General features: G+C 42.3%; 5 protein-coding genes and 1 long non-coding RNA gene across 7 annotated transcripts; all 6 read right to left on the bottom strand.

Moving 5' to 3' along the window:
- Positions 1-14,006: 14,006 nt before the first annotated feature.
- Positions 14,007-22,957, bottom strand: LOC311587162 (uncharacterized protein; the record flags this gene model as incomplete). The annotated part of the gene is made up of 5 exons (XM_084763660.1): positions 22,868-22,957; positions 17,638-17,764; positions 17,374-17,434; positions 15,274-16,079; positions 14,007-14,077 (listed from the first exon to the last, which is right to left on the bottom strand). Exons 1-5 carry the CDS (start codon positions 22,868-22,870, stop codon positions 14,007-14,009), a joined length of 1,068 nt encoding a protein of 355 aa, XP_084619786.1. The 5' UTR covers positions 22,871-22,957.
- Positions 22,958-36,651: 13,694 nt separating this feature from the next.
- LOC311586294 (uncharacterized protein) lies at positions 36,652-45,647 on the bottom strand (the record flags this gene model as incomplete). Its single annotated transcript, XM_084762264.1, has 4 exons — positions 45,636-45,647; positions 38,918-39,044; positions 38,654-38,714; positions 36,652-37,543 (listed from the first exon to the last, which is right to left on the bottom strand). Coding segments are annotated over exons 1-4 (1,083 nt in total), but the record flags the coding sequence as incomplete, so codon positions are not given.
- A 13,761-nt stretch (positions 45,648-59,408) lies between these two features.
- LOC311587161 (uncharacterized protein) lies at positions 59,409-84,296 on the bottom strand (the record flags this gene model as incomplete). Its single annotated transcript, XM_084763659.1, has 4 exons — positions 84,192-84,296; positions 81,459-81,585; positions 61,386-61,446; positions 59,409-60,294 (listed from the first exon to the last, which is right to left on the bottom strand). Coding segments are annotated over exons 1-4 (1,077 nt in total), but the record flags the coding sequence as incomplete, so codon positions are not given.
- LOC311586011 (uncharacterized protein) lies at positions 78,273-119,086 on the bottom strand. 2 transcript variants are annotated; one of them, XM_084761805.1, is made up of 4 exons: positions 118,931-119,086; positions 91,676-91,802; positions 91,412-91,472; positions 78,273-80,092 (listed from the first exon to the last, which is right to left on the bottom strand). In XM_084761805.1, the coding sequence occupies exon 4, from the start codon at positions 80,073-80,075 to the stop codon at positions 78,852-78,854; it is 1,224 nt and encodes a 407-aa protein (XP_084617931.1). In that variant the 5' UTR covers positions 80,076-80,092; positions 91,412-91,472; positions 91,676-91,802; positions 118,931-119,086; the 3' UTR covers positions 78,273-78,851. The 2 variants fall into 2 exon arrangements, with proteins under 2 accessions (XP_084617931.1, XP_084617930.1); XM_084761804.1 differs by lacking the exon at positions 118,931-119,086 and having other exon boundaries at positions 91,676-91,887.
- On the bottom strand, positions 106,233-119,814 carry LOC311587159 (uncharacterized protein; the record flags this gene model as incomplete). The annotated part of the gene is made up of 5 exons (XM_084763655.1): positions 119,711-119,814; positions 112,994-113,120; positions 112,730-112,790; positions 110,615-111,620; positions 106,233-106,301 (listed from the first exon to the last, which is right to left on the bottom strand). The coding sequence occupies exons 1-5, from the start codon at positions 119,711-119,713 to the stop codon at positions 106,233-106,235; spliced, it is 1,266 nt and encodes a 421-aa protein (XP_084619781.1). The 5' UTR covers positions 119,714-119,814.
- A 15,214-nt stretch (positions 119,815-135,028) lies between these two features.
- LOC311586037 lies at positions 135,029-142,241 on the bottom strand. The gene is made up of 3 exons (XR_014775443.1): positions 142,111-142,241; positions 135,396-135,522; positions 135,029-135,192 (listed from the first exon to the last, which is right to left on the bottom strand). It is a non-coding gene; the product is annotated as an uncharacterized lncRNA (long non-coding RNA).
- Positions 142,242-144,179: the final 1,938 nt, after the last annotated feature.

Genomic DNA, 144,179 nt, shown 5'->3' with positions numbered 1-144,179 from the left:
CATGGCAAAGGAAATAGCATTAATAGCATGCTGTTTGTTCTTGACCCTACATGCAGTGTTAGCTGTTGGCACCTGTAACCCGACACACACAGTTACAGGTAATGGCCTGTGTCTCAACCCTCACAGCTGACTTTAACAGTGAAAGTGGATCGTACATATCTGCCAAGGACAGTCCCCTAATTGGAAATCCAATATTGATTCGATCAGCTAACATCCTCAAATTGTCCACCTATATAAATCTGGTCTGTCTTCATTTACCTGACATGAATTGACACAAGCTGGGAAATTACAAAATCACTTATCCTACCATAATCAGGTCCCTTTTCATAATGGTGACTCCAGCAGCTGTTTGCCTGTCTTATTTCTCCCTGTGACGTACACAATAAGCTAGTGCTTCTAGGGCTGGAGAGGTGGCTCAGTGGTTAAGAGCGCTGCCTGCTCTTCCAGAGGTCCTGAGTTCAATTCCCAGCAACCACATGGTGCTCACAACCATCTAGAATGTAACCAGATGCCCTCTTCTGCAGATAAAGCACTCATATGCAATAAATAAAATAAATAAATCTTCAAAAAAAAAAAAGCTAGTGCTTCTATTCTGGTGTGGAGGCCGAAGCCGTGCTCCACATGCAAATCCTTTTTCCTGTTACTGCAGCTGATTGTTGGACCATATGACTCAACGAGTAATTTTAAAGCTGAGTGGTGGTACAGCCCTATACGAATGTAGTTAGTTTAATCAAGGTCACAGTAACATCACTGAGCTCGGTAGAAACAGATTGGGATCAAGGCCTACTGATTCAACATAGGAAAGCTTGTTTCAGAAACATTTGTTTTTCTAAAATGCCGGAGATGAAGCTGTTCTAGAATGAATCTCTCTTTCCGGGGAAAATCACTCCCACATACCTAAGAGGTTAATAAAGAAAAATCTCAAAAAAAAAAAAATAGCCCGGAGTGGTGGCGCATGGGAGGCAGAGGCAGGCGGAGCGCTGTGAGTTCGAGGCCAGCCTGGTCTACAAAGTGAGTCCAGGATGGCTAATGCTACACAGAGAAACCCTGTCTCGAAAAACCAAAAAAAAAAAGAAAGAAAGAAAAATCTCCTTAATGATAGCATCTATTCAGCTCTGGCTAACAATCAGAGGATTCGGGCTAAAACAGACTTTGCATTCCACATACCCTCAAGTTTATTTTAGGTTGAGCTCCCAGGTTATACGTTGAATAACTTAAATAGGGACGGAAGACTGCAAGTCCAGCCCCTAAGGCAGATGGATATTTATAGAGCAAATCTAATTTCTAGAGTATATACTATGGTCTAGAAGACAAATGGAAAACATTCATTAATGCCACAATTCTCACATACAAAGGTCAGAAGACGCAAGCCAATAAAGCATTAAGGAAAAGTCACCCATCAGCGCTGTGGCTCCAATTCTTTGATGAGGAGCTAGAAAATGGCTGGTTTTGCCTCTGAGAAGACTGGCTCACAGGAAGGTTACAGCTGCTCCCATGCAGGACCATAAGAGGCTCATTTTTTTTCAAAAGGAGATTTATTTATTTGTTTGTTTGTTTATTACATATACAGTGCTCCTCTTGCATGTACACCTGCTCACCAGAAGAGGGCGGCAGATCTCATTAGAGATGGCTGTGAGCCACCATGTGGTTGTTGGGAATTGAACTCAGGCCCTCTGGAAGAGCAGACCGTGCTCTTAACCACTAAAGCCATCTCTCCAGCCCCAAGAGGTTCATTTTAAATAGCCCTGGCGGCTGTCTGTCTCTGGGCTATGGCATCACTAAAGAGGATTCCATTTTTTCCCTTTGATTTTTTAATTTTTTATTAATTTATTCTTGTTACATCTCAAAGGTTAGCCCATCCCTTGTATCCTCCCATTCTTGCCTCCCTCCCATTTTCCCCTTATTCCCCTCCCCTATGACTGTTCCTGAGGGGGATTTCCTCCCCTCTGTATATGCTCATAGGGTATCAAGTCTCTTCGTGGTAACCTGCTAGAGGATTCCATTTTTTTAAGCTTCATTTTTCTTTGATGTATCTGGGCAATTTGCAAGCATGTGTCTGTATACAGTACCTTCACAGGCCAGGAGGGACTATCATTTCCCTTGTGACTGAAGCTCCTAAAAGGGATTAGCTAGCAGGTGCTCTCTGAAATGGAACCTGTGTCTTCTGTAACACCACCCAGGGCTCTTAACTGCTATGCTATCCTTCCAGCTACCTTTTGATTTAATATTTATTTGCACACATTTTAATTAAAAACATATTACATCACTTGCCCCTTTCCTTCTCTTTTCTCGATTTCTTCCCCAAATTCTTTACTTTCAATCTCTTCTTTTTTGTATTTGTAAGATGTATAAAACTTGCTGATTTGATATCTATTGGTTGTGCGTCTAGTTCTGGGGGTGAACGCTTTGCATTAGATGTAATTAGGGAGCTCATCCTTGCCTGAGGCTAATTATCCCTCTTTCATGACCAGCAAGAGTCTGACCCTGAAGTGACCTAGGCTGCCTTGGACAGGAAGCATTAGAAAACATGTGTGGTAAGTACCTCAGCTATCACTTACTGGTGTCATGGCCCTGGAGTCCTGGAGCTGCAGAGAAGATGATGCCCACTGGCCTGAACCAATCACAGCCCCCCTTGCTTCTGTGGGACTCCTACCACACCACTGGCCACTCTCACCCTGGGTGACTCTGAAATCCTGAAATTGCTGCCTCTACTCTCTAAGCACTGTGCCTACAGGCCTGCGCTACCACGCCTGGCTTAGGGGGCCTCAGCTTCGTTTAGTGACTGATTACAATGCTGGGATGAGTAAGATGCGCGTTTAAACTTAACTATATTGGAGATCCACTTATCTCTGTGAGCCTGGGTTTCACCATCTGTAGAATACAGACAGAACTCGGCCCTTGACCTTTGATGAGTTAGAACAGACTCAATGATTAAAAAACCAATATTGCTCATCTTTGGAAGACATGGAGTGTAAGGCAAGAGGGCTCCATTTAATGGGAGCCTTCTTCTGTTACTGGAATTAGGAGCACAGCCTGTGTCCTGGCTGCTCTAAGAAGCCAGGCTCGGCCACTCATCCTTACTAAGGAACTAACGAAAAAAACTGAGTTATGCAGCTGTGTCATGCCTGCCTAGAGTGCAGGATACTCTGCAAGGCGTCAGCGGCTCAGACTATAAACCCATTCAGACCAGTCAGTCTTCATGCCTGCAAGTTCCTTTTCTCTCCTTACAGTAGGCAGAACCTCAAGCAGGGGTACGCCTAACATGATGTGTCCTTGAGGGCTCTCTTGGTGCCTATTGACCACATGTGAAGTAAACTCAGTCTTCTGGATGTGGCCAAGTGGGCAACCACTTTTGAAATATGTGTATTGTCAGTTTTTCTCCTGATCATTCTTAATTTTTTTTTAATTTATTTTTATTTTTCATTTTTTGGTTTTTTGGGACAAGGTTACTCTGGGTAGCCTTGGCTGTCATAGACTCACTTAGTAGACCAGGCCTGCCTCGAACTCACAGAGATCTGCCTGCCTCTGCCTCCCTAGAGCTGGGATTCAAGGTGTGAGCCACCACATGCAGCTCTCCTGATCTTTTTTTTTTTTTTTTTTTTTTTTTGGTACTTTTTCCTAATATTGTGGGCTGGAAAACTTCTTTCAGCACCAAGTCTAAGTTAGTTTCTGATACTATCAGGGCTGAAGTAAAGATGAACTAGCTTTGAGTCCCAGCACCCAAAGGACAGCTCACAACACTCTAACTCTGACCATAGGGGATCAGCCACTGTCTTCTGGCTTCCACTGATAACTGACATGCACTTGGTGTACAGTGGCAAAGCTTATGCACCTAAGTTAAATAATTTTTAACTTAAAAATAGCATGCATATGTGTGAAGAAAACCTTTTTTACAATATGGAATCACACATGTGAGTTTCTGTCCTCCATTTGCATATCTGGTGACCTAGGAGGCCAGAAAAATGCATCAGATGTCCTGTACCTAGAAATATAAGTAGTTCTGAGCCACCTGATGTGGGTAGGAGGAACCAAACTTGGGTACCCACGAGGAGTACTGACTCCTCTTCCCACAGGTGTCCTTGTGATGCAGAGGATGAAGATGCTCCCTTACTCCTCTGTCTCCTATCATTTTAAGGCGATGAGGTCCCTGCTAGATGGGTTGGTTTTTGGATTCAAAGGATGGAATCCATTGCAAGTGACAAAAATAGAGCAACCAAAAATTGAGTTTTCACCTGGGTATATTTTTTTTTTTGACAAGCAGTATAAATTTTTATACATACATTTTGAGGCGGGGGCGGGGGGTGCGGGGGGGTCATGGTTACACTTCCCACGGAATACACTGAAGGACGTCAGTGCGCAAGCAAGCACACACAGTACAGGTACAGAATGCAAAGTCATTGTATTGTGTTGTGTTCGCCTGATTTGGGCTCAGATATGTAGCTCCTCCCAGAGTCTGTCCATGTGGTTTTCAGCTGGCCACAATCAAGCTCCTGCAGGAGGGGGTTCATCTTCTAGTGAATTAACATCGCCTGTTCTCTCTCAAGTCTGTCCTTTATCCCACTCTCAGGATCGTAACAAAACACAGGTTTATCTCTCTGTCAATGGGGTTTCTCTTCATTTTATGTATTTGGAGGTGACTGTGACACGCAAATGAATACCTTAATAGGGTTGCTCCCCAGTGTGAATTCTTTCATTCCTTTGAAGATGACTGTACTCTGGAAAGCCTTTCCCACATTGCTTACATCCGTAGGGTTTCTCTCCAGGGTGTGTTCTTTCATGTCTTTGGAGACTATAGTGTTCTAAACATGCTTTACTGCATTGATTACATTTTTAAGGTTTCTCTCCAGTGTGAATTTTGTCATGCCTTTGAAGATCACTGTGATGTACAAAGGCTTTACCACAGTGATGACAACTGTAGGGTTTCTCTCCGGTGTGTGTTCTTTCATGTATTTGAAGAAGAGACTTATAAGCAAAGGCTTTACCACAGTCGTTACACTCATAGGGCGTCTCTCCAGTATGTACTCTTTTATGTACTTGTAGAGTACCAAGTTGTGAAAAGGCTTTACAGCACTGATTACATCCATAGGGCTTCTCCCCAGTATGTGTTCTTTTATGTACTTGTAGATGACTGAGTTGTGAAAAGGCTTTACCACACTGATTACATCCATAGGGCTTCTCCCCAGTATGTGTTCTTTCATGTATTTGAAGAAGACCATTATATGCAAAGGCTTTACCACAGTGCTTACATTCATGGGGTTTCTCTTCAGTAGGTGCTCTTTTATGTATCTAGAGATGACTGTGACAGGCAAAGGCTTCACCATGTTGAATACCTTCATAGGGTTTCTCTCCAGTGTGAATTCTTTCATGCCGTTGAAGATGACTGTCACGTGCAAAGGCTTTCCCACATTGCTTACATTCATAGGGTTTCTCTCCAGTATGTGTTCTTTTATGTCTTTGGAGATGACTGTGTTGTGCAAAGGCTTTACCACACTGGTTACATTCATATGGTTTCTCTCCAGTATGTGTCCTTTTATGTACCTGGAGACCACCGTGATGTGCAAAGGCTTTACCACACTGGTTACATTCATATGGTTTCTCTCCAGTATGTATCCTTTTATGTACCTGGAGACCACCGTGTTGTGCAAAGGCTTTACTACATTGGTTACATTCATAGGGTTTCTCTCCAGTGTGTGTTCTTTCATGTCTTTGAAGACTAGACAATTCCGAAAATCCTTTATCGCATTGAGTACATTTGTAAGGTTTCTCTCTAGTATGAATTCTGTCATGAATTTGAAGACGACTGGGATGTGCAAAGGCTTTACCACAGTGATTACATTTGTGGGGTTTCTCTCTAGTATGTATTCTTTCATGTCTTTGGAGACGACTGTGTTGTGAAAAGGCTTTATCACATTGAGGACATTTATAGGGTTTCTCTCCACTATGTGTTCTTTTATATATTTGGAGACTACTGTGATGTGCAAAGGCTTCACCATATTGAATAACTTCATAAGGTTTCTCTTCATTATGACTTTTTTCGTACCTGCAAAGATAATTGGCACATGTGAAAGGTTTACCACATTCATTCCACTGAGGAACATTTTTATCTGTATGAATTAATTTTACAAATGACTCTAGATGTAAAGAGGAATCAGATCTTAAGGTTTCATCACTTTGTTTACATCCATGGTGTTCTCCTTTGTTATGGATTGTTTTGCATCCTTGAAGATGCCTGTGATGGTAAGAGCATTTACTACATCATTTTTCTATATGAGTTTTTACAGCTATTTAAAGGGAACTGAAGGAGCTCAGAGCTTTACTACACTGATTGCATTCATAAATATTCCTATAGTGTGAGTGATAACACATTTGCAAAGTAAACAAGGAAAAATAGAAGAATTTCCGCATTCCTAGTACTCATAGGGATTTTCTGCAGTGTGAGTTTGTGGATGTAGTCCCAATGAAGTTGGAAAACCAATTAATTGTAAACTTGTATCCCACTAAGAAAGTCTGCACAAAGTGGGGCTGCTACATTTATTCTACATATTCTGGGAACAGAGAGGTATGTTGCTTCTTCCAATATGCTTGACTCACATGGCGTGTATCAATTGTGACGTATGCTATACCCATTACAGGAAGAATAACAAATGAGAGATTTCCACATTGTGTTGACATTTGGGCTCTTTGTTCCTTATAAAAATGTGAGATAGCGATTAAGGTTCCTCCACAACAACTTTCTTGACTGTCATCAACTGGCCCTCTCACTAAACTCAGCAACATTACTACAAAGATATGAGTAACACGCTTTACTATAGACTGTTTGCGTCTTAGAAGGCTTTGGAGTAGTATGAGGCTAAACAGACTGGCAGTTCTACAGCACAGCTCTAATGGAGCTATGATTGAAAGAGTGTATCTGTTAAGGCATTGTTTCCTTGTCTTCTTTCTTAGAGGAACGCCTTTCAAACACAAATCAGATACTTGACATCAAGGTACACAGTTTTCTGAGAATTTAGTAATCGTCAATACACTTAAAGTAGTGGTTTTTTTTTTTTTTTTTTTTTTGCACTGCTGCTTTTCTTGAAAACTTCCAGGACACATTAAAATTTCCTCAGAGGCATATTTGTATCAGCTCGCACATGAAAATTACCTTCCACGTCCCCTAGGACTTTGACAATGTTCTTCAATATTAGGGTCTTCCCAATTGTAGCCTAAAATATAATACCAGAAAACACATGATGTGTGATTGGAAATGAGGCAACATTTCAGCTCCTTTCTTCAGTGAACCTCAGAACCAGGCCTCATTTACTCTCCTCACTCTTCCTCGTTCTCAACTGAAACTACAGAAGAGCATCAAGAACCAAGAAGCTGTTTTCTCCCTTATTTTAAACCCTAAAGGAAAATTCAGTCTTACCTACAGCAGTGAGGTTCCTGCAGGTCTCCAACATCACCTCTATGTAGAGACTCTTCTGGGAAGGATCCAGCAAAGCCCACTCTTCCCGAGTGAAGTTCACACGCACATCTTCATAGTTCATGGCACTCTAAAATGTCCCACACATGTGTTCAACAGACAGCAGATAACTAACAATACTGTACATATATACTTCATCAATAATATAATCATATAATTCTGGTGCTTCGCACACTTATTCCTTGAAATTATAAAGTTCCTTGAAGTTATAAAGTAATCACCAATCATTTCAGAAGGAAACTGAATAATGAGGTTCACCGATGTCATTTGTTTTGTTTTGTTTTGTTTTGTTTTTTGAGACAGGGTTTCTCTGTGTAGCCTTGGCTGTCCTGGACTCACTTTTAGACCAGGCTGGCCTCGAACTCACAGCGATCCACCTGCCTCTGCCTCCCGAGTGCTGGGATTAAAGGCGTGCGCCACCACGCCCGGCTTCGATGTCATTTCTTCAGCCTTTGAATAGGATATAGCCTTGCAAGAGAAATGCCAATTAATAGCCATAAAGAAAAAAAGACAAGCAGATAGACAGTACTGAGCAAACATCAGAGAAAATGTATCAACAATTACTATCTACAAAAAGTTATGGACAAGCTGCGTGCATTGGCTCATGCCTTTAATCCCAGCACTTAGCAGGCAGAGGCAGGTGTATGTCGTTCAGTCTGATGCAATCGTGGACTATGGAACCAGGTCCAGGACAGTCAGAGGTACATATTAAGACCCTGACTCTCCAGAGCAAGTCGATCAAAGAGGAAGAGGTTACAGGCAGTACAGATGAGACTTGATGGGCTGAGTTCAGATGTTAGGGGAGCAGGGCTCCCCCCTCTGAGGACCAAGGGAGGGAAGGGGATGAGTGAGGGAAGAGCTATACAAGTTAATTGATAGTTGATCAAATCATGGTTATATCGATTACTAGTCTACTTTTATCACAAGAATATACATCTTAGGTGCAACAGATAGATATGATTCTATAGAAAGATAAGGTAAAATATTTAGATAAGGTCTTCAAAAACCTCAGAGACACAGAATATGACATTTAAAAATGTTTTTATTGCCGGGTATGGTAGGACATACCTTTAATCCCAGCATTTGAGAGGCAGAGGCAGGAGGATCACTGTGCGTTCGAGGCCAGCCTGGTCTACAGAGTGAGTTTAGGACAGCCAAGGATACACAAAGAAAGCTTGTCTCAAAAAAAAAAATGTTTTACTTAGCCGGGCATGGTGGCGCACGCCTTTAATCCCAGCACTCGGGAGGCAGAGGCAGGCAGATGCCTGTGAGTTCGAGGCCAGCCTGGTCTACAAAGCGAGTCCAGGACAGCCAAGGCTATACAGAGAGACCCTGTCTTGAAAAACCAAAAAAAAAAAAAAAAAGTTTTACTTTAAAGATTCTTTGACAATGAGAATAAAACAGGTTAACTCCTAACAACATCCAGCCTGCCTCAAAGACAATGATGACCATCAGCAAACCTCCTTATGGAGATGGCTTCAAATGTGGCAAACGAGCCACTGGGGAAAACGTTCTCCTTTCTGACACAGACAGAATTCTGCCTTAAAAAAAGGTAAGCTTGGATGCAGGCAGAGTCGACAGCCAAACTCTGCCAAGACAGAGTAAGCAAGTCCTCAATACTTCCTTTTCACAAATATGCCTGTCAGATATACTGGACTAGAAGGCTGAAGAAGACGCTCCAATGTTATAGAGAGTTTTGGGTGACTGTTTAGGAAGCAAACTGTCTCTCTCATCTTCTCATTTGGAAAGCTACTAACCTACACTCCTGGCATACTCAGGCAATCAAGGGTTATTCCTTCTAAAGTCTCTGATGGGGTTGAAGACCAGGTAGCTTAGTTTTACAATGAAGTTTAGTTATTTAGGGATTAAGATGTCTAGATAGATATTTTAAGTTGAGAATGACAAGATGTGATGGAGATTGACTTACATTCATTATTTTATTTTATTTTTTATTTTTTGGTTTTTCGAGACAGGGTTTCTCTGTGTAGCCTTGTCTGTCCTGGACTTACTTTGTAGACCAGGCTGGCACGAACTCACAGCGATCCGCCTGCCTCTGCCTCCCGAGTGCTGGGATTAAAGGCGTGCGCCACCAGCCCGGCCTACATTCATTATTTTAGATGTTCGATTAGATTTAGAGTTCGAGGCCAGCCTGGTCTACCAAGTGACTCCAGGACAGCCAAGGCTAACACAGAAAGACCTTGTCTCGGAAAAAAACAAATAAAAAAAAAAAAAAACAAAACAAAAGAAAAGGGTAACTGTTAGGATCATTTAGAAACCATTTTTTCCTATGATTGTTGATTGGCTATAAGTTCAAATGTTTGAAACAACCAATCGTGTGTGGCCGCGCCAAAACTTCCCACTCCCCCCGACCCTTGCCCATATAAACCCCTAACCCATGGGCTTCTGGGTCGACCCCTCTGTCTCCTGCGTGAGACACGTGTCGACCCGGAGCTCCGCCAATAAACTGCCTCATGTGTTTACAGCAAGACGGTCGTTTATGTGTCTTTGGGTGCGCGCCATCCCGAGGATTGAGTGAGGGTCTCCCTTCGGGGGTCTTTCAAAAAGAGACCTTCCATCTGGACACCGGTTCCCACTCTGCCCCGGGAAAGAACCACCACACCAGCTTCCGCCGCTAGGCCTCTTTCTCCTCCCCGCTGTGGGCAGTGACGCTGCACTCACCATGTCGCAGCTTCTGGGCTTCCCAGAGCTCAGATCACAGAACGCAGCAGAAGAGCTCAGTCCACATCACACTGAAGCGTGCTTAGTTATAGAGCTCAGCCAGCCTCACCGCACCCGGAAGAACATGCCTCCTCCGACCGGCAAGTCCGCCTAGAGGCCCTGACTGGTCAGTGCGTTTTGAGCGACATGAACTCCTCCCTTAGGATTAGAGCGCAGAGGCTCCAGGTCCGACCTTTTCCGGTTATGTACAGATTTGCATTTCAGTAGCCCTCGTGACTGTCCTCCTAGAGTTTACCAGTCTCTTCCCCCCCCCCCCCCCCCCGCACATCCTGAGGGAGGACAGGCCACTCCCACTCCGGACCCTCAGCCGCTTGCCCCTCCCCTTTGCGTGCAGTGACCCTGTGTTCACAGCCTCAGGATTTCTGAACTTATCTGAGCTCCCCTCACAACACTCACTAGGAATTTCCCCCTCTACCTCCTGCCTAGCTTGCTTGCAAAGCTCATTACTAACTTTCAGTGCAGTTATCAGTCTGTCCCACACGTTGGAAGGGTGCCCAGAATAGTAACAATTAAAGAAAGATTTTAGGAAACAAAAGGGTTTTGTTTTGTTGTGTAGTGTTTTGTTTTGTTTTTGTGGCTTCCTGCTGGCTTCAGGTAAACCGCAGCCATTTTCACCTGATAGGTGTGAGACAAGCCTTGGAGAAAACAGTTAATGTCTTCCTCAGTTGGAAGGTGAAAAAACAAAGAAAAACAACAACAACAAAAATGGCTGTGTTAGTAAAGTAAATGATGCTTTGAACAATTTGTTCAAATTTGAACACTTGTTTCTGGTTTGTACCTTTCTTTGGGGTTGCTTATGGAACCATTTGCAGCTGGAGTCTTTACGGAGGTCGTGCTTTACCGGAGAGGACTTTGTGTACCTAGAACCTCCCCACTTCCTCTTTTATGTGTCCACTTTCTTATGGTTGGCGAGTTTCCTTCTCTTGCTGCCCCCCTTTACAGTAGAAAAAGGTTTTTTTGTTTGTTTGCTTGCTTGCTTGCTTTTCTAAATCAGCTTGCTGGCCAGACTTATTTTTTATGTGTCTAGCTGATGGGCTGTAGTGGATGTAAACATGTTTTTGTTTTGATTCCAAGTGTGGGGTATGAATTGGCTTGTTTGACTCCTAGAGAGAACCGCTCCAGAGAAAGCTTTGAGGTTCAGGCTGCTGCTCCAGGTTCCAGCTGCTGCTCTGGGTTCCGGCTGCGGCGGTTGCAGTCACCTCTGCTGAATTGCTGGTTTGCTGTTTAATGGGTCTGCTGGAATCCTAAGGAGAGTGGAAATGATCCAAGGCACTGAGTCTAAAAAGGTCTACTTCTCCTGTTCCCATTAACCTCTTTTCTCTCCCATCTAGGGTAGGTGGGTTGGAAGGGAGGTGTAAGCATTAAAGAACCCCAAATAAAGTAGGTTTGAAAAAGTTCAAAGCCTGAAATGGACATTGAAGTTAGGTGCTTGTACATATCAAGTATTTTCTTTTGTTCTGACCTTCACTACATCTTGGCTTTCCACCTTTGGCAGAGGGCATCATTTCTTCTACCAGGATGGCCTGTGTTCACGACATTCAGCCTGATTCTCCTGCTATATTGGACAACAGGTGTTTAACTTTTGCACCATCATTGTGTATCCTTTTAATTTTGTAAAAAAAAAAAATTAACAATTTTGCATGGGCCTTTTGCTTGATTGTATGAGTGGACACCATGTGTGTGTGATGTGACAGACGTCAGAAGATGGCGCTGTATGCCCTGGAACTGTAGGTGCCAATGATGGTCAGCACTAAGTGACAGCTGGGAAATGAAGCAGGGTCTTCTACAACATCCAGAAGAGCAGTTAACTGTATTGTTTTATCCTGTTTTTTCTTTCTTTCTTCTTGTTTGTTTGGATTAATATTTTTTGTTTGTTTGTTTGTTTTTGTTTTTCAAGACTGGGTTTCCCTGTGTAGCCTTAGCTGGCCTAGACTCACTTTGTAGTCCAGGCTGGCCTTGAACTCACAGCGATCCACCAGCCTCCGCCTCCCAAGTGCTAGGAGTAAAGGCGGGCACCACCACAGCCCAGCCTTGGATTGGCATTTATTCATCAGTCAGCACCTTAGTAACTTCTCAAAGACTTATTCCTTTGTAAGAAGATTTTATTAACTGTACATTTTGAACTACAGTACTCCAGTTTCCCGGAACACAAATACAGAACTAGTGTGACTGTGCAATTCTTTGAAAGAAATTCCAGTGAGACCTGAGTTTTGTCTTTTCTTTTGTTTTTTGTTTGGTGGTTTCTTTTTCATAGTATTTTGCTGTGTATCCTGGATATCCTGGAACTTACTACATAGACGAAGCTGTCCCGAAACTCAGATTCACCTGCCTCTGATTGTTAGGAGTAAAGATGCGAGCCACCAACCCAGCTTGTACATCCTCTTCTCAAGTTAGTAACTATTGATGTAGCTTCTCTGATGAATACTCAATACAATTCATCTCTCTGCATTTTCTCTGAATATCTACTGGTAAGCATTTCAGTTGGAATTTTATTCCATGGCCCCAGATATAGGAAGTGTGTCTTCCTCTTCTGTTTCCTCCCAAGATGGCTTGTTGATTATGTACAACTTCTGGGGCTAGGCGTGGTGGCACACGCATTTAATCCCAGCACTTGGGAGGTAGAGGCAGGCAGATTGCTGTGAGTTCGAAGCCAGCCTGGTCCACAAAGTGAGGGCAAGGACAGCCAAGACTACACAGAGAAACCCTGTCTCGAAAAATCCGGAAAAAAAGAAAAAAGAACTTCTGTGTTATGGAATAAATGTGCAAAGCACACAGAATAATGGGAACATAGTCTCTATGAAGTGTATATATTCTTACCCATTCTAATACACATGCGTATGGGATATTTTGGGATTTAGTGACCTATGGAGATGTTCATGTGAACTTCACTTGGGAGGAATGGGCTTTGCTGGATTCTTCTCAGAAAAATCTCAACAAGGATGTGATGCTGAAAAGCTGTAGGCACCTCCCTGCTGTGGTAAGAATGTGAGTTTTCCTTCACGTTCTAAATAGGGGAGTATTTCTTGGTTATCTATGCAGCATCTATGATTCCAGGAATGCACCTCATAGCCCAGCTGAGATACATTTTTTAAATGACTGATCTTTGAATCTTAGATGAAAAGCATAAGATTTACGAAGAAACCATCATTATTTTTATGAACAGTAATAATTGTTGAAATTCTACAATAATAATTTAACCTGGCTAATCATTTTGTATGTTAATAATTGGGTTTTCTTTGCTTTGTTAATTTCGTATACTTCAAACTGTGTGAATTATGTTGGTGTGTGTACACCTGTGCCATGATACATTTTTTAAATGACGTATCTTTGAATCTTAGATTAAAAGCATAAGATTTACAAAGGGGCCATCATTATTTTTATGAACAGTAATAATTGTTGACCTTGACCATCATATAAAAATAACCAAAGCAAATGCGACAAAATTGTCTTCTGATCTCTACCTGTCATGACTTAAAACCCCATATCTTTACTTACTTACTTACTTACTTACACACACACACACACACACACACACACACACACACACACACACACACACACACACTTTCTTTTAAAATAAAATTCATTGCTGTTACAGTATCTAGCATCCTCAGATAATTCCCATAGAAGGTGGTACTTCAAGATGAAGTGCCAAGTGGTAACCAATGAGAACAAGAAGAAACATACAAGGTCAAATAATATATATACAATATTGACAAAACAGTATACATTGGGAGTACAACTTCTATCCATGGATTTGTACTCAGGAGGCTGACTCATGAGAATCAAGACTAATTACTGACTAATTACTGATATCCAAGCCAAGCTTGATTGTCCAAGCCAACCAGACAATCAACTGGGACCCTCGGAACCCTGGGGACAGAATGGAGGACAAGAGACGCAAAGAACAGACAGCAAGTCAAGGAGTCTTGATCAAGGTAACAAAATTTTATTTTCTCACAGGCAAGTATATACCATTGAAGCAGGAGGGTGAGTGGGCTGATCCGGGTGGGTGGTTTTCGCAAGATATCAGGAAGTCAGGAAGTTTGGCAGGGCAAGGGCCCCTGTGGTTCTGGAGCTGGGTGGTATTGTTAGGCATCTGGAACCACAAGATGTTATCTATAGACTGTGTTCTGCGCATCCTCTGAGGGCCTCTGTAATCCTGGGAATACTGAGAACAGCTGGAGGAGGGGAAGAGGTCACAAGGCAGCCTGCCCCAGGTCCACTCAATGTATTATGCCAAGGTCCGAGATGCCTGCCGGCTGTGGTCTTGGCTCCCCACACTTGATAACAAGAACATCTCAAGGGAATTGCGAATACGAAAAACAAAATCAGGAACAACAACCACCCACCACCCTTTCACAGACATCCATACTTGAAAAGTATGATAACAATACTGGCTGATATATAAATAAACAATAGACTTCTTAGATGATGGGGCACAGGTGTGTGTGCTTTTTTTTTTTTTTCGATACAGGGTCTCTCTGTGTTAGCCTTAGCTGTTCTGGACTCACTTTGTAGCCCAGGCTGGCCTCGAACTCACAGCGATCCGCCCGCCTCTGCCTCCCAAGTGCTGGGATTAAAGGCGTGCGCCACCACGCCCGGCTGTGTCTGTGGTTTTCAAGCTAAAGCTCTGTACTATTCTGTCTTGCCGGTGAAGGTCAGGGAGTGGGATGTGGGGTAAGGGTTGCAGTTCAGTTCCCCAGTCTGTGGTGCAGCCCTGATAGATGAGTAGCAACTTACAATAATCCTTGTCATGTGCATTGACCTAGTGGTTGAGTTGGGTTGGATCTACGTGAACTCCATAACAAAGGGATTTTCCACATTGAGTACATTCATAAGATTTCTTTCTGGTATGAGTTCCTTTCTGCAGAGAGAACGGCAATGGGCAAGGGATTTATCACATTGCTGACATTCATAAAGCTTCTCTCCAATATGAATACTTTCATGATGATGAAGACTATAGAAATGTGCAAAGGCTTCACCATATTAAATATATTTAGAGGGTTTCTCTCCAGTATGTATTCTTTTATGTACTTGTAGATTACTGAGTTGTGAAAAGGCTTTACCGCACTGATTACATCCATAGGGCTTCTCCCCAGTATGTGTTCTTTCATGTATTTGAAGAAGACCATTATATGCAAAGGCCTTACCACAGTGCTTACATTCATGGGGTTTCTCTTCAGTAAGTGCTCTTTTATGTATCTGGAGATGACTGTGACAGGCAAAGGCTTCACCATGTTGAATACCTTCATAGGGTTTCTCTCCAGTGTGAATTCTTTCATGCCTTTGAAGATGACTGTCACGTGCAAAGGCTTTCCCACATTGCTTACATTCATAGGGTTTCTCTCCAGTATGTGTTCTTTTATGTCTTTGGAGATGACTGTATTGTGAAAAAGCTTTATCACATTGCTTACATTCATATGGTTTCTCTCCAGTATGTGTTCTTTTATGTATCTGGAGGCTAGTGTGACATGCAAAGGCTTTACCACATTGGTTACATTCATAGGGTTTCTCTCCAGTGTGTGTTCTTTCATGTATTTGGAGACTGTGGTGTTGTAAAAATGCTTTATCGCATTGAGTACATTTGTAAGGTTTCTCTCCAGTATGAATTCTGTCATGCCTTTGAAGACTACCGGGATATGCAAAGGCTTTACCACAGTGATTACATTTGTAGGGTTTCTCTCTAGTATGTGTTCTTTTATGTCTTTGGAGACGACTGTGTTGTGAAAAGGCTTTATCACATTGATGACATTTATAGAGTTTCATTCCATTATGTGTTCTTTTATATATTTGGAGACTACTGTGATGTGCAAAGGCTTCACCATATTGAATAACTTCATAAGGTTTCTCTTCATTATGACTTCTTTCATACCTGGAAAGATAACTGGCACATGTGAAAGGTTTACCACATTCATTCCACTGAGGAACATTTTTATCTGTATGAATTACTTCTACAAATTAGTCTGGATGTAAAGAGGAATCAGATCTTAAGTTGTTTTTTTTTTTCCGAGACAGGGTTTCTCTGTGTAGCCTTGGCTGTCCTGGACTCACTTTGTAGACCAGGCTGGCCTCGAACTCACAGTGATCTGCCCGCCACTACCTCCCGAGTGCTGGGATTAAAGGCGTGTGCCACCACGTCCGGCTCAGATCTTAAGGTTTTATCACTTTGTTTACATCCATGGTGTTCACCTTTGTTATGGATTGTTTTGCATCCTTGAGGATACTTGTGATGGTAAGAGCATTTATTACATAGTTCCCAGTTATAACATCATTTTTCTATATGAGTTTTTACAGCTATTCAAAGGGAAATGAAGGAGCTCAGAGCTTTACTACACTGATTGCATTCATAAATATTCCTATAGTGTGAGTGATATTACATTTGCAAAGTAAACCAGGAAAAACAGAAGGATTTCCGCATTCCTAGTACTCAGGGATTTTCTGCAGTGTGAGTTTGTGGATGTAGTCCCAATGAAGTTGGAAAACCAATTAATTGTAAACTTGTATCCCACTAAGAAAGTCTACACAAAGTGGGGACTGCTACATATATTCTAATTATTCTGGGGACAGAGAGGTATGTTGCTTCTTCCAATATCCCTAGACTCACATGGCGTGTATCAATTGTGACGTATGCTATACCTATTAAAAGAAGAATAACAAATGAAAGGTTTGCACATTGTATTGACATTTGGGCTCTTTGTTCCTTATAAAAATGTGAGATAGCGATTAAGGTTCCTCCACAACAACTTTCTTGACTCTCACCAACTGGCCCTCTCACTAAACTCAGCAACATTACTACAAGATATGAGTAACACGCTTTACTATAGACTGTTTGCTTATTAGAAGGCTTTGGAGTAGTATGAGGCTAAACAGACTGGCAGTTCTACAGCACAGCTCTAATGGAGCTATGACTGAAAGAGTGTATCTGTTAAGGCATTGTTTCCTTGGCTTCTTTCTTAGAGGAACGCCTTTCAAACACAAATCAGATACTTGACATCAAGGTACACGGTTTTGTGAGAATTTAGTAATCGTAAATACACTTAAAGTAGTGGTTTTTTTTTTTTTTTTTTTTTTTTTTTTTTTTGCACTGCTGCTTTTCTTGAAAACTTCCAGGACACATTAAAATTTCCTCAGAGGCATATTTGTATCAGCTCACACATGAAAATTACCTTCCACGTCTCCTAGGACTTTGACAATGTTCTTCAATATTATGGTCTTCCCAATTGTAGCCTAAAATATAATACCAGAAAATACATGATGTGTGATTGGAAATGAGGCAAAATTTCAGCTCCTTTCTTCAGTGAACCTCAGAACCAGGCCTCATTTACTCTCCTCACTCTTCCTCGTTCTCAACTGAAACTACAGAAGAGCATCAAGAACCAAGAAGCAGTTTTCTCCCTTATTTTAAAACCTAAAGGAAAATTCAGTCTTACCTACAGCAGTGAGGTTCCGGTAGGTCTCCAGCATCACCTCTATGTAGAGACTCTTCTGGGAAGGATCCAGCAAAGCCCACTCTTCCCGAGTGAAGTTCACACGCACATCTTCATCGTTCACGGCACTCTAAAATGTCCCACACATGTGTTCAACAGACAGCAGATAACTAACAATACTGTACATATACACTTCATCAATAATATAACAATTACTATCTACAAAAAGTTATGGACAAGCTGCGTGTATTGGCTCATGCCTTTAATCCCAGCACTTAGGAGCCAGAGGCAGGTGTATGTCGTTCAGTCTGATGCAATCGTGGACTATGGAACCAGGTCCAGGACAGTCAGAGGTACATATTAAGACCCTGACTCTCCAGAGCAAATCGATCAACGAGGAAGAGGTTACAGGCAGTACAGATGAGACTTGATAGGCTGAGTTCAGATGTTAGGGGAGCAGGGCTCCCCCCTCTGAGGACCAAGGGAGGGAAGGGGATGAGTGAGGGAAGAGCTACACAAGTTAATTGATAGTTGATCAAATCATGGTTATATCGATTACTAGTCTACTTTTATCACAAGAATATACATCTTAGGTGCAACAGATAGATATGATTCTATAGAAAGATAAGGTAAAATATTTAGATAAGTTCCTCAAAAACCTCAGAAATACAGAATATGGCATTTAAAAATGTTTTTATTGCCAGGTGTGGTAGCACACACCTTTAATCCCAGCATTTGAGAGGCAGAGGACAGCCAAGGCTACCCAGAGAAACGCTCTCTCAGAAAAAAAAAAAAACGAAAAAGAAAAGGATAACTGTTAAGATCACTTAGAAAACATTTTGTTTCACATGTTTGTTGATTGGATATAAATCCTCACCAGTGTGAGGAAATGCAAACTTTAAAATGAAATGCAAGCCAGGTAGTGGTAGTGTACACCTTTATTCCCAGCACTTGGGATGCAGAGGCAGGACAGTTTCTGAGTTTAGGCCAGCCTGGTCTACAGAGTGAATCAAGGACATCTAAGGCTGCAAAGAGAAACCCTGTCTAAAAAAACAAACAAACAAAACAAAAAAATACAAATGCAAGAAAACATATTTTTTGGCGCACGTCTGTAATCCCAGCACTCGGGAGGCAGAGGCAGATGGATCTCTGTGAGTTCGAGGCCAGCCTGGTCTACAAAGCGACTCCAGAACAGCCAAGGCTACACAGAGAAACTCTGTCTCAAAAAACCAAAAAAAAAAAAAAAAGATTAATTATGAAAAATCCCTTTAATGACAGCGTGCACTCAACTCTGGCTAACGCTCTAAGAAGAGACAGTGGGGAACAGATGCTGTATTCCACACATGCTGTCACCCGCAAGTCACTTTAAGGTTCAGGGCCCAGGTGAGGTTTTGAACAGTGTACATGTGGCCTGGAAGACTGCAGAGCCAGCCACTTAGACAGACGGGACATTTACACAGCAAAGATAGTCCCAGCACTAATGTTTCAGCACACCAGTGCCCTCAAACAGCAGGACACTCTTCAGTGACAGGGTCCTCAAGTCCATGGGCCAGAAGAGGAGAAGACAGGAAGAGCAGACAGTAGGTGTGGAGAACATGTAAAACAAAAGGGAAAAAGTACAGTAAAAACAATGTGTTTGCTATGTTAAGAAATGACCCAAGTTATCCACCTGAACACAGTAATAAGCATAATGTAAAAATGGGTGACATAACACGATGCCTTTGGCCAAAAGGCCTAATGTCACCCACTCCTCCTCCTCCCAGCATAGACAGGGTATATAAGCTGAGTCCAAGACCGCTTCAGGCTAGCTGTGATGTTTATCAACTAAGACCATGCCTGTCGGCGCCGCACCGTCCAGCGGAAATAAGACACCAACAACCAGACTTCTCGAGATCTTTACTCAGGATTAAGCTCAGTGGGAATGGCCCCAAAGAAGGAAATGGCCAAGCTTAAGAATAACTCAAGGGCCAATCGGCTCATGCCAGGTGCCACCTCCTCATAGGTCTGCATCAGAAAAGGACTGCTCGTCATCAGATCACCAGTTACCCTTGCACAGCCTTTTGCCATATAAGGACTTGTTTATCTTAGAGAGCGCTCGCAGTCGAGATGGCGGAAGGCGGAAGCCTGCGCCATGTTAAGGCGAGGCACATCGCAGCTCTCCACACATGCCCCTGTGCTGATCAAGCTGGACACGCGTCCCCAAGTCTGATGATCCTTAGGACGGGGGCCCAGACCTAGAGAAGGAAGCCCCTCATAGACCACGCAGCGCACCAGGATAAATCCAGAGCCATGAAGCCATCGGCCAGGCTATAGCTGTACGCAGCAGACTAGGAGAGGTATGTCTGAATGAAATGTGACAAATGTGACTAATAAAACATCTGTAAATCTCAAGACTCCCTGAAGTTCTTCTTTCCCTCAATTCAAGACAGTAAGAAAAAAATAAAAACAGGGGTGGAGAGGTCTTGCACAGACATGTCTTATGCTAAGTAAGTTTCTTAAGAATAACATCTTCGCCGGGCGTGGTGGCGCACGTCTATAATCCCAGCACTCGGGAGGCAGAGGCAGGTAGATCGCTGTGAGTTCAAAGCCAGCCTGGTCTACAAAACAGGTCCAGGACAGCCAAGGCTACAGAGAAACCCTGTCTCGGAAAAAAAAAAAAACAAATAAAAGAGAATAGCATCTTGAGCCGGGCGTGGTGGTACACACCTTTAATCCCAGCACTCGGGAGGCAGAGGCGGTGGATCACTGTGAGTTCGAGACCAGCCTGGTCTATAAATTGAGTTTAGGACAGCCAAGGCTACACAGAGAGACCCTGTCTCAAAAAACAAAACCAAAAACAAAACAAAACAAAAAAAGAATACCATCTTGCATACAACTTCCAGTGGAGAATGGAAGGAAATGGAAGAGTCTATGAGGTCATCAGAAACCATCATACAAAGGGATAAACTCAGAAGGAGCCTAACAATAAACAGTGTTAAACAAGGTAAACATAGAACATCTCAAGACCATTACTGACCAAGCATCCAGTGGACTTGGGACTCATAAGAGTCTGATGTGGTGGGCAGAGCTGAGTTCTCAAGAGCTAAGGCAAGGCCTCCCCAAAGGCCCTGGCCCAGACCATTGCCAGCTCCCAAACACAGTCCAGCTATTAAAGGAACTCTATTTTATTCTCCTTTTACTTTTTCCTCTTTTTGTTTTGTTTTATTCAAGAAGGGTCTCTCTGTGTAGCCTTGGCTGTCCTGGACTCACTCTGTACACCAGGCTGGCCTCGAACACACAATGATCCACCTGCCTCTGCCTCCCAAGTGCTGGGATTAAAGGTCTGCACCATCAAACCCAGCTCCCTACTCTATTCTCAATACATCAGGGATTTAGGGAAAAGGCCTCAAGGCTTAGGCTCCAGGCTATGTTACTGGGTTTGAGAAAGAGCTATGTTATTCTCCATATAAGAGGGCCTCGTAGAAAGTCTTGCTTGATCAGGCCAAGCCTCAATATAATCATTTCTTCCTTTTCAAAAAGTTCAACCAGGGTAGAATTGCCCATGTAACAAAACTATGCTTTTCTCAAAAAGAAAACAGCACCTTTATGTAGAGGAATTTTAATTCATGACCTGGCTGCTCTGACAAGAGATCACATCCAGGGATCTTCTAGGTCTGAGTGCTCTGACTGTAACACAGACACATCTTTAATCTGGTCTCAGGAGACAGAGGGAAGCAGATCTCTGAGTTCAAGGCCAGCCTGGTATAGCGCAAGGTTTAGGTAAAGAGAAGGTTAGGTGCAGGTATGGTGGCGCAGGCCTTTACTCCTAGCACTTAGGAAACAGGGCCATGAAGATCTTTGAGTTTTAGTCATTTCCGTTCAGGAGGTTCTGTTGAGCCAGTGAGTTGAGAGGCAGTGCATGGAGGTGAGTTTGTGAAAGGGGCAGTTTTACTGGGAGAGTTTTACAGAGGCACATTGAACTAGACACAGGTGAACACAGAATGAGCCAGAGAAGGAGCCAGAAGATTCCAAAACATCGCCACAGTTAGTATGAGGCCAGGCAGAACAATTCAGTCAGAAACTGAGAAAAGCCAGATTGAATCAGTCAGCTTGGAGAGGAGTTTGAGGCAGAACAGGCATGTTGATCTAGCCAGCAAGAATTCAGAACCAGGGCTGGAGAGATGGCTCAGAGGTTAACTGTCTGCTCTTCCAAAGGTTCTGAGTTCAATTCCCAGCAACCACGTGGTGGCTCACAGCCATCTATACTGAGATCTGGTGCCCTCTTCTGGTGTTCAGGTGAAACAGTGTATACATAATTTAAAAAAAAAAGAAAAAGAATTCCGAACCAACTAGAAAGGGTGAGCTTAGTCAGCAGTAAGTATCAGAGGCTGAAAACATTCCTAGCCTAGATTAGATTGTATGGAGGCTAGAAACTTCCAGGACTAGGCCTAGGTTAGCAGTGAGAGACAGAAAGTGTCAGAGAGAACAATTCCAGCAAGAGAATAGAAGTTACTTTAACGCCTTTATGTCACACCAGGCCTTAATGTTGGTTGTGACCCTGTGACGCCCCATGGAGCAGCTTGTGAGAGGCCTGTTCTCTGATAGGAGGATGGGCCCGGTGGCTGGCTGTAAATCAGAGCTGTTTCCTTTGGGATGGTTTGGAGGCAAATGTCTGCACACTCCTGGTGAACACAGCAAACATCTGTATCCTAGCACGCTAATCTCTAACAGGCCTGGTTAGCACACTGCTCATCTGTGGGGTGTTGTAGAGCAGTCCTCCTCAGCTAAATTCTACTTGGTGTCACTTACTGTGTCCTAAGCGAAGGTAAATCCTTTACAGCATCAACTCTACTCTTCTACGTCACAGCTTAATATAGAGGTGCTACCCACCACAGGAGACGCCTTTTACAGACTCCACAAAATTAACCCCAAATGGATCTTTCACCTAAATGTTAAATGTTAAGGGCAGAACTTGTGGACGATGCTAGAGAAGCTTGGTCTCGCTCTCGGACTTTGGCATCCCGCAAAGGATGTTTCTACACACAAGCCCCTGCTGCAAACGCTTTGTGCAGATGCAGCGCCCGACGTGAAGTTACGCGGAGCCCGTGGCAGGGTCCACGGAACGACGAGGACTGAAAAGAGACCTTCCATCAGGACACCGGTTCCCACTCTGCCCCGGGAAAGAACCACCACACCAGCTCCGGCCGCTCGGCCTCTTTCTCCTCCCCGCTGTGGGCAGTGACGCTGCACTCACCATGTCGCAGCTTCTGGGCTTCCCAGAGCTCAGATCACAGAACGCAGCAGAAGAGCTCAGTCCACATCACACTGAAGCGTGCTTAGTTATAGAGCTCAGCCTGCCTCACCGCACCCGGAAGAACACGCCTCCTCCGACCGGCGAGTCCGCCTAGAGGCCCTGATTGGTCAGTGAGTTTTGAGCGACATGAACTCCTCCCTGAGGATTAGAGCGCAGAGGCTCCAGGTCCGACCTTTTCCAGTTATGTACAGATTTGCATTTCAGTAGCCCTCGTGACTGTCCACCTAGAGTTTACCAGTCTCTTTCCCGGCATAGCCTGAGGGAGGACAGGCCACTCCCGCTCAGGCCCCTCAGCCGCTTGCCCCTCCCCTTTGCGTGCAGTGACCCTGTGTTCATAGCCTCAGGATTTCTGAGCTTCTCTGAGCTCCCCTCACAACACTCACTAGGAATTTCCCCCTCTACCTCCTGCCTAGCTTGCTTGCAAAGCCCATTACTAACTTACAGTGGAGTTATTAACCTGTCCCACACGTTGGAAGGGTGCCCAGAATAGTAACAATTAAAGAAAGATTTTAGGAAACAAAAGAGTTTTGTTTTGTTGTGTAGTGTTTTGTTTTGTTTTTGTGGCTTCCTGCTGGCTTCAGGTAAACCGCAGCCATTTTCACCAGGTAGGTATGAGACAAGCCTTGGAGAAAACAGTTAATATCTTCCTCAGTCGGAAGGTGGAAAAAACAAAGCAAAAACGAAAAATGGCTGTAATAGTAAAGTAAATGATGCTTTGAACAATTTGTTCAAATTTGAACACTTGTTTCTGGTTTTACCTTTCTTTGGGGTTGCTTATGGAACCATTTGCAGCTGGAGTCTTTCTGGAGGTAGTGCTTTACCAGTGAGGACTTTGTGTACCTAGAGCCTCTCCATTTCCTTTTGTATGTGTCCACTTTCTTAGGGTTGGCAGGTTTCCTTCTCTTGCTGCCCCCCTTTACAGTAGAAAAAGGTTTTTTTGTTTGTTTGCTTGCTTGCTTGCTTTTCTGACTCAGCTTGCTGGCCAGACTTCTAATTTTTAATGTTTTTAGCTGATGGGCTGTAGTGGATGTAAACATGTTTCTGCTTTGATTCCAAGTGTGGGGTGTGAATTGGCTTTTTTCGGTTTGGGCTTTGCTTCCTTTTTTTTTTTTTTTTTTTTTTTTTTTTTTTTTGAGACAGGGTTTCCTCTGTGGAGCCTTGGCCATCCTGGACTCACTTTGTAGACCAGGCTGGCCTCGAACTCACAGCGATCTGCCTGCTTCTGCCTCCCGAGTGCTGGGATTAAAGGCGTGCACCACCACATGCGGCTGGGCTTTGCTTCTTATTGTTTGGCTCCTAGATAGAACCGCTCCAGAGAAAGCTTTGAGGTTCAGGCTGCTGCTGCTCCAGGTTCCAGCTGCTGCTCTGGGTTCCGGCTGTAGCGGTTGCAGTCACCTCTGCTGAATTGCTGGTTTGCTGTTTAATGGGTCTGCTGGAATCATAAGGAGAGTTGAATTGATCCAAGGCACTGAGTCTAAAAAGGTCTACTTCTCCTGTTCCCATTAACCTCTGTTCTCTCCCATCTAGGGTAGGTGGGTTGGAAGGGAGGTATAAGCATTAAAGAACCCCAAATAAACTAGGTTTGAAAAAGTTCAAAGCCCGCAGTGGACATTGAAGTTAGGTGCTTGTACATATCAAGTATTTGCTTTTGTCCTGACCATCACTACATCTCAGCTTTCCACCTTTGGCAGAGGGCATCATTACTTCTACCAGGATGGCCTGTGTTCATGACATTCAGCTTGTCTGATTCTCCTGCTATATTGGACTACAGGTGTTTAACCTTCGCACCATCATTATGTATCCTTTTAATTTTGTAAAAAAAAAAAAATTAACAATTTTGCATGGGTCTTTTGCTTGATTGTATGAGTGGACACCATGTGTGTGTGATGTGACAGATGTCAGAAGATGGTGTTGTATGCCCTGGAACTGTAGGTACCAATGGTGGTGAAGCACTAAGTGACGGCTGGGAAATGAAGCAGGGTCTTCTACAACATCCAGAAGAGCAGTTAACGGTTTTGTTTTATCCTATTTTTTTTTCTTTCTTTCTTCTTGTTTGTTTGGACTAGCATTTATTTATCAGTCAGCACCTTAGTAACATCTCAAAAATGGATTCCTTTATAAAAAGATTTTATTAGCTATACATTTTAAACTAGAGTACTCCAGTTTTCTGGAAGACAAATACAGAAGTAGTGCAAATGTGCAATTCTTTGAAAGAAATTCCAGTGAGACCTGAGTTTTGTCTTTTGTTTTGTTTTGTTTTTTGTTTGGTGGTTTCTTTTTCATAGTATTTTGCTGTGTATCCTGGATATCCTGGAAGTTACTACATAGACTAAGCTGTCCCGAAACTCAGATTCACCTGCCTCTGATTGTTAGGAGTAAAGATGTGAGCCACCAACCCAGCTTGTACATCCTCTTCTCAAGTTAGTAACTATTGATGTGGTTTCTCTGATGAATACTCAATACAATTCATCTCTCTGCATTTTCTCTGAATATCTGCTGGTAAGCACTTCAGTTGGAATTTTATTCCATGACCCCAGAAATAGGAAGTGTGTCTTCCTCTTCTGTTTCCTCCCAAGATGGCTTGTTGATGATGTAGAACTTCTGGGGCCAGGCGTGGTGGCACACGCATTTAATCCCAGCACTCGAGAGGCAGAGGCAGGCGGATCGATGTGAGTTCAAGGCCAGCCTGGTCTACAAAGTGACTCCAGGACAGCCAAGGCTACACAGGGAAACCCTGTCTCGAAAAACCCAGAAAAAAAGAAAAAAGAACTTCTGTGTTATGGAATAAATGTGCAAAGCACACAGAATAATGGGAACATAGTCTCTATGAAGTGTATATATTCTTACCCATTCTAATACACATGCGTATGGGATATTTTGGGTTTAGTGACCTATGGAGATGTTCATGTGAACTTCACTTGGGAGGAATGGGCTTTGCTGGATCCTTCTCAGAAAAATCTCAACAAAGATGTGATGCTGAAAAGCTTTGGGCACCTCCCTGCTGTGGCAAGAATGTGAGTTTTCCTTCATGTTCTAAATAGAGGAGTGTTTCTTGGTTATCTATGCAGCATCTATGATTCCAGGGATGCACCTCATAGCCCAGCTGAGATACATTTTTAAATGACTGATCTTTGAATCTTAGATGAAAAGCATAAGATTTACAAAGGGGCCATCATTATTTTTATGAACAGTAATAATTGTTGAAATTCTACAATAATAATTTAACCTGGCTAATCATTTTGTATGTTAATAATTGGGTTTTCTTTGCTTTGTTAATTTTGTATACTTCAAAATGTGTGAATTATGTTGGTGTGTGTACACCTGGGCCATGTTGCACGTGTGGCAGTGGGAGAATAATTTATTCCTGTCTTATTATCTACTTCCCCTATGTGAGCTCTAGAGATAAAATCCAGGGAGTTGTTTGCTTCAAGTGACTTCACTGGCCCTTATTTGGGCTCACACATTTATTTACGCATGTGAGTGTGTGAGTGTACATCTGCCACAGTCCAAGTGTAGAAATAAAAGAAAACTTTGTAGGAATAATATGAGTCTCCCAGACATTGAAATCAGGTCTTCAGGCTTAGCAGCAACCAACTTTACCCACTGAGACAATTCTCTGGCATTGATTTGTGGGTCTGAGAAGGTACTATGAACAAGTGCTTTGTCCTAAGTATAAACTAACATAGTCCAATAAAATATGGCAGTATATAATTTTCATTTGTAAATAGGATTTACAATTCAACTGTCCTATTTCTTCTGGATGGCTGTATGTTTACAATTAAAAAATTATTTTACCGATGTAATCTGATTTGCACAGTGTGATGGCTCAGTAGATGTCTGTGTGCAAAGCTAGCCACGTGACCTTGACCATCATATAAAAATAATCAAAGCAAATGCCACAAAATTGTCTTCTGATCTCTACCTGTCATGACTTAAAACCCAATATCTTACTTACTTACTTACTCACACACACACACACACACACACACACACACACACAGAGTTTCTTTTAAAATAAAATTCATTGCTGTTACAGTATCTAGCATCCCCAGATAATTCCCATAGAAGGTGGTACTTCAAGATGAAGTGCCAAGTGGTAACCAATGAAAACAAGAAACATACAACATCAAATAATATATATATATATATGTATATACATATATATGTACATATATATTTAGGAGTCAAGCTTTCTTGTGAGATATGTAGTTAATTGCTGATTATTCTACTTCATTATATCTCTGCCAGAATGATGAAAGTGCTGCTGTGGATATACATGAGGGATTAATGTTTCGTTTATTCTCTTTTATTAAGAATTTTAACATTAACTGTAGTGGATATAAACATGTTTTTGTTTTGATCCCAAGTGTGGGATGGGGGACAGACTTGTGAAAGAATAGGTGATGTTTATCCACTTAGAAGTCGAACCACTTAGTGGGGAAGGAGGGCCTTGGTTTTTGCCAGCTGAAAAACAGCATAGTATATATATGAGCTCCAAACAGGATGCAGAGGTTTTTTGGGTCTTGATACTGTTTGCCTGTTCATTGTTCCCCTTCAAGATGCTCCAAGAGAGGACCACTCCAGAGAATGCTTCAAGGCTCCAGGCTCTGGCTGCTGTTGCAGGTTCCAGCAGCAACTTTGGTGGAATTGCGGGTCTGCTGAAATCCTGCTCACTACTCCAGGGAAATTGCTCCCAGGAACTGAATTCAATGATGTCTACTTCTCAAGTTCCCCTAAATCTCCTTTCTCTCCTATCTAGGGTAAGTGGGCTGGCAGGGAGGTATAAGCATTTAAAGAACCCCAAATAAAGTAGGAATGGAAAAGTTGCAGCCTACAATATTGTTAAACTACATTGACAAAACAGAACACATCTTCTACCCATCGACTTGTACTCAGGAGGCTGACTCATGAGACTCAAGACTAATTACTGACTAATTACTGATATCCAAGCCAAGCTTGATTGTCCAAGCCCACCTCTCTGTTTTAATGACAATGTCATGCTGTTTTTATTATTATCGCTCTGTAGAACAGTTTGAAATCAGGGTTAGTGATACTTCAGGAGTTCTCTTATTGTACAGGATTTATTTGTGGCTAATTTTGCATCCAGTCACTTGGTTGAAAGGGTTTATCCGATGTAGGGGTTCTCTGGTAGAATTTTGGGGTCCCTTATGTATACGAACATATCATCTACAAACATCAATACTAGGACTTCTTCCTTTCCAATCGGTATCCTCTTGACATCTCTTTGTTGTGTTGTTGCTCTATCTAGAACTTCAATTACTATCTTGTACCAAATAAGAGGGGGGGGCAACCTTGTCTTGTCCCTGCTTTTAGTGGAATTTCTTTAAGTTTCTCTCCATTTATTTTGATGTTGGATGGTGACTTGCTGTATATTGACTTTATTGTGTTTAGGTATGTACCTTGTATCCGTGATCTCTATAAGACTTGTATCATGAAGGAGTGTTGGATTTATCAAAGGCTTTTCAGCATCTAATGAGCTGATCGTGGGTGGGCTTTTTTTCTTTCAGTTTGTTTATGTGGTGGGTTACATGGATGGATCTTCCTTTGTTGAACCATCCTTGCATCCCTGCGATGAAGCCTACTTGATCATGGTGGGTAATGGTTTTTGTGTTTGTGGATTCAGTTTTTGAATATTTTGTTGAGTATCTTTGCTTCAGTTCATAAGGAAAATTGGCTTGAAATACTCTTTCTTTGTTGAGTCATTGTGTGTTTAGGTATCAGAGTGACTGTGGCCTTAGAAAGTGAGTTTCACACTGTTCCATCTGTTTCTATTTTGTGGAATAGTTTGAGGAGTATTGGTATTAGCTCTTCTTTGAGAGTCTGGTAGAATTCTGAATTAAAACTCTCTGGACATGGGCTTTTTTTTGGTGGGAGTGTTTTAATGACTGCTTCTATTCCCTTAGGGGTTACAGGTCTATTTAAATAGTTTACATGATATTATGAATGATATTCTGCTATGCTACAGACTGAAGCCTAGCATAACTGTCAAAGAACACCACAAGAAAAATTACATGGAAACTAACCGGGCCCATAGGGGCTCACAGAAACTGAACCATCAACCAAAAGCATGCATAAGCTGGACCTAGATCCTCTCCATATATGTAGCTTATGTGCAGCTTGGTTATCTTGTGGATCCTGTGACAGTTGGAATCAGGGGAGAGGTGGCTGTCTCTGACTCTGTTGCCTGCCTTTGGATTCCTGTCTCCTAGCTGGGCTGCCTTGCCTCGCCTCACTGCAAGAGGATGTTCTTAGTTCTGCTGTGACTTGAGGTGAATGGGTTAGTACCACTTGGGGGGCCTCACCTTCTAGAAGAGGAAGAGGAAGAAGAAGGAGAAGAAGGAGAAGAAGAAGAAGAAGAGGAAGAAGAAGAAGAAGAAGAAGAGGAAGAAGAAGAAAAAGAAGAAGAAGAAGAAGAAGAAGAAGAAGAAGAAGAAGAAGAAGAGAGGAGGAGGGAATACGGGGAGGAGGATGTGAGGATGGGACTGGCAGATGAGGGAGAAAGCTGGCATCAGACTGAAAAGTGATTAAATAAATATATTAAAAATGGAATGATCTCAAAAATGTTTACTTGACTTGATTTAACTTTGGTAAGTGGTATCTACCAAGGAAATCATCCATTACCTTTAGATTTTCCAATTTTGTGGAGTACAGGCTTCTGAAGTAAGACCTAATGATACTTTGGGTTTCTTGAGTGTCTATTATATATCCCATTTTTCATTTCTGATTTTGTTAATTTGGATACTGTCTCTCTGCCTTTAGTTAGTTTGGCAAAGGGTTTATCTATCTTGTTATTTTTTTCAAAGAACGAGCTCTTGGTTTTATTGATTCTTTGATTTGTTTTGTTTCTAATTTACTGATTTCAGCTTAGAGTTTGACTACTTCCTGTTGTTTACTTCTCCTGGCAGTATTTGTTTCTTTTTGTTCTAGATATTTCTGGTGTGCTTTTAAATTGCTAATCTGAGGTGTCTATAATTTCTTTATGAAGGCACTTGGTGCTATGAACTTGCCTCTTAGAACCCTGTTCAAGCTGGGCATGGTGGCACACGCCTTTGATCCCAGCACTCAGGAGGCAGGGGCAGGCAGATCTCTAGGCCAGCCTGATCTACAAAATGAGTCCAGGACAGCCAAGGCTAACACAGAGAGACGCTCTCTCAGAAAACAAACAAATAACAAAAACAAAAACAAACAAACAAACAAACAAAAACCGAAAAAAAAGAAAAGAAAAGAAAAAGAACCATGTTCATTGTGTCCCATAAATTTGGGTATGCTGTGCCTTCATTTTCATTTGAATTCTAGAAAATCTTTAATTTCTTTCTCTATTTCTTCCCTGACCAAGGGGTCACCAAGTGAAAAGCTGCTCAGTTTCTATGAGTTTGTGGGCTGGCTTCCTGTTGTTGCTGAAGTACAGATTTAATTCGTCTGATAGGACACAAGGAGTTATTTCAATTTTCTTGGTAGATATTTGGTAGGTCCATTTGATTCATAACCTTTGTTAGTTTCCTTATTTCTGTTTAGTTTCTCAATGATATGTTCATTGGTTGAGTGTGGTGTTGAGGTCTCCTACTATTAATGTGTGTGGTCAGGTGTGTGATTTAAGCTTTAGTAATGTTTCTTTTATGAATGTGGGTGCCACTGCATTTGGTGCATAGATGATCAGAGTTAAGATGTCATCCTTGTAGATTTTTTCTTTGATGAATATGAAGTCTCCTTCCCTAACTCTTTTGATTAATTTTGGTTGAAAGTCTATTTTATTAGATCTTAGAATGGCTACTCCAGCTTGCTTCTTGGTCCATTTGCTTGTAGGAGAGCTGGACCTTGGTGGTGCCATATTGTCTGAGGTCTTGTTGATTGTGTTCTTAAGCTGGCCTTTAGGCATCTGGTTATCCCTGGTGTTGGCTGCATGTTCCTGGTGCAGAACTCCTCGGGGATGCAGTCAAGAGCCTTGGAGCAGACAGTGGAGCTCAGGGCACAGAGCACAGCTCATCTCTGCTGGCTGTGTCAGAGGTGTCACAGGCTGTGTCACAGAATGAGCAGGGAGGCATCTAAGTTGTGTGTTTCTGGGGCCCCTGAAGGCCTCTTCAAGAAGGTAGGCAATGGGGGGGGGGGGTCCGAGGACAGGATGTAGTGCCCCTCTGCTGGCTGTGCCTTGGATGGAGGTGCAGATGAGAGTAGACAGGGTAGAATGAAAATTTTAATGACCTGTAAACATTGGAGAATAAGAAGAAATAAGAGAGTAGAACAATAATGATATGTTTAGACAAAATCAAATTTCAAAGACGAAATCAATAATTGACTTTAAAAAGTGATAAATATATTTGAAAATAAAGATAGATATAGTGACTCTGAATAGAGCAGACCACTGCATGGCAAAGGAAATAGCATTAATAGCATGCTGTTTGTTCTTGACCCTACATGCAGTGTTAGCTGTTGGCACCTGTAACCCGACACACACAGTTACAGCTAATGGCCTGTGTCTCAACCCTCACAGCTGACTTTAACAGTGAAAGTGGATCGTACATATCTGCCAAGGACAGTCCCCTAATTGGAAATCCAATATTGATTCGATCAGCTAACATCCTCAAATTGTCCACCTATATACATCTGGTCTGTCTTCATTTACCTGACACGAATTGACACAAGCTGGGAAATTACAAAATCACTTCTCCTGCCATAATCAGGTCCCTTTTCATAATGGTGACTCCAGCAGCTGTTTGCCTGTCTTATTGCTCCCTGTGACGTACACAATAAGCTAGTGCTTCTAGGGCTGGAGAGGTGGCTCAGTGGTTAAGAGCGCTGCCTGCTCTTCCAGAGGTCCTGAGTTCAATTCCCAGCAACCACATGGTGGCTCACAACCATCTAGAATGTAACCGGATGCCCTCTTCTGCAGATAAAGCACTCATATGCAATAAATAAAATAAATAAATCTTTAAAAAAAAAAAAAGCTAGTGCTTCTATTCTGGTGTGAAGGCCGAAGCCGTGCTGCTCCACATGCAAATCCTTTTTCCTCTTACTGCAGCTGATGGTTGGACCATATGACTCAACGAATAATTTTAAAGCTGAGTGGTGGGTACATCCATTTACGAATGTAGTTAGTTTAATCAAGATCACAGTAAGATCAATGAGCTCGGTAGAAACAGATTGGGATCAAGGCCTACTGATTCAACATAGGAAAGCTTGTTTCAGAAACATTTGTTTTTCTAAAATGCCGGAGATGAAGCTGTTCTAGAATGAATCTCTCGTTCCGGGGAAAAATCATTCCCACATACCTAAGAGGTTAATAAAGAAAAATCTCAAAAAAAAAAAATAGCCCGGAGTGGTGGCGCACGGGAGGCAGAGGCAGGCGGAGCGCTGTGAGTTCGAGGCCAGCCTGGTCTACAAAGTGAGTCCAGGATGGCTAATGCTACACAGAGAAACCCTGTCTCGAAAAACCAAAAAGAAAAAAAAAAACAGAAAATCTCCTTAATGATAGCATCTATTCAGCTCTGGCTAACAATCAGAGGATTCGGGCTAAAACAGACTTTGCATTCCACCTACCCTCAAGTTTATTTTAGGTTGAGCTCCCAGGTTATACGTTGAATAACTTAAATAGGGACGGAAGACTGCAAGTCCAGCCCCTAAGGCAGATGGATATTTATAGAGCAAATCTAATTTCTAGAGTATATACTATGGTCTAGAAGATAAATGGAAAACATTCATTAATGCCACAATTCTCACATACAAAGGTCAGAAGACGCAAGCCAATAAAGCATTAAGGAAAAGTCACCCATCAGCGCTGTGGCTGCAATTCTTTGATGAGGAGCTAGAAAATGGCTGGTTTTGCCTCTGAGAAGACTGGCTCACAGGAAGGTTACAGCTGCTCCCATGCAGGACCATAAGAGGCTCATTTTTTTCAAAAGCAGATTCATGTATTTGTTTGTTTGTTTATTACATATACAGTGCTCTGCTTGCATGTACACCTGCTCAGCAGAAGAGGGCGGCAGATCTCATTAGAGATGGCTGTGAGCCACCATGTGGTTGTTGGGAATTGAACTCAGGCCCTCTGGAAGAGCAGACCGTGCTCTTAATCACTAAGCCATCTCTCCAGCCCCAAGAGGTTCATTTTAAATAGCCCTGGCGGCTGTCTGTCTCTGGGCTATGGCATCACTATAGAGGATTCCATTTTTTCCCTTTGTTTTTTTAATTATTTTTAAATTTATTCTTGTTACATCTCAATGGTTAGCCCATCCCTTGTATTCTCCCATTCTTCCCTCCCTCCCATTTTCCCCTTATTCCCCTCCGCTATGACTGTTCCTGAGGGGGATTTCCTCCCCTCTGTATATGCTCATAGGGCATCAATTCTCTTCGTGGTAACCTGCTAGAGGATTCCATTTTTTTAAGCTTCATTTTTCTTTGATGTATCTGGGCATTTTGCAAGCATGTGTCTGTACACGGTACCTTCACAGGCCAGGAGGGACTATCATTTCCCTTGTGACTGGAGCTCCGGGAAGGGATTAGCTAGCAGGTGCTCTCTGAAATGGAACCTGTGTCCTCTGTAACACACCCAGGGCTGTTAACTGCTATGCTATGCTTCTAGCCACCTTTTGATTTAATATTTATTTGCACACATTTTAATTTAAAACATATTACATCACTTGCCCCTTTCCTTCTCTTTTCTCCATTTCTTCCTCCAAATTCTTTACTTTCAATCTCTTCTTTTTATGTATTTGTAAGATGTATAAATATATGAATAAAACTTGCTGATTTGATATCTACTGGTTGTGTGTCTAGTTCTGGGGATGAACACTTTGCATTAGATGTAATTAGGGAGCTCATCCTTGCCTGAGGCTAATTATCCCTCTTTCATGACCAGCAGGAGTCTGACCCTGAAGTGACCTAGGCTGCTTTGGACACGAAGCATTAGAAAACATGTGTGGTAAACACCTCAGCTATCACTTACTGGTGCCATGGCCCTGAAGTCCTGGAGCTGCAGAGAAGATGATGGCCACTGGCCTGAACCAATCACAGCCCCCTTGCTTCTGTGGGACTCCTACCACACCACTGGCCACTCTCACCCTGGGTGACTCTGAAATCCTGAAATTGCTGCCTCTACTCTCTAAGCACTGTGCCTACAGGCCTGCGCTACCACGCCAGGTTTAGGGGGCCTCAGCTTTGTTTAGTGACTGATTACAATGCTGGGATGAGTAAGATGCACGTTTAAACTTAACTATATTGCAGACCCACTTATCTCTGTGAGCCTGGGTTTCACCATCTATAGAATACAGACAGAACTCGGCCCTTGACCTTTGATGAGTTAGAACAGACTCAATGATTAAAAAACCAATATTGCTCATCATTGGAAGACATGGAGTTTAAGGCAAGAGGGCTCCATTTGATGGGAGCCTTCTTCTGGTACTGGAATTAGGAGCACAGCCTGTGTCCTGGCTGCTCTAAGAAGCCAGGCTCGGCCACTCATCCTTACTAAGGCAACTAAAAGAACTGAGTTATGCAGCTGTGTCATGCCTGCCTAGAGTGCAGGATACTCTGCAAGGCGTCAGCGGCTCAGACTATAAACCCATTCAGACCAGTCAGTCTTCATGCCTGCAAGTTCCTTTTCTCTCCTTACAGTAGGCAGAACCTCAAGCAGGGGTACTCCTGACATGATGTGTCCTTGAGGGCTCTCTTGGTGCCTATTGACCACATGTGAAGTAAACTCAGTCTTCTGGATGTGGCCAAGTGGGCAACCACTTTTGAAATATGTGTATTGTCAGTTTTTCTCCTGATCATTCTTAATTTTTTTTATTTATTTTTATTTTTCATTCTTTGGTTTTTGGGGACAAGGTTACTCTGGGTAGCCTTGGCTGTCATAGACTCACTTAATAGACCAGGCCTGCCTCGAACTCACAGAGATCTGCCTGCCTCTGCCTCCCTAGAGCTGGGATTAAAGGTGTGAGCCACCACATGCAGCTCTCCTGATCTTTTTTTTTTTTTTTTTTTTTTTTTTTTTTTTTTTTTTTGGTACTCTTTCCTAATATTGTGGGCTGGAAAACTTCTTTCAGCACCAAGTCTAAGTTAGTTTCTGATACTATCAGGGATGAAGTAAAGATGAACTAGCTTTGAGTCCCAGCACCCAAAGGACAGCTCACAACAGTCTAACTCCGACCACAGGGGATCAGACACTGTCTTCTGGCTTCCACTGATAACTGACATGCACTTGGTGTACAGTGGCAAAGCTTATGCACCTAAGTTAAATAAATTTTAACTTAAAAATAGCACGCATATATGTGAAGAAAACCTTTTTTACAATATGGAATCCCACATGTGAGTTTCTGTCCTCCATTTGCATATCTGGTGACCTAGGAGGCCAGAAAAATGCATCAGATGTCCTGTACCTAGAAATATAAGTAGTTCTGAGCCACCTGACGTGGGTAGGAGGAACCAAACTTGGGTACCCACGAGGAGTACTGACTCTCCACTTCCCACAGGTGTCCTTGTAATGCAGAGGATGAAGATGCTCCCTTACTCCTCTGTCTCCTATCATTTTAAGGCGATGAGGTCCCTGCTAGATGGGTTGGTTTTTGGATTCAAAGAATGGAATCCATTGCAAGTGACAAAAATAGAGCAACCCAGGATTGAGTTTTCACTTGGGTATATTTTGTTTTTTGACAAGCAGTATAAATTTTTATACATACATTTTGAGGCGGGGACGGGGGGGCGGGGGGGTCATGGTTACACTTCCCACGGAATAGATTCAAGGAAGTCAGTGCGCAAGCAAGCCCACACAGTACAGGTACAGAATGCAAAGTCATTGTGTTGTGTTGTGTTCGCCTGTTTTGGGCTCATATATGTAGCTCCTCCCAGAGTCTGTCCACGTGGTTTTCAGCTGGCCACAATCAAGCTCCTGCAGGAGGGGGTTCATCTTCTAATGGATTAACATCGCCTGTTCTCTCACAAGTCTGTTCTTTATCCCACTCTCAGGATCGTAACAAAACACAGGTTTATCTCTCTGTCAATGGGGTTTCTCTTCATTTTATGTATTTGGAGGTGACTGTGACACGCAAATGAATACCTTAATAGGGTTGCTCTCCAGTGTGAATTCTTTCATGTCTTTGAAGATGACTGTACTCTGGAAAGCCTTTCCCACGTTGCTTACATCCGTAGGGTTTCTCTCCAGGGTGTGTTCTTTCATGTCTTTGGAGACTATAGTGTTCTAAACATGCTTTACTGCATTGATTACATTTTTAAGGTTTCTCTCCAGTGTGAATTTTGTCATGCCTTTGAAGATCACTGTGATGTACAAAGGCTTTACCACAGTGATGACAACTGTAGGGTTTCTCTCCGGTGTGTGTTCTTTCATGTATTTGAAGAAGAGACTTATAAGCAAAGGCTTTACCACAGTCGTTACACTCATAGGGCTTCTCTCCAGTATGTACTCTTTTATGTACTTGTAGATGACCGAGTCGTGAAAAGGCTTTACCACACTGATTACATCCATAGGGCTTCTCCCCAGTATGTACTCTTTTATGTACTTGTAGAGTACCGAGTTGTGAAAAGGCTTTACCACACTGATTACATCCATAGGGCTTCTCCCCAGTATGTACTCTTTTATGTACTTGTAGAGTACCGAGTTGTGAAAAGGCTTTACCACACTGATTACATCCATAGGGCTTCTCCCCAGTATGTACTATTTTATGTACTTGTAGATGACCGAGTTGTGAAAAGGCTTTACCACACTGATTACATCCATAGGGCTTCTCCCCAGTATGTACTCTTTTATGTACTTGTAGAGTACCGAGTTGTGAAAAGGCTTTACCACACTGATTACATCCATAGGGCTTCTCCCCAGTATGTGTTCTTTTATGTATTTGAAGAAGAGCCTTATATGCAAAGGCCTTACCACAGTGCTTACATTCATGGGGTTTCTCTTCAGTAGGTGCTCTTTTATGTATCTGGAGATGACTGTGACAGGCAAAGGCTTCACCATGTTGAATACCTTCATAGGGTTTCTCTCCAGTGTGAATTCTTTCATGCCTTTGAAGATGACTGTGTTCTGTAAAGGCTTTCCCACATTGCTTACATTCATAGGGTTTCTCTCCAGTATGTGTTCTTTTATGTCTTTGGAGATGACTGTGTTGTGCAAAGGCTTTACCACACTGGTTACATTCATATGGTTTCTCTCCAGTATGTGTCCTTTTATGTACCTGGAGACCACCGTGATATGCAAAGGCTTTACCACATTGGTTACATTCATAGGGTTTCTCTCCAGTGTGTGTTCTTTCATGTCTTTGAAGACTAGACAGTTCTGAAAAGCCTTTATCGCATTGAGTACATTTGTAAGGTTTCTCTCTAGTATGAATTCTGTCATGACTTTGAAGACGACTGGGATGTGCAAAGGCTTTACCACAGTGATTACATTTGTGGGGTTTCTCTCTAGTATGTATTCTTTCATGTCTTTGGAGACGACTGTGTTGTGAAAAGGCTTTATCACATTGAGGACATTTATAGGGTTTCTCTCCACTATGTGTTCTTTTATATATTTGGAGACTACTGTGATGTCCAAAGGCTTCACCATATTGAATAACTTCATAAGGTTTCTCTTCATTATGACTTTTTTCGTACCTGCAAAGATAATTGGCACATGTGAAAGGTTTACCACATTCATTCCACTGAGGAACATTTTTATCTGTATGAATTAATTTTACAAATGAGTCTAGATGTAAAGAGGAATCAGATCTTAAGGTTTCATCACTTTGTTTACATCCATGGTGTTCTCCTTTGTTATGGATTGTTTTGCATCCTTGAAGATGCCTGTGATGGTAAGAGCATTTACTACATCATTTTTCTATATGAGTTTTTACAGCTATTTAAAGGGAACTGAAGGAGCTCAGAGCTTTACTACACTGATTGCATTCATAAATATTCCTATAGTGTGAGTGATACCACATTTGCCAAGTAAACTAGGAAAAACAGAAGAATTTCCGCATTCCTAGTACTCATAGGGATTTTCTGCAGTGTGAGTTTGTGGATGTAGTCCCAATGAAGTTGGAAAACCAATTAATTGTAAACTTGTATCCCACTAAGAAAGTCTACACAAAGTGGGGACTGCTACATATATTCTACTTATTCTGGGAACAGAGAGGTATGTTGCTTCTTCCAATATGCTTGACTCACATGGCGTGTATCAATTGTGACGTATGCTATACCCATTACAGGAAGAATAACAAATGAGAGATTTCCACATTGTGTTGACATTTGGGCTCTTTGTTCCTTATAAAAATGTGAGATAGCGATTAAGGTTCCTCCACAACAACTTTCTTGACTCTCATCAACTGGCCCTCTCACTAAACTCAGCAACATTACTACAAAGATATTAGTAACACGCTTTACTATTGACTGTTTGCTTATTAGAAGGCTTTGGAGTAGTATGAGGCTAAACAGACTGGCAGTTCTACAGCACAGCTCTAATGGAGCTATGACTGAAAGAGTGTATCTGTTAAGGCATTGTTTCCTTGTCTTCTTTCTTAGAGGAACGCCTTTCAAACACAAATCAGATACTTGACATCAAGGTACACAGTTTTGTGAGAATTTAGTAATCGTAAATACACTTAAAGTAGTGGGGTTTTTTTTTGTTTTTTTGTTTTTTTCCACTGCTGCTTTTCTTGAAAACTTCCAGGACACATTAAAATTTCCTCAGAGGCATATTTGTATCAGCTCGCACATGAAAATTACCTTCCACGTCTCCTAGGACTTTCACAATGTTCTTCAATATTATGGTCTTCCCAATTGTAGCCTAAAATATAATACCAGAAAATACATGATGTGTGATTGGAAATGAGGCAACATTTCAGCTCCTTTCTTCAGTGAACCTCAGAACCAGGCCTCATTTACTCTCCTCACTCTTCCTCGTTCTCAACTGAAACTACAGAAGAGCATCAAGAACCAAGAAGCTGTTTTCTCCCTTATTTTAAACCCTAAAGGAAAATTCAGTCTTACCTACAGCAGTGAGGTTCCGGTAGGTCTCCAGCATCACCTCTATGTAGAGACTCTTCTGGGAAGGATCCAGCAAAGCCCACTCTTCCCGAGTGAAGTTCACACACACATCTTCATCGTTCACAGCACTCTAAAATGTCCCACACATGTGTTCAACAGACAGCAGATAACTAACAATACTGTACATATATACTTCATCAATAATATAATCATATAATTCTGGTGCTTCCCACACTTATTCCTTGAAATTATAAAGTTCCTTGAAGTTATAAAGTAATGACCAATCATTTCAGAAGGAAACTGAATAATAAGATTCACCGATGTCATTTGTTTTATTTTGTTTTTTGAGACAGGGTTTCTCTGTGTAGCCTTGGCTGTCCTGGACTCACTTTTAGACCAGGCTGGCCTCGAACTCACAGCGATCCACCTGCCTCTGCCTGCCAAGTGCTGGGATTAAAGGCGTGCGCCACCACGCCCGGCGTCGATGTCATTTCTTCAGCCTTTGAATAGGATATAGCCTTGCAAGAGAAATGCCAATTAATAGCCATAAAGAAAAAAAGACAAGCAGATAGACAGTACTGAGCAAACATCAGAGAAAATGTATCAACAATTACTATCTACAAAAAGTTATGGACAAGCTGCGTGCATTGGCTCATGCCTTTAATCCCAGCACTTAGGAGCCAGAGGCAGGTGTATGTCGTTGAGTCTGATGCAATCGTGGACTATGGAACCAGGTCCAGGACAGTCAGAGGTACATATTAAGACCCTGACTCTCCAGAGCAAATCGATCAAAGAGGAAGAGGTTACAGGCAGCACAGATGAGACTTGATGGGCTGAGTTCAGATGTTAGGGGAGCAGGGCTCCCCCCTCTGAGGACCAAGGGAGGGAAGGGGATGAGTGAGGGAAGAGCTACACAAGTTAATTGATAGTTGATCAAATCATGGTTATATCGATTACTAGTTTACTTTTATCACAAGAATATACATCTTAGGTGCAACAGATAGATATGATTCTATAGGAAGATAAGGTAAAATATTTAGATAAGGTCTTCAAAAACCTCAGAGACACAGAATATAACATTTAAAAATGTTTTTATTGCCAGCTGTGGAAGCACACACCTTTAATCCCCGCATTTGGGAGGCAGAGGCTGGAGGATCACTGTGCGTTCGAGGCCAGCCTGGTCTACAGAGTGAGTTTAGGACAGCCAAGGCTACACAGAGAAAGCTTGTCTCAAAAAAAAAATGTTTTACTTAGCCGGGCAAGGTGGCGCACGCCTTTAATCCTAGCACTCGGGAGGCAGAGGCAGGCAGATGCCTGTTGAGTTCGAGGCCAGCCTGGTCTACAAAGCGAGTCCAGGACAGCCAAGGCTATACAGAGAGACCCTGTCTTGAAAAACCAAAAAAAAAAAAAAAGTTTACTTTAAAGATTCTTTGACAATGAGAATAAAACAGGTTAACTCCTAACAACATCCAGCCTGCCTCAACAACAATGATGACCATCAGCAAACCTCCTTATGGAGATGGCTTCAAATGTGGCAAACGAGCCACTGGGGAAAACATTCTCCTTTCTAACACAGACAGAATTCTGCCTTAAAAAAAGGTAAGCTTGGATGCAGGCAGAGTCGACAGCCAAACTCTGCCAAGACAGAGTAAGCAAGTCCTCAATAGTTCCTTTTCACAAATATGCCTGTCAGATATACTGGACTAGAAGGCTGAAGAAGACGCTCCAATGTTATAGAGAGTTTTGGGTGACTGTTTAGGAAGCAAACTGTCTCTCTCATCTTCTCATTTGGAAAGCTACTAAGCTACACTCCTGGCATACTCAGGCAATCAAGGGTTATTCCTTCTAAAGTCTCTGATGGGGTTGAAGACCAGGTAGCTTAGTTTTACAATGAAGTTTAGTTGTCTAAGGTTTAAGATGTCTAGATAGATATTTTAAGTTGAGAATGACAAGATGTGATGGAGATTGACTTACATTCATTATTTTATTTTATTTTTTATTTTTTGGTTTTTCCAGACAGGGTATCTCTGTGTAGCCTTGTCTGTCCTGGACTCACTTTGTAGACCAGGCTGGCCTCGAACTCACAGCGATCCGCCTGCCTCTGCCTCCCGAGTGCTGGGATTAAAGGCGTGCGCCACCAGCCCGGCCTACATTCATTATTTTAGATGAACCAAGATAAGAAAGATGTTTTCTTCCAGGCTGTCAAATACAAATAGCCAAAACACTACGAATGTAACATTTCTATAATTCCTGATTATGTCATGGCTCTTCTTGTTATGCATAGTTTATTGTTTATATGTGTAATATAACTGCAGATGTAAAAAAATAAAAAATGTTTAATTTAAAAAAGAAAAACTGCTACATTAATAAGATCTACTGAAAGGGAATGCATATTTAAACAGACACAAATGGACACATGACAACGTAGGGCAGGAGAAATGGTTCAGCAAGGAAGAGCTCCTGCTGCTCTTGAAAGTAACTGGGCTCAATTGCCAGGTCTTACGTAGGGACTCGCAACTATCCATTATTCCAAGATCAAGAGTTCTGAGGCCATCTTCTGACTACTGTGAAGACCAGGCGCTCATGAGGGGCATCTTCATGTGTTACAGGCAAACACTCATATTTAAGCTGGGCGTGGTAGCACATGCCTTTAATCCCAGCACTTGGGAGGCAGAGGCAGGTGGATCGCTGTGAGTTCGAGGCCAGCCTGGTCTATAAAGTGAGTCTAGGACAGCCAAGGCTACACAGAGAGACCCTGTCTCAGAAAAAAAAAAAGAAACTCATATTCATTCAAAAAATTCAAAATAAATATAACAGGTTACACACTGGCAATCTAATCACTCAGTGGACTCAGGCAGGGTTAATGTCATGAATGCATGCCATCCTGAGAAATAGAATGTAATCTCTGATAAATTTCAAAATTCAAGATGTGAGTGAAGCTCAGGACAGCAGCAAAGGCTTGACATGTACAAAAACCTACGTTCCAGGCGCATCAGCCCGTAATATAAAAATACAAAGCCAGTCATGTTGGCTCACATCTAACCCCAGCACTCTGGAACCAGAGTCAGGTGATCTCGAACTTCCAGGCACTTCTTGGCTTGCACACCTACTCTGAGGACAACCAGGGCTACACAGAGGAACTTTGTCTTCAAAAACAAAAAACAAAATCAACAAAATTAAAAATATTGCTGCAATTACCCCATCATATCGAGTGAGGGACTGCGGGTTGAAGAACACTCAAGACAGCAGGTCATGCTTTCTAAGAGAATGCCGTTTAAATGAGGAGGGGCCAAGGCCTTTTATGCAGTACAGAGGCAGGTGGAAAAATACAAGACGATGTAGGTAGAAAGTCCCCAGCACAAGACGAACCATGTAACCAAGGTAACCAGGGTGCAAAACAGGAACTGTGGTCAGCTCAACGAGGCACAATGTTCACAACAGGAAGCTGCCAGGACAGAATAACAATTGCATACAGGACAGGGCGTGGCCCCAGGGGGCCCAAGCCTAACACTTCCCAGCAAATATGAAAACATCAGGCTAGAAAAATAGCTTAGCACTGGATAGCAATTGCTTCTATTGTATCTTTTGTGGTTCAGGGTTAGAGTCTATTATGGTGAAGGCATAACAGCATGAGAAGGAAGCTGACTGTTCCTCAGATTCCATGCCCAATTGAAAAAAAAAAAGAAATTTAGAAAGGCTCTTCCTACAAAAGTTACCCAAAGAAAGCCACAAAGAGAGACAAGTGTTCAAAGACATCATCCTCTCTGGGAGCTTTGCGAGTGAACCAACTACATTCACAATAGGCTCATGGTCATCTCAAGATGAAAATGCATTTAACTTCAGTGACCCTAATAGTGTGCAACAGCCCCAACCCTGTTCAAATGTCCAAAGTCTCTCCTGACACTCAAGATAATCTGTTCGCCACATCTTGATAAATCAGAAAACAAGTTATATCTTTGCAACATACAATGACCCAGAACAACCCTTTCCATTCTAATAGAGTGATGGGGACATAGTGAGGGAAGACTGGACCAAGGCAAGGAAACAAGCCGGGGAAACACCAAATCCTCTAGCTCTGTCTCAGACACACGGGGCTACAATTTCAAAGGGCTTATGGCCCTATCCCTGCAACTTCTCAGACATCTCTCAGTTTGGTTATTTCTACTCCCTACATGCATCTCTCCATGGCAGGTGTCTCCTAGTTTAGGTATCTCAATATCTTGTGGTCTCACAGTGCAACTGTGGCTTCACCCTCAAGCTTCGGTGCAATGAACACTCAGTCTCCTCACTGGGGCTCTGACTCTGCCCAACACAGATGGCTGGAGCAGTGCTGAGCTGAAACCACAGAGGAAGAATCCATGACCGCCAATATTGCATCTTTCCATTTTCCAGAACACAATATAGGTGATCCTGTCAAGTTTGGCTTCTGAATAGGGAAGGACCATGCCGCACCTGTAGCACGGTCCCAGCAGGTTTTACATGAAGTTCCTTCCTGGCACTAGCAATCACATTGCACACTCCTTCCATGAAGTCAAAGCTTTGCAGGAGGGAGTGTTAGCCTTAGGGCCCCCTCTTAGGGCCTCTAATCCAAAGCCAGGGCCTTCTTCTTTTTTTTTTTTTTCCAGAGCCTTCTTCTTAATGGTGATAATCTTCCTGGTGATTCTTCTCTCTTTGCAGCACTTGACTGCCATTTGAAATTGCATAGTGCTGTTTGCTGTTTTGCTTTGCAACCCAGACTTTGCATTTATTTCTGCCCTGCTTGTTGCTTAGTTTCACTGTAGTCCTGAATGAGTCACTAGGAATCACCAGCCAAAGACTCAGTTTCCATGTAAGAAATCAGCTCACTAGTTTTTAATTCTGCGTAACACAATTTTTCAGGGCTTGAGGAAAATAAGAAGGATAGAGGCCAAAATGTCACAGAAATGACTTGTATTTGTCATTTCCCATAGAGGTTATTTTCCACTGAAATCCTATTGCCTCGATTTCCTCTGTTTGCATTGCTCTCAAGGCTCCTACCCTCCAGGGTCTTTAAGAAGGGCCAATTAAGCTGTTCTCAGGTTTGTAAATATTTTGCCATCCAAAGTCCTGATAGTTTCCATACTACTCCAAACAAAACATTCCCCGGTTCTGTCCAGAAGCAAAATCACCTTTTGCATCCTATTGGTTGTTACAGTAACTTACTTCTCTGCTGCCGTGATTAAATCCTCTAACCAAAAGTATCTTAGGTAATTAATGGGTTTTTTGGTTGGCTGTGTCATCACAGTCCATCATGTTGGGAGCTTAGGCCTGAAACTCAAGATAGAAAATGAAGGCATAAAAGCATGGACAAACATTGTGTCCGGTCTCGCTTGCTTGGTCACTGTCTCACGCTTGGCTGGTCCTCTTTTCCAGTCCAGGATCACTGGCTTCAAGATAGGAGAAGAGCCTTCCCACATCAACCATCCTCATCCCCCCCAAAGAGACAGCAACCAGCCAACTGAAGCGCCCTCAGATGACTGTAGACTCTGAAACAACCCAGTTATGATACAGACAATAATATATGAAGACATTTTTTAAACCCCAAACCAATGTGTTAAACATATCTACCACTTAAGTAGAAAAAACTCAAACTTTGATGATTGCAACAACTGGAAAACACGCACTAGCCAAGAAACGAGGGGAGGCAAGCCGTTAGGACAAGGAGGGAAACTTAACCTGTTTCTCCACAGAAAGTCCTCAAGGCAACAAAAACTCAAGGAACTCATAACATAATATAGTATATTTTCAGACGACAAAAATAGGTGGTCTATCATTTTTGAGATAAACAAAAAGATAAATATATTATAATTAATAAAATCACACAACATTGATGGTACCCCTGATAAAAGGAAATACAAAGATGTCCTTTAAACAAGAACTATAGAATTGTAGTCAAAATCAAAATCAAATAAATTACTTACCAGCACTCACTCTGTGCACTCTGGTTCTCTCATTTGCCAATAATGGAAAAGGGATTGGGGGTGGAGTGCTATTTCCTTTAGAGAGACTCACTTAAAGCAAACAAATGTTTTAACATTGGAGAAGATAATTCTGACTACTAATATTACCTTATTCTGTTACGATAAAGAAAAGGGGCCGGGCGAGGTGGCGCACACCTGTAATCCCAGCACTCGGGAGGCAGAGACGGGCGGATCGCTGTGAGTTCGAGGCCAGCCTGGTCTACCAAGTGACTCCAGGACAGCCAAGGCTAACACAGAGAGACCTTGTCTCGGAAAAAAACAAATAAACAAAAAAAAAAAAAACAAAAGAAAAGGGTAACTGTTAGGATCATTTAGAAACCATTTTTTCCTATGACTGTTGATTGGCTATAAGTTCAAATGTTTGAAACAACCAATCGTGTGTGGCCGCGCCAAAACTTCCCACTCCCCCCGACCCTTGCCCATATAAACCCCTAACCCCTGGGCTTCTGGGTCGACCCCTCTGTCTCCTGCGTGAGATACGTGTCGACCCGGAGCTCCGCCAATAAACTGCCTCATGTGTTTACAGCAAGACGGTCGTTTATGTGTCTTTGGGTGCGCGCCATCCCGAGGCTTGAGTGAGGGTCTCCCTTCGGGGGTCTTTCAAAAAGAGACCTTCCATCTGGACACCGGTTCCCACTCAGCCCCGGGAAAGAACCACCACACCAGCTCCCGCAGCTCGGCCTCTTTCTCCTCCCCGCTGTGGGCAGTGACGCTGCACTCACCATGTCGCAGCTTCTGGACTTCCCAGAGCTCAGATCACAGAACGCAGCAGAAGAGCTCAGTCCACATCACACTGAAGCGTGCTTAGTTATAGAGCTCAGCCTGCCTCACCGCACCCGGAAGAACACGCCTCCTCCGACCGGCAAGTCCACCTAGAGGCCCTGATTGGTCAGTGCGTTTTGAGCGACATGAACTCCTCCCTTAGGATTAGAGCGCAGAGGCTCCAGGTCCGACCTTTTCCGGTTATGTACAGATTTGCATTTCAGTAGCCCTCGTGACTGTCCTCCTAGAGTTTACCAGTCTCTTTCCTGGCATAGCCTGAGGGAGGACAGGCCACTCCCACTCCGGCCCCTCAGCCGCTTGCCCCTCCCCTTTGCGTGCAGTGACCCTGTGTTCATAGCCTCAGGATTTCTGAGCTTCTCTGAGCTCCCCTCACAACACTCACTAGGAATTTCCCCCTCTACCTCCTGCCTAGCTTGCTTGCAAAGCCCATTACTAACTTGCAGTGGAGTTATTAACCTGTCCCACACGTTGGAAGGGTGCCCAGAATAGTAACAATTAAAGAAAGATTTTAGGAAACAAAAGGGTTTTGTTTTGTTGTGTAGTGTTTTGTTTTGTTTTTGTGGCTTCCTGCTGGCTTCAGGTAAACCGCAGCCATTTTCTCCTGGTAGGTATGAGACAAGCCTTGGAGAAAACAGTTAATATCTTCCTCAGTCGGAAGGTGAAAAAAACAAAGCAAAAACGAAAAATGGCTGTGTTAGTAAAGTAAATGATGCTTTGAACAATTTGTTCAAATTTGAACACTTGTTTCTGGTTTTACCTTTCTTTGGGGTTGCTTATGGAACCATTTGCAGCTGGAGTCTTTCTGGAGGTAGTGCTTTACCAGAGAGGACTTTGTGTACCTAGAGCCTCTCCATTTCCTGTTTTATGTGTCCATTTTCTTAGGGTTGGCAGGTTTCCTTCTCTTGCTGCCCCTCTTTACAGTAGAAATAGTTTTTGTTTGTTTGTTTGTTTGCTTGCTTTTCTGAATCAGCTTGCTGGCCAGACTTCTTATTTTTAATATTTTTAGGTGATGGGCTGTAGTGGATGTAAACATGTTTCTGTTTTGATTCCAAGTGTGAGGTGTGAATTGGCTTTTTTAGGTTTGGGCTTTGCTTCCTTTTTTTTTTTTTTTTTTTTTTTTTTTTTTTTTTGAGACAGGGTTTCCTCTGTGGAGCCTTGGCCGTCCTGGACTCACTTTGTGGACCAGGCTGGCCTCAAACTCACAGCGATCCGCCTGCCTCTGCCTCCCCAGTGCTGGGATTAAAGGCGTGCACCACCACGTGTGGCTGGCTTTGCTTCTTATTGTTTGGCTCCTAGAGAGAACCGCTCCAGAGAAAGCTTTGAGGTTCAGGCCGCTGCTGCTCCAGGTTCCAGCTGCTGCCCTGGGTTCCGGCTGTAGCGGTTGCAGTCACCTCTGCTGAATTGCTGGTTTGCTGTTTAATGGGTCTGCTGGAATCCTAAGGAGAGTGGAATTGATCCAAGGCACTGAGTCTAAAAAGGTCTACTTCTCCTGTTCCCATTAACCTCTGTTCTCTCCCATCTAGGGTAGGTGGGTTGGAAGGGAGGTGTAAGCATTAAAGAACCCCAAATAAAGTAGGTTTGAAAAAGTTCAAAGCCTGTAATGGACATTGAACTTAGGTGCTTGTACATATCAAGTATTTGCTTTTGTCCTGACCATCACTACATCTCAGCTTTCCACCTTTGGCAGAGGGCATCATTTCTTCTACCAGGATGGCCTGTGTTCATGACATTCAGCTTGTCTGATTCTCCTGCTATATTGGACTACAGGTGTTTAACCTTCGCGCCATCATTATATATCCTTTTAATTAAAAAAAAATTAACAATTTTGCATGGGTCTTTTGCTTGATTGTATGAGTGGACACCATGTGTGTGTGTGATGTGACAGACGTCAGAAGATGGCGTTGTATGCCCTGGAACTGTAGGTACCAATGATGGTGAGCACTAAGTGACAGCTGGGAAATGAAGCAGGGTCTTCTACAACATCCAGAAGAGCTGTTAACTGTTTTGTTTTATCCTATTGTTTTTCTTTCTTTCTTCTTGTTTGTTTGGATTAGCATTTATTTATCAGTCAGCACCTTAGTAACATCTCAAAAGTGGATTCCTTTATAAAAATATTTTATTAGCTATACATTTTAAACTAGAGTACTCCAGTTTTCTGGAAGACAAATACAGAAGTAGTGCAAATGTGCAATTCTTTGAAAGAAATTCCAGTGAGACCTGAGTTTTGTCTTTTGTTTTGTTTTGTTTTTTGTTTGGTGGTTTCTTTTTCATAGTATTTTGCTGTGTATCCTGGATATCCTGGAAGTTACTACATAGATTAAGCTGTCCCGAAACTCAGATTCACCTGCCTCTGATTGTTAGGAGTAAAGATGCAAGCCATCAACCCAGCTTGTACATCCTCTTCTCAAGTTAGTAACTATTGATGTGGTTTCTCTGATGAATACTCAATATAATGAATCTCTCTGCATTTTCTCTGAATATCTACTGGTAAGCATTTCAGTTGGAATTTTATTCCATGACCCCAGAAATGGGAAGTGTGTCTTCCTCTTCTGTTTCCTCCCAAGATGGCTTGTTGATTATGTAGAACTTCTGGGGCTAGGCGTGGTGGCACACGCCTTTAATCCCAGCACTTGGGAGGCAGAGGCCGGAGGATCACTGTGAGTTCGAAGCCAGCCTGGTCCACAAAGCGAGTCCAGGACAGCCAAGGCTACACGGAGAAACACTGTCTTGAAAAACCCAGAAAAAAAAAAAGAACTTCTGTGTTATGGAATAAATGTGCAAAGCACACAGAATAATGTGAACGTAGTCTCCATGAAGTTTGGCTATTCTTACCCATTCTAAAACTCGTGCGTATGGGATACTTTGGGATTTAGTAACCTATGGAGATGTTCATGTAAACTACACTTGGGAGGAATGGGCTTTGCTGGATCCTTCTCAGAAAAGTCTCAACAAAAATGTGATGCTGTGCCGGGCATGGTGGCACATGCCTTCAATCCTAGCACTCCGGAGGCAGAGGCAGGCAGATTGCTGTGAGTTCGAGGCCAGCCTGGTCTACAAAAGTGAGTCCAGGACAGCCTAGGATACATAGAGAAACCCTGTCTCAAACCCCCCCCCCAAAAAAAGTGAGTCCGGGGCAGCCAAGGCTACAAAGAGAAACCCTGTCTCAAAAAACAAAAAACAAAACAAAAAAAAAGTGATGCTGAAAAGCTGTAGGCACCTCCCTGCTGTGGTAAGAATGTGAGTTTTCCTTCAGGTTCTAAATAGAGGAGTGTTTCTTGGTTATCTATGCAGCATCTATGATTCCAGGAATGCACCTCATAGCCCAGCTGAGATACATTTTTTAAATGACATATCTTCGAATCTTAAATGGAAAGCATAAGATTTACAAAGGGACCATCATTATTTTTATGAACAGTAATAATTGTTGAAATTCTACAATAATAATTTAACCTGGCTAATCACTTTGTATGTTAATAACTGGGTTTTCTCTGCTTTGTTAATTTCGTATACTTCAAAATGTGTGAGTTATGTTGGTGTGTGTACACCTGGGCCATGTTGCATGTGTGGCAGTGAGGGAATAATTTATTCTTGTCTTATAATCTACTTCCCCTATGTGAGCTCTAGAGATAAAATCCAGGGAGTTGTTTGCTTCAAGTGACTTCACTGGCCCTTATTTGGGCTCACACATTTATTTACGCATGTGAGTGTGTGAGTGTACATCTGCCACAGTCCAAGTGTAGAAATAAAAGAAAACTTTGTAGGAGTACTATGGGTCTCCCAGACATTGAAATCAGGTCTTCAGGCTTAGCAGCGACCAACTTTACACACTGAGACAATTCTCTGGCATTGATTTGTGGTTCTGAGAAGGTACTATGAACAAGTGCTTTGTCCTAAGTATAAACTAACATAGTCCAATAAAATATGGCAGTATATAATTTTCATTTGTAAAACGGATTTACAATTCAAACTGTCCTATTTCTCCTGGATGGCTGTATGTTTACAATTAAAAAATTATTTTACCGATATAATCTGATTTGCACAGTGTGATGGCTCAGTAGATGTCTGTGTGCAAAGCTAGCCACGTGACCTTGACCATCATATAAAAATAACCAAAGCAAATGCCACAAAATTGTCTTCTGATCTCTACCTGTCATGACTTAAAACCCAATATCTTACTTACTTACTTACACACACACACACACACACACACACACAGAGTTTCTTTTAAAATAAAATTCATTGCTGTTACAGTATCTAGCATCCCCAGATAATTCCCATAGAAGGTGGTACTTCAAGATGAAGTGCCAAGTGGTAACCAATGAGAACAAGAAACATACAACATCAAATAATATATATATATTTAGGAGTCAAGCTTTGCTGTGAGATATGTAGTTAATTGCTGATTATTCTACTTCACTATATCTCTGCCAGAATGATGAAAATGCTGCTGTGGATACACATGAGGGATTAATGTTTCGTTTATTCTCTTTTATTAAGAATTTTAACATTAACTGTAGTGGATATAAACATGTTTTTGTTTTGATCCCAAGTGTGGGATGGGGGACAGACTTGTGAAAGAATGGGTGATGTTTATCCACTTAGAAGTCGAACCACTTAGTGGGGAAGGAGGGCCTTGGTTTTTGCCAGCTGAAAAACAGCATAGTATATATATGAGCTCCAAACAGGATACAGAGGTTTTTTGGGTCTTGGTACTGTTTGCCTGTTCATTGTTCCCCTTCAAGATGCTCCAAGAGAGGACCACTCCAGAGAATGCTTCAAGGCTCCAGGCTCTGGCTCCTGTTGCAGGTTCCAGCAGCAACTTTGGTGGAATTGCGGGTCTGCTGAAATCTTGCTCACTACTCCAGGGAAATTGCTCCCAGGAACTGAATTCAATAATGTCTACTTCTCCTGCTCCCCTAAATCTCTGTTCTCTCCCATCTAGGGTAGGTGGGCTGGCAGGGAGGTATAAGCATTTAAAGAACCCCAAATAAAGTAGGAATGGAAAAGTTGGAGCCTACAATATTGTTAAACTATATTGACAAAACAGTATACATTGGGAGTACATCTTCTATCCATGGATTTGTACTCAGGAGGCTGACTCATGAGACTCAAGACTAATTACTGACTAATTACTGATATCCAAGCCAAGCTTGATTGTCCAAGCCCACCTCTCTGTTTTAATGACAATGTCATGCTGTTTTTATTATTATCGCTCTGTAGAACAGTTTGAAATCAGGGTTAGTGATACTTCAGAAGTTCTCTTATTGTACAGGATTTATTTGTGGCTAATTTTGCATCCAGTCACTTGGTTGAAAGGGTTTATCCGATGTAGGGGTTCTGTGGTAGAATTTTGGGGTCCCTTATGTATACGAACATATCATCTACAAACATCAATACTAGGACTTCTTCCTTTCCAATCTGTATCCTCTTGATATCTCTTTGTTGTGTTGTTGCTCTATCTAGAACTTCAATTACTATCTTGTACCAAATAAGAGAGGGTAGGCAACCTTGTCTTGTCTCTGATGATAGTGGAATGTCTTTAAGTTTCTCTCCATTTATTTTGATGTTGGATGGTGACTTGCTGTATATTGACTTTATTGTGTTTAGGTATGTACCTTGTATCCCTGATCTCTATAAGACTTGTATCATGAAGGAGTGTTGGATTTATCAAAGGCTTTTCAGCATCTAATGAGCTGATCATGGGTGGGCTTTTTTTTCTTTCAGTTTGTCTATGTGGTGGGTTACATGGATGGATCTTCCTTTGTTGAACCATCCTTGCATCCCTGCGATGAAGCCTACTTGATCATGGTGGGTAATGGTTTTTGTGTTTGTGGATTCAGTTTTTGAATATTTTGTTGAGTATCTTTGCTTCAGTTCATAAGGAAAATTGGCTTGAAATACTCTTTCTTTGTTGAGTCATTGTGTGTTTAGGTATCAGAGTGACTGTGGCCTTAGAAAATGAGTTTCACACTGTTCCATCTGTTTCTATTTTGTGGAATAGTTTGAGGAGTATTGGTATTAGCTCTTCTTTGAGAGTCTGGTAGAATTCTGAATTAAAACTCTCTGGACATGGGCTTCTTTTTGGTTGGGAGTGTTTTAATGACTGCTTCTATTCCCTTAGGGGTTACAGGTCTATTTAAATAGTTTACATGATACTATGAATGATATTCTGCTATGCTACAGACTGAAGCCTAGCATAACTGTCAAAGAACACCACAAGAAGACTTACAGAGGAAACTAACCTGGGCCCATAGGGGCTCACAGAAACTGAACCATCAACCAAAAGCATGCATAAGCTGGACCTAGATCCCCTCCATATATGTAGCTCATGTGCAGCTTGGTTATCCTGTGGATCCTGTAACAGTTGGAATCAGGGGAGAGGTGGCTGTCTCTGACTCTGTTGCCTGCCTTTGGATTCCTTTTCCTAGCTGGGCTGCCTTGCCTCGCCTCACAGCCTCACGGCGAGAGGATGTTCTTAGTTCTGCTGTGACTTGAGGTGAATGGGTTAGTACCACTTGGGGGGCCTCACCTTCTAGAAGAGGAAGAGGAAGAGAAAGAGGAAGAAGAAGAAGAAGGAGGAGGAGGAGAAGAAGAAGGAGAAGAAGAAGAAGAAGAAGAAGAAGAAGAGGAGGAGGAGGAGGAGGATGGGACTGGCAGATGAGGGAGGGAGCTGGCATCAGACTGAAAAGTGATTAAATAAATATATTAAAAATGGAATAATCTCAAAAATGTTTACTTGACTTGATTTAACTTTGGTAAGTGGTATCTACCAAGGAAATCATCCATTACCTTTAGATTTTCCAATTTTGTGGAGTACAGGCTTTGAAGTAAGACCTAATGATACTTTGGATTTCTTCAGTGTCTATTATATATCCCCTTTTTCATTTCTGATTTTGTTAATTTGGATACTGTCTCTCTGCCTTTTAGCTAGTTTGGCAAAGGGTTTCTCTACCTTGTTATTTTTTTCAAAGAACGAGCTCTTGGTTTTATTGATTCTTTGATTTGTTTTGTTTCTAATTTCCTGATTTCAGCCTAGAGTTTGACTACTTCCTGTTGTTTCCTTCTCCTGGAAGTGTTTGTTTCTTTTTGTTCTAGATATTTCTGGTGTGCTTTTCAATTACTAATCTGAGGTGTCTATAATTTCTTTATGAAGGCACTTCGTGCTATGAACTTGCCTCTTAGAACCGTGTTCAAGCTGGGCATGGTGGCACACGCCTTTAATCCCAGCACTCAGGAGGAAGGGGCAGGCGGATCTCTAGGCCAGCCTGATCTACAAAATGAGTCCAGGACAGCCAAGGCTAACACAGAGACACCCTCTCTCAAAAACAACAACAACAACAACAAACAAACAAATAAACAAAAACCGAAAAAAACAAAAAAAAAGAAAAGAAAAAGAACCATGTTCATTGTGTTCCATAAATTTGGGTATGCTGTGCCTTCATTTTCATTTGAATGCTAGAAAATCTTTAATTTCTTTCTCTATTTCTTCCCTGACCCAGGGGTCACCAAGTGAAAAGCTGCTCAGTTTCTATGAGTTTGTGGGCTGGCTTCCTGTTGTTGCTGAAGTACAGATTTAATTCGTCTGATAAGACACAAGGAGTTATTTCAATTTTCTTGGTAGATATTTGGTAGGTCCATTTGATTCATAACCTTTGTTAGTTTCCTTATTTCTGTTTAGTTTCTCAATGATATGTTCATTGGTTGAGTGTGGTGTTGAGGTCTCCTACTATTAATGTGTGTGGTCAGGTGTGTGATTTAAGCTTTAGTAATGTTTCTTTTATGAATGTGGGTGCCATTGCATTTGGTGCACAGATGGTCAGAGTTCAGATGTCATCCTTGTAGATTTTTTCTTTGATGAATATGAAGTCTCCTTCCCTAACTCTTTTGATTAATTTTGGTTGAAAGTCTATTTTATTAGATCTTAGAGTGGCTACTCCAGCTTGCTTCTTGGTCCATTTGCTTGTAGGAGAGCTGGACCTTGGTGGTGCCATATTGTCTGAGGTCTTGTTGATTGTGTTCTTAAGCTGGCCTTTAGGCATCTGGTTATCCCTGGTGTTGGCTGCATGTTCCTGGTGCAGAACTCCTCGGGGATGCAGTCAAGAGCCTTGGAACAGACAGTGGAGATCAGGGCACAGAGCACAGCTCATCTCTGCTGGCTGTGTCCGAGGTGTCACAGGCTGTGTCACAGAATGAGCAGGGAGGCATCTAAGTTGTGTGTTCCTGGGGCCCCTGAAGGCCTCTTCAAGAAGGTGGGCAATGGGGGGGGGGGTCCGAGGACAGGATGTAGTGCCCCTCTGCTGGTTGTGCCTTGGGTGGAGGTGCAGGTGAGGGCAGACAGGGTAGAATGAAAATTTTAATGACCTGTAAACATTGGAGAATAAGAAGAAATAAGAGAGTAGAACAATAATGATATGTTTAGACAAAATCAAATTTCAAAGACGAAATCAATAATTGACTTTAAAAAGTGATGAATATATTTGAAAATAAAGATAGATATAGTGACTCTGAATAGAGCAGACCACTGCATGGCAAAGGAAATAGCATTAATAGCATGCTGTTTGTTCTTGACCCTACACGCAGTGTTAGCTGTTGGCACCTGTAACCCGACACACACAGTTACAGCTAATGGCCTGTGTCTCAACCCTCACAGCTGACTTTAACAGTGAAAGTGGATCGTACATATCTGCCAAGGACAGTCCCCTAATTGGAAATCCAATATTGATTCGATCAGCTAACATCCTCAAATTGTCCACCTATATAAATCTGGTCTGTCTTCATTTACCTGACATGAATTGACACAAGCTGGGAAATTACAAAATCACTTCTCCTGCCATAATCAGGTCCCTTTTCATAATGGTGACTCCAGCAGCTGTTTGCCTGTCTTATTTCTCCCTGTGACGTACACAATAAGCTAGTGCTTCTAGGGCTGGAGAGGTGGCTCAGTGGTTAAGAGCGCTGCCTGCTCTTCCAGAGGTCCTGAGTTCAATTCCCAGCAACCACATGGTGGCTCACAACCATCTAGAATGTGATCTGATACTCTCTTCTGCAGATAAAGCACTCATATGCAATAAAAAATAAATAAATAAATCTTTAAAAAAAAAAAAAAAGCTAGTGCTTCTATTCTGGTGTGAAGGCCGAAGCCGTGCTCCACACGCAAATCCGTTTTCCTGTTACTGCAGCTGATGGTTGGACCATATGACTCAACGAATAATTTTAAAGCTGAGTGGTGGGTACAGCCATTTACGAATGTAGTTAGTTTAATCAAGATCACAGTATGATCACTGAGCTCGGTAGAAACAGATTGGGGTCAAGGCCTACTGATTCAACATAGGAAAGCTTGTTTCAGAAACATTTGTTTTTCTAAAATGCCGGAGATGAAGCTGTTCTAGAATGAATCTCTCTTTCCGGGGAAAAATCATTCCCACATACCTAAGAGGTTAATAAAGAAAAATCTCAAAAAAAAAAAAAATAGCCTGGAGTGGTGGCGCACGGGAGGCAGAGGGAGGCGGAGCGCTGTGAGTTCGAGGCCAGCCTGGTCTACAAAGTGAGTCCAGGACGGCTAATGCTACACAGAAAAACCCTGTCTCGAAAAACCAAAAAGAAAAAAAAAAACAGAAAATCTCCTTAATGATAGCATCTATTCAGCTCTGGCTAACAATCAGAGGATTCGGGCTAAAACAGACTTTGCATTCCACATACCCTCAAGTTTATTTTAGGTTGAGCTCCCAGGTTATACGTTGAATAACTTAAATAGGGACGGAAGACTGCAAGTCCAGCCCCTAAGGCAGATGGATATTTATAGAGCAAATCTAATTTCTAGAGTATATACTATGGTCTAGAAGACAAATGGAAAACATTCATTAATGCCACAATTCTCACATACAAAGGTCAGAAGACGCAAGCCAATAAAGCATTAAGGAAAAGTCACCCATCAGCGCTGTGGCTGCAATTCTTTGATGAGGAGCTAGAAAATGGCTGGTTTTCCTCTGAGAAGACTGGCTCACAGGAAGGTTACAGCTGCTCCCATGCAGGACCATAAGAGGCTCATTTTTTTCAAAAGGAGATTTATTTATTTGTTTGTTTGTTTATTACATATACAGTGCTCCTCTTGCATGTACACCTGCTCACCAGAAGAGGGCGGCAGATCTCATTAGAGATGGCTGTGAGCCACCATGTGGTTGTTGGGAATTGAACTCAGGCCCTCTGGAAGAGCAGACCGTGCTCTTAACCACTAAAGCCATCTCTCCAGCCCCAAGAGGTTCATTTTAAATAGCCCTGGCGGCTGTCTGTCTCTGGGCTATGGCATCACTACAGAGGATTCCATTTTTTCCCTTTGATTTTTTAATTTTTTATTAATTTATTCTTGTTACATCTCAAAGGTTAGCCCATCCCTTGTATCCTCCCATTCTTGCCTCCCTCCCATTTTCCCCTTATTCCCCTCCCCTATGACTGTTCCTGAGAAGGAATTCCTCCCCTCTGTATATGCTCATAGGGTATCAAGTCTCTTCGTGGTAACCTGCTAGAGGATTCCATTTTTTTTAACTTCATTTTTCTTTGATGTATCTGGGCATTTTGCAAGCATGTGTCTGTACACAGCACCTTCACAGGCCAGGAGGGACTATCATTTCCCTTGTGACTGGAGCTCCGGGAAGGGATTAGCTAGCAGGTGCTTTCTGAAATGGAACCTGTGTCCTCTGTAACACAACCCAGGGCTCTTAACTGCTATGCTGTCCTTCTAGCCACCTTTGGATTTAATATTTATTTGCACACATTTTAATTAAAAACATATTACATCACTTGCCCCGTTCCTTCTCTTTTCCCCATTGCTTCCCCAAACTCTTTACTTTCAATCTCTTCTTTTTATGTATTTGTAAGATGTATAAATATATGAATAAAACTTGCTGATTTGATATCTACTGGTTGTGTGTCTAGTTCTGGGGATGAACGCTTTGCATTAGATGTAATTAGGGAGCTCATCCTTGCCTGAGGCTAATTATCCCTCTTTCATGACCAGCAGGAGTCTGACCCTGAAGTGACCTAGGTTGCCTTGGACAGGAAGCATTAGGAAACATGTGTGGTAAACACCTCAGCTAACACTTACTGGTGCCATGGCCCTGGAGTCCTGGAGCTGCAGGGAAGATGATGCCCACCGGCCTGAACCAATCACAGCCCCCTGGCTTTTGTTGGACTCCTACCACACCATTGGCCACTCTCACCCTGGGTGACTCTGAAATCCTGAAATTGCTGCCTCTACTCACTAAGCGCCCTGCCTACAGGCCTGCGCTACCACGCCTGGCTTAGGGGGCCTCAGCTTCATTTAGTGACTGATTACAATGTTGGGATGAGTAAGATGCTCGTTTAAACTTAACTATATTGCAGACCCACTTATCTCTGTGAGCCTGGGTTTCACCATCTCTAGAATACGGACAGAACTCGGCCCTTGACCTTTGATGAGTTAGAACAGACTCAATGATTAAAAAACCAATATTGCTCATCATTGGAAGACATGGAGTTTAAGGCAAGAGGGCTCCATTTGATAGGAGCCTTCTTCTGGTACTGGAATTAGGAGCACAGCCTGTGTCCTGGCTGCTCTAAGAAGCCAGGCTCGGCCACTCATCCTTACTAAGGCAACTAAAAGAACCGAGTTATGCAGCTGTGACATGCCTGCCTAGAGTGCAGGATACTCTGCAAGGCGTCAGTGGCTCAGACTATAAACCCATTCAGACCAGTCAGTCTTCATGCCTGCAAGTTCCTTTTCTCTCCTTACAGTAGGCAGAACCTCAAGCAGGGGTACTCCTGACATGATGTGTCCTTGAGGGCTCTCTTGGTGCCTATTGACCACATGTGAAGTAAACTCAGTCTTCTGGATGTGGCCAAGTGGGCAACCACTTTTGAAATATGTGTATTGTCAGTTTTTCTCCTGATCATTCTTAATTTTTTTTATTTATTTTTATTTTTCATTTTTTGGTTTTTGGGGACAAGGTTACTCTGGGTAGCCTTGGCTGTCATAGACTCACTTAGTAACCAGGCCTGCCTCGAACTCACAGAAATCTGCCTGCCTCTGCCTCCCTAGAGCTGGGATTAAAGGTGTGAGCCACCACAATGCAGCTCTCCTGATCTTTTTTTTTTTTTTTTTTTTTTTGGTACTCTTTCCTAATATTGTGGGCTGGAAAACTTCTTTCAGCACCAAGTCTAAGTTAGTTTCTGATACTGTCAGGGCTGAAGTAAAGATGAACTAGCTTTGAGTCCCAGCACCCAAAGGACAGCTCACAACAGTCTAACTCCGACCACAGGGGATCAGACACTGTCTTCTGGCTTCCACTGATAACTGACATGCACTTGGTGTACAGTGGCAAAGCTTATGCACCTAAGTTAAATAAATTTTAACTTAAAAATAGCACGCATATATGTGAAGAAAACCTTTTTTACAATATGGAATCCCACATGTGAGTTTCTGTCCTCCATTTGCATATCTGGTGACCTAGGAGGCCAGAAAAATGCATCAGATGTCCTGTACCTAGAAATATAAGTAGTTCTGAGCCACCTGATGTGGGTAGGAGGAACCAAACTTGGGTACCCACGAGGAGTACTGACTCTACTTCCCACAGGTGTCCTTGTAATGCAGAGGATGAAGATGCTCCCTTACTCCTCTGTCTCCTATCATTTTAAGGCGATGAGGTCCCTGCTAGATGGGTTGGTTTTTGGATTCAAAGGATGGAATCCATTGCAAGTGACAAAAATAGAGCAACCCAGGATTGAGTTTTCACTTGGGTATATTTTGTTTTTTTGACAAGCAGTATAAATTTTTATACATACATTTTGAGGCGGGGGCGGGGCGGGGTCATGGTTACACTTCCCACGGAATAGAGTTTTCACCTGGGTATATATTTTTTTTGACAAGCAGTATAAATTTTTATACATACATTTTGAGGCGGGGGCAGGGGGGGCGGGGGGGTCATGGTTACACTTCCCACAGAATAGATTCAAGGAAGTCAGTGCGCAAGCAAGCACACACAGTACAGGTACAGAATGCAAAGTCATTGTGTGTGTTGTGTTCGCCTGTTTTGGGCTCATATATGTAGCTCCTCCCAGAGTCTGTCCACGTGGTTTTCAGCTGGCCACAATCAAGCTCCTGCAGGAGGGGGTTCATCTTCTAGTGGATTAACATCGCCTGTTCTCTCTCAAGTCTGTGCTTTATCCCACTCTCAGGATCGTAACAAAACACAGGTTTATCTCTCTGTCAATGGGGTTTCTCTTCATTTTATGTATTTGGAGGTGACTGTGACACGCAAATGAATACCTTAATAGCATTGCTCTCCAGTGTGAATTCTTTCATGTCTTTGAAGATGACTGTACTCTGGAAAGCCTTTCCCATGTTGCTTACATCCGTACGGTTTCTCTCCAGGGTGTGTTCTTTCATGTCTTTGGAGACTATAGTGTTCTAAACATGCTTTACTGCATTGATTACATTTTTAAGGTTTCTCTCCAGTGTGAATTTTGGCATGCCTTTGAAGATCACTGTGATGTACAAAGGCTTTACCACAGTGATGACAACTGTAGGGTTTCTCTCCGGTGTGTGTTCTTTCATGTATTTGAAGAAGAGACTTATAAGCAAAGGCTTTACCACAGTCGTTACACTCATAGGGCTTCTCTCCAGTATGTACTCTTTTATGTACTTGTAGAGTACCAAGTCGTGAAAAGGCTTTACAGCACTGATTACATCCATAGGGCTTCTCCCCAGTATGTACTCTTTTATGTACTTGTAGATGACTGAGTTGTGAAAAGGCTTTACCACACTGATTACATCCATAGGGCTTCTCCCCAGTATGTGTTCTTTTATGTATTTGAAGAAGACCATTATATGCAAAGGCCTTACCACAGTGCTTACATTCATGGGGTTTCTCTTCAGTAGGTGCTCTTTTATGTATCTGGAGATGACTGTGACAGGCAAAGGCTTCACCATGTTGAATACCTTCATAGGGTTTCTCTCCAGTGTGAATTCTTTCATGCCTTTGAAGATGACTGTCACGTGCAAAGGCTTTCCCACATTGCTTACATTCATAGGGTTTCTCTCCAGTATGTGTTCTTTTATGTGTTTGGAGATGACTGTGTTGTGCAAAGGCTTTACCACACTGGTTACATTCATATGGTTTCTCTCCAGTATGTGTCCTTTTATGTACCTGGAGACCACCGTGATATGCAAAGGCTTTACCACATTGGTTACATTCATAGGGTTTCTCTCCAGTGTGTGTTCTTTCATGTCTTTGAAGACTAGACAGTTGCGAAAATCCTTTATCACATTGAGTACATTTGTAAGGTTTCTCTCTAGTATGAATTCTGTCATGAATTTGAAGACGACTGGGATGTGCAAAGGCTTTACCACAGTGATTACATTTGTGGGGTTTCTCTCTAGTATGTATTCTTTCATGTCTTTGGAGACGACTGTGTTGTGAAAAGGCTTTATCACATTGAGGACATTTATAGGGTTTCTCTCCACTATGTGTACTTTTATATATTTGGAGACTACTGTGATGTGCAAAGACTTCACCATATTGAATAACATCATAAGGTTTCTCTTCATTATGACTTTTTTCGTACCTGCAAAGATAATTGGCACATGTGAAAGGTTTACCACATTCATTCCACTGAGGAACATTTTTATCTGTATGAATTAATTTTACAAATGACTCTAGATGTAAAGAGGAATCAGATCTTAAGGTTTCATCACTTTGTTTACATCCATGGTGTTCACCTTTGTTATGGATTGTTTTGCATCCTTGAAGATGCCTGTGATGGTAAGAGCATTTACTACATCATTTTTCTATATGAGTTTTTACAGCTATTTAAAGAGAATTGAAGGAGCTCAGAGCTTTGCTACACTGATTGCATTCATAAATATTCCTATAGTGTGAGTGATATTACATTTGCAAAGTAAACCAGGAAAAACAGAAGGATTTCCGCATTCCTAGTACTCATAGGGATTTTCTGCAGTGTGAGTTTGTGGATGTAGTCCCAATGAAGTTGGAAAACCAATTAATTGTAAACTTGTATCCCACTAAGAAAGTCTACACAAAGTGGGGACTGCTACATATATTCTACTTATTCTGGGAACAGAGAGGTATGTTGCTTCTTCCAATATGCTTGACTCACATGGCGTGTATCAATTGTGATGTATGCTATACCCATTACAGGAAGAATAACAAATGAGAGATTTCCACATTGTGTTGACATTTGGGCTCTTTGTTCCTTATAAAAATGTGAGATAGCGATTAAGGTTCCTCCACAACAACTTTCTTGACTCTCATCAACTGGCCCTCTCACTAAACTCAGCAACATTACTACAAAGATATGAGTAACACGCTTTACTATAGACTGTTTGCTTATTAGAAGGCTTTGGAGTAGTATGAGGCTAAACAGACTGGCAGTTCTACAGCACAACTCTAATGGAGCTATGATTGAAAGAGTGTATCTGTTAAGGCATTGTTTCCTTGTCTTCTTTCTTAGAGGAACGCCTTTCAAACACAAATCAGATACTTGACATCAAGGTACACGGTTTTGTGAGAATTTAGTAATCGTCAATACACTTAAAGTAGTGGTTTTTTTTGCACTGCTGCTTTTCTTGAAAACTTCCAGGACACATTAAAATTTCCTTAGAGGCATATTTGTATCAGCTCGCACATGAAAATTACCTTCCACGTCTCCTAGGACTTTGACAATGTTCTTCAATATTATGGTCTTCCCAATTGTAGCCTAAAATATAATACCAGAAAATACATGATGTATTATTGGAAATGAGGCAAAATTTCAGCTCCTTTCTTCAGTGAACCTCAGAACCAGGCCTCATTTACTCTCCTCATTTTTCCTCGTGCTCCATTGGAACTACAGAAGAGCATCAAGAACCAAGAAGCAGTTTTCTCCCTTATTTTAAAACCTAAAGGAAAATTCAGTCTTACCTACAGCAGTGAGGTTCCTGTAGGTCTCCAGCATCACCTCTGTGTAGAGACTCTTCTGGGAAGGATCCAGCAAAGCCCACTCTTCCCGAGTGAAGTTTACACGCACATCTTCATCGTTCACGGCACTCTAAAATGTCCCACACATGTGTTCAACAGACAGCAGATAACTAACAATACTGTACATATATACTTCACCAATAATATAATCATATAATTCTGGTGCTTCCCACATTTATTCCTTGAAATTATAAAGTTCCTTGAAGTTATAAAGTAATCACCAATCATTTCAAAAGGAAACTGAATAATGAGGTTCACTGATGTCATTTGTTTTGTTTTGTTTTGTTTTGTTTTTTGAGACAGGGTTTCTCTGTGTAGCCTTGGCTGTCCTGGACTCACTTTTAGACCAGGCTGGCCTCGAATTCACAGCGATCCACGTGCCTCTGCCTCCCGAGTGCTGGGATTAAAGGCGTGCGCCACCACGCCCGGCGTCGATGTCATTTCTTCAGCCTTTGAATAGGATATAGCCTTGCAAGAGAAATGCGAATTAGCAGCCATAAAGAAAGAAAGACAAGCAGATAGACAGTACTGAGCAAACATCAGAGAAAATGTATCAACAATTACTATCTACAAAAAGTTACGGACAAGCTGCGTGCATTGGCTCATGCCTTTAATCCCAGCACTTAGGAGGCAGAGGCAGGTGTATGTCGTTCAGTCTGATGCAATCGTGGACTATGGAACCAGGTCCAGGACAGTCAGAGGTACATATTAAGACCCTGACTCTCCAGAGCAAATCGATCAATGAGGAAGAGGTTACAGGCAGTACAGATGAGACTTGATGGGCTAAGTTCAGATGTTAGGGGAGCAGGGCTCCCCCCTCTGAGGACCGAGGGAGGGAAGGAGATGAGTGAGGGAAGAGCTACACAAGTTAATTGATAGTTGATCAAATCATGGTTATATCGATTACTAGTCTACTTTTATCACAAGAATATACATTTTAGGTGCAACAGATAGATATGATTCTATAGGAAGATAAGGTAAAATATTTAGATAAGGTCTTCAAAAACCTCAGAGACACAGAATATGACATTTAAAAATGTTTTTATTGCCAGCTGTGGAAGCACACGCCTTTAATCCCCGCATTTGGGAGGCAGAAGCAGGAGGATCACTGTGCGTTCGAGGCCAGCCTGGTCTACAGAGTGAGTTTAGGACAGCCAAGGATACACAGAGAAAGCTTGTCTCAAAAAAAAAATGTTTTACTTAGCCGGGCATGGTGGCGCACGCCTTTAATCCCAGCACTCGGGAGGCAGAGGCAGGCAGATGCCTGTGAGTTCGAGGCCAGCCTGGTCTACAAAGCGAGTCCAGGACAGCCAAGGCTATACAGAGAGACCCTGTCTTGAAAAACCAAAAAAAAAAAAAAAGTTTACTTTAAAGATTCTTTGACAATGAGAATAAAACAGGTTAACTCCTAACAACATCCAGCCTGCCTCAAAGAAAATGATGACCATCAGCAAACCTCCTTATGGAGATGGCTTCAAATGTGGCAAACGAGCCACTGGGGAAAACATTCTCCTTTCTAACACAGACAGAATTCTGCCTTAAAAAAAGGTAAGCTTGGATGCAGGCAGAGTCGACAGCCAAACTCTGCCAAGACAGAGTAAGCAAGTCCTCAATAGTTCCTTTTCACAAATATGCCTGTCAGATATACTGGACTAGAAGGCTGAAGAAGACGCTCCAATGTTATAGAGAGTTTTGGGTGACTGTTTAGGAAGCAAACTGTCTCTGTCGTTTTCTCATTTGGAAAGCTACTAACCTACACTCCTGGCATACTCAGGCAATCAAGGGTTATTCCTTCTAAAGTCTCTGATGGGGTTGAAGACCAGGTAGCTTAGTTTTACAATGAAGTTTAGTTGTTTAGGGGTTAAGATGTCTAGATAGATATTTTAAGTTGAGAATGACAAGATGTGATCGAGATTGACTTACATTCATTATTTTTTTTTTTTTTTTTGGTTTTTCGAGAAAGGGTTTCTCTGTGTAGCCTTGTCTGTCCTGGACTTACTTTGTAGGCCAGGCTGGCATGAACTCACAGCGATCCGCCTGCCTCTGCCTCCCGAGTACTGGGATTAAAGGCGTGCGCCACCAGTTCGGCTTACATTCATTATTTTAGATGAACCAAGATAAGAAAGATGTTTTCTTCCAGGCTGTCAAATACAAATAGCCAAAACACTACGAATGTAACATTTCTATAATTCCTGATTATGTCATGGTTCTTCTTGTTATGCATAGTTTATTGTTTATATGTGTAATATAACTGCATATGTAAAAAAATAAAAAATGTTTAATTTAAAAAAGAAAAACTGCGACATTAATAAGATCTACTGAAAGGGAATGTATATTTAAACAGACACAAATGGACACATGACAACGTAGGGCAGGAGAAACGGTTCAGCAAGGAAGAGCTCCTGCTGCTCTTGAAAGTAACTGGGCTCAATTGCCAGGTCTTACGTAGGGACTCGCAACTATCCATTATTCCAAGATCAAGAGTTCTGACGCCATCTTCTGACTACTGGGAAGACCAGGCGCTCATGAGGGGCATCTTCATGCGTTACAGGCAAATACTCATATTTAAGCTGGGCGTGGTAGCACATGCCTTTAATCCCAGCACTTGGGAGGCAGAGGCAGGTGGATCGCTGTGAGTTCGAGGCCAGCCTGGTCTATAAAGTGAGTCTAGGACAGCCAAGGCTACACAGAGAGACCCTGTCTCAGAAAAAAAAAAAAGAAACTCATATTCATTATATTCATTCAAAAAATTCAAAATAAATATAACAGGTTACACACTGGCAATCTAATCACTCAGTGGACTCAGGCAGGGTTAATGTCATGAATGCATGCCATCCTGAGAAATAGAATGTAATCTCTGATAAATTTCAAAATTCAAGATGTGAGTGAAGCTCAGGACAGCAGCAAAGGCTTGACATGTACAAAAACCTACGTTCCAGGCGCATCAGCCCGTAATATAAAAATACAAAGACAGTCATGTTGGCCCACATCTAACCACAGCACTCTGGAACCAGAGCCAGGCGATCTCGAACTTCCAGGCACTTCTTGGCTTGCACACCTACTCTGAGGACAACCAGGGCTACACAGAGGAACTTTGTCTTCAAAAACAAAAAACAAAATCAACAAAATTAAAAATATTGCTGCAATTACCCCAACATATCGAGTGAGGGACTGCGGGGTGAAGAACACTCAAGACAGCAGGTCATGCTTTCTAAGAGAATGCCGTTTAAATGAGGAGGGGCCAAGGCCTTTTATGCAGTACAGAGGCAGGTGGAAAAATACAAGACGATGTAGGTAGAAAGTCCCCAGCACAAGACCAAGGTAACCAGGGTGCAAAACAGGAACTGTGGTCAGCTCAACGAGGCACAATGTTCACAACAGGAAGCTGCCAGGACAGAATAACAATTGCATACAGGCCAGGGCGTGGCCCCAGGGGGCCCAAGCCTAACAGTTCCCAGCAAATATGAAAACATCAGGCTAGAAATAGCTTAGCACCGGATAGCAATTGCTTCTATTGTATCTTTTGTGGTTCAGGGTTAGAGTCTATAATGGTGAAGGCATAACAGCATGAGAAGGAAGCTGACTGTTCCTCAGATTCCATGCCCAATTGAAAAAAAAAAGAAATCTAGAAAGGCTCTTCCTACAAAAGTTACCCAAAGAAAGCCACAAAGAAAGACAAGTGTTCAAAGACATCATCCTCTCTGGGAGCTTTCCGAGTGAACCAACTACATTCACAATAGGCTCATGGTCATCTCATGATGAAAATGCATTTAACGTCAGTGACCCTAATAGTGTGCAACAGCCCCAACCCTGTTCAAATGTCCAAAGTCTCTCCTGACACTCAAGATAATCTGTTCGCCGCATCTTGATAAATCAGAAAACAAGTTATATCTTTCCAACATACAATGACCCAGAACAACCCTTTCCATTCTAATAGAGTGATGGGGACATAGTGAGGGAAGACTGGACCAAGGCAAGGAAACAAGCGGGGGAAACACCAAATCCTCTAGCTCTGTCTCAGACACACGGGGCTACAATTTCAAAGGGCTTATGGCCCTATCCCTGCAACTTCTCAGACATCTCTCAGTTTGGTTATTTCTACTCCCTACATGCATCTCTCCATGGCAGGTGTCTCCTAGTTTAGGTATCTCAATATCTTGTGGTCTCACAGTGCAACTGTGGCTTCACCCTCAAGCTTCGGTGCAATGAACACTCAGTCTCCTCACTGGGGCTCTGACTCTGCCCAACACAGATGGCTGGAGCAGTGCTGAGCTGAAACCACAGAGGAAGAATCCATGACCGCCAATATTGCATCTTTCCATTTTCCAGAACACAATGTAGGTGATCCTGTCAAGTTTGGCTTCTAAATAGGGAAGGACCACGCCGCACTTGAAGCACGGTCCCAGCAGGTTTTACATGAAGTTCCTTCCTGGCACTAGCAATCACATTGCACACTCCTTCCATGAAGTCAAAGCTTTGCAGGAGGGAGTGTTAGCCTTAGGGCCCCCTCTTAGGGCCTCTAATCCAAAGCCAGGGCCTTCTTCTTCTTTTTTTTTTTCCAGAGCCTTCTTCTTAATGGTGATAATCTTCCTGGTGATTCTTCTCTCTTTGCAGCACTTGACTGCCATTTGAAATTGCATAGTGCTGTTTGCTGTTTTGCTTTGCAACCCAGACTTTGCATTTATTTCTGCCCTGCTTGTTGCTTAGTTTCACTGTAGTCCTGAATGACTCACTAGGAATCACCACCCAAAGACTCAGTTTCCATGTAACAAATCAGCTCACTAGTTTTTAATTCTGCGTAACACAATTTTTCAGGGCTTGAGGAAAATAAGAAGGATAGAGGCCAAAATGTCACACAAATGACTTGTATTTGTCATTTCCCATAGAGGTTATTTTCCACTGAAATCCTATTGCCTCGATTTCCTCTGTTTGCATTGCTCTCAACGCTCCTAACCTCCAGGGTCTTTAAGAAGAGCCAATTAAGCTGTTTTCAGGTTTGTAAATATTTTGCCATCCAAAGTCCTGATATTTTCCATACTACTCCAAACAAAACATTCCCTGGTTCTGTCCAGAAGCAAAATCACCTTTTGCATCCTATTGGTTGTTACAGTAACTTACTTCTCTGCTGCCATGATTAAATCCTCTAACCAAATGTATCTTAGGTAATTAATGGGTTTTTTGGTTGGCTGTGTCATCACAGTCCATCATGTTGGGAGCTTAGGCCTGAAACTCAAGATAGAAAATGAAGGCATAAAAGCATGGACAAAGATTGTGTCCAGTCTCGCTTGCTTGGTCACTGTCTCACACTTGGCTGGTCCTCTTTTCCAGTCCAGGTTCACTGGCTTCAAGATAGGAGAAGAGCCTTCCCACATCAACCATCATCATCTCCCTCACAGACACAGCAACCAGCCAACTGAAGCGCCCTCAGATGACTGTAGACTCTGAAACAACCCAATTATGATACAGACAATAATATATGAAGACATTTTTTAAACCCCAAACCAATGTGTTAAACATATCAACCACTTAAGTAGAAAAAACTCAAACTTTGATGATTGCAACAACTGGAAAACACGCACTAGCCAAGAAACGAGGGGAGGCAAGCCATTAGGATAGGGAGGGAAACTTAAACTGTTTCTCCACAGAAAGTCCTCAAGGCAACAGAAACTCAAGGAACTCATAACATAATATAGTATATTTTCAGACGACAAAAATAGGGGGTCTATCATTTTTGAGATAAACAAAAAGATAAATATATTATATTTAATAAAATTACACAACATTGATGGTACCACTGATAAAAGGAAATACAAAGATGTCCTTTAAACAAGAACTATAGAATTGTAGTCAAAATCAAAATCAAATAAATTACTTACCAGCACTTACTCTGTGCACTCTGGTTCTCTCATTTGCCAATAATAGAAAAGGGATTGGGGGTGGAGTGCTATTTACTTTAGAGAGACTCACTTAAAGCAAACAAATGTTTTAACATTGGAGAAGATAATTCTGACTACTAAAATTACCTTATTCTGTTACAATAAAGAAAAGGGGCCGGGCGTGGTGGCGCACACCTGTAATCCCAGCACTCGGGAGGCAGAGACGGACGGATCGCTCTGAGTTCGAGGCCAGCCTGGTCTACCAAGTGACTCCAGGACAGCCAAGGCTAACACAGAGAGACCTTGTCTCGGAAAAAAACAAAAAAACAAAAAAACAAAAGAAAAGGGTAACTGTTAGGATCACTTAGAAACCATTTTTTCCTATGATTGTTGATTGGCTATAAGTTCAAATGTTTGAAACAACCAATCGTGTGTGGCCGCGCCAAAACTTCCCACTCCCCCCGACCCTTGCCCATATAAACCCCTAACCCATGGGCTTCTGGGTTGACCCCTCTGTCTCCTGCGTGAGACACGTGTCGACCCGGAGCTCCGCCAATAAACTGCCTCATGTGTTTACAGCAAGACGGTCGTTTATGTGTCTTTGGGTGCACGCCATCCCGAGGCTTGAGTGAGGGTCTCCCTTCGGGGGTCTTTCAAAAAGAGACCTTCCATCTGGACACCGGTTCCCACTCTGCCCCGGGAAAGAACCACCACACCAGCTCCCGCCGCTCGGCCTCTTTCTCCTCCCCGCTGTGGGCAGTGACGCTGCACTCACCATGTCGCAGCTTCTGGGCTTCCCAGAGCTCAGATCACAGAACCCAGCAGAAGAGCTCAGTCCACATCACACTGAAGCGTGCTTAGTTATAGAGCTCAGCCTGCCTCACCGCACCCGGAAGAACACGCCTCCTCCGACCGGCGAGTCCGCCTAGAGGCCCTGATTGGCCAGAGAGTTTTGAGCGACATGAACTCCTCCCTTAGGATTAGAGCGCAGAGGCTCCAGGTCCGACCTTTTCCGGTTATGTACAGATTTGCATTTCAGTAGCCCTCGTGACTGTCCTCCTAGAGTTTACCAGTCTCTTTCCCCGCACATCCTGAGGGAGGACAGGCCACTCCCGCTCCGGCCACTCACCCGCTTGCTCCTCCCCTTTGCGTGCAGTGACCCTGTGATCACAGCCTCAGGATTTCTGAGCTTCTCTGAGCTCCCCTCACAACACTCACTAGGAATTTCCCCCTCTACCTCCTGCCTAGCTTGCTTGCAAAGCCCATTACTAACTTGCAGTGGAGTTATTAACCTGTCCCACACGTTGGAAGGGTGCCCAGAATAGTAACAATTAAAGAAAGATTTTAGGAAACAAAAGGGTTTTGTTTTGTTGTGTAGTGTTTTGTTTTGTTTTTGTGGCTTCCTGCTGGCTTCAGGTAAACCGCAGCCATTTTCACCAGGTAGGTATGAGACAAGCCTTGGAGAAAACAGTTAATATCTTCCTCAGTCGGAAGGTGGAAAAAACAAAGCAAAAACGAAAAATGGCTGTGTTAGTAAAGTAAATGATGCTTTGAACAATTTGTTCAAATTTGAAAACTTGTTTCTGGTTTTACCTTTCTTTGGGGTTGCTTATGGAACCATTTGCAGCTGGAGTCTTTCTGGAGGTAGTGCTTTACCAGAGAGGACTTTGTGTACCTAGAGCCTCTCCATTTCCTGTTTTATGTGTCCATTTTCTTAGGGTTGGCAGGTTTCCTTCTCTTGCTGCCCCTCTTTACAGTAGAAAAAGGTTTTTTTGTTTGTTTGTTTGCTTGCTTTTCTGAATCAGCTTGCTGGCCAGACTTCTTATTTTTAATATTTTTAGGTGATGGGCTGGAGTGGATGTAAACATGTTTCTGTTTTGATTCCAAGTGTGAGGTGTGAATTGGCTTTTTTCGGTTTGGGCTTTGCTTCCTTTTTTTCTTTTCTTTTTTTTTTTTTTTTGAGACAGGGTTTCCTCTGTGTAGCCTTTGCCGTCCTGGACTCACTTTGTGGACCAGGCTGGCCTCGAACTCACAGCGATCCGCCTGCCTCTGCCTCCCCAGTGCTGGGATTAAAGGCATGCACCACCACGTGTGGCTGGCTTTGCTTCTTATTGTTTGGCTCCTAGAGAGAACCGCTCCAGAGAAAGCTTTGAGGTTCAGGCCGCTGCTGCTCCAGGTTCCAGCTGCTGCCCTGGGTTCCGGCTGTGGCAGTTGCAGTCACCTCTGCTGAATTGCTGGTTTGCTGTTTAATGGGTCTGCTGGAATCCTAAGGAGGGTTGAATTGATCCAAGGCACTGAGTCTAAAAAGGTCTACTTCTCCTGTTCCCATTAACCTCTGTTCTCTCCCATCTAGGGTAGGTGGGTTGGAAGGGAGGTGTAAGCATTAAAGAACCCCAAATAAAGTAGGTTTGAAAAAGTTCAAAGCCCGCAGTGGACATTGAAGTTAGGTGCTTGTACATATCAAGTATTTGCTTTTGTCCTGACCATCACTACATCTCAGCTTTCCAACTTTGGCAGAGGGCATCATTTCTTCTACCAGAATAGCCTGTGTTCATGACATTCAGCTTGTCTGATTCTCCTGCTGTATTGGACTACAGGTGTTTAAGCTTCACACCATCATTATGTATCCTTTTAATTTTGTAAAAAAAAATTAACAATTTTGCCCAAGTGTGGGATGGGGGAGAGACTTGTGAAAGAATGGGTGATGTTTATCCACTTAGAAGTCGAACCACTTAGTGGGGAAGGAGGGCCTTGGTTTTTGCCAGCTGAAAAACAGCATAGTATATATATGAGCTCCAAACAGGATACAGAGGTTTTTTGGGTCTTGGTACTGTTTGCCTGTTCATTGTTCCCCTTCAAGATGCGCCAAGAGAGGACCACTCCAAAGAATGCTTCAAGGCTCCAGGCTCTGGCTCCTGTTGCAGGTTCCAGCAGCAACTTTGGTGGAATTGCGGGTCTGCTGAAATCTTGCACACTACTCCAGGGAAATTGCTCCCAGGAACTGAATTCAATAATGTCTACTTCTCCTGCTCCCCTAAATCTCTGTTCTCTCCCATCTAGGGTAGGTGGGCTGGCAGGGAGTATAAGCATTTAAAGAACCCCAAATAAAGTAGGAATGGAAAAGTTGCAGCCTACAATATTGTTAAAATATATTGACAAAACAGTATACATTGGGAGTACATCTTCTATCCATGGATTTGCACTCAGGAGGTTGACTCATGAGACTCAAGACTAATTACTGACTAATTACTGATATCCAAGCCAAGCTTGATTGTCCAAGCCCACCTCTCTGTTTTAATGACAATGTCATGCTGTTTTTATTATTATCGCTCTGTAGAACAGTTTGAAATCAGGGTTAGTGATACTTCAGAAGTTCTCTTATTGTACAGGATTTATTTGTGGCTAATTTTGCATCCAGTCACTTGGTTGAAAGGGTTTATCCGATGTAGGGGTTCTTTGGTAGAATTTTGGGGTCCCTTATGTATACGAACATATCATCTACAAACATCAATACTAGGACTTCTTCCTTTCCAATCTGTATCCTCTTGATATCTCTTTGTTGTGTTGTTGCTCTATCTAGAACTTCAATTACTATCTTGTACCAAATAAGAGAGGGGGGCAACCTTGTCTTGTCCCTGCTTTTAGTGGAATGTCTTTAAGTTTCTCTCCATTTATTTTGATGTTGGATGGTGACTTGCTGTATATTGACTTTATTGTGTTTAGGTATGTACCTTGTATCCCTGATCTCTATAAGACTTGTATCATGAAGGAGTGTTGGATTTATCAAAGGCTTTTCAGCATCTAATGAGCTGATCATGGGTGGGCTTTTTTTTCTTTCAGTTTGTTTATGTGGTGGGTTACATGGATGGATCTTCCTTTGTTGAACCATCCTTGCATCCCTGCAATGAAGCCTACTTGATCATGGTGGGTAATGGTTTTTGTGTTTGTGGATTCAGTTTTTGAATATTTTGTTGAGTATCTTTGCTTCAGTTCATAAGGAAAATTGGCTTGAAATACTCTTTCTTTGTTGAGTCATTGTGTGTTTAGGTATCAGAGTGACTGTGGCCTTAGAAAATGAGTTTCACAATGTTCCACCTGTTTCTATTTTGTGGAATAGTTTGAGGAGTATTGGTATTAGCTCTTCTTTGAGAGTCTGGTAGAATTCTGAATTAAAACTCTCTGGACATGGGCTTCTTTTTGGTTGGGAGTGTTTTAATGACTGCTTCTATTCCCTTAGGGGTTACAGGTCTATTTAAATAGTTTACATGATACTATGAATGATATTCTGCTATGCTACAGACTGAAGCCTAGCATAACTGTCAAAGAACACCACAAGAAGACTTACAGAGGAAACTAACCTGGGCCCATAGGGGCTCACAGAAACTGAACCATCAACCAAAAGCATGCATAAGCTGGACCTAGATCCCCTCCATATATGTAGCTTATGTGCAGCTTGGTTATCCTGTGGATCCTGTAACAGTTGGAATCAGGGGAGAGGTGGCTGTCTCTGACTCTGTTACCTGCCTTTGGATTCCTTTCTCCTAGCTGGGCTGCCTTGCCTCGCCTCACTGCAAGAGGATGTTCTTAGTTCTGCTGTGACTTGAGGTGAATGGGTTAGTACCACTTGGGGGGCCTCACCTTCTAGAAGAAGAGGAAGAGGAAGAAGAAGAAGGAGAAGAAGAAGAAGAAGAAGAAGAAGAAGAAGAAGAAGAAGAAGAAGAAGAAGAAGAAGAGGATGGGACTGGCAGATGAGTGAGAAAGCTGGCATCAGACTGAAAAGTGATTAAATAAATATATTAAAAATGGAATGATCTCAAAAATGTTTACTTGACTTGATTTAACTTTGGTAAGTGGTATCTACCAAGGAAATCATCCATTACCTTTAGATTTTATAATTTTGTGGAGTACAGGCTTCTGAAGTAAGACCTAATGATACTTTGGATTTCTTCAGTGTCTATTATATATCCCCTTTTTCATTTCTGATTTTGTTTATTTGGATACTGTCTCTCTGCCTTTTAGCTAGTTTAGCAAAGGGTTTCTCTACCTTGTTATTTTTTTCAAAGAACGAGCTCTTGGTATTATTGATTCTTTGATTTGTTTTGTTTCTAATTTACTGATTTCAGCCTAGAGTTTGACTACTTCCTATTGTTTCCTTCTCCTGGCAGTGTTTGTTTCTTTTTGTTCTAGATATTTCTGGTGTGCTTTTAAATTGCTAATCTGAGGTGTCTATAATTTCTTTATGAAGGCACTTGGTGCTATGAACTTGCCTCTTAGAACCGTGTTCAAGCTGGGCATGGTGGCACACGCCTTTAATCCCAGCACTCAGGAGGCAGGGGCAGGCAGATCTCTAGGCCAGCCTGATCTACAAAATGAGTCCAGGACAGCCAAGGCTAACACAGAGAGACCCTCTCTCTCAAAAAAAAAACAAAAAACAAAAACAACAAACAAACAAACAAACAAAAACCAAAAAAAAACAAAAAAAAAAGAAAAGAAAAAGAACCATGTTTATTGTGTTCCATAAATTTGGGTATGCTGTGCCTTCATTTTCATTTGAATTCTAGAAAATCTTTAATTTCTTTCTCTATTTCTTCCCTGACCCAGGGGTCACCAAGTAAAAAGCTGCTCAGTTTCTATGAGTTTGTGGGCTGGCTTCCTGTTGTTGCTGAAGTACAGATTTAATTCGTCTGATAAGACACAAGGAGTTATTTCAATTTTCTGGGTAGATATTTGGTAGGTCCATTTGATTCATAACCTTTGTTAGTTTCCTTATTTCTGTTTAGTTACTCAATGATATGTTCATTGGTTGAGTGTGGTGTTGAGGTCTCCTACTATTAATGTGTGTGGTCAGGTGTGTGATTTAACCTTTAGTAATGTTTCTTTTATGAATGTGGGTGCCATTGCATTTGGTGCATAGATGGTCAGAGTTAAGATGTCATCCTTGTAGATTTTTTCTTTGATGAATATGAAGTCTCCTTCCCTAACTCTTTTGATTTTGGTTGAAATTCTATTTTATTAGATCTTAGAGTGGCTACTCCAGCTTGCTTCTTGGTCCATTTGCTTGTAGGAGAGCTGGACCTTGGTGGTGCCAAATTGTCTGAGGTCTTGTTGATTGTGTTCTTAAGCTGGCCTTTAGGCATCTGGTTATCCCTGGTGTTGGCTGCATGTTCCTGGTGCAGAACTCCTCGGGGATGCAGTCAAGAGCCTTGGAGCAGACATCTGAGGACAGGATGTAGTGCACCTCTGCTGGCTGTGCCTTGGGTGGAGGTGCAGGTGAGGGCAGACAGGGTAGAATGAAAATTTTAATGACCTGTAAACATTGGAGAATAAGAAGAAATAAGAGAGTAGAACAATAATGATATGTTTAGACAAAATCAAATTTCAAAGACGAAATCAATAATTGACTTTAAAAAGAGATAAATATATTTGAAAATAAAGATAGATATAGTGACTCTGAACAGAGCAGACCACTGCATGGCAAAGGAAATAGCATTAATAGCATGCTGTTTGTTCTTGACCCTACATGCAGTGTTAGCTGTTGGCACCTGTAACCCGACACACACAGTTACAGGTAATGGCCTGTGTCTCAACCCTCACAGCTGACTTTAACAGTGAAAGTGGATCGTACATATCTGCCAAGGACAGTCCCCTAATTGGAAATCCAATATTGATTCGATCAGCTAACATCCTCAAATTGTCCACCTATATAAATCTGGTCTGTCTTCATTTACCTGACATGAATTGACACAAGCTGGGAAATTACAAAATCACTTATCCTACCATAATCAGGTCCCTTTTCATAATGGTGACTCCAGCAGCTGTTTGCCTGTCTTATTTCTCCCTGTGACGTACACAATAAGCTAGTGCTTCTAGGGCTGGAGAGGTGGCTCAGTGGTTAAGAGCGCTGCCTGCTCTTCCAGAGGTCCTGAGTTCAATTCCCAGCAACCACATGGTGCTCACAACCATCTAGAATGTAACCAGATGCCCTCTTCTGCAGATAAAGCACTCATATGCAATAAATAAAATAAATAAATCTTCAAAAAAAAAAAAGCTAGTGCTTCTATTCTGGTGTGGAGGCCGAAGCCGTGCTCCACATGCAAATCCTTTTTCCTGTTACTGCAGCTGATTGTTGGACCATATGACTCAACGAGTAATTTTAAAGCTGAGTGGTGGTACAGCCCTATACGAATGTAGTTAGTTTAATCAAGGTCACAGTAACATCACTGAGCTCGGTAGAAACAGATTGGGATCAAGGCCTACTGATTCAACATAGGAAAGCTTGTTTCAGAAACATTTGTTTTTCTAAAATGCCGGAGATGAAGCTGTTCTAGAATGAATCTCTCTTTCCGGGGAAAATCACTCCCACATACCTAAGAGGTTAATAAAGAAAAATCTCAAAAAAAAAAAAATAGCCCGGAGTGGTGGCGCATGGGAGGCAGAGGCAGGCGGAGCGCTGTGAGTTCGAGGCCAGCCTGGTCTACAAAGTGAGTCCAGGATGGCTAATGCTACACAGAGAAACCCTGTCTCGAAAAACCAAAAAAAAAAAGAAAGAAAGAAAAATCTCCTTAATGATAGCATCTATTCAGCTCTGGCTAACAATCAGAGGATTCGGGCTAAAACAGACTTTGCATTCCACATACCCTCAAGTTTATTTTAGGTTGAGCTCCCAGGTTATACGTTGAATAACTTAAATAGGGACGGAAGACTGCAAGTCCAGCCCCTAAGGCAGATGGATATTTATAGAGCAAATCTAATTTCTAGAGTATATACTATGGTCTAGAAGACAAATGGAAAACATTCATTAATGCCACAATTCTCACATACAAAGGTCAGAAGACGCAAGCCAATAAAGCATTAAGGAAAAGTCACCCATCAGCGCTGTGGCTCCAATTCTTTGATGAGGAGCTAGAAAATGGCTGGTTTTGCCTCTGAGAAGACTGGCTCACAGGAAGGTTACAGCTGCTCCCATGCAGGACCATAAGAGGCTCATTTTTTTTCAAAAGGAGATTTATTTATTTGTTTGTTTGTTTATTACATATACAGTGCTCCTCTTGCATGTACACCTGCTCACCAGAAGAGGGCGGCAGATCTCATTAGAGATGGCTGTGAGCCACCATGTGGTTGTTGGGAATTGAACTCAGGCCCTCTGGAAGAGCAGACCGTGCTCTTAACCACTAAAGCCATCTCTCCAGCCCCAAGAGGTTCATTTTAAATAGCCCTGGCGGCTGTCTGTCTCTGGGCTATGGCATCACTAAAGAGGATTCCATTTTTTCCCTTTGATTTTTTAATTTTTTATTAATTTATTCTTGTTACATCTCAAAGGTTAGCCCATCCCTTGTATCCTCCCATTCTTGCCTCCCTCCCATTTTCCCCTTATTCCCCTCCCCTATGACTGTTCCTGAGGGGGATTTCCTCCCCTCTGTATATGCTCATAGGGTATCAAGTCTCTTCGTGGTAACCTGCTAGAGGATTCCATTTTTTTAAGCTTCATTTTTCTTTGATGTATCTGGGCAATTTGCAAGCATGTGTCTGTATACAGTACCTTCACAGGCCAGGAGGGACTATCATTTCCCTTGTGACTGAAGCTCCTAAAAGGGATTAGCTAGCAGGTGCTCTCTGAAATGGAACCTGTGTCTTCTGTAACACCACCCAGGGCTCTTAACTGCTATGCTATCCTTCCAGCTACCTTTTGATTTAATATTTATTTGCACACATTTTAATTAAAAACATATTACATCACTTGCCCCTTTCCTTCTCTTTTCTCGATTTCTTCCCCAAATTCTTTACTTTCAATCTCTTCTTTTTTGTATTTGTAAGATGTATAAAACTTGCTGATTTGATATCTATTGGTTGTGCGTCTAGTTCTGGGGGTGAACGCTTTGCATTAGATGTAATTAGGGAGCTCATCCTTGCCTGAGGCTAATTATCCCTCTTTCATGACCAGCAAGAGTCTGACCCTGAAGTGACCTAGGCTGCCTTGGACAGGAAGCATTAGAAAACATGTGTGGTAAGTACCTCAGCTATCACTTACTGGTGTCATGGCCCTGGAGTCCTGGAGCTGCAGAGAAGATGATGCCCACTGGCCTGAACCAATCACAGCCCCCCTTGCTTCTGTGGGACTCCTACCACACCACTGGCCACTCTCACCCTGGGTGACTCTGAAATCCTGAAATTGCTGCCTCTACTCTCTAAGCACTGTGCCTACAGGCCTGCGCTACCACGCCTGGCTTAGGGGGCCTCAGCTTCGTTTAGTGACTGATTACAATGCTGGGATGAGTAAGATGCGCGTTTAAACTTAACTATATTGGAGATCCACTTATCTCTGTGAGCCTGGGTTTCACCATCTGTAGAATACAGACAGAACTCGGCCCTTGACCTTTGATGAGTTAGAACAGACTCAATGATTAAAAAACCAATATTGCTCATCTTTGGAAGACATGGAGTGTAAGGCAAGAGGGCTCCATTTAATGGGAGCCTTCTTCTGTTACTGGAATTAGGAGCACAGCCTGTGTCCTGGCTGCTCTAAGAAGCCAGGCTCGGCCACTCATCCTTACTAAGGAACTAACGAAAAAAACTGAGTTATGCAGCTGTGTCATGCCTGCCTAGAGTGCAGGATACTCTGCAAGGCGTCAGCGGCTCAGACTATAAACCCATTCAGACCAGTCAGTCTTCATGCCTGCAAGTTCCTTTTCTCTCCTTACAGTAGGCAGAACCTCAAGCAGGGGTACGCCTAACATGATGTGTCCTTGAGGGCTCTCTTGGTGCCTATTGACCACATGTGAAGTAAACTCAGTCTTCTGGATGTGGCCAAGTGGGCAACCACTTTTGAAATATGTGTATTGTCAGTTTTTCTCCTGATCATTCTTAATTTTTTTTTAATTTATTTTTATTTTTCATTTTTTGGTTTTTTGGGACAAGGTTACTCTGGGTAGCCTTGGCTGTCATAGACTCACTTAGTAGACCAGGCCTGCCTCGAACTCACAGAGATCTGCCTGCCTCTGCCTCCCTAGAGCTGGGATTCAAGGTGTGAGCCACCACATGCAGCTCTCCTGATCTTTTTTTTTTTTTTTTTTTTTTTTTGGTACTTTTTCCTAATATTGTGGGCTGGAAAACTTCTTTCAGCACCAAGTCTAAGTTAGTTTCTGATACTATCAGGGCTGAAGTAAAGATGAACTAGCTTTGAGTCCCAGCACCCAAAGGACAGCTCACAACACTCTAACTCTGACCATAGGGGATCAGCCACTGTCTTCTGGCTTCCACTGATAACTGACATGCACTTGGTGTACAGTGGCAAAGCTTATGCACCTAAGTTAAATAATTTTTAACTTAAAAATAGCATGCATATGTGTGAAGAAAACCTTTTTTACAATATGGAATCACACATGTGAGTTTCTGTCCTCCATTTGCATATCTGGTGACCTAGGAGGCCAGAAAAATGCATCAGATGTCCTGTACCTAGAAATATAAGTAGTTCTGAGCCACCTGATGTGGGTAGGAGGAACCAAACTTGGGTACCCACGAGGAGTACTGACTCCTCTTCCCACAGGTGTCCTTGTGATGCAGAGGATGAAGATGCTCCCTTACTCCTCTGTCTCCTATCATTTTAAGGCGATGAGGTCCCTGCTAGATGGGTTGGTTTTTGGATTCAAAGGATGGAATCCATTGCAAGTGACAAAAATAGAGCAACCAAAAATTGAGTTTTCACCTGGGTATATTTTTTTTTTTGACAAGCAGTATAAATTTTTATACATACATTTTGAGGCGGGGGCGGGGGGTGCGGGGGGGTCATGGTTACACTTCCCACGGAATACACTGAAGGACGTCAGTGCGCAAGCAAGCACACACAGTACAGGTACAGAATGCAAAGTCATTGTATTGTGTTGTGTTCGCCTGATTTGGGCTCAGATATGTAGCTCCTCCCAGAGTCTGTCCATGTGGTTTTCAGCTGGCCACAATCAAGCTCCTGCAGGAGGGGGTTCATCTTCTAGTGAATTAACATCGCCTGTTCTCTCTCAAGTCTGTCCTTTATCCCACTCTCAGGATCGTAACAAAACACAGGTTTATCTCTCTGTCAATGGGGTTTCTCTTCATTTTATGTATTTGGAGGTGACTGTGACACGCAAATGAATACCTTAATAGGGTTGCTCCCCAGTGTGAATTCTTTCATTCCTTTGAAGATGACTGTACTCTGGAAAGCCTTTCCCACATTGCTTACATCCGTAGGGTTTCTCTCCAGGGTGTGTTCTTTCATGTCTTTGGAGACTATAGTGTTCTAAACATGCTTTACTGCATTGATTACATTTTTAAGGTTTCTCTCCAGTGTGAATTTTGTCATGCCTTTGAAGATCACTGTGATGTACAAAGGCTTTACCACAGTGATGACAACTGTAGGGTTTCTCTCCGGTGTGTGTTCTTTCATGTATTTGAAGAAGAGACTTATAAGCAAAGGCTTTACCACAGTCGTTACACTCATAGGGCGTCTCTCCAGTATGTACTCTTTTATGTACTTGTAGAGTACCAAGTTGTGAAAAGGCTTTACAGCACTGATTACATCCATAGGGCTTCTCCCCAGTATGTGTTCTTTTATGTACTTGTAGATGACTGAGTTGTGAAAAGGCTTTACCACACTGATTACATCCATAGGGCTTCTCCCCAGTATGTGTTCTTTCATGTATTTGAAGAAGACCATTATATGCAAAGGCTTTACCACAGTGCTTACATTCATGGGGTTTCTCTTCAGTAGGTGCTCTTTTATGTATCTAGAGATGACTGTGACAGGCAAAGGCTTCACCATGTTGAATACCTTCATAGGGTTTCTCTCCAGTGTGAATTCTTTCATGCCGTTGAAGATGACTGTCACGTGCAAAGGCTTTCCCACATTGCTTACATTCATAGGGTTTCTCTCCAGTATGTGTTCTTTTATGTCTTTGGAGATGACTGTGTTGTGCAAAGGCTTTACCACACTGGTTACATTCATATGGTTTCTCTCCAGTATGTGTCCTTTTATGTACCTGGAGACCACCGTGATGTGCAAAGGCTTTACCACACTGGTTACATTCATATGGTTTCTCTCCAGTATGTATCCTTTTATGTACCTGGAGACCACCGTGTTGTGCAAAGGCTTTACTACATTGGTTACATTCATAGGGTTTCTCTCCAGTGTGTGTTCTTTCATGTCTTTGAAGACTAGACAATTCCGAAAATCCTTTATCGCATTGAGTACATTTGTAAGGTTTCTCTCTAGTATGAATTCTGTCATGAATTTGAAGACGACTGGGATGTGCAAAGGCTTTACCACAGTGATTACATTTGTGGGGTTTCTCTCTAGTATGTATTCTTTCATGTCTTTGGAGACGACTGTGTTGTGAAAAGGCTTTATCACATTGAGGACATTTATAGGGTTTCTCTCCACTATGTGTTCTTTTATATATTTGGAGACTACTGTGATGTGCAAAGGCTTCACCATATTGAATAACTTCATAAGGTTTCTCTTCATTATGACTTTTTTCGTACCTGCAAAGATAATTGGCACATGTGAAAGGTTTACCACATTCATTCCACTGAGGAACATTTTTATCTGTATGAATTAATTTTACAAATGACTCTAGATGTAAAGAGGAATCAGATCTTAAGGTTTCATCACTTTGTTTACATCCATGGTGTTCTCCTTTGTTATGGATTGTTTTGCATCCTTGAAGATGCCTGTGATGGTAAGAGCATTTACTACATCATTTTTCTATATGAGTTTTTACAGCTATTTAAAGGGAACTGAAGGAGCTCAGAGCTTTACTACACTGATTGCATTCATAAATATTCCTATAGTGTGAGTGATAACACATTTGCAAAGTAAACAAGGAAAAATAGAAGAATTTCCGCATTCCTAGTACTCATAGGGATTTTCTGCAGTGTGAGTTTGTGGATGTAGTCCCAATGAAGTTGGAAAACCAATTAATTGTAAACTTGTATCCCACTAAGAAAGTCTGCACAAAGTGGGGCTGCTACATTTATTCTACATATTCTGGGAACAGAGAGGTATGTTGCTTCTTCCAATATGCTTGACTCACATGGCGTGTATCAATTGTGACGTATGCTATACCCATTACAGGAAGAATAACAAATGAGAGATTTCCACATTGTGTTGACATTTGGGCTCTTTGTTCCTTATAAAAATGTGAGATAGCGATTAAGGTTCCTCCACAACAACTTTCTTGACTGTCATCAACTGGCCCTCTCACTAAACTCAGCAACATTACTACAAAGATATGAGTAACACGCTTTACTATAGACTGTTTGCGTCTTAGAAGGCTTTGGAGTAGTATGAGGCTAAACAGACTGGCAGTTCTACAGCACAGCTCTAATGGAGCTATGATTGAAAGAGTGTATCTGTTAAGGCATTGTTTCCTTGTCTTCTTTCTTAGAGGAACGCCTTTCAAACACAAATCAGATACTTGACATCAAGGTACACAGTTTTCTGAGAATTTAGTAATCGTCAATACACTTAAAGTAGTGGTTTTTTTTTTTTTTTTTTTTGCACTGCTGCTTTTCTTGAAAACTTCCAGGACACATTAAAATTTCCTCAGAGGCATATTTGTATCAGCTCGCACATGAAAATTACCTTCCACGTCCCCTAGGACTTTGACAATGTTCTTCAATATTAGGGTCTTCCCAATTGTAGCCTAAAATATAATACCAGAAAACACATGATGTGTGATTGGAAATGAGGCAACATTTCAGCTCCTTTCTTCAGTGAACCTCAGAACCAGGCCTCATTTACTCTCCTCACTCTTCCTCGTTCTCAACTGAAACTACAGAAGAGCATCAAGAACCAAGAAGCTGTTTTCTCCCTTATTTTAAACCCTAAAGGAAAATTCAGTCTTACCTACAGCAGTGAGGTTCCTGCAGGTCTCCAGCATCACCTCTATGTAGAGACTCTTCTGGGAAGGATCCAGCAAAGCCCACTCTTCCCGAGTGAAGTTCACACGCACATCTTCATAGTTCATGGCACTCTAAAATGTCCCACACATGTGTTCAACAGACAGCAGATAACTAACAATACTGTACATATATACTTCATCAATAATATAATCATATAATTCTGGTGCTTCGCACACTTATTCCTTGAAATTATAAAGTTCCTTGAAGTTATAAAGTAATCACCAATCATTTCAGAAGGAAACTGAATAATGAGGTTCACCGATGTCATTTGTTTTGTTTTGTTTTGTTTTGTTTTTTGAGACAGGGTTTCTCTGTGTAGCCTTGGCTGTCCTGGACTCACTTTTAGACCAGGCTGGCCTCGAACTCACAGCGATCCACCTGCCTCTGCCTCCCGAGTGCTGGGATTAAAGGCGTGCGCCACCACGCCCGGCTTCGATGTCATTTCTTCAGCCTTTGAATAGGATATAGCCTTGCAAGAGAAATGCCAATTAATAGCCATAAAGAAAAAAAGACAAGCAGATAGACAGTACTGAGCAAACATCAGAGAAAATGTATCAACAATTACTATCTACAAAAAGTTATGGACAAGCTGCGTGCATTGGCTCATGCCTTTAATCCCAGCACTTAGCAGGCAGAGGCAGGTGTATGTCGTTCAGTCTGATGCAATCGTGGACTATGGAACCAGGTCCAGGACAGTCAGAGGTACATATTAAGACCCTGACTCTCCAGAGCAAGTCGATCAAAGAGGAAGAGGTTACAGGCAGTACAGATGAGACTTGATGGGCTGAGTTCAGATGTTAGGGGAGCAGGGCTCCCCCCTCTGAGGACCAAGGGAGGGAAGGGGATGAGTGAGGGAAGAGCTATACAAGTTAATTGATAGTTGATCAAATCATGGTTATATCGATTACTAGTCTACTTTTATCACAAGAATATACATCTTAGGTGCAACAGATAGATATGATTCTATAGAAAGATAAGGTAAAATATTTAGATAAGGTCTTCAAAAACCTCAGAGACACAGAATATGACATTTAAAAATGTTTTTATTGCCGGGTATGGTAGGACATACCTTTAATCCCAGCATTTGAGAGGCAGAGGCAGGAGGATCACTGTGCGTTCGAGGCCAGCCTGGTCTACAGAGTGAGTTTAGGACAGCCAAGGATACACAAAGAAAGCTTGTCTCAAAAAAAAAAATGTTTTACTTAGCCGGGCATGGTGGCGCACGCCTTTAATCCCAGCACTCGGGAGGCAGAGGCAGGCAGATGCCTGTGAGTTCGAGGCCAGCCTGGTCTACAAAGCGAGTCCAGGACAGCCAAGGCTATACAGAGAGACCCTGTCTTGAAAAACCAAAAAAAAAAAAAAAAGTTTTACTTTAAAGATTCTTTGACAATGAGAATAAAACAGGTTAACTCCTAACAACATCCAGCCTGCCTCAAAGACAATGATGACCATCAGCAAACCTCCTTATGGAGATGGCTTCAAATGTGGCAAACGAGCCACTGGGGAAAACGTTCTCCTTTCTGACACAGACAGAATTCTGCCTTAAAAAAAGGTAAGCTTGGATGCAGGCAGAGTCGACAGCCAAACTCTGCCAAGACAGAGTAAGCAAGTCCTCAATACTTCCTTTTCACAAATATGCCTGTCAGATATACTGGACTAGAAGGCTGAAGAAGACGCTCCAATGTTATAGAGAGTTTTGGGTGACTGTTTAGGAAGCAAACTGTCTCTCTCATCTTCTCATTTGGAAAGCTACTAACCTACACTCCTGGCATACTCAGGCAATCAAGGGTTATTCCTTCTAAAGTCTCTGATGGGGTTGAAGACCAGGTAGCTTAGTTTTACAATGAAGTTTAGTTATTTAGGGATTAAGATGTCTAGATAGATATTTTAAGTTGAGAATGACAAGATGTGATGGAGATTGACTTACATTCATTATTTTATTTTATTTTTTATTTTTTGGTTTTTCGAGACAGGGTTTCTCTGTGTAGCCTTGTCTGTCCTGGACTTACTTTGTAGACCAGGCTGGCACGAACTCACAGCGATCCGCCTGCCTCTGCCTCCCGAGTGCTGGGATTAAAGGCGTGCGCCACCAGCCCGGCCTACATTCATTATTTTAGATGTTCGATTAGATTTAGAGTTCGAGGCCAGCCTGGTCTACCAAGTGACTCCAGGACAGCCAAGGCTAACACAGAAAGACCTTGTCTCGGAAAAAAACAAATAAAAAAAAAAAAACAAAACAAAAGAAAAGGGTAACTGTTAGGATCATTTAGAAACCATTTTTTCCTATGATTGTTGATTGGCTATAAGTTCAAATGTTTGAAACAACCAATCGTGTGTGGCCGCGCCAAAACTTCCCACTCCCCCCGACCCTTGCCCATATAAACCCCTAACCCATGGGCTTCTGGGTCGACCCCTCTGTCTCCTGCGTGAGACACGTGTCGACCCGGAGCTCCGCCAATAAACTGCCTCATGTGTTTACAGCAAGACGGTCGTTTATGTGTCTTTGGGTGCGCGCCATCCCGAGGATTGAGTGAGGGTCTCCCTTCGGGGGTCTTTCAAAAAGAGACCTTCCATCTGGACACCGGTTCCCACTCTGCCCCGGGAAAGAACCACCACACCAGCTTCCGCCGCTAGGCCTCTTTCTCCTCCCCGCTGTGGGCAGTGACGCTGCACTCACCATGTCGCAGCTTCTGGGCTTCCCAGAGCTCAGATCACAGAACGCAGCAGAAGAGCTCAGTCCACATCACACTGAAGCGTGCTTAGTTATAGAGCTCAGCCAGCCTCACCGCACCCGGAAGAACATGCCTCCTCCGACCGGCAAGTCCGCCTAGAGGCCCTGACTGGTCAGTGCGTTTTGAGCGACATGAACTCCTCCCTTAGGATTAGAGCGCAGAGGCTCCAGGTCCGACCTTTTCCGGTTATGTACAGATTTGCATTTCAGTAGCCCTCGTGACTGTCCTCCTAGAGTTTACCAGTCTCTTCCCCCCCCCCCCCCCCCGCACATCCTGAGGGAGGACAGGCCACTCCCACTCCGGACCCTCAGCCGCTTGCCCCTCCCCTTTGCGTGCAGTGACCCTGTGTTCACAGCCTCAGGATTTCTGAACTTATCTGAGCTCCCCTCACAACACTCACTAGGAATTTCCCCCTCTACCTCCTGCCTAGCTTGCTTGCAAAGCTCATTACTAACTTTCAGTGCAGTTATCAGTCTGTCCCACACGTTGGAAGGGTGCCCAGAATAGTAACAATTAAAGAAAGATTTTAGGAAACAAAAGGGTTTTGTTTTGTTGTGTAGTGTTTTGTTTTGTTTTTGTGGCTTCCTGCTGGCTTCAGGTAAACCGCAGCCATTTTCACCTGATAGGTGTGAGACAAGCCTTGGAGAAAACAGTTAATGTCTTCCTCAGTTGGAAGGTGAAAAAACAAAGAAAAACAACAACAACAAAAATGGCTGTGTTAGTAAAGTAAATGATGCTTTGAACAATTTGTTCAAATTTGAACACTTGTTTCTGGTTTGTACCTTTCTTTGGGGTTGCTTATGGAACCATTTGCAGCTGGAGTCTTTACGGAGGTCGTGCTTTACCGGAGAGGACTTTGTGTACCTAGAACCTCCCCACTTCCTCTTTTATGTGTCCACTTTCTTATGGTTGGCGAGTTTCCTTCTCTTGCTGCCCCCCTTTACAGTAGAAAAAGGTTTTTTTGTTTGTTTGCTTGCTTGCTTGCTTTTCTAAATCAGCTTGCTGGCCAGACTTATTTTTTATGTGTCTAGCTGATGGGCTGTAGTGGATGTAAACATGTTTTTGTTTTGATTCCAAGTGTGGGGTATGAATTGGCTTGTTTGACTCCTAGAGAGAACCGCTCCAGAGAAAGCTTTGAGGTTCAGGCTGCTGCTCCAGGTTCCAGCTGCTGCTCTGGGTTCCGGCTGCGGCGGTTGCAGTCACCTCTGCTGAATTGCTGGTTTGCTGTTTAATGGGTCTGCTGGAATCCTAAGGAGAGTGGAAATGATCCAAGGCACTGAGTCTAAAAAGGTCTACTTCTCCTGTTCCCATTAACCTCTTTTCTCTCCCATCTAGGGTAGGTGGGTTGGAAGGGAGGTGTAAGCATTAAAGAACCCCAAATAAAGTAGGTTTGAAAAAGTTCAAAGCCTGAAATGGACATTGAAGTTAGGTGCTTGTACATATCAAGTATTTTCTTTTGTTCTGACCTTCACTACATCTTGGCTTTCCACCTTTGGCAGAGGGCATCATTTCTTCTACCAGGATGGCCTGTGTTCACGACATTCAGCCTGATTCTCCTGCTATATTGGACAACAGGTGTTTAACTTTTGCACCATCATTGTGTATCCTTTTAATTTTGTAAAAAAAAAAATTAACAATTTTGCATGGGCCTTTTGCTTGATTGTATGAGTGGACACCATGTGTGTGTGATGTGACAGACGTCAGAAGATGGCGCTGTATGCCCTGGAACTGTAGGTGCCAATGATGGTCAGCACTAAGTGACAGCTGGGAAATGAAGCAGGGTCTTCTACAACATCCAGAAGAGCAGTTAACTGTATTGTTTTATCCTGTTTTTTCTTTCTTTCTTCTTGTTTGTTTGGATTAATATTTTTTGTTTGTTTGTTTGTTTTTGTTTTTCAAGACTGGGTTTCCCTGTGTAGCCTTAGCTGGCCTAGACTCACTTTGTAGTCCAGGCTGGCCTTGAACTCACAGCGATCCACCAGCCTCCGCCTCCCAAGTGCTAGGAGTAAAGGCGGGCACCACCACAGCCCAGCCTTGGATTGGCATTTATTCATCATTCAGCACCTTAGTAACTTCTCAAAGACTTATTCCTTTGTAAGAAGATTTTATTAACTGTACATTTTGAACTACAGTACTCCAGTTTCCCGGAACACAAATACAGAACTAGTGTGACTGTGCAATTCTTTGAAAGAAATTCCAGTGAGACCTGAGTTTTGTCTTTTCTTTTGTTTTTTGTTTGGTGGTTTCTTTTTCATAGTATTTTGCTGTGTATCCTGGATATCCTGGAACTTACTACATAGACGAAGCTGTCCCGAAACTCAGATTCACCTGCCTCTGATTGTTAGGAGTAAAGATGCGAGCCACCAACCCAGCTTGTACATCCTCTTCTCAAGTTAGTAACTATTGATGTAGCTTCTCTGATGAATACTCAATACAATTCATCTCTCTGCATTTTCTCTGAATATCTACTGGTAAGCATTTCAGTTGGAATTTTATTCCATGGCCCCAGATATAGGAAGTGTGTCTTCCTCTTCTGTTTCCTCCCAAGATGGCTTGTTGATTATGTACAACTTCTGGGGCTAGGCGTGGTGGCACACGCATTTAATCCCAGCACTTGGGAGGTAGAGGCAGGCAGATTGCTGTGAGTTCGAAGCCAGCCTGGTCCACAAAGTGAGGGCAAGGACAGCCAAGACTACACAGAGAAACCCTGTCTCGAAAAATCCGGAAAAAAAGAAAAAAGAACTTCTGTGTTATGGAATAAATGTGCAAAGCACACAGAATAATGGGAACATAGTCTCTATGAAGTGTATATATTCTTACCCATTCTAATACACATGCGTATGGGATATTTTGGGATTTAGTGACCTATGGAGATGTTCATGTGAACTTCACTTGGGAGGAATGGGCTTTGCTGGATTCTTCTCAGAAAAATCTCAACAAGGATGTGATGCTGAAAAGCTGTAGGCACCTCCCTGCTGTGGTAAGAATGTGAGTTTTCCTTCACGTTCTAAATAGGGGAGTATTTCTTGGTTATCTATGCAGCATCTATGATTCCAGGAATGCACCTCATAGCCCAGCTGAGATACATTTTTTAAATGACTGATCTTTGAATCTTAGATGAAAAGCATAAGATTTACGAAGAAACCATCATTATTTTTATGAACAGTAATAATTGTTGAAATTCTACAATAATAATTTAACCTGGCTAATCATTTTGTATGTTAATAATTGGGTTTTCTTTGCTTTGTTAATTTCGTATACTTCAAACTGTGTGAATTATGTTGGTGTGTGTACACCTGTGCCATGATACATTTTTTAAATGACGTATCTTTGAATCTTAGATTAAAAGCATAAGATTTACAAAGGGGCCATCATTATTTTTATGAACAGTAATAATTGTTGACCTTGACCATCATATAAAAATAACCAAAGCAAATGCGACAAAATTGTCTTCTGATCTCTACCTGTCATGACTTAAAACCCCATATCTTTACTTACTTACTTACTTACTTACACACACACACACACACACACACACACACACACACACACACACACACTTTCTTTTAAAATAAAATTCATTGCTGTTACAGTATCTAGCATCCTCAGATAATTCCCATAGAAGGTGGTACTTCAAGATGAAGTGCCAAGTGGTAACCAATGAGAACAAGAAGAAACATACAAGGTCAAATAATATATATACAATATTGACAAAACAGTATACATTGGGAGTACAACTTCTATCCATGGATTTGTACTCAGGAGGCTGACTCATGAGAATCAAGACTAATTACTGACTAATTACTGATATCCAAGCCAAGCTTGATTGTCCAAGCCAACCAGACAATCAACTGGGACCCTCGGAACCCTGGGGACAGAATGGAGGACAAGAGACGCAAAGAACAGACAGCAAGTCAAGGAGTCTTGATCAAGGTAACAAAATTTTATTTTCTCACAGGCAAGTATATACCATTGAAGCAGGAGGGTGAGTGGGCTGATCCGGGTGGGTGGTTTTCGCAAGATATCAGGAAGTCAGGAAGTTTGGCAGGGCAAGGGCCCCTGTGGTTCTGGAGCTGGGTGGTATTGTTAGGCATCTGGAACCACAAGATGTTATCTATAGACTGTGTTCTGCGCATCCTCTGAGGGCCTCTGTAATCCTGGGAATACTGAGAACAGCTGGAGGAGGGGAAGAGGTCACAAGGCAGCCTGCCCCAGGTCCACTCAATGTATTATGCCAAGGTCCGAGATGCCTGCCGGCTGTGGTCTTGGCTCCCCACACTTGATAACAAGAACATCTCAAGGGAATTGCGAATACGAAAAACAAAATCAGGAACAACAACCACCCACCACCCTTTCACAGACATCCATACTTGAAAAGTATGATAACAATACTGGCTGATATATAAATAAACAATAGACTTCTTAGATGATGGGGCACAGGTGTGTGTGCTTTTTTTTTTTTTTCGATACAGGGTCTCTCTGTGTTAGCCTTAGCTGTTCTGGACTCACTTTGTAGCCCAGGCTGGCCTCGAACTCACAGCGATCCGCCCGCCTCTGCCTCCCAAGTGCTGGGATTAAAGGCGTGCGCCACCACGCCCGGCTGTGTCTGTGGTTTTCAAGCTAAAGCTCTGTACTATTCTGTCTTGCCGGTGAAGGTCAGGGAGTGGGATGTGGGGTAAGGGTTGCAGTTCAGTTCCCCAGTCTGTGGTGCAGCCCTGATAGATGAGTAGCAACTTACAATAATCCTTGTCATGTGCATTGACCTAGTGGTTGAGTTGGGTTGGATCTACGTGAACTCCATAACAAAGGGATTTTCCACATTGAGTACATTCATAAGATTTCTTTCTGGTATGAGTTCCTTTCTGCAGAGAGAACGGCGATGGGCAAGGGATTTATCACATTGCTGACATTCATAAAGCTTCTCTCCAATATGAATACTTTCATGATGATGAAGACTATAGAAATGTGCAAAGGCTTCACCATATTAAATATATTTAGAGGGTTTCTCTCCAGTATGTATTCTTTTATGTACTTGTAGATTACTGAGTTGTGAAAAGGCTTTACCGCACTGATTACATCCATAGGGCTTCTCCCCAGTATGTGTTCTTTCATGTATTTGAAGAAGACCATTATATGCAAAGGCCTTACCACAGTGCTTACATTCATGGGGTTTCTCTTCAGTAAGTGCTCTTTTATGTATCTGGAGATGACTGTGACAGGCAAAGGCTTCACCATGTTGAATACCTTCATAGGGTTTCTCTCCAGTGTGAATTCTTTCATGCCTTTGAAGATGACTGTCACGTGCAAAGGCTTTCCCACATTGCTTACATTCATAGGGTTTCTCTCCAGTATGTGTTCTTTTATGTCTTTGGAGATGACTGTATTGTGAAAAAGCTTTATCACATTGCTTACATTCATATGGTTTCTCTCCAGTATGTGTTCTTTTATGTATCTGGAGGCTAGTGTGACATGCAAAGGCTTTACCACATTGGTTACATTCATAGGGTTTCTCTCCAGTGTGTGTTCTTTCATGTATTTGGAGACTGTGGTGTTGTAAAAATGCTTTATCGCATTGAGTACATTTGTAAGGTTTCTCTCCAGTATGAATTCTGTCATGCCTTTGAAGACTACCGGGATATGCAAAGGCTTTACCACAGTGATTACATTTGTAGGGTTTCTCTCTAGTATGTGTTCTTTTATGTCTTTGGAGACGACTGTGTTGTGAAAAGGCTTTATCACATTGATGACATTTATAGAGTTTCATTCCATTATGTGTTCTTTTATATATTTGGAGACTACTGTGATGTGCAAAGGCTTCACCATATTGAATAACTTCATAAGGTTTCTCTTCATTATGACTTCTTTCATACCTGGAAAGATAACTGGCACATGTGAAAGGTTTACCACATTCATTCCACTGAGGAACATTTTTATCTGTATGAATTACTTCTACAAATTAGTCTGGATGTAAAGAGGAATCAGATCTTAAGTTGTTTTTTTTTTTTCCGAGACAGGGTTTCTCTGTGTAGCCTTGGCTGTCCTGGACTCACTTTGTAGACCAGGCTGGCCTCGAACTCACAGTGATCTGCCCGCCACTACCTCCCGAGTGCTGGGATTAAAGGCGTGTGCCACCACGTCCGGCTCAGATCTTAAGGTTTTATCACTTTGTTTACATCCATGGTGTTCACCTTTGTTATGGATTGTTTTGCATCCTTGAGGATACTTGTGATGGTAAGAGCATTTATTACATAGTTCCCAGTTATAACATCATTTTTCTATATGAGTTTTTACAGCTATTCAAAGGGAAATGAAGGAGCTCAGAGCTTTACTACACTGATTGCATTCATAAATATTCCTATAGTGTGAGTGATATTACATTTGCAAAGTAAACCAGGAAAAACAGAAGGATTTCCGCATTCCTAGTACTCAGGGATTTTCTGCAGTGTGAGTTTGTGGATGTAGTCCCAATGAAGTTGGAAAACCAATTAATTGTAAACTTGTATCCCACTAAGAAAGTCTACACAAAGTGGGGACTGCTACATATATTCTAATTATTCTGGGGACAGAGAGGTATGTTGCTTCTTCCAATATCCCTAGACTCACATGGCGTGTATCAATTGTGACGTATGCTATACCTATTAAAAGAAGAATAACAAATGAAAGGTTTGCACATTGTATTGACATTTGGGCTCTTTGTTCCTTATAAAAATGTGAGATAGCGATTAAGGTTCCTCCACAACAACTTTCTTGACTCTCACCAACTGGCCCTCTCACTAAACTCAGCAACATTACTACAAGATATGAGTAACACGCTTTACTATAGACTGTTTGCTTATTAGAAGGCTTTGGAGTAGTATGAGGCTAAACAGACTGGCAGTTCTACAGCACAGCTCTAATGGAGCTATGACTGAAAGAGTGTATCTGTTAAGGCATTGTTTCCTTGTCTTCTTTCTTAGAGGAACGCCTTTCAAACACAAATCAGATACTTGACATCAAGGTACACGGTTTTGTGAGAATTTAGTAATCGTAAATACACTTAAAGTAGTGGTTTTTTTTTTTTTTTTTTTTTTTTTTTTTTTTGCACTGCTGCTTTTCTTGAAAACTTCCAGGACACATTAAAATTTCCTCAGAGGCATATTTGTATCAGCTCACACATGAAAATTACCTTCCACGTCTCCTAGGACTTTGACAATGTTCTTCAATATTATGGTCTTCCCAATTGTAGCCTAAAATATAATACCAGAAAATACATGATGTGTGATTGGAAATGAGGCAAAATTTCAGCTCCTTTCTTCAGTGAACCTCAGAACCAGGCCTCATTTACTCTCCTCACTCTTCCTCGTTCTCAACTGAAACTACAGAAGAGCATCAAGAACCAAGAAGCAGTTTTCTCCCTTATTTTAAAACCTAAAGGAAAATTCAGTCTTACCTACAGCAGTGAGGTTCCGGTAGGTCTCCAGCATCACCTCTATGTAGAGACTCTTCTGGGAAGGATCCAGCAAAGCCCACTCTTCCCGAGTGAAGTTCACACGCACATCTTCATCGTTCACGGCACTCTAAAATGTCCCACACATGTGTTCAACAGACAGCAGATAACTAACAATACTGTACATATACACTTCATCAATAATATAACAATTACTATCTACAAAAAGTTATGGACAAGCTGCGTGTATTGGCTCATGCCTTTAATCCCAGCACTTAGGAGCCAGAGGCAGGTGTATGTCGTTCAGTCTGATGCAATCGTGGACTATGGAACCAGGTCCAGGACAGTCAGAGGTACATATTAAGACCCTGACTCTCCAGAGCAAATCGATCAACGAGGAAGAGGTTACAGGCAGTACAGATGAGACTTGATAGGCTGAGTTCAGATGTTAGGGGAGCAGGGCTCCCCCCTCTGAGGACCAAGGGAGGGAAGGGGATGAGTGAGGGAAGAGCTACACAAGTTAATTGATAGTTGATCAAATCATGGTTATATCGATTACTAGTCTACTTTTATCACAAGAATATACATCTTAGGTGCAACAGATAGATATGATTCTATAGAAAGATAAGGTAAAATATTTAGATAAGTTCCTCAAAAACCTCAGAAATACAGAATATGGCATTTAAAAATGTTTTTATTGCCAGGTGTGGTAGCACACACCTTTAATCCCAGCATTTGAGAGGCAGAGGACAGCCAAGGCTACCCAGAGAAACGCTCTCTCAGAAAAAAAAAAAAAACGAAAAAGAAAAGGATAACTGTTAAGATCACTTAGAAAACATTTTGTTTCACATGTTTGTTGATTGGATATAAATCCTCACCAGTGTGAGGAAATGCAAACTTTAAAATGAAATGCAAGCCAGGTAGTGGTAGTGTACACCTTTATTCCCAGCACTTGGGATGCAGAGGCAGGACAGTTTCTGAGTTTAGGCCAGCCTGGTCTACAGAGTGAATCAAGGACATCTAAGGCTGCAAAGAGAAACCCTGTCTAAAAAAACAAACAAACAAAACAAAAAAATACAAATGCAAGAAAACATATTTTTTGGCGCACGTCTGTAATCCCAGCACTCGGGAGGCAGAGGCAGATGGATCTCTGTGAGTTCGAGGCCAGCCTGGTCTACAAAGCGACTCCAGAACAGCCAAGGCTACACAGAGAAACTCTGTCTCAAAAAACCAAAAAAAAAAAAAAAAAGATTAATTATGAAAAATCCCTTTAATGACAGCGTGCACTCAACTCTGGCTAACGCTCTAAGAAGAGACAGTGGGGAACAGATGCTGTATTCCACACATGCTGTCACCCGCAAGTCACTTTAAGGTTCAGGGCCCAGGTGAGGTTTTGAACAGTGTACATGTGGCCTGGAAGACTGCAGAGCCAGCCACTTAGACAGACGGGACATTTACACAGCAAAGATAGTCCCAGCACTAATGTTTCAGCACACCAGTGCCCTCAAACAGCAGGACACTCTTCAGTGACAGGGTCCTCAAGTCCATGGGCCAGAAGAGGAGAAGACAGGAAGAGCAGACAGTAGGTGTGGAGAACATGTAAAACAAAAGGGAAAAAGTACAGTAAAAACAATGTGTTTGCTATGTTAAGAAATGACCCAAGTTATCCACCTGAACACAGTAATAAGCATAATGTAAAAATGGGTGACATAACACGATGCCTTTGGCCAAAAGGCCTAATGTCACCCACTCCTCCTCCTCCCAGCATAGACAGGGTATATAAGCTGAGTCCAAGACCGCTTCAGGCTAGCTGTGATGTTTATCAACTAAGACCATGCCTGTCGGCGCCGCACCGTCCAGCGGAAATAAGACACCAACAACCAGACTTCTCGAGATCTTTACTCAGGATTAAGCTCAGTGGGAATGGCCCCAAAGAAGGAAATGGCCAAGCTTAAGAATAACTCAAGGGCCAATCGGCTCATGCCAGGTGCCACCTCCTCATAGGTCTGCATCAGAAAAGGACTGCTCGTCATCAGATCACCAGTTACCCTTGCACAGCCTTTTGCCATATAAGGACTTGTTTATCTTAGAGAGCGCTCGCAGTCGAGATGGCGGAAGGCGGAAGCCTGCGCCATGTTAAGGCGAGGCACATCGCAGCTCTCCACACATGCCCCTGTGCTGATCAAGCTGGACACGCGTCCCCAAGTCTGATGATCCTTAGGACGGGGGCCCAGACCTAGAGAAGGAAGCCCCTCATAGACCACGCAGCGCACCAGGATAAATCCAGAGCCATGAAGCCATCGGCCAGGCTATAGCTGTACGCAGCAGACTAGGAGAGGTATGTCTGAATGAAATGTGACAAATGTGACTAATAAAACATCTGTAAATCTCAAGACTCCCTGAAGTTCTTCTTTCCCTCAATTCAAGACAGTAAGAAAAAAATAAAAACAGGGGTGGAGAGGTCTTGCACAGACATGTCTTATGCTAAGTAAGTTTCTTAAGAATAACATCTTCGCCGGGCGTGGTGGCGCACGTCTATAATCCCAGCACTCGGGAGGCAGAGGCAGGTAGATCGCTGTGAGTTCAAAGCCAGCCTGGTCTACAAAACAGGTCCAGGACAGCCAAGGCTACAGAGAAACCCTGTCTCGGAAAAAAAAAAAAACAAATAAAAGAGAATAGCATCTTGAGCCGGGCGTGGTGGTACACACCTTTAATCCCAGCACTCGGGAGGCAGAGGCGGTGGATCACTGTGAGTTCGAGACCAGCCTGGTCTATAAATTGAGTTTAGGACAGCCAAGGCTACACAGAGAGACCCTGTCTCAAAAAACAAAACCAAAAACAAAACAAAACAAAAAAAGAATACCATCTTGCATACAACTTCCAGTGGAGAATGGAAGGAAATGGAAGAGTCTATGAGGTCATCAGAAACCATCATACAAAGGGATAAACTCAGAAGGAGCCTAACAATAAACAGTGTTAAACAAGGTAAACATAGAACATCTCAAGACCATTACTGACCAAGCATCCAGTGGACTTGGGACTCATAAGAGTCTGATGTGGTGGGCAGAGCTGAGTTCTCAAGAGCTAAGGCAAGGCCTCCCCAAAGGCCCTGGCCCAGACCATTGCCAGCTCCCAAACACAGTCCAGCTATTAAAGGAACTCTATTTTATTCTCCTTTTACTTTTTCCTCTTTTTGTTTTGTTTTATTCAAGAAGGGTCTCTCTGTGTAGCCTTGGCTGTCCTGGACTCACTCTGTACACCAGGCTGGCCTCGAACACACAATGATCCACCTGCCTCTGCCTCCCAAGTGCTGGGATTAAAGGTCTGCACCATCAAACCCAGCTCCCTACTCTATTCTCAATACATCAGGGATTTAGGGAAAAGGCCTCAAGGCTTAGGCTCCAGGCTATGTTACTGGGTTTGAGAAAGAGCTATGTTATTCTCCATATAAGAGGGCCTCGTAGAAAGTCTTGCTTGATCAGGCCAAGCCTCAATATAATCATTTCTTCCTTTTCAAAAAGTTCAACCAGGGTAGAATTGCCCATGTAACAAAACTATGCTTTTCTCAAAAAGAAAACAGCACCTTTATGTAGAGGAATTTTAATTCATGACCTGGCTGCTCTGACAAGAGATCACATCCAGGGATCTTCTAGGTCTGAGTGCTCTGACTGTAACACAGACACATCTTTAATCTGGTCTCAGGAGACAGAGGGAAGCAGATCTCTGAGTTCAAGGCCAGCCTGGTATAGCGCAAGGTTTAGGTAAAGAGAAGGTTAGGTGCAGGTATGGTGGCGCAGGCCTTTACTCCTAGCACTTAGGAAACAGGGCCATGAAGATCTTTGAGTTTTAGTCATTTCCGTTCAGGAGGTTCTGTTGAGCCAGTGAGTTGAGAGGCAGTGCATGGAGGTGAGTTTGTGAAAGGGGCAGTTTTACTGGGAGAGTTTTACAGAGGCACATTGAACTAGACACAGGTGAACACAGAATGAGCCAGAGAAGGAGCCAGAAGATTCCAAAACATCGCCACAGTTAGTATGAGGCCAGGCAGAACAATTCAGTCAGAAACTGAGAAAAGCCAGATTGAATCAGTCAGCTTGGAGAGGAGTTTGAGGCAGAACAGGCATGTTGATCTAGCCAGCAAGAATTCAGAACCAGGGCTGGAGAGATGGCTCAGAGGTTAACTGTCTGCTCTTCCAAAGGTTCTGAGTTCAATTCCCAGCAACCACGTGGTGCTCACAGCCATCTATACTGAGATCTGGTGCCCTCTTCTGGTGTTCAGGTGAAACAGTGTATACATAATTTAAAAAAAAAAGAAAAAGAATTCCGAACCAACTAGAAAGGGTGAGCTTAGTCAGCAGTAAGTATCAGAGGCTGAAAACATTCCTAGCCTAGATTAGATTGTATGGAGGCTAGAAACTTCCAGGACTAGGCCTAGGTTAGCAGTGAGAGACAGAAAGTGTCAGAGAGAACAATTCCAGCAAGAGAATAGAAGTTACTTTAACGCCTTTATGTCACACCAGGCCTTAATGTTGGTTGTGACCCTGTGACGCCCCATGGAGCAGCTTGTGAGAGGCCTGTTCTCTGATAGGAGGATGGGCCCGGTGGCTGGCTGTAAATCAGAGCTGTTTCCTTTGGGATGGTTTGGAGGCAAATGTCTGCACACTCCTGGTGAACACAGCAAACATCTGTATCCTAGCACGCTAATCTCTAACAGGCCTGGTTAGCACACTGCTCATCTGTGGGGTGTTGTAGAGCAGTCCTCCTCAGCTAAATTCTACTTGGTGTCACTTACTGTGTCCTAAGCGAAGGTAAATCCTTTACAGCATCAACTCTACTCTTCTACGTCACAGCTTAATATAGAGGTGCTACCCACCACAGGAGACGCCTTTTACAGACTCCACAAAATTAACCCCAAATGGATCTTTCACCTAAATGTTAAATGTTAAGGGCAGAACTTGTGGACGATGCTAGAGAAGCTTGGTCTCGCTCTCGGACTTTGGCATCCCGCAAAGGATGTTTCTACACACAAGCCCCTGCTGCAAACGCTTTGTGCAGATGCAGCGCCCGACGTGAAGTTACGCGGAGCCCGTGGCAGGGTCCACGGAACGACGAGGACTGAAAAGAGACCTTCCATCAGGACACCGGTTCCCACTCTGCCCCGGGAAAGAACCACCACACCAGCTCCGGCCGCTCGGCCTCTTTCTCCTCCCCGCTGTGGGCAGTGACGCTGCACTCACCATGTCGCAGCTTCTGGGCTTCCCAGAGCTCAGATCACAGAACGCAGCAGAAGAGCTCAGTCCACATCACACTGAAGCGTGCTTAGTTATAGAGCTCAGCCTGCCTCACCGCACCCGGAAGAACACGCCTCCTCCGACCGGCGAGTCCGCCTAGAGGCCCTGATTGGTCAGTGAGTTTTGAGCGACATGAACTCCTCCCTGAGGATTAGAGCGCAGAGGCTCCAGGTCCGACCTTTTCCAGTTATGTACAGATTTGCATTTCAGTAGCCCTCGTGACTGTCCACCTAGAGTTTACCAGTCTCTTTCCCGGCATAGCCTGAGGGAGGACAGGCCACTCCCGCTCAGGCCCCTCAGCCGCTTGCCCCTCCCCTTTGCGTGCAGTGACCTGTGTTCATAGCCTCAGGATTTCTGAGCTTCTCTGAGCTCCCCTCACAACACTCACTAGGAATTTCCCCCTCTACCTCCTGCCTAGCTTGCTTGCAAAGCCCATTACTAACTTACAGTGGAGTTATTAACCTGTCCCACACGTTGGAAGGGTGCCCAGAATAGTAACAATTAAAGAAAGATTTTAGGAAACAAAAGAGTTTTGTTTTGTTGTGTAGTGTTTTGTTTTGTTTTTGTGGCTTCCTGCTGGCTTCAGGTAAACCGCAGCCATTTTCACCAGGTAGGTATGAGACAAGCCTTGGAGAAAACAGTTAATATCTTCCTCAGTCGGAAGGTAAAAAAAACAAAGCAAAAACGAAAAATGGCTGTAATAGTAAAGTAAATGATGCTTTGAACAATTTGTTCAAATTTGAACACTTGTTTCTGGTTTTACCTTTCTTTGGGGTTGCTTATGGAACCATTTGCAGCTGGAGTCTTTCTGGAGGTAGTGCTTTACCAGTGAGGACTTTGTGTACCTAGAGCCTCTCCATTTCCTGTTTTATGTGTCCACTTTGTTAGGGTTGGCAGGTTTCCTTCTCTTGCTGCCCCCCTTTACAGTAGAAAAAGGTTTTTTTGTTTGTTTGCTTGCTTGCTTGCTTTTCTGACTCAGCTTGCTGGCCAGACTTCTAATTTTTAATGTTTTTAGCTGATGGGCTGTAGTGGATGTAAACATGTTTCTGCTTTGATTCCAAGTGTGGGGTGTGAATTGGCTTTTTTCGGTTTGGGCTTTGCTTCCTTTTTTTTTTTTTTTTTTTTTTTTTTTTTTTTTTGAGACAGGGTTTCCTCTGTGTAGCCTTGGCCATCCTGGACTCACTTTGTAGACCAGGCTGGCCTCGAACTCACAGCGATCTGCCTGCTTCTGCCTCCCGAGTGCTGGGATTAAAGGCGTGCACCACCACATGCGGCTGGGCTTTGCTTCTTATTGTTTGGCTCCTAGATAGAACCGCTCCAGAGAAAGCTTTGAGGTTCAGGCTGCTGCTGCTCCAGGTTCCAGCTGCTGCTCTGGGTTCCGGCTGTAGCGGTTGCAGTCACCTCTGCTGAATTGCTGGTTTGCTGTTTAATGGGTCTGCTGGAATCATAAGGAGAGTTGAATTGATCCAAGGCACTGAGTCTAAAAAGGTCTACTTCTCCTGTTCCCATTAACCTCTGTTCTCTCCCATCTAGAGTAGGTGGGTTGGAAGGGAGGTATAAGCATTAAAGAACCCCAAATAAACTAGGTTTGAAAAAGTTCAAAGCCCGCAGTGGACATTGAAGTTAGGTGCTTGTACATATCAAGTATTTGCTTTTGTCCTGACCATCACTACATCTCAGCTTTCCACCTTTGGCAGAGGGCATCATTTCTTCTACCAGGATGGCCTGTGTTCATGACATTCAGCTTGTCTGATTCTCCTGCTATATTGGACTACAGGTGTTTAACCTTCGCACCATCATTATGTATCCTTTTAATTTTGTAAAAAAAAAAAATTAACAATTTTGCATGGGTCTTTTGCTTGATTGTATGAGTGGACACCATGTGTGTGTGATGTGACAGATGTCAGAAGATGGTGTTGTATGCCCTGGAACTGTAGGTACCAATGGTGGTGAAGCACTAAGTGACGGCTGGGAAATGAAGCAGGGTCTTCTACAACATCCAGAAGAGCAGTTAACGGTTTTGTTTTATCCTATTTTTTTTTTCTTTCTTTCTTCTTGTTTGTTTGGACTAGCATTTATTTATCAGTCAGCACCTTAGTAACATCTCAAAAATGGATTCCTTTATAAAAAGATTTTATTAGCTATACATTTTAAACTAGAGTACTCCAGTTTTCTGGAAGACAAATACAGAAGTAGTGCAAATGTGCAATTCTTTGAAAGAAATTCCAGTGAGACCTGAGTTTTGTCTTTTGTTTTGTTTTGTTTTTTGTTTGGTGGTTTCTTTTTCATAGTATTTTGCTGTGTATCCTGGATATCCTGGAAGTTACTACATAGACTAAGCTGTCCCGAAACTCAGATTCACCTGCCTCTGATTGTTAGGAGTAAAGATGTGAGCCACCAACCCAGCTTGTACATCCTCTTCTCAAGTTTGTAACTATTGATGTGGTTTCTCTGATGAATACTCAATACAATTCATCTCTCTGCATTTTCTCTGAATATCTGCTGGTAAGCACTTCAGTTGGAATTTTATTCCATGACCCCAGAAATAGGAAGTGTGTCTTCCTCTTCTGTTTCCTCCCAAGATGGCTTGTTGATGATGTAGAACTTCTGGGGCCAGGCGTGGTGGCACACGCATTTAATCCCAGCACTCGAGAGGCAGAGGCAGGCGGATCGATGTGAGTTCAAGGCCAGCCTGGTCTACAAAGTGACTCCAGGACAGCCAAGGCTACACAGGGAAACCCTGTCTCGAAAAACCCAGAAAAAAAGAAAAAAGAACTTCTGTGTTATGGAATAAATGTGCAAAGCACACAGAATAATGGGAACATAGTCTCTATGAAGTGTATATATTCTTACCCATTCTAATACACATGCGTATGGGATATTTTGGGTTTAGTGACCTATGGAGATGTTCATGTGAACTTCACTTGGGAGGAATGGGCTTTGCTGGATCCTTCTCAGAAAAATCTCAACAAAGATGTGATGCTGAAAAGCTTTGGGCACCTCCCTGCTGTGGCAAGAATGTGAGTTTTCCTTCATGTTCTAAATAGAGGAGTGTTTCTTGGTTATCTATGCAGCATCTATGATTCCAGGGATGCACCTCATAGCCCAGCTGAGATACATTTTTAAATGACTGATCTTTGAATCTTAGATGAAAAGCATAAGATTTACAAAGGGGCCATCATTATTTTTATGAACAGTAATAATTGTTGAAATTCTACAATAATAATTTAACCTGGCTAATCATTTTGTATGTTAATAATTGGGTTTTCTTTGCTTTGTTAATTTCGTATACTTCAAAATGTGTGAATTATGTTGGTGTGTGTACACCTGGGCCATGTTGCACGTGTGGCAGTGGGAGAATAATTTATTCCTGTCTTATTATCTACTTCCCCTATGTGAGCTCTAGAGATAAAATCCAGGGAGTTGTTTGCTTCAAGTGACTTCACTGGCCCTTATTTGGGCTCACACATTTATTTACGCATGTGAGTGTGTGAGTGTACATCTGCCACAGTCCAAGTGTAGAAATAAAAGAAAACTTTGTAGGAATAATATGAGTCTCCCAGACATTGAAATCAGGTCTTCAGGCTTAGCAGCAACCAACTTTACCCACTGAGACAATTCTCTGGCATTGATTTGTGGGTCTGAGAAGGTACTATGAACAAGTGCTTTGTCCTAAGTATAAACTAACATAGTCCAATAAAATATGGCAGTATATAATTTTCATTTGTAAATAGGATTTACAATTCAACTGTCCTATTTCTTCTGGATGGCTGTATGTTTACAATTAAAAAATTATTTTACCGATGTAATCTGATTTGCACAGTGTGATGGCTCAGTAGATGTCTGTGTGCAAAGCTAGCCACGTGACCTTGACCATCATATAAAAATAATCAAAGCAAATGCCACAAAATTGTCTTCTGATCTCTACCTGTCATGACTTAAAACCCAATATCTTACTTACTTACTTACTCACACACACACACACACACACACACACACACACACACACACACACAGAGTTTCTTTTAAAATAAAATTCATTGCTGTTACAGTATCTAGCATCCCCAGATAATTCCCATAGAAGGTGGTACTTCAAGATGAAGTGCCAAGTGGTAACCAATGAAAACAAGAAACATACAACATCAAATAATATATATATATATATGTATATACATATATATGTACATATATATTTAGGAGTCAAGCTTTCTTGTGAGATATGTAGTTAATTGCTGATTATTCTACTTCATTATATCTCTGCCAGAATGATGAAAGTGCTGCTGTGGATATACATGAGGGATTAATGTTTCGTTTATTCTCTTTTATTAAGAATTTTAACATTAACTGTAGTGGATATAAACATGTTTTTGTTTTGATCCCAAGTGTGGGATGGGGGACAGACTTGTGAAAGAATAGGTGATGTTTATCCACTTAGAAGTCGAACCACTTAGTGGGGAAGGAGGGCCTTGGTTTTTGCCAGCTGAAAAACAGCATAGTATATATATGAGCTCCAAACAGGATGCAGAGGTTTTTTGGGTCTTGATACTGTTTGCCTGTTCATTGTTCCCCTTCAAGATGCTCCAAGAGAGGACCACTCCAGAGAATGCTTCAAGGCTCCAGGCTCTGGCTGCTGTTGCAGGTTCCAGCAGCAACTTTGGTGGAATTGCGGGTCTGCTGAAATCCTGCTCACTACTCCAGGGAAATTGCTCCCAGGAACTGAATTCAATAATGTCTACTTCTCAAGTTCCCCTAAATCTCCTTTCTCTCCTATCTAGGGTAAGTGGGCTGGCAGGGAGGTATAAGCATTTAAAGAACCCCAAATAAAGTAGGAATGGAAAAGTTGCAGCCTACAATATTGTTAAACTACATTGACAAAACAGAACACATCTTCTACCCATCGACTTGTACTCAGGAGGCTGACTCATGAGACTCAAGACTAATTACTGACTAATTACTGATATCCAAGCCAAGCTTGATTGTCCAAGCCCACCTCTCTGTTTTAATGACAATGTCATGCTGTTTTTATTATTATCGCTCTGTAGAACAGTTTGAAATCAGGGTTAGTGATACTTCAGGAGTTCTCTTATTGTACAGGATTTATTTGTGGCTAATTTTGCATCCAGTCACTTGGTTGAAAGGGTTTATCCGATGTAGGGGTTCTCTGGTAGAATTTTGGGGTCCCTTATGTATACGAACATATCATCTACAAACATCAATACTAGGACTTCTTCCTTTCCAATCTGTATCCTCTTGATATCTCTGTTATGTTGTTGCTCTATCTAGAACTTCAATTACTATCTTGTACCAAATAAGAGGGGGGGGGCAACCTTGTCTTGTCCCTGCTTTTAGTGGAATTTCTTTAAGTTTCTCTCCATTTATTTTGATGTTGGATGGTGACTTGCTGTATATTGACTTTATTGTGTTTAGGTATGTACCTTGTATCCGTGATCTCTATAAGACTTGTATCATGAAGGAGTGTTGGATTTATCAAAGGCTTTTCAGCATCTAATGAGCTGATCGTGGGTGGGCTTTTTTTCTTTCAGTTTGTTTATGTGGTGGGTTACATGGATGGATCTTCCTTTGTTGAACCATCCTTGCATCCCTGCGATGAAGCCTACTTGATCATGGTGGGTAATGGTTTTTGTGTTTGTGGATTCAGTTTTTGAATATTTTGTTGAGTATCTTTGCTTCAGTTCATAAGGAAAATTGGCTTGAAATACTCTTTCTTTGTTGAGTCATTGTGTGTTTAGGTATCAGAGTGACTGTGGCCTTAGAAAATGAGTTTCACACTGTTCCATCTGTTTCTATTTTGTGGAATAGTTTGAGGAGTATTGGTATTAGCTCTTCTTTGAGAGTCTGGTAGAATTCTGAATTAAAACTCTCTGGACATGGGCTTTTTTTTGGTGGGAGTGTTTTAATGACTGCTTCTATTCCCTTAGGGGTTACAGGTCTATTTAAATAGTTTACATGATATTATGAATGATATTCTGCTATGCTACAGACTGAAGCCTAGCATAACTGTCAAAGAACACCACAAGAAAAATTACATGGAAACTAACCGGGCCCATAGGGGCTCACAGAAACTGAACCATCAACCAAAAGCATGCATAAGCTGGACCTAGATCCTCTCCATATATGTAGCTTATGTGCAGCTTGGTTATCTTGTGGATCCTGTGACAGTTGGAATCAGGGGAGAGGTGGCTGTCTCTGACTCTGTTGCCTGCCTTTGGATTCCTGTCTCCTAGCTGGGCTGCCTTGCCTCGCCTCACTGCAAGAGGATGTTCTTAGTTCTGCTGTGACTTGAGGTGAATGGGTTAGTACCACTTGGGGGGCCTCACCTTCTAGAGGAGGAAGAGGAAGAAGAAGGAGAAGAAGGAGAAGAAGAAGAAGAAGAGGAAGAAGAAGAAGAAGAAGAAGAAGAAGAAGAAGAAGAAGAAGAAGAAGAAGAAGAAGAAGAAGAAGAAGAAGAAGAAGAAGAAGAAGAAGAAGAAGAAGAAGAAGAAGAAGAAGAAGAAGAGAGGAGGAGGGAATACGGGGAGGAGGATGTGAGGATGGGACTGGCAGATGAGGGAGAAAGCTGGCATCAGACTGAAAAGTGATTAAATAAATATATTAAAAATGGAATGATCTCAAAAATGTTTACTTGACTTGATTTAACTTTGGTAAGTGGTATCTACCAAGGAAATCATCCATTACCTTTAGATTTTCCAATTTTGTGGAGTACAGGCTTCTGAAGTAAGACCTAATGATACTTTGGGTTTCTTGAGTGTCTATTATATATCCCATTTTTCATTTCTGATTTTGTTAATTTGGATACTGTCTCTCTGCCTTTAGTTAGTTTGGCAAAGGGTTTATCTATCTTGTTATTTTTTTCAAAGAACGAGCTCTTGGTTTTATTGATTCTTTGATTTGTTTTGTTTCTAATTTACTGATTTCAGCTTAGAGTTTGACTACTTCCTGTTGTTTACTTCTCCTGGCAGTATTTGTTTCTTTTTGTTCTAGATATTTCTGGTGTGCTTTTAAATTGCTAATCTGAGGTGTCTATAATTTCTTTATGAAGGCACTTGGTGCTATGAACTTGCCTCTTAGAACCCTGTTCAAGCTGGGCATGGTGGCACACGCCTTTGATCCCAGCACTCAGGAGGCAGGGGCAGGCAGATCTCTAGGCCAGCCTGATCTACAAAATGAGTCCAGGACAGCCAAGGCTAACACAGAGAGACGCTCTCTCAGAAAACAAACAAATAACAAAAACAAAAACAAACAAACAAACAAACAAAAACCGAAAAAAAAGAAAAGAAAAGAAAAAGAACCATGTTCATTGTGTCCCATAAATTTGGGTATGCTGTGCCTTCATTTTCATTTGAATTCTAGAAAATCTTTAATTTCTTTCTCTATTTCTTCCCTGACCAAGGGGTCACCAAGTGAAAAGCTGCTCAGTTTCTATGAGTTTGTGGGCTGGCTTCCTGTTGTTGCTGAAGTACAGATTTAATTCGTCTGATAGGACACAAGGAGTTATTTCAATTTTCTTGGTAGATATTTGGTAGGTCCATTTGATTCATAACCTTTGTTAGTTTCCTTATTTCTGTTTAGTTTCTCAATGATATGTTCATTGGTTGAGTGTGGTGTTGAGGTCTCCTACTATTAATGTGTGTGGTCAGGTGTGTGATTTAAGCTTTAGTAATGTTTCTTTTATGAATGTGGGTGCCACTGCATTTGGTGCATAGATGATCAGAGTTAAGATGTCATCCTTGTAGATTTTTTCTTTGATGAATATGAAGTCTCCTTCCCTAACTCTTTTGATTAATTTTGGTTGAAAGTCTATTTTATTAGATCTTAGAATGGCTACTCCAGCTTGCTTCTTGGTCCATTTGCTTGTAGGAGAGCTGGACCTTGGTGGTGCCATATTGTCTGAGGTCTTGTTGATTGTGTTCTTAAGCTGGCCTTTAGGCATCTGGTTATCCCTGGTGTTGGCTGCATGTTCCTGGTGCAGAACTCCTCGGGGATGCAGTCAAGAGCCTTGGAGCAGACAGTGGAGCTCAGGGCACAGAGCACAGCTCATCTCTGCTGGCTGTGTCAGAGGTGTCACAGGCTGTGTCACAGAATGAGCAGGGAGGCATCTAAGTTGTGTGTTCCTGGGGCCCCTGAAGGCCTCTTCAAGAAGGTAGGCAATGGGGGGGGGGGGGTCCGAGGACAGGATGTAGTGCCCCTCTGCTGGCTGTGCCTTGGATGGAGGTGCAGATGAGAGTAGACAGGGTAGAATGAAAATTTTAATGACCTGTAAACATTGGAGAATAAGAAGAAATAAGAGAGTAGAACAATAATGATATGTTTAGACAAAATCAAATTTCAAAGACGAAATCAATAATTGACTTTAAAAAGTGATAAATATATTTGAAAATAAAGATAGATATAGGGACTCTGAATAGAGCAGACCACTGCATGGCAAAGGAAATAGCATTAATAGCATGCTGTTTGTTCTTGACCCTACATGCAGTGTTAGCTGTTGGCACCTGTAACCCGACACACACAGTTACAGCTAATGGCCTGTGTCTCAACCCTCACAGCTGACTTTAACAGTGAAAGTGGATCGTACATATCTGCCAAGGACAGTCCCCTAATTGGAAATCCAATATTGATTCGATCAGCTAACATCCTCAAATTGTCCACCTATATACATCTGGTCTGTCTTCATTTACCTGACACGAATTGACACAAGCTGGGAAATTACAAAATCACTTCTCCTGCCATAATCAGGTCCCTTTTCATAATGGTGACTCCAGCAGCTGTTTGCCTGTCTTATTGCTCCCTGTGACGTACACAATAAGCTAGTGCTTCTAGGGCTGGAGAGGTGGCTCAGTGGTTAAGAGCGCTGCCTGCTCTTCCAGAGGTCCTGAGTTCAATTCCCAGCAACCACATGGTGGCTCACAACCATCTAGAATGTAACCGGATGCCCTCTTCTGCAGATAAAGCACTCATATGCAATAAATAAAATAAATAAATCTTTAAAAAAAAAAAAGCTAGTGCTTCTATTCTGGTGTGAAGGCCGAAGCCGTGCTGCTCCACATGCAAATCCTTTTTCCTGTTACTGCAGCTGATGGTTGGACCATATGACTCAACGAATAATTTTAAAGCTGAGTGGTGGGTACATCCATTTACGAATGTAGTTAGTTTAATCAAGATCACAGTAAGATCAATGAGCTCGGTAGAAACAGATTGGGATCAAGGCCTACTGATTCAACATAGGAAAGCTTGTTTCAGAAACATTTGTTTTTCTAAAATGCCGGAGATGAAGCTGTTCTAGAATGAATCTCTCGTTCCGGGGAAAAATCATTCCCACATACCTAAGAGGTTAATAAAGAAAAATCTCAAAAAGAAAAAATAGCCCGGAGTGGTGGCGCACGGGAGGCAGAGGCAGGCGGAGCGCTGTGAGTTCGAGGCCAGCCTGGTCTACAAAGTGAGTCCAGGATGGCTAATGCTACACAGAGAAACCCTGTCTCGAAAAACCAAAAAGAAAAAAAAAACAGAAAATCTCCTTAATGATAGCATCTATTCAGCTCTGGCTAACAATCAGAGGATTCGGGCTAAAACAGACTTTGCATTCCACCTACCCTCAAGTTTATTTTAGGTTGAGCTCCCAGGTTATACGTTGAATAACTTAAATAGGGACGGAAGACTGCAAGTCCAGCCCCTAAGGCAGATGGATATTTATAGAGCAAATCTAATTTCTAGAGTATATACTATGGTCTAGAAGATAAATGGAAAACATTCATTAATGCCACAATTCTCACATACAAAGGTCAGAAGACGCAAGCCAATAAAGCATTAAGGAAAAGTCACCCATCAGCGCTGTGGCTGCAATTCTTTGATGAGGAGCTAGAAAATGGCTGGTTTTGCCTCTGAGAAGACTGGCTCACAGGAAGGTTACAGCTGCTCCCATGCAGGACCATAAGAGGCTCATTTTTTTCAAAAGCAGATTCATGTATTTGTTTGTTTGTTTATTACATATACAGTGCTCTGCTTGCATGTACACCTGCTCAGCAGAAGAGGGCGGCAGATCTCATTAGAGATGGCTGTGAGCCACCATGTGGTTGTTGGGAATTGAACTCAGGCCCTCTGGAAGAGCAGACCGTGCTCTTAATCACTAAGCCATCTCTCCAGCCCCAAGAGGTTCATTTTAAATAGCCCTGGCGGCTGTCTGTCTCTGGGCTATGGCATCACTATAGAGGATTCCATTTTTTCCCTTTGTTTTTTTAATTATTTTTAAATTTATTCTTGTTACATCTCAATGGTTAGCCCATCCCTTGTATTCTCCCATTCTTCCCTCCCTCCCATTTTCCCCTTATTCCCCTCCGCTATGACTGTTCCTGAGGGGGATTTCCTCCCCTCTGTATATGCTCATAGGGCATCAATTCTCTTCGTGGTAACCTGCTAGAGGATTCCATTTTTTTAAGCTTCATTTTTCTTTGATGTATCTGGGCATTTTGCAAGCATGTGTCTGTACACAGCACCTTCACAGGCCAGGAGGGACTATCATTTCCCTTGTGACTGGAGCTCCGGGAAGGGATTAGCTAGCAGGTGCTCTCTGAAATGGAACCTGTGTCCTCTGTAACACACCCAGGGCTGTTAACTGCTATGCTATGCTTCTAGCCACCTTTTGATTTAATATTTATTTGCACACATTTTAATTTAAAACATATTACATCACTTGCCCCTTTCCTTCTCTTTTCTCCATTTCTTCCTCCAAATTCTTTACTTTCAATCTCTTCTTTTTATGTATTTGTAAGATGTATAAATATATGAATAAAACTTGCTGATTTGATATCTACTGGTTGTGTGTCTAGTTCTGGGGATGAACACTTTGCATTAGATGTAATTAGGGAGCTCATCCTTGCCTGAGGCTAATTATCCCTCTTTCATGACCAGCAGGAGTCTGACCCTGAAGTGACCTAGGCTGCTTTGGACACGAAGCATTAGAAAACATGTGTGGTAAACACCTCAGCTATCACTTACTGGTGCCATGGCCCTGGAGTCCTGGAGCTGCAGAGAAGATGATGGCCACTGGCCTGAACCAATCACAGCCCCCTTGCTTCTGTGGGACTCCTACCACACCACTGGCCACTCTCACCCTGGGTGACTCTGAAATCCTGAAATTGCTGCCTCTACTCTCTAAGCACTGTGCCTACAGGCCTGCGCTACCACGCCAGGTTTAGGGGGCCTCAGCTTTGTTTAGTGACTGATTACAATGCTGGGATGAGTAAGATGCACGTTTAAACTTAACTATATTGCAGACCCACTTATCTCTGTGAGCCTGGGTTTCACCATCTATAGAATACAGACAGAACTCGGCCCTTGACCTTTGATGAGTTAGAACAGACTCAATGATTAAAAAACCAATATTGCTCATCATTGGAAGACATGGAGTTTAAGGCAAGAGGGCTCCATTTGATGGGAGCCTTCTTCTGGTACTGGAATTAGGAGCACAGCCTGTGTCCTGGCTGCTCTAAGAAGCCAGGCTCGGCCACTCATCCTTACTAAGGCAACTAAAAGAACTGAGTTATGCAGCTGTGACATGCCTGCCTAGAGTGCAGGATACTCTGCAAGGCGTCAGCGGCTCAGACTATAAACCCATTCAGACCAGTCAGTCTTCATGCCTGCAAGTTCCTTTTCTCTCCTTACAGTAGGCAGAACCTCAAGCAGGGGTACTCCTGACATGATGTGTCCTTGAGGGCTCTCTTGGTGCCTATTGACCACATGTGAAGTAAACTCAGTCTTCTGGATGTGGCCAAGTGGGCAACCACTTTTGAAATATGTGTATTGTCAGTTTTTCTCCTGATCATTCTTAATTTTTTTTATTTATTTTTATTTTTCATTCTTTGGTTTTTGGGGACAAGGTTACTCTGGGTAGCCTTGGCTGTCATAGACTCACTTAATAGACCAGGCCTGCCTCGAACTCACAGAGATCTGCCTGCCTCTGCCTCCCTAGAGCTGGGATTAAAGGTGTGAGCCACCACATGCAGCTCTCCTGATCTTTTTTTTTTTTTTTTTTTTTTTTTTTTTTTGGTACTCTTTCCTAATATTGTGGGCTGGAAAACTTCTTTCAGCACCAAGTCTAAGTTAGTTTCTGATACTATCAGGGATGAAGTAAAGATGAACTAGCTTTGAGTCCCAGCACCCAAAGGACAGCTCACAACAGTCTAACTCCGACCACAGGGGATCAGACACTGTCTTCTGGCTTCCACTGATAACTGACATGCACTTGGTGTACAGTGGCAAAGCTTATGCACCTAAGTTAAATAAATTTTAACTTAAAAATAGCACGCATATATGTGAAGAAAACCTTTTTTACAATATGGAATCCCACATGTGAGTTTCTGTCCTCCATTTGCATATCTGGTGACCTAGGAGGCCAGAAAAATGCATCAGATGTCCTGTACCTAGAAATATAAGTAGTTCTGAGCCACCTGACGTGGGTAGGAGGAACCAAACTTGGGTACCCACGAGGAGTACTGACTCTCCACTTCCCACAGGTGTCCTTGTAATGCAGAGGATGAAGATGCTCCCTTACTCCTCTGTCTCCTATCATTTTAAGGCGATGAGGTCCCTGCTAGATGGGTTGGTTTTTGGATTCAAAGAATGGAATCCATTGCAAGTGACAAAAATAGAGCAACCCAGGATTGAGTTTTCACTTGGGTATATTTTGTTTTTTGACAAGCAGTATAAATTTTTATACATACATTTTGAGGCGGGGACGGGGGGCGGGGGGGTCATGGTTACACTTCCCACGGAATAGATTCAAGGAAGTCAGTGCGCAAGCAAGCCCACACAGTACAGGTACAGAATGCAAAGTCATTGTGTTGTGTTGTGTTCGCCTGTTTTGGGCTCATATATGTAGCTCCTCCCAGAGTCTGTCCACGTCGTTTTCAGCTGGCCACAATCAAGCTCCTGCAGGAGGGGGTTCATCTTCTAATGGATTAACATCGCCTGTTCTCTCACAAGTCTGTTCTTTATCCCACTCTCAGGATCGTAACAAAACACAGGTTTATCTCTCTGTCAATGGGGTTTCTCTTCATTTTATGTATTTGGAGGTGACTGTGACACGCAAATGAATACCTTAATAGGGTTGCTCTCCAGTGTGAATTCTTTCATGTCTTTGAAGATGACTGTACTCTGGAAAGCCTTTCCCACGTTGCTTACATCCGTAGGGTTTCTCTCCAGGGTGTGTTCTTTCATGTCTTTGGAGACTATAGTGTTCTAAACATGCTTTACTGCATTGATTACATTTTTAAGGTTTCTCTCCAGTGTGAATTTTGTCATGCCTTTGAAGATCACTGTGATGTACAAAGGCTTTACCACAGTGATGACAACTGTAGGGTTTCTCTCCGGTGTGTGTTCTTTCATGTATTTGAAGAAGAGACTTATAAGCAAAGGCTTTACCACAGTCGTTACACTCATAGGGCTTCTCTCCAGTATGTACTCTTTTATGTACTTGTAGATGACCGAGTCGTGAAAAGGCTTTACCACACTGATTACATCCATAGGGCTTCTCCCCAGTATGTACTCTTTTATGTACTTGTAGAGTACCGAGTTGTGAAAAGGCTTTACCACACTGATTACATCCATAGGGCTTCTCCCCAGTATGTACTCTTTTATGTACTTGTAGAGTACCGAGTTGTGAAAAGGCTTTACCACACTGATTACATCCATAGGGCTTCTCCCCAGTATGTACTATTTTATGTACTTGTAGATGACCGAGTTGTGAAAAGGCTTTACCACACTGATTACATCCATAGGGCTTCTCCCCAGTATGTACTCTTTTATGTACTTGTAGAGTACCGAGTTGTGAAAAGGCTTTACCACACTGATTACATCCATAGGGCTTCTCCCCAGTATGTGTTCTTTTATGTATTTGAAGAAGAGCCTTATATGCAAAGGCCTTACCACAGTGCTTACATTCATGGGGTTTCTCTTCAGTAGGTGCTCTTTTATGTATCTGGAGATGACTGTGACAGGCAAAGGCTTCACCATGTTGAATACCTTCATAGGGTTTCTCTCCAGTGTGAATTCTTTCATGCCTTTGAAGATGACTGTGTTCTGTAAAGGCTTTCCCACATTGCTTACATTCATAGGGTTTCTCTCCAGTATGTGTTCTTTTATCTCTTTGGAGATGACTGTGTTGTGCAAAGGCTTTACCACACTGGTTACATTCATATGGTTTCTCTCCAGTATGTGTCCTTTTATGTACCTGGAGACCACCGTGATATGCAAAGGCTTTACCACATTGGTTACATTCATAGGGTTTCTCTCCAGTGTGTGTTCTTTCATGTCTTTGAAGACTAGACAGTTCTGAAAAGCCTTTATCGCATTGAGTACATTTGTAAGGTTTCTCTCTAGTATGAATTCTGTCATGACTTTGAAGACGACTGGGATGTGCAAAGGCTTTACCACAGTGATTACATTTGTGGGGTTTCTCTCTAGTATGTATTCTTTCATGTCTTTGGAGACGACTGTGTTGTGAAAAGGCTTTATCACATTGAGGACATTTATAGGGTTTCTCTCCACTATGTGTTCTTTTATATATTTGGAGACTACTGTGATGTCCAAAGGCTTCACCATATTGAATAACTTCATAAGGTTTCTCTTCATTATGACTTTTTTCGTACCTGCAAAGATAATTGGCACATGTGAAAGGTTTACCACATTCATTCCACTGAGGAACATTTTTATCTGTATGAATTAATTTTACAAATGAGTCTAGATGTAAAGAGGAATCAGATCTTAAGGTTTCATCACTTTGTTTACATCCATGGTGTTCTCCTTTGTTATGGATTGTTTTGCATCCTTGAAGATGCCTGTGATGGTAAGAGCATTTACTACATCATTTTTCTATATGAGTTTTTACAGCTATTTAAAGGGAACTGAAGGAGCTCAGAGCTTTACTACACTGATTGCATTCATAAATATTCCTATAGTGTGAGTGATACCACATTTGCCAAGTAAACTAGGAAAAACAGAAGAATTTCCGCATTCCTAGTACTCATAGGGATTTTCTGCAGTGTGAGTTTGTGGATGTAGTCCCAATGAAGTTGGAAAACCAATTAATTGTAAACTTGTATCCCACTAAGAAAGTCTACACAAAGTGGGGACTGCTACATATATTCTAATTATTCTGGGAACAGAGAGGTATGTTGCTTCTTCCAATATGCTTGACTCACATGGCGTGTATCAATTGTGACGTATGCTATACCCATTACAGGAAGAATAACAAATGAGAGATTTCCACATTGTGTTGACATTTGGGCTCTTTGTTCCTTATAAAAATGTGAGATAGCGATTAAGGTTCCTCCACAACAACTTTCTTGACTCTCATCAACTGGCCCTCTCACTAAACTCAGCAACATTACTACAAAGATATTAGTAACACGCTTTACTATTGACTGTTTGCTTATTAGAAGGCTTTGGAGTAGTATGAGGCTAAACAGACTGGCAGTTCTACAGCACAGCTCTAATGGAGCTATGACTGAAAGAGTGTATCTGTTAAGGCATTGTTTCCTTGTCTTCTTTCTTAGAGGAACGCCTTTCAAACACAAATCAGATACTTGACATCAAGGTACACAGTTTTGTGAGAATTTAGTAATCGTAAATACACTTAAAGTAGTGGGGTTTTTTTTTGTTTTTTTGTTTTTTGCACTGCTGCTTTTCTTGAAAACTTCCAGGACACATTAAAATTTCCTCAGAGGCATATTTGTATCAGCTCGCACATGAAAATTACCTTCCACGTCTCCTAGGACTTTCACAATGTTCTTCAATATTATGGTCTTCCCAATTGTAGCCTAAAATATAATACCAGAAAATACATGATGTGTGATTGGAAATGAGGCAAAATTTCAGCTCCTTTCTTCAGTGAACCTCAGAACCAGGCCTCATTTACTCTCCTCACTCTTCCTCGTTCTCAACTGAAACTACAGAAGAGCATCAAGAACCAAGAAGCTGTTTTCTCCCTTATTTTAAAACCTAAAGGAAAATTCAGTCTTACCTACAGCAGTGAGGTTCCGGTAGGTCTCCAGCATCACCTCTATGTAGAGACTCTTCTGGGAAGGATCCAGCAAAGCCCACTCTTCCCGAGTGAAGTTCACACACACATCTTCATCGTTCACAGCACTCTAAAATGTCCCACACATGTGTTCAACAGACAGCAGATAACTAACAATACTGTACATATATACTTCATCAATAATATAATCATATAATTCTGGTGCTTCCCACACTTATTCCTTGAAATTATAAAGTTCCTTGAAGTTATAAAGTAATGACCAATCATTTCAGAAGGAAACTGAATAATAAGATTCACCGATGTCATTTGTTTTATTTTGTTTTTTGAGACAGGGTTTCTCTGTGTAGCCTTGGCTGTCCTGGACTCACTTTTAGACCAGGCTGGCCTCGAACTCACAGCGATCCACCTGCCTCTGCCTGCCAAGTGCTGGGATTAAAGGCGTGCGCCACCACGCCCGGCGTCGATGTCATTTCTTCAGCCTTTGAATAGGATATAGCCTTGCAAGAGAAATGCCAATTAATAGCCATAAAGAAAAAAAGACAAGCAGATAGACAGTACTGAGCAAACATCAGAGAAAATGTATCAACAATTACTATCTACAAAAAGTTATGGACAAGCTGCGTGCATTGGCTCATGCCTTTAATCCCAGCACTTAGGAGGCAGAGGCAGGTGTATGTCGTTGAGTCTGATGCAATCGTGGACTATGGAACCAGGTCCAGGACAGTCAGAGGTACATATTAAGACCCTGACTCTCCAGAGCAAATCGATCAAAGAGGAAGAGGTTACAGGCAGCACAGATGAGACTTGATGGGCTGAGTTCAGATGTTACGGGAGCAGGGCTCCCCCCTCTGAGGACCAAGGGAGGGAAGGGGATGAGTGAGGGAAGAGCTACACAAGTTAATTGATAGTTGATCAAATCATGGTTATATCGATTACTAGTTTACTTTTATCACAAGAATATACATCTTAGGTGCAACAGATAGATATGATTCTATAGGAAGATAAGGTAAAATATTTAGATAAGGTCTTCAAAAACCTCAGAGACACAGAATATAACATTTAAAAATGTTTTTATTGCCAGCTGTGGAAGCACACACCTTTAATCCCCGCATTTGGGAGGCAGAGGCTGGAGGATCACTGTGCGTTCGAGGCCAGCCTGGTCTACAGAGTGAGTTTAGGACAGCCAAGGCTACACAGAGAAAGCTTGTCTCAAAAAAAAAATGTTTTACTTAGCCGGGCAAGGTGGCGCACGCCTTTAATCCTAGCACTCGGGAGGCAGAGGCAGGCAGATGCCTGTTGAGTTCGAGGCCAGCCTGGTCTACAAAGCGAGTCCAGGACAGCCAAGGCTATACAGAGAGACCCTGTCTTGAAAAACCAAAAAAAAAAAAAAGTTTACTTTAAAGATTCTTTGACAATGAGAATAAAACAGGTTAACTCCTAACAACATCCAGCCTGCCTCAACAACAATGATGACCATCAGCAAACCTCCTTATGGAGATGGCTTCAAATGTGGCAAACGAGCCACTGGGGAAAACATTCTCCTTTCTAACACAGACAGAATTCTGCCTTAAAAAAAGGTAAGCTTGGATGCAGGCAGAGTCGACAGCCAAACTCTGCCAAGACAGAGTAAGCAAGTCCTCAATAGTTCCTTTTCACAAATATGCCTGTCAGATATACTGGACTAGAAGGCTGAAGAAGACGCTCCAATGTTATAGAGAGTTTTGGGTGACTGTTTAGGAAGCAAACTGTCTCTCTCATCTTCTCATTTGGAAAGCTACTAACCTACACTCCTGGCATACTCAGGCAATCAAGGGTTATTCCTTCTAAAGTCTCTGATGGGGTTGAAGACCAGGTAGCTTAGTTTTACAATGAAGTTTAGTTGTCTAAGGTTTAAGATGTCTAGATAGATATTTTAAGTTGAGAATGACAAGATGTGATGGAGATTGACTTACATTCATTATTTTATTTTATTTTTTATTTTTTGGTTTTTCCAGACAGGGTATCTCTGTGTAGCCTTGTCTGTCCTGGACTCACTTTGTAGACCAGGCTGGCCTCGAACTCACAGCGATCCGCCTGCCTCTGCCTCCCGAGTGCTGGGATTAAAGGCGTGCGCCACCAGCCCGGCCTACATTCATTATTTTAGATGAACCAAGATAAGAAAGATGTTTTCTTCCAGGCTGTCAAATACAAATAGCCAAAACACTACGAATGTAACATTTCTATAATTCCTGATTATGTCATGGCTCTTCTTGTTATGCATAGTTTATTGTTTATATGTGTAATATAACTGCAGATGTAAAAAAATAAAAAATGTTTAATTTAAAAAAGAAAAACTGCTACATTAATAAGATCTACTGAAAGGGAATGCATATTTAAACAGACACAAATGGACACATGACAACGTAGGGCAGGAGAAATGGTTCAGCAAGGAAGAGCTCCTGCTGCTCTTGAAAGTAACTGGGCTCAATTGCCAGGTCTTACGTAGGGACTCGCAACTATCCATTATTCCAAGATCAAGAGTTCTGAGGCCATCTTCTGACTACTGTGAAGACCAGGCGCTCATGAGGGGCATCTTCATGCGTTACAGGCAAACACTCATATTTAAGCTGGGCGTGGTAGCACATGCCTTTAATCCCAGCACTTGGGAGGCAGAGGCAGGTGGATCGCTGTGAGTTCGAGGCCAGCCTGGTCTATAAAGTGAGTCTAGGACAGCCAAGGCTACACAGAGAGACCCTGTCTCAGAAAAAAAAAAAGAAACTCATATTCATTCAAAAAATTCAAAATAAATATAACAGGTTACACACTGGCAATCTAATCACTCAGTGGACTCAGGCAGGGTTAATGTCATGAATGCATGCCATCCTGAGAAATAGAATGTAATCTCTGATAAATTTCAAAATTCAAGATGTGAGTGAAGCTAAGGACAGCAGCAAAGGCTTGACATGTACAAAAACCTACGTTCCAGGCGCATCAGCCCGTAATATAAAAATACAAAGCCAGTCATGTTGGCTCACATCTAACCCCAGCACTCTGGAACCAGAGTCAGGTGATCTCGAACTTCCAGGCACTTCTTGGCTTGCACACCTACTCTGAGGACAACCAGGGCTACACAGAGGAACTTTGTCTTCAAAAACAAAAAACAAAATCAACAAAATTAAAAATATTGCTGCAATTACCCCATCATATCGAGTGAGGAACTGCAGGTTGAAGAACACTCAAGACAGCAGGTCATGCGTTCTAAGAGAATGTCGTTTAAATGAGGAGGGGCCAAGGCCTTTTATGCAGTACAGAGGCAGGTGGAAAAATACAAGAGGATGTAGGTAGAAAGTCCCCAGCACAAGACGAACCATGTAACCAAGGTAACCAGGGTGCAAAACAGGAACTGTGGTCAGCTCAACGAGGCACAATGTTCACAACAGGAAGCTGCCAGGACAGAATAACAATTGCATACAGGCCACGGCGTGGCCCCAGGGGGCCCAAGCCTAACAGTTCCCAGCAAATATGAAAACATCAGGCTAGAAAAATAGCTTAGCACTGGATAGCAATTGCTTCTATTGTATCTTTTGTGGTTCAGGGTTAGAGTCTATAATGGTGAAGGCATAACAGCATGAGAAGGAAGCTGACTGTTCCTCAGATTCCATGCCCAATTGAAAAAAAAAAGAAATTTAGAAAGGCTCTTCCTACAAAAGCTACCCAAAGAAAGCCACAAAGAGAGACAAGTGTTCAAAGACATCATCCTCTCTGGGAGCTTTGCGAGTGAACCAACTACATTCACAATAGGCTCATGGTCATCTCATGATGAAAATGCATTTAACTTCAGTGACCCTAAGAGTGTGCAACAGCCCCAACCCTGTTCAAATGTCCAAAGTCTCTCCTGACACTCAAGATAATCTGTTCGCCACATCTTGATAAATCAGAAAACAAGTTATATCTTTCCAACATACAATGACCCAGAATAACCCTTTCCATTCTAATAGAGTGATGGGGACATAGTGAGGGAAGACTGGACCAAGGCAAGGAAACAAGCGGGGGAAACACCAAATCCTCTAGCTCTGTCTCAGACACACGGGGCTACAATTTCAAAGGGCTTATGGCCCTATCCCTGCAACTTCTCAGACATCTCTCAGTTTGGTTATTTCTACTCCCTACATGCATCTCTCCATGGCAGGTGTCTCCTAGTTTAGGTATCTCAATATCTTGTGGTCTCACAGTGCAACTGTGGCTTCACCCTCAAGCTTCGGTGCAATGAACACTCAGTCTCCTCACTGGGGCTCTGACTCTGCCCAACACAGATGGCTGGAGCAGTGCTGAGCTGAAACCACAGAGGAAGAATCCATGACCGCCAATATTGCATCTTTCCATTTTCCAGAACACAATATAGGTGATCCTGTCAAGTTTGGCTTCTAAATAGGGAAGGACCATGCCGCACTTGTAGCACGGTCCCAGCAGGTTTTACATGAAGTTCCTTCCTGGCACTAGCAATCACATTGCACACTCCTTCCATGAAGTCAAAGCTTTGCAGGAGGGAGTGTTAGCCTTAGGGCCCCCTCTTAGGGCCTCTAATCCAAAGCCAGGGCCTTCTTCTTCTTCTTTTTTTTTTTCCAGAGCCTTCTTCTTAATGGTGATAATCTTCCTGGTGATTCTTCTCTCTTTGCAGCACTTGACTGCCATTTGAAATTGCATAGTTCTGTTTGCTGTTTTGCTTTGCAACCCAGACTTTGCATTTATTTCTGCCCTGCTTGTTGCTTAGTTTCACTGTAATCCTGAATGACTCACTAGGAATCACCACCCAAAGACTCAGTTTCCATGTAAGAAATCAGCTCACTAGTTTTTAATTCTGCGTAACACAATTTTTCAGGGCTTGAGGAAAATAAGAAGGATAGAGGCCAAAATGTCACAGAAATGACTTGTATTTGTCATTTCCCATAGAGGTTATTTTCCACTGAAATCCTATTGCCTCGATTTCCTCTGTTTGCATTGCTCTCAAGGCTCCTACCCTCCAGGGTCTTTAAGAAGAGCCAATTAAGCTGTTCTCAGGTTTGTAAATATTTTGCCATCCAAAGTCCTGATATTTTCCATACTACTCCAAACAAAACATTCCCTGGTTCTGTCCAGCAGCAAAATCACCTTTTGCATCCTATTGGTTGTTACAGTAATTTACTTCTCTGCTGCCGTGATTAAATCCTCTAACCAAAAGTATCTTAGGTAATTAATGGGTTTTTTGGTTGGCTGTGTCATCACAGTCCATCATGTTGGGAGCTTAAGCCTGAAACTCAAGATAGAAAATGAAGGCATAAAGGCATGGACAAAGATTGTGTCCGGTCTCGCTTGCTTGGTCACTGTCTCACGCTTGGCTGGTCCTCTTTTCCAGTCCAGGTTCACTGGCTTCAAGATAGGAGAAGAGCCTTCCCACATCAACCATCCTCATCCCCCCCAAAGAGACAGCAACCAGCCAACTGAAGCGCCCTCAGATGACTGTAGACTCTGAAACAACCCAATTATGATACAGACAATAATATATGAAGACATTTTTTAAACCCCAAACCAATGTGTTAAACATATCAACCACTTAAGTAGAAAAAACTCAAACTTTGATGATTGCAACAACTGGAAAACACGCACTAGCCAAGAAACGAGGGGAGGCAAGCCGTTAGGATAAGGAGGGAAACTTAAACTGGTTCTCCACAGAAAGTCCTCAAGGCAACAAAAACTCAAGGAACTCATAACATAATATAGTATATTTTCAGACGACAAAAATAGGTGGTCTATCATTTTTGAGATAAACAAAAAGATAAATATATTATAATTAATAAAATCACACAACATTGATGGTACCACTGATAAAAGGAAATACAAAGATGTCCTTTAAACAAGAACTATAGAATTGTAGTCAAAATCAAAATCAAATAAATTACTTACCAGCACTCACTCTGTGCACTCTGGTTCTCTCATTTGCCAATAATAGAAAAGGGATTGGGGGTGGAGTGCTATTTCCTTTAGAGAGACTCACTTAAAGCAAACAAATGTTTTAACATTGGAGAAGATAATTCTGACTACTAATATTACCTTATTCTCTTACGATAAAGAAAAGGGGCCGGCCGTGGTGGCGCACACCTGTAATCCCAGCACTCGGGAGGCAGAGACGGGCGGATCTCTGTGAGTTCGAGGCCAGCCTGGTCTACCAAGTGACTCCAGGACAGCCAAGGCTAACACAGAGAGACCTTGTCTCGGAAAAAAACAAATAAACAACAAAAAAAAACAAAAGAAAAGGGTAACTGTTAGGATCATTTAGAAACCATTTTTTCCTATGATTATTGATTGGCTATAAGTTCAAATGTTTGAAACAACCAATTGTGTGTGGCCGCGCCAAAACTTCCCACTCCCCCCGACCCTTGCCCATATAAACCCCTAACCCATGGGCTTCTGGGTCGACCCCTCAGTCTCCTGCGTGAGATACGTGTGGACCCAGAGCTCCGCCAATAAACTGTCTCATGTGTTTACAGCAAGACGGTCGTTTATGTGTCTTTGGGTGCACGCCATCCCGAGGCTTGAGTGAGGGTCTCCCTTCAGGGGTCTTTCAAAAAGAGACCTTCCATCCGGACACCGGTTCCCACTCAGCCCCGGGAAAGAACCACCACACCAGCTCCCGCCGCTCGAGCTCTTTCTCCTCCCCTCTGTGGGCAGTGATGCTGCACTCACCATGTCGCAGCTTCTGGGCTTCCCAGAGCTCAGATCACAGAACCCAGCAGAAGAGCTCAGTCCACATCTCACTGAAGCGTGCTTAGTTATAGAGCTCAGCCTGCCTCACCGCACCCGGAAGAACACGCCTCCTCCAACCGGCAAGTTCGCCTAGAGGCCCTGATTGGTCAGTGCGTTTTGAGCGACATGAACTCCTCCCTTAGGATTAGAGCGCAGAGGCTCCAGGTCCGACCTTTTCCGGTTATGTACAGATTTGCATTTCAGTAGCCCTCGTGACTGTCCTCCTAGAGTTTACCAGTCTCTTTCCCCACACATCCTGAGGGAGGACAGGCCAATCCCGCTCCGGCCACTCACCCGCTTGCTCCTCCCCTTTGATGCAGTGACCCTGTGTTCATAGCCTCAGGATTTCTGAGCTTCTCTGAGCTCCCCTCACAACACTCACTAGGAATTTCCCCCTCTACCTCCTGCCTAGCTTGCTTGCAAAGCCCATTACTAACTTGCAGTGGAGTTATTAACCTGTCCCACACATTGGAAGGGTGCCCAGAATAGTAACAATTAAAGAAAGATTTTAGGAAACAAAAGAGTTTTGTTTTGTTGTGTTTTTGTGGCTTCCTGCTGGCTTCAGGTAAACCGCAGCCATTTTCACCTGGTAGGTATGAGACAAGCCTTGGAGAAAACAGTTAATATCTTCCTCATTCGGAAGGTAAAAAAAAACAAAGCAAAAACGAAAAATGGCTGTAATAGTAAAGTAAATGATGCTTTGAACAATTTGTTCAAATTTGAACACTTGTTTCTGGTTTTACCTTTCTTTGGGGTTGCTTATGGAACCATTTGCAGCTGGAGTCTTTCTGGAGATAGTACTTTACCAGAGAGGACTTTGTGTACCTAGAGCCTCTCCATTTCCTTTTGTATGTGTCCACTTTCTTAGGGTTGGCAGGTTTCCTTCTCTTGCTGCCCCCCTTTACAGTAGAAAAAGTATTTTTTTTGTTTGTTTGTTTGCTTGCTTTTCTGAATCAGCTTGCTGGCCAGACTTCTTATTTTTAATGTTTTTAGCTGATGGGCTGTAGTGGATGTAAACATGTTTCTGTTTTGATTCCAAGTGTGAGGTGTGAATTGGCTTTTCGGTTTGGGCTTTGCTTCCTTTTTTTTTTTTTTTTTTTTAAGACAGGGTTTCCTCTGTGTAGCCTTGGCCATCCTGGACTCACTTTGTAGACCAGGCTGGCCTCGAACTCACAGCGATCCGCCCGCTTCTGCCTCCCAAGTGCTGGGATTAAAGGCGTGCACCACCATGTGCAGCTGGGCTTTGCTTCTTATTGTTTGGCTCCTAGATAGAACCGCTCCAGAGAAAGCTTTGAGGTTCAGGCCGCTGCTGCTCCAGGTTCCAGCTGCTGCTCTGGCTGTCGGCTGTGGCGGTTGCAGTCACCTCTGCTGAATTGCTGGTTTGCTGTTTAATGGGTCTGCTGGAATCCTAAGGAGGGTTGAATTGATCCAAGGCACTGAGTCTAAAAAGGTCTACTTCTCCTGTTCCCATTAACCTCTGTTCTCTCCCATCTAGGGTAGGTGGGTTGGAAGGGAGGTGTAAGCATTAAAGAACCCCAAATAAAGTAGGTTTGAAAAAGTTCAAAGCCCGCAGTGGACATTGAAGTTAGGTGCTTGTACATATCAAGTATTTGCTTTTGTCCTGACCATCACTACATCTCAGCTTTCCACCTTTGGCAGAGGGCATCATTTCTTCTACCAGGATGGCCTGTGTTCATGACATTCAGCCTGTCTGATTCTCCTGCTGTATTGGACTACAGGTGTTTAAGCTTCACACCATCATTATGTATCCTTTTAATTTTGTAAAAAAAAAATTAACAATTTTGTATGGGTCTTTTGCATGATTGTATGAGTGGACACCATGTGTGTGTGATGTGACAGATGTCAGGAGATGGTGTTGTATGCCCTGGAACTGTAGGTACCAATGGTGGTGAAGCACTAAGTGACAGCTGGGAAATGAACCAGGGTCTTCTACAACATCCAGAAGAGCAGTTAACTGTTTTGTTTTATCCTATTTTTTTTCTTTCTTTCTTCTTGTTTGTTTGGACTAGCATTTATTTATCAGTCAGCACCTTAGTAACATCTCAAAAATGGATTCCTTTATAAAAATATTTTATTAGCTATACATTTTAAACTAGAGTACTCCAGTTTTCTGGAAGACAAATACAGAAGTAGTGCAAATGTGCAATTCTTTGAAAGAAATTCCAGTGGGACCTGAGTTTTGTCTTTTGTTTTGTTTTGTTTTTTGTTTGGTGGTTTCTTTTTCATAGTATTTTGCTGTGTATCCTGGATATCCTGGAAGTTACTACATAGATTAAGCTGTCCCGAAACTCAGATTCACCTGCCTCTGATTGTTAGGAGTAAAGAGGTGAGCCACCAACCCAGCTTGTACATCCTCTTCTCAAGTTAGTAACTATTGATGTGGTTTCTCTGATGAATACTCAATACAATTCATCTCTCTGTATTTTCTCTGAATATCTGCTGGTAAGCACTTCAGTTGGAATTTTATTCCGTGACCCCAGAAATAGGAAGTGTGTCTTCCTCTTCTGTTTCCTCCCAAGATGGCTTGTTGATTATGTAGAACTTCTGGGGCCAGGCGTGGTGGCACACGCATTTAATCCCAGCACTCGAGAGGCAGAGGCAGGCGGATCGATGTGAGTTCAAGGCCAGCCTGGTCTACAAAGTGACTCCAGGACAGCCAAGGCTACACAGAGAAACCCTGTCTCGAAAAACCCAGAAAAAAACAAAAAAGAACTTCTGTGTTATGGAATAAATGTGCAAAGCACACAGAATAATGGGAACATAGTCTCTATGAAGTGTATATATTCTTACCCATTCTAATACACATGCGTATGGGATATTTTGGGATTTAGTGACCTATGGAGATGGTCATGTGAACTTCACTTGGGAGGAATGGGCTTTGCTGGATCCTTCTCAGAAAAATCTCAACAAAGATGTGATGCTGAAAAGCTGTAGGCACCTCCCTGCTGTGGCAAGAATGTGAGTTTTCCTTCATGTTCTAAATAGAGGAGTGTTTCTTGGTTATCTATGCAGCATCTATGATTCCAGGGATGCACCTCATAGCCCAGCTGAGATACATTTTTAAATGACTGATCTTTGAATCTTAGATGAAAAGTATAAGATTTACAAAATGGGCCATCATTATTTTTATGAACAGTAATAATTGTTGAAATTCTACAATAATAATTTAACCTGGCTAATCATTTTGTATGTTAATAATTGGGTTTTCTTTGCTTTGTTAATTTCGTATACTTCAAAATGTGTGAATTATGTTGGTGTGTGTACACCTGGGCCATGTTGCACATGTGGCAGTGGGAGAATAATTTATTCCTGTCTTATTATCTACTTCCCCTATGTGAGCTCTAGAGATAAAATCCAGGGAGTTGTTTGCTTCAAGTGACTTCATTGACCCTTATTTGGGCTCACACATTTATTTACGCATGTGAGTGTATGAGTGTACATCTGCCACAGTCCAAGTGTAGAAATAAAAGAAAACTTTGTAGGAATAATATGAGTCTCCCAGACATTGAAATCAGGTCTTCAGGCTTAGCAGCAACCACTTTACCCACTGAGACAATTCTCTGGCATTGATTTGTGGTTCTGAGAAGGTACTATGAACAAGTGCTTTGTCCTAAGTATAAACTAACATAGTCCAATAAAATATGGCAGTATATAATTTTCATTTGTAAAAAGGATTTACAATTCAAACTGTCCTATTTCTCCTGGATGGCTGTATGTTTACAATTAAAAAATTATTTTACCGATGTAATCTGATTTGCACAGTGTGATGGCTCAGTAGATGTCTGTGTGCAAAGCTAGCCACGTGACCATGACCATCATATAAAAATAACCAAAGCAAATGCCACGAAATTGTCTTCTGATCTCTACCTGTCATGACTTAAAACCCCATATCTTTACTTACTTACTTACTTACTTACACACACACACACACACACACACACACACACACACAGAGTCTCTTTTAAAATAAAATTCATTGCTGTTACAGTATCTAGCATCCTCTGATACTTCCCATAGAAGGTGGTACTTCAAGATGAAGCGCCATGTGGTAACCAATGAGAACAAGAAACATACAACATGAAATAATATATATATATATACATATCTGTATATATATATATATAAGTATCTATATATTTAGGAGTCAAGCTATGTTGTGAGATATGTAGTTAATTGGTGATTATTCTACTTCATTATATCTCTGCCAGAATGATGAAAATGCTGCTGTGGATACACATGAGGGATTAATGTTTCATTTATTCTCTTTTATTAAGAATTTTAACATTAACTGTAGTGGATATAAACATGTTTTTGTTTTGATCCCAAGTGTGGGATGGGGGACAGACTTGTGAAAGAATGGGTGATGTTTATCCACTTAGAAGTCAAACCACTTAGTGGGGAAGGAGGGCCTTGGTTTTTGCCAGCTAAAAAACAGCATAGTATATATATGAGCTCCAAACAGGATGCAGAGGTTTTTTTGGGTCTTGGTACTGTTTGCCTGTTCATTGTTCCACTTCCAGATGCTCCAAGAGAGGACCGCGCCAGAGAATGCTTCAAGGCTCCAGGCTCTGGCTCCTGTTGCAGGTTCCAGCAGCAACTTTGGTGGAATTGCGGGTCTGCTGAAATCCTGCTCACTACTCCAGGAAAATTGCTCCCAGGAACTGAATTCAAAAATGTCTACTCCTCCTGCTCCCCTAAATCTCTGTTATCTCCCATCTAGGGTAGGTTGGCTGGCAGGGAGGTATAAGCATTTAAAGAACCCCAAATAAAGTAGGAATGGAAAAGTTGGAGCCTACAATATTGTTAAACTATATTGACAAAACAGTATACATAGGGAGTACATCTTCTACCCATGGACTTGTACTCAGGAGGCTGACTCATGAGACTCAAGACTAATTACTGACTAATTACTGATATCCAAGCCAAGCTTGATTGTCCAAGCCCACCTCTCTGTTTTAATGACAATGTCATGCTGTTTTTATTATTATCGCTCTGTAGAACAGTTTGAAATCAGGGTTAGTGATACTTCAGGAGTTCTCTTATTGTACAGGATTTATTTGTGGCTAATTTTGCATCCAGTCACTTGGTTGAAAGGGTTTATCCGATGTAGGGGTTCTCTGGTAGAATTTTGGGGTCCCTTATGTATACGAACATATCATCTACAAACATCAATACTAGGACTTCTTCCTTTCCAATCTGTATCCTCTTGATATCTCTGTTGTGTTGTTGCTCTATCTAGAACTTCAATTACTATCTTGTACCAAATAAGAGGGGGGGGGCAACCTTGTCTTGTCCCTGCTTTTAGTGGAATGTCTTTAAGTTTCTCTCCATTTATTTTGATGTTGGATGGTGACTTCCTGTATATTGACTTTATTGTGTTTAGGTATGTACCTTGTATTCCTGATATCTATAAGACTTGTATCATGAAGGAGTGTTGGATTTATCAAAGGCTTTTCAGCATCTAATGAGCTGATCGTGGGTGGGCTTTTTTTTCTTTCAGTTTGTTTATGTGGTGGGTTACATGGATGGATCTTCCTTTGTTGAACCATCCTTGCATCCCTGCGATGAAGCCTACTTGATCATGGTGGGTAATGGTTTTTGTGTTTGTGGATTCAGTTTTTGAATATTTTGTTGAGTATCTTTGCTTCAGTTCATAAGGAAAATTGGCTTGAAATACTCTTTCTTTGTTGAGTCATTGTGTGTTTAGGTATCAGAGTGACTGTGGCCTTAGAAAATGAGTTTCACAATGTTCCATCTGTTTCTATTTTGTGGAATAGTTTGAGGAGTATTGGTATTAGCTCTTCTTTGAGAGTCTGGTAGAATTCTGAATTAAAACTCTCTGGACATGGGCTTCTTTTTGGTTGGGAGTGTTTTAATGACTGCTTCTATTCCCTTAGGGGTTACAGGTCTATTTAAATAGTTTACATGATATTATGAATGATATTCTGCTATGCTACAGACTGAAGCCTAGCATAACTGTCAAAGAACACCACAAGAAGACTTACAGAGGAAACTAACCTGGGCCCATAGGGGCTCACAGAAACTGAACCATCAACCAAAAGCATGCATAAGCTGGACCTAGATCTCCTCCATATATGTAGCTTATGTGCAGCTTGGTTATCTTGTGGATCCTGTAACAGTTGGAATCAGGGGAGAGGTGGCTGTCTCTGACTCTGTTGCCTGCCTTTGGATTCCTTTTCCTAGCTGGGCTGCCTTGCCTCGCCTCACTGCCTCATAGCGAGAGGATGTTCTTAGTTCTGCTGTGACTTGAGGTGAATGGGTTAGTACCACTTGGGGGGCCTCATCTTCTAGAAGAACAGGAAGAGGAAGAGGAAGAGGAAGAAGAAGAAGAAGAAGAAGAAGAAGAAGAAGAAGAAGAAGAAGAAGAAGAAGAAGAAGAAGGAGAAGAAGAAGAAGAAGAGGATGGGACTGGCAGATGAGGGAGGGAGCTGGCATCAGACTGAAAAGTGATTAAATAAATATATTAAAAATGGAATAATCTCAAAAATGTTTACTTGACTTGATTTAACTTTGGTAAGTGGTATCTACCAAGGAAATCATCCATTACCTTTAGATTTATAATTTTGTGGAGTACAGGCTTTTGAAGAAAGACCTAATGATACTTTGGATTTCTTGAGTGTCTATTATATATCCCCCTTTTCATTTCTGATTTTGTTAATTTGGATACTGTCTCTCTGCCTTTTAGCTAGTTTGGCAAAGGGTTTCTCTACCTTGTCATTTTTTTCAAAGAACGAGCTCTTGGTTTTATTGATTCTTTGATTTGTTTTGTTTCTAATTTACTGATTTCAGCCTAGAGTTTGACTACTTCCTGTTGTTTCCTTCTCCTGGCAGTGTTTGTTTCTTTTTGTTCTAGATATTACTGGTGTGCTTTTAAATTGCTAATCTGAGGTGTCTATAATTTCTTTATGAAGGCATTTGGTGCTATAAACTTGCCTCTTAGAACCGTGTTCAAGCTGGGCATGGTGGCACACGCCTTTAATCCCAGCACTCAGGAGGCAGGGGCAGGCGGATCTCTAGGCCAGCCTGATCTACAAAATGAGTCCAGGACAGCCAAGGCTAACACAGAGATACCCTCTCTCAAAAAACAAAAAACAAAAAACAAAAAACAAACAAACAAAAACCCAAAAAAAGAAAAGAAAAGAAAAGAACCATGTTCATAGTGTCCCATAAATTTGGGTATGCTGTGCCTTCATTTTCATTTGAATGCTAGAAAATCTTTAATTTCTTTCTCTATTTCTTCCCTGACCCAGGAGTCACCAAGTGAAAAGCTGCTCAGTTTCTATGAGTTTGTGGGCTGGCTTCCTGTTGTTGCTGAAGTACAGATTTAATTCGTGTGATAAGACACAAGGAGTTATTTCAATTTTCTTGGTAGATATTTGGTAGGTCCATTTGATTCATAACCTTTGTTAGTTTCCTTATTTCTGTTTAGTTTCTCAATGATATGTTCATTGGTTGAGTGTGGTGTTGAGGTCTCCTACTATTAATGTGTGTGGTCAGGTGTGTGATTTAAGCTTTAGTAATGTTTCTTTTATGAATGTGGGTGCCATTGCATTTGGTGCATAGATGTTCAGAGTTAAGATGTCATCCTTGTAGATTTGTTCTTTGATGAATATGAAGTCTCCTTCCCTAACTCTTTTGATTAATTTTGGTTGAAAGTCTATTTTATTAGATCTTAGAGTGGCTACTCCAGCTTGCTTCTTGGTCCATTTGCTTGTAGGAGAGCTGGACCTTGGTGGTGCCATATTGTCTGAGGTCTTGTTGATTGTGTTCTTAAGCTGGCCTTTAGGTATCTGGTTATCCCTGGTGCTGGCTGCATGTTCCTGGTGCAGAACTCCTCGGGGATGCAGTCAAGAGCCTTGGAGCAGACAGTGGAGATCAGGGCACAGAGCACAGCTCATCTCTGCTGGCTGTGTCAGAGGTGTCACAAGCTGTGTCACAGAATTAGCAGGGAGGCATCTAAGTTGTGTGTTCCTGGGGCCCCTGAAGGCCTCTTCAAGAAGGTGAGCAATGGGGGGGGGGGGTCCGAGGACAGGATGTAGTGCCCCTCTGCTGGTTGTGCCTTGGGTGGAGGTGCAGGTGAGGGCAGACAGGGTAGAATGAAAATTTTAATGACCTGTAAACATCGGAGAATAAGAAGAAATAAGAGAGTAGAACAATAATGATATGTTTAGACAAAATCAAATTTCAAAGACGAAATCAATAATTGACTTTTAAAAGTGATGAATATATTTGAAAATAAAGATAGCTATAGGGACTCTGAACAGAGCAGACCACTGCATGGCAAAGGAAATAGCATTAATAGCATGCTGTTTGTTCTTGACCCTACATGCAGTGTTAGCTGTTGGCACCTGTAACCCGACACACACAGTTACAGCTAATGGCCTGTGTCTCAACCCTCACAGCTGACTTTAACAGTGAAAGTGGATCGTACATATCTGCCAAGGACAGTCCCCTAATTGGAAATCCAATATTGATTCGATCAGCTAACATCCTCAAATTGTCCACCTATATAAATCTGGTCTGTCTTCATTTACCTGACACGAATTGACACAAGCTGGGAAATTACAAAATCACTTCTCCTGCCATAATCAGGTCCCTTTGCATAATGGTGACTCCAGCAGCTGTTTGCCTGTCTTATTGCTCCCTGTGACGTACACAATAAGCTAGTGCTTCTAGGGCTGGAGAGGTGGCTCAGTGGTTAAGAGCGCTGCCTGCTCTTCCAGAGGTCCTGAGTTCAATTCCCAGCAACCACATGGTGGCTCACAGCCATCTAGAATGTAATCTGATGCCCTCTTCTTCAGATAAAGCACTCATATGCAATAAATAAAATAAATAAATCTTCAAAAAAAAAAAAAAGCTAGTGCTTCTATTCTGGTGTGAAGGCAGAAGCCGTGCTCCACACACAAATCCTTTCTCCTGTTAGCAGCTAATGGTTGGACCATATGACTCAACGAATAATTTTAAAGCTGAGTGGTGGTACAGCCATTTACGAATGTAGTTAGTTTAATCAAGATCACAGTAAGATCACTGAGCTCGGTAGAAACAGATTGGGATCAAGGCCTACTGATTCAACATAGGAAAGCTTGTTTCAGAAACATTTGTTTTTCTAAAATGCCGGAGATGAAGCTGTTCTAGAATGAATCTCTCTTTCCGGGGAAAAATCACTCCCACATACCTAAGAGGTTAATAAAGAAAAATCTCCCAAAAAAAAAAAAAGCCTGGAGTGGTGGCGCACGGGAGGCAGAGGCAGGATGATCGCTGTGAGTTCGAGGCCAGCCTGGTCTACAAAGTGAGTCCAGGACAGCTAATGCTACACAGAGAAACCCTGTCTCGAAAAACCAAAAAAAAAAAAAAAAAAGAAAAGGAAAATCTCCTTAATGATAGCATCTATTCAGCTCTGGCTAACAATCAGAGGATTCGGGCTAAAACAGACTTTGCATTCCACATACCCTCAAGTTTATTTTAGGTTGAGCTCCCAGGTTATACGTTGAGTAACTTAAATAGGGACAGAAGACTGCAAGTCCAGCCCCTAAGGCAGATGGATATTTATAGAGCAAACCTAATTTCCAGAATATATACTATGGTCTAGAAGATAAATGGAAAACATTCATTAATGCCACAATTCTCACATACAAAGGTCAGAAGACGCAAGCCAATAAAGCATTAAGGAAAAGTCACCCATCAGCGCTGTGGCTGCAATTCTTTGATGAGGAGCTAGAAAATGGCTGGTTTTCCTCTGAGAAGACTGGCTCACAGGAAGGTTACAGCTGCTCCCATGCAGGACCATAAGAGGCTCATTTTTTTCAAAAGGAGATTTCTTTCTTTCTTTGTTTGTTTATTACATATATAGTGCTCTGTCTGCATGTACACCTGCTCACCAGAAGAGGGCATCAGATCTCATTAGAGATGGCTGTGAGCCACCATGTGGTTGTTGGGAATTGAACTCAGGCCCTCTGGAAGAGCAGACTGTGCTCTTAACCACTAAGCCATCTCTCCAGCCCCAAGAGGTTCATTTTAAATAGCCCTGGCGGCTGTCTGTCTCTGGGCTATGGCATCACTATAGAGGATTCCATTTTTTCCCTTTGTTTTTTTAATTTTTTAAAAATTTATTCTTGTTACATCTCAATGGTTATCCCATCCCTTGTATCCTCCCATTCTTCCCTCGCTCCCATTTTCCCCTTATTCCCCTCCCCTATGACTGTTCCTGAGGGGGATTTCCTCCCCTCTGTATATGCTCATAGGGTATCAAGTCTCTTCGTGGTAACCTGCTAGAGGATTCCATTTTTTTAAGCTTCATTTTTCTTTGATGTATCTGGGCATTTTGCAAGCATGTGTCTGTATACGGTACCTTCACAGGCCAGGAGGGACTATCATTTCCCTTGTGACTGGAGCTCCGGGAAGGGATTAGCTAGCAGGTGCTCTCTGAAATGGAACCTGTGTCTTCTGTAACACTACCCAGGGCTCTTAACTGCTATGCTATCCTTCTAGCCACCTTTTGATTTAATATTTATTTGCACACATTTTAATTAAAAACATATTACATCACTTGCCCCTTTCCTTCTCTTTTCTCCATTTCTTCCCCCAAATTCTTTACTTTCAATCTCTTCTTTTTATGTATTTGTAAGATGTATAAATATATGAATAAAACTTGCTGATTTGATATCTACTGGTTGTGTGTCTAGTTCTGGGGATGAACGCTTTGCATTAGATGTAATTAGGGAGCTCATCCTTGCCTGAGGCTAATTATCCCTCTTTCATGACCAGCAGGAGGCTGACCCTGAAGTGACCTAGGCTGCTTTGGACAAGAAGCATTAGAAAACATGTGTGGTAAACATCTCAGCTAACACTTACTGGTGCTATGGCCCTGGAGTCCTGGAGCTGCAGGGAAGATGATGGCCACCGGCCTGAACCAATCACTGCCCCCCTTGCTTCTGTGGGACTTCTACCACACCACTGGCCACTCTCACCCTGGGTGACTCTGAAATCCTGAAATTGCTGCCTCTACTCTCTAAGCACCGTGCCTACACGCCTGTGCTACCACGCCTGGCTTAGGGGGCCTCAGCTTCGTTTAGTGACTGATTACAATGCTGGGATGAGTAAGATGGGCGTTTAAACTTAACTGTATTGCAGACCCACTTATCTCTGTGAGCCTGGGTTTCACCATCTCTAGAATACGGACAGAACTCGGCCCTTGACCTTTGATGAGTTAGAACAGACTCAACGATTAAAAAACCAATATTGCTCATCATTGGAAGACATGGAGTTTAAGGCAAGAGGGCTCCATTTGATAGGAGCCTTCTTCTGGTACTGGAATTAGGAGCACAGCCTGTGTCCTGGTTGCTCTAAGAAGCCAGGCTCGGCCACTCATCCTTACTAAGGCAACTAAAAGAACTGAGTTATGCAGCTGTGACATGCCTGCCTAGAGTGCAGGATACTCTGCAAGGCGTCAGCGGCTCAGACTATAAACCCATTCAGACCAGTCAGTCTTCATGCCTGCAAGTTCCTTTTCTCTCCTTACAGTAGGCAAAACCTCAAGCAGGGGTACTCCTGACATGTGTCCTTGAGGGCTCTCTTGGTGCCTATTGACCACATGTGAAGTAAACTCAGTCTTCTGGATGTGGCCAAGTGGGCAACCACTTTTGAAATATGTGTATTGTCAGTTTTTCTCCTGATCATTCTTAATTTTTTTTTATTCATTTTTATTTTTTATTTTTTGATTTCTTGGGACAAGGTTACTCTGGGTAGCCTTGGCTGTCATAGACTCACTTAGTAGACTAGGCCTGCCTCGAACTCACAGACATGCACTTGCCTCTGACTCCCTAGAGCTGGGATTAAAGGTGTGAGCCACCACATGCAGCTCTCCTGATCTTTTTTTTTTTTTTTTTGGTACTCTTTCCTAATATTGTGGGCTGGAAAACTTCTTTCAGCACCAAGTCTAAGTTAGTTTCTGATACTGTCAGGGCTGAAGTAAAGATGAACTAGCTTTGAGTCCCAGCACCCAAAGGACAGCTCACAACAGTCTAACTCCGACCACAGGGGATCGGACACTGTCTTCTGGCTTCCACCGATAACTGACATGCACTTGGTGTACAGTGGCAAAGCTTATGCACCTCAGTTAAATAAATTTAACTTAAAAATAGCACGCATATATGTGAAGAAAACCTTTTTTACAGTATGGAATCACACATGTGAGTTTCTGTCCTCCATTTGCATATCTGGTGACCTAGGAGGCCAGAAAAATGCATCAGATGCCCTGTACCTAGAAATGTAAGTAGTTCTGAGCCACCTGATGTGGGTAGGAGGAACCAAACTTGGGTACCCACGAGGAGTACTGACTCTCCACTTCCCACAGGTGTCCTTGTAATGCAGAGGATGAAGATGCTCCCTCACGCCTCTGTCTCCTATCATTTTAAGCGATGAGGTCCCTGCTAGATGGTTGGGTTTTGGATTCAATGGATGGAATCCATTCCAAGTGACAAACAGAGCAACCTAGGATTGACTTTTCACCTGGGTGTATTTTTTTTTTTTTTTTGAAAAGCAGTATAAATTTTTATACATACATTTTGAGGCGGGGGCGGGGGGGTCATGGTTACACTTCCCACGGAATAGATTCAAGGAAGTCAGTGCGCAAGCAAGCACACACAGTACAGGTACAGAATGCAAAGTCATTGTGTTGTGTTGTGTTCGCCTGTTTTGGGCTCATATATGTAGCTCCTCCCAGAGTCTGTCCACGTGGTTTTTCAGCTGGCCACAATCAAGCTCCTGCAGGAGGGGGTTCATCTTCTAGTGGATTAACATCGCCTGTTCTCTCACAAGTCTGTCCTTTATCCCACTCTCAGGATCGTAACAAAACACAGGTTTATCTCTCTGTCAATGGGGTTTCTCTTCATTTTATGTATTTGGAGGTGACTGTGACACGCAAATGAATACCTTAATAGGGTTGCCCTCCAGTGTGAATTCTTTCATGTCTTTAAAGATGACTATACTCTGGAAAGCCTTTCCCACATTGCTTACATCCGTAGGGTTTCTCTCCAGGGTGTGTTCTTTCATGTCTTTGGAGACTATAGTGTTCTAAACATGCTTTACTGCATTGATTACATTTTTAAGGTTTCTCTCCAGTGTGAATTTTGGCATGCCTTTGAAGATCACTGTGATGTACAAAGGCTTTACCACAGTGATGACAACTGTAGGGTTTCTCTCCAGTGTGTGTTCTTTCATGTATTTGAAGAAGAGACTTATAAGCAAAGGCTTTACCACAGTCGTTACACTCATAGGGCGTCTCTCCAGTATGTACTCTTTTATGTACTTGTAGAGTACCAAGTTGTGAAAAGGCTTTACAACACTGATTACATCCATAGGGCTTCTCCCCAGTATGTACTCTTTTATGTACTTGTAGATGACTGAGTTGTGAAAAGGCTTTACCACACTGATTACATCCATAGGGCTTCTCCCCAGTATGTGTTCTTTTATGTATTTGAAGAAGACCATTATATGCAAAGGCTTTACCACAGTGCTTACATTCATGGGGTTTGTCTTCAGTAAGTGCTCTTTTACGTATCTGGAGATGACTGTGACAGGCAAAGGCTTCACCATGTTGAATACCTTCATAGGGTTTCTCTCCAGTGTGAATTCTTTCATGCCTTTGAAGATGACTGTCACGTGCAAAGGCTTTCCCACATTGCTTACATTCATAGGGTTTCTCTCCAGTATGTGTTCTTTTATGTCTTTGGAGATGACTGTGTTGTGCAAAGGCTTTACCACACTGGTTACATTCATAGGGTTTCTCTCCAGTATGTGTCCTTTTATGTACCTGGAGACCACTGTGACATACAAAGGCTTTACCACATTGGTTACATTCATAGGGTTTCTCTCCAGTGTGTGTTCTTTCATGTCTTTGAAGACTAGACGGTTCCGAAAATCCTTTATCGCAATGAGTACATTTGTAAGGTTTCTCTCTAGTATGAATTCTGTCATGACTTTGAAGACGACTGGGATGTGCAAAGGCTTTACCACAGTGATTACATTTGTGGGGTTTCTCTCCAGTATGTATTCTTTTATGTCTTCGGAGACGACTGTGTTGTGAAAAGGCTTTATCACATTGAGGACATTTATAGGGTTTCTCTCCACTATGTGTTCTTTTATATATTTGGAGACTACTGTGATGTGCAAAGGCTTCACCATATTGAATAACTTCATAAGGTTTCTCTTCATTATGACTTTTTTCGCACCTGCAAAGATAATTGGCACGTGTGAAAGGTTTACCACATTCATTCCACTGAGGAACATTTTTATCTGTATGAATTAATTTTACAAATTAGTCTAGATGTAAAGAGGAATCAGATCTTAAGATTTCATCACTTTGTTTACATCCATGGTGTTCACCTTTGTTTTGGATTGTTTTGCATCCTTGAAGATGCCTGTGATGGTAAGAGCATTGACTACATCATTTTTCTATATGAGTTTTTACAGCTATTTAAAGAGAATTGAAGGAGCTCAGAGCTTTACTACACTGATTGCATTCATAAATATTCCTAAAGTGTGAGTGATATTACATTTGCAAAGAAAACCAGGAAAAACAGAAGGATTTCCACATTCCTAGTACTCATAGGGATTTTCTGCAGTGTGAGTTTGTGGATGTAGTCCCAATGAAGTTGGAAAACCAATTAATTGTAAACTTGTATCCCAGTAAGAAAGTCTACACAAAGTGGGGCTGCTACATATATTCTAATTATTCTGGGAACAAAGAGGTATGTTGCTTCTTCCAATATCCCTAGACTCAGATGGCATGTATCAATTGTGATGTATGCTATACCCATTACAGGAAGAATAACAAATGAGAGATTTCCACATTGTGTTGACATTTGGGCTCTTTGTTCCTTATAAAAATGTGAGATAGCGATTAAGGTTCCTCCACAACAACTTTCTTGACTCTCATCAACTGGCCCTCTCACTAAACTCAGCAACATTACTACAAAGATATTAGTAACACGCTTTACTATAGACTGTTTGCTTATTAGAAGGCTTTGGAGTAGTATGAGGCTAAACAGACTGGCAGTTCTACAGCACAGCTCTAATGGAGCTATGACTGAAAGAGTGTATCTGTTAAGGCATTGTTTCCTTGTCTTCTTTCTTAGAGGAACGCCTTTCAAACACAAATCAGATACTTGACATCAAGGTACACAGTTTTGTGAGAATTTAGTAATCGTAAATACACTTAAAGTAGTGGCTTTTTTTGCACTGCTGCTTTTCTTGAAAACTTCCAGGACACATTAAAATTTCCTCAGAGGCATATTTGTATCAGCTCGCACATGAAAATTACCTTCCACGTCTCCTAGGACTTTGACAATGTTCTTCAATATTATGGTCTTCCCAATTGTAGCCTAAAATATAATACCAGAAAATACATGATGTGTGATTGGAAATGAGGCAACATTTCAGCTCCTTTCTTCAGTGAACCTCAGAACCAGGCCTCATTTACTCTCCTCACTCTTCCTCGTTCTCAACTGAAACTACAGAAGAGCATCAAGAACCAAGAAGCAGTTTTCTCCCTTATTTTAAACCCTAAAGGAAAATTCAGTCTTACCTACAGCAGTGAGGTTCCGGTAGGTCTCCAGCATCACCTCTATGTAGAGACTCTTCTGGGAAGGATCCAGCAAAGCCCACTCTTCCCGAGTGAAGTTCACACACACATCTTCATAGTTCACGGCACTCTAAAATGTCCCACACATGTGTTCAACAGACAGCAGATAACTAACAATACTGTACATATATACTTCATCAATAATATAATCATATAATTCTGGTGCTTCCCACACTTAATCCTTGAAATTATAAAGTTCCTTGAAGTTATAAAGTAATCACCAATCATTTCAGAAGGAAACTGAATAATGAGGTTCACCGATGTCATTTGTTTTGTTTTGTTTTTTGAGACAGGGTTTCTCTGTGTAGCCTTGGCTGTCCTGGACTCACTTTTAGACCAGGCTGGCCTCGAACTCACAGCGATCCACCTGCCTCTGCCTCCCGAGTGCTGGGATTAAAGGCGTGCGCCACCACACCCGGATTCGATGTCATTTCTTCAGCCTTTGAATAGGATATAGCCTTGCAAGAGAAATGCCAATTAATAGCCATAAAGAAAAAAAGACAAGCAGATAGACAGTACTGAGCAAACATCAGAGAAAATGTATCAACAATTACTATCTACAAAAAGTTACGGACAAGCTGCGTGCATTGGCTCATGCCTTTAATCCCAGCACTTAAGAGGCAGAGGCAGGTGTATGTCGTTCAGTCTGATGCAATCGTGGACTATGGAACCAGGTCCAGGACAGTCAGAGGTACATATTAAGACCCTGACTCTCCAGAGCAAATCGATCAACGAGGAAGAGGTTACAGGCAGTACAGATGAGACTTGATAGGCTGAGTTCAGATGTTAGGGGAGCAGGGCTCCCCCCTCTGAGGACCAAGGGAGGGAAGGGGATGAGTGAGGGAAGAGCTACACAAGTTAATTGATAGTTGATCAAATCATGGTTATATCGATTACTAGTTTACTTTTATCACAAGAATATACATCTTAGGTGCAACAGATAGATATGATTCTATAGGAAGATAAGGTAAAATATTTAGATAAGGTCTTCAAAAACCTCAGAGACACAGAATATAACATTTAAAAATGTTTTTATTGCCAGCTGTGGAAGCACACGCCTTTAATCCCCGCATTTGGGAGGCAGAGGCTGGAGGATCACTGTGCGTTCGAGGCCAGCCTGGTCTACAGAGTGAGTTTAGGACAGCCAAGGCTACACAGAGAAAGCTTGTCTCAAAAAAAAAATGTTTTACTTAGCCGGGCAAGGTGGCGCACGCCTTTAATCCTAGCACTCGGGAGGCAGAGGCAGGCAGATGCCTGTGAGTTCGAGGCCAGCCTGGTCTACAAAGCGAGTCCAGGACAGCCAAGGCTATACAGAGAGACCCTGTCTTGAAAAACCAAAAAAAAAAAAAGTTTACTTTAAAGATTCTTTGACAATGAGAATAAAACAGGTTAACTCCTAACAACATCCAGCCTGCCTCAAAGAAAATGATGACCATCAGCAAACCTCCTTATGGAGATGGCTTCAAATGTGGCAAACGAGCCACTGGGGAAAACATTCTCCTTTCTAACACAGACAGAATTCTGCCTTAAAAAAAGGTAAGCTTGGATGCAGGCAGAGTCGACAGCCAAACTCTGCCAAGACAGAGTAAGCAAGTCCTCAATAGTTCCTTTTCACAAATATGCCTGTCAGATATACTGGACTAGAAGGCTGAAGAAGACGCTCCAATGTTATAGAGAGTTTTGGGTGACTGTTTAGGAAGCAAACTGTCTCTCTCATCTTCTCATTTGGAAAGCTACTAACCTATACTCCTGGCATACTCAGGCAATCAAGGGTTATTCCTTCTAAAGTCTCTGATGGGGTTGAAGACCAGGTAGCTTAGTTTTACAATGAAGTTTAGTTGTCTAAGGTTTAAGATGTCTAGATAGATATTTTAAGTTGAGAATGACAAGATGTGATGGAGATTGACTTACATTCATTATTTTATTTTATTTTTTATTTTTTGGTTTTTCCAGACAGGGTATCTCTGTGTAGCCTTGTCTGTCCTGGACTCACTTTGTAGACCAGGCTGGCCTCGAACTCACAGCGATCCGCCTGCCTCTGCCTCCCGAGTGCTGGGATTAAAGGCGTGCGCCACCAGCCCGGCCTACATTCATTATTTTAGATGAACCAAGATAAGAAAGATGTTTTCTTCCAGGCTGTCAAATACAAATAGCCAAAACACTACGAATGTAACATTTCTATAATTCCTGATTATGTCATGGCTCTTCTTGTTATGCATAGTTTATTGTTTATATGTGTAATATAACTGCAGATGTAAAAAAATAAAAAATGTTTAATTTAAAAAAGAAAAACTGCTACATTAATAAGATCTACTGAAAGGGAATGCATATTTAAACAGACACAAATGGACACATGACAACGTAGGGCAGGAGAAATGGTTCAGCAAGGAAGAGCTCCTGCTGCTCTTGAAAGTAACTGGGCTCAATTGCCAGGTCTTACGTAGGGACTCGCAACTATCCATTATTCCAAGATCAAGAGTTCTGAGGCCATCTTCTGACTACTGTGAAGACCAGGCGCTCATGAGGGGCATCTTCATGCGTTACAGGCAAACACTCATATTTAAGCTGGGCGTGGTAGCACATGCCTTTAATCCCAGCACTTGGGAGGCAGAGGCAGGTGGATCGCTGTGAGTTCGAGGCCAGCCTGGTCTATAAAGTGAGTCTAGGACAGCCAAGGCTACACAGAGAGACCCTGTCTCAGAAAAAAAAAAAGAAACTCATATTCATTCAAAAAATTCAAAATAAATATAACAGGTTACACACTGGCAATCTAATCACTCAGTGGACTCAGGCAGGGTTAATGTCATGAATGCATGCCATCCTGAGAAATAGAATGTAATCTCTGATAAATTTCAAAATTCAAGATGTGAGTGAAGCTCAGGACAGCAGCAAAGGCTTGACATGTACAAAAACCTACGTTCCAGGCGCATCAGCCCGTAATATAAAAATACAAAGCCAGTCATGTTGGCTCACATCTAACCCCAGCACTCTGGAACCAGAGTCAGGTGATCTCGAACTTCCAGGCACTTCTTGGCTTGCACACCTACTCTGAGGACAACCAGGGCTACACAGAGGAACTTTGTCTTCAAAAACAAAAAACAAAATCAACAAAATTAAAAATATTGCTGCAATTACCCCATCATATCGAGTGAGGAACTGCAGGTTAAAGAACACTCAAGACAGCAGGTCATGCGTTCTAAGAGAATGTCGTTTAAATGAGGAGGGGCCAAGGCCTTTTATGCAGTACAGAGGCAGGTGGAAAAATACAAGAGGATGTAGGTAGAAAGTCCCCAGGACAAGACGAACCATGTAACCAAGGTAACCAGGGTGCAAAACAGGAACTGTGGTCAGCTCAACGAGGCACAATGTTCACAACAGGAAGCTGCCAGGACAGAATAACAATTGCATACAGGCCAGGGCGTGGCCCCAGGGGGCCCAAGCCTAACAGTTCCCAGCAAATATGAAAACATCAGGCTAGAAAAATAGCTTAGCACTGGATAGCAATTGCTTCTATTGTATCTTTTGTGGTTCAGGGTTAGAGTCTATAATGGTGAAGGCATAACAGCATGAGAACGAAGCTGACTGTTCCTCAGATTCCATGCCCAATTGAAAAAAAAAAGAAATTTAGAAAGGCTCTTCCTACAAAAGCTACCCAAAGAAAGCCACAAAGAGAGACAAGTGTTCAAAGACATCATCCTCTCTGGGAGCTTTGCGAGTGAACCAACTACATTCACAATAGGCTCATGGTCATCTCATGATGAAAATGCATTTAACTTCAGTGACCCTAAGAGTGTGCAACAGCCCCAACCCTGTTCAAATGTCCAAAGTCTCTCCTGACACTCAAGATAATCTGTTCGCCACATCTTGATAAATCAGAAAACAAGTTATATCTTTCCAACATACAATGACCCAGAATAACCCTTTCCATTCTAATAGAGTGATGGGGACATAGTGAGGGAAGACTGGACCAAGGCAAGGAAACAAGCGGGGGAAACACCAAATCCTCTAGCTCGGTCTCAGACACACGGGGCTACAATTTCAAAGGGCTTATGGCCCTACCCCTGCAACTTCTCAGACATCTCTCAGTTTGGTTATTTCTGCTCCCTAAATGCGTCTCTCCATGGCAGGTGTCTCCTAGTTTAGGTATCTCAATATCTTGTGGTCTCACAGTGCAACTGTGGCTTCACCCTCAAGCTTCGGTGCAATGAACACTCAGTCTCCTCACTGGGGCTCTGACTCTGCCCAACACAGATGGCTGGAGCAGTGCTGAGCTGAAACCACAGAGGAAGAATCCATGACCGCCAATATTGCATCTTTCCATTTTCCAGAACACAATATAGGTGATCCTGTCAAGTTTGGCTTCTAAATAGGGAAGGACCATGCCGCACTTGTAGCACGGTCCCAGCAGGTTTTACATGAAGTTCCTTCCTGGCACTAGCAATCACATTGCACACTCCTTCCATGAAGTCAAAGCTTTGCAGGAGGGAGTGTTAGCCTTAGGGCCCCCTCTTAGGGCCTCTAATCCAAAGCCAGGGCCTTCTTCTTCTTCTTTTTTTTTTTCCAGAGCCTTCTTCTTAATGGTGATAATCTTCCTGGTGATACTTCTCTCTTTGCAGCACTTGACTGCCATTTGAAATTGCATAGTTCTGTTTGCTGTTTTGCTTTGCAACCCAGACTTTGCATTTATTTCTGCCCTGCTTGTTGCTTAGTTTCACTGTAGTCCTGAATGACTCACTAGGAATCACCACCCAAAGACTCAGTTTCCATGTAAGAAATCAGCTCACTAGTTTTTAATTCTGCGTAACACACTTTTTCAGGGCTTGAGGAAAATAAGAAGGATAGAGGCCAAAATGTCACAGAAATGACTTGTATTTGTCATTTCCCATAGAGGTTATTTTCCACTGAAATCCTATTGCCTCGATTTCCTCTGTTTGCATTGCTCTCAAGGCTCCTACCCTCCAGGGTCTTTAAGAAGAGCCAATTAAGCTGTTCTCAGGTTTGTAAATATTTTGCCATCCAAAGTCCTGATATTTTCCATACTACTCCAAACAAAACATTCCCTGGTTCTGTCCAGCAGCAAAATCACCTTTTGCATCCTATTGGTTGTTACAGTAATTTACTTCTCTGCTGCCGTGATTAAATCCTCTAACCAAAAGTATCTTAGGTAATTAATGGGTTTTTTGGTTGGCTGTGTCATCACAGTCCATCATGTTGGGAGCTTAAGCCTGAAACTCAAGATAGAAAATGAAGGCATAAAGGCATGGACAAACATTGTGTCCGGTCTCGCTTGCTTGGTCACTGTCTCACGCTTGGCTGGTCCTCTTTTCCAGTCCAGGTTCACTGGCTTCAAGATAGGAGAAGAGCCTTCCCACATCAACCATCCTCATCCCCCCCAAAGAGACAGCAACCAGCCAACTGAAGCGCCCTCAGATGACTGTAGACTCTGAAACAACCCAATTATGATACAGACAATAATATATGAAGACATTTTTTAAACCCCAAACCAATGTGTTAAACATATCAACCACTTAAGTAGAAAAAACTCAAACTTTGATGATTGCAACAACTGGAAAACACGCACTAGCCAAGAAACGAGGGGAGGCAAGCCGTTAGGATAAGGAGGGAAACTTAAACTGTTTCTCCACAGAAAGTCCTCAAGGCAACAGAAACTCAAGGAACTCATAACATAATATAGTATATTTTCAGACGACAAAAATAGGGGGTCTATCATTTTTGAGATAAACAAAAAGATAAATATATTATAATTAATAAAATCACACAACATTGATGGTACCACTGATAAAAGGAAATACAAAGATGTCCTTTAAACAAGAACTATAGAATTGTAGTCAAAATCAAAATCAAATAAATTACTTACCAGCACTCACTCTGTGCACTCTGGTTCTCTCATTTGCCAATAATAGAAAAGGGATTGGGGGTGGAGTGCTATTTCCTTTAGAGAGACTCACTTAAAGCAAACAAATGTTTTAACATTGGAGAAGATAATTCTGACTACTAATATTACCTTATTCTCTTACGATAAAGAAAAGGGGCCGGCCGTGGTGGCGCACACCTGTAATCCCAGCACTCGGGAGGCAGAGACGGGCGGATCTCTGTGAGTTCGAGGGCAGCCTGGTCTACCAAGTGACTCCAGGACAGCCAAGGCTAACACAGAGAGACCTTGTCTCGGAAAAAAACAAATAAACAACAAAAAAAAACAAAAGAAAAGGGTAACTGTTAGGATCATTTAGAAACCAATTTTTCCTATGATTATTGATTGGCTATAAGTTCAAATGTTTGAAACAACCAATCGTGTGTGGCCGCGCCAAAACTTCCCACTCCCCCCGACCCTTGCCCATATAAACCCCTAACCCATGGGCTTCTGGGTCGACCCCTCTGTCTCCTGCGTGAGATACGTGTGGACCCAGAGCTCCGCCAATAAACTGTCTCATGTGTTTACAGCAAGACGGTCGTTTATGTGTCTTTGGGTGCACGCCATCCCGAGGCTTGAGTGAGGGTCTCCCTTCAGGGGTCTTTCAAAAAGAGACCTTCCATCCGGACACCGGTTCCCACTCAGCCCCGGGAAAGAACCACCACACCAGCTCCCGCCGCTCGAGCTCTTTCTCCTCCCCTCTGTGGGCAGTGATGCTGCACTCACCATGTCGCAGCTTCTGGGCTTCCCAGAGCTCAGATCACAGAACCCAGCAGAAGAGCTCAGTCCACATCTCACTGAAGCGTGCTTAGTTATAGAGCTCAGCCTGCCTCACCGCACCCGGAAGAACACGCCTCCTCCAACCGGCAAGTTCGCCTAGAGGCCCTGATTGGTCAGTGCGTTTTGAGCGACATGAACTCCTCCCTTAGGATTAGAGCGCAGAGGCTCCAGGTCCGACCTTTTCCGGTTATGTACAGATTTGCATTTCAATAGCCCTCGTGACTGTCCACCTAGAGTTTACCAGTCTCTTTCCCCACACATCCTGAGGGAGGACAGGCCAATCCCACTCCGGCCACTCACCCGCTTGCTCCTCCCCTTTGATGCAGTGACCCTGTGTTCATAGCCTCAGGATATCTGAGCTTCTCTGAGCTCCCCTCACAACACTCACTAGGAATTTCCCCCTCTACCTCCTGCCTAGCTTGCTTGCAAAGCCCATTACTAACTTGCAGTGGAGTTATTAACCTGTCCCACACGTTGGAAGGGTGCCCAGAATAGTAACAATTAAAGAAAGATTTTAGGAAACAAAAGAGTTTTGTTTTGTTGTGTTTTTGTGGCTTCCTGCTGGCTTCAGGTAAACCGCAGCCATTTTCACCTGGTAGGTATGAGACAAGCCTTGGAGAAAACAGTTAATATCTTCCTCATTCGGAAGGTAAAAAAAAACAAAGCAAAAACGAAAAATGGCTGTAATAGTAAAGTAAATGATGCTTTGAACAATTTGTTCAAATTTGAACACTTGTTTCTGGTTTTACCTTTCTTTGGGGTTGCTTATGGAACCATTTGCAGCTGGAGTCTTTCTGGAGATAGTACTTTACCAGAGAGGACTTTGTGTGACTAGAGCCTCTCCATTTCCTTTTGTATGTGTCCACTTTCTTAGGGTTGGCAGGTTTCCTTCTCTTGCTGCCCCCCTTTACAGTAGAAAAAGTATTTTGTTTGTTTGTTTGTTTGCTTGCTTTTCTGAATCAGCTTGCTGGCCAGACTTCTTATTTTTAATGTTTTTAGCTGATGGGCTGTAGTGGATGTAAACATGTTTCTGTTTTGATTCCAAGTGTGAGGTGTGAATTGGCTTTTCGGTTTGGGCTTTGCTTCCTTTTTTTTTTTTTTTTTTTTTAAGACAGGGTTTCCTCTGTGTAGCCTTGGCCATCCTGGACTCACTTTGTAGACCAGGCTGGCCTCGAACTCACAGCGATCCGCCCGCTTCTGCCTCCCAAGTGCTGGGATTAAAGGCGTGCACCACCACGTGCAGCTGGGCTTTGCTTTTTATTGTTTGGCTCCTAGATAGAACCGCTCCAGAGAAAGCTTTGAGGTTCAGGCCGCTGCTGCTCCAGGTTCCAGCTGCTGCTCTGGCTGTCGGCTGTGGCGGTTGCAGTCACCTCTGCTGAATTGCTGGTTTGCTGTTTAATGGGTCTGCTGGAATCCTAAGGAGGGTTGAATTGATCCAAGGCACTGAGTCTAAAAAGGTCTACTTCTCCTGTTCCCATTAACCTCTGTTCTCTCCCATCTAGGGTAGGTGGGTTGGAAGGGAGGTGTAAGCATTAAAGAACCCCAAATAAAGTAGGTTTGAAAAAGTTCAAAGCCCGCAGTGGACATTGAAGTTAGGTGCTTGTACATATCAAGTATTTGCTTTTGTCCTGACCATCACTACATCTCAGCTTTCCACCTTTGGCAGAGGGCATCATTTCTTCTACCAGGATGGCCTGTGTTCATGACATTCAGCCTGTCTGATTCTCCTGCTGTATTGGACTACAGGTGTTTAAGCTTCACACCATCATTATGTATCCTTTTAATTTTGTAAAAAAAAAATTAACAATTTTGTATGGGTCTTTTGCATGATTGTATGAGTGGACACCATGTGTGTGTGATGTGACAGATGTCAGAAGATGGTGTTGTATGCCCTGGAACTGTAGGTACCAATGGTGGTGAAGCACTAAGTGACAGCTGGAAAATGAACCAGGGTCTTCTACAACATCCAGAAGAGCAGTTAACTGTTTTGTTTTATCCTATTTTTTTTCTTTCTT

Source organism: Acomys minous (assembly GCF_964271855.1).
Source record: "Acomys minous genome assembly, chromosome: 16".
Classification (NCBI taxonomy): domain Eukaryota; kingdom Metazoa; phylum Chordata; class Mammalia; order Rodentia; family Muridae; genus Acomys; species Acomys minous.
This window is presented reverse-complemented; position numbering and strand designations above follow the sequence as displayed.

Coding starts and splice junctions, on each gene's coding strand:
- LOC311586011 (XM_084761805.1), bottom strand. CDS start 80,075: ATGAAGAGAAACCTTATGAAGTTATTCAATATGGTGAAGCCTTTGCAC.